The sequence below is a fragment of the Mustela nivalis genome (genome assembly GCF_964662115.1).
Source record: "Mustela nivalis genome assembly, chromosome: 9".
NCBI classification, from domain to species: Eukaryota; Metazoa; Chordata; class Mammalia; order Carnivora; family Mustelidae; genus Mustela; species Mustela nivalis.
Window position 1 is genome coordinate 116345445 of NC_139028.1, and position 140599 is coordinate 116486043.

The window sequence follows — 140599 nt, forward strand, 5'->3', positions numbered from 1 at the left end:
GTCAAATCTTCTGGTTGCTTCTTGCCAGGCAGCCCGGAGAGATCCCCGCCGGCCGTGCCTCCTGATTGCCACCGGGCTATTTTTAACGACTCTGTCCTCCGAATCAGAACTTCGAGCCCGGGAGAGCAATGCATCTGGAAACGCGTGTGGGCCGCCTGCTGCTCAGGGGCCCCCGGGGCGGGTCCTGGCAGCCATGCTTGGGGTCCTAAGTTGCTGACACTGGAGGAAGCCGTTGCTTCCCGTTGTGCCTGGTGTGAGCCTCTCGGGGCCCCGCCCGAAGCCCCCGAGGGGTGCGGTCCTGATTTCACTTTCCAAGTGTCATTTTTCCCCTTCGAGGGGAAAGTGATTATGCCCCCCCCCCCCCCCCGTCTGACTCCAAAGCCAGATCCTTGGCTGCCTGGCAATCACAGTAGGAGGTCTGGGGGCACAGGAGGAAGGAGGCCCTAGCTGGGCGGGGAAGGTCACAGGAAGTGACTGTAGCCCAAGGGAGGGGGAGGGGGGCCACCAAGGAAAGACGATGCCTTCAGTGATTCCAGCAGCGGGCCAGCGTGCTCTCTGTGGTGGGAGGCCCCTGAGTCCGCCCCGAAGTCCAGGACAGATCTAGGACCTGCTCCTGGAAAGCCGCACCCCATCTCGTCCACAAGTCTGTCCTGGGAGTCCGAGATGTCACCTGCCAGCCTTCCCGGATGGGGCCAGCAAAGGGGCCATGCCCTCACTGCTGGTCTGCGTGCGCCCCGGCAGGACCCCAACCCACAAAGCAAGCCTCTCCCTCTTCCCCCGACGGCCCTTCAGCTCCCGGAAGCCCCCAGATCTCTGGGACTGTCCTCCCCACCCACCCCCATGCACCTGTGCGGGTGGATGTCTACACGGACAGACGCCTCAAACCCCAGCCCACGAGGGACGCTCAGACCGCGACCAGCACCTCCGTGTCCCCCTGTGTGGTTCTGGGGGCTGTGGACACTTTCTCACCCACCAAGACAGCACAGCTCTCCCTTGTGAGGATGCAGAACTCTCTGGGTTGAGCTGGGCCCATCTTTGTGGGCCCACCTCCCTGGCTGGAGCGCTGACTCCCGGACACCTCACACTGGCCTGTCTAGGGGCCGGGGGGCTCTGCTCACAACGCCATGTAAGGCCAGAGAGACCGGGGTGCCTACACCCCACCAGCTTGAGTCTGGCCGACGTCAGGGACAATTTGCCAAGTCTGCGCGGGCAGCAGAGGTCACGGGCCCTCCTCCCGCAGAGGTGAGCAAGCCAGACTGAAGAGGAAGCAAGGAAAATCCAGGTACAGGCGTGGGGCTGCTCTAAGGCTCCTCTGGAGAAGGAAGCTCTGCTTGAATAGCCCTGGGGACAGGAGGCTCTCTATCTGTACGGGCTACCATCCCATTTAGGGACGCTCAACAGTGAGAAAGCTTGTCTCACCTGCAGCTGAAACCTCGCTACGTAGCACCTCCCTCCGACTCTGGTCTGCCCCCTCGCAAAGGGAGCACCTCCAGCCCCTGCCCCCAGGCTCTCCTCCAGCCCGAACTCCCCAGTTTCAGGAATGTCCCCCAGGCACAAAGCAGACCAAGAAACCCAGCCTAGAGGTGCTACGCGGACGGTCACCTGCCCTTGGCTTTTCACCCAGGCACCAGGAGACAGACACGACCTCCTAGAGGCTACAGAGAAGCCTCGAGAAGACCCCAGACGTGGCTCCCTCCACCTGCACACGCCCTGGCAGACCCCCAGCCTCTGCCCTGATTCCTGCTTCTTGGCAACACTAGCTCCTGGATCAAAGTCCCACCAGGGTCATGAATTGGATCACGTGCCCCAGGCAGGGGGCTGGGATCCTGGGAGCCAGAAACGGGGCAGGAGAGCTGACAGCTGCTACCACGTGGTCCAGCCCTCACAGTGCATTCAGTGCAGCAGAAGGTAGGTGTTCACCCCGGGCTTGAAAATGGTGCGGCCAGGGCGGCGATGGGGACGTGGCAGCATGTGCTGCGTCTCCTGGCGAGAGCCCTCCGAGTCCATCGGGCTACGGGCCCTGACCACACCATGCAGAGGAGCAAGCCGGGGCTCAGAGACGCTGTGCTACTTGCACACGGCTGCAGCAGAGAAGCCAGACCTGAAAATCGGGTCTTGTCACCCCAAAGCAGGTCCCTAGCATTGGACATGCCCAGGAGCAGCTCGTCCTGTCGTGTCACCAAACTGGGACCGGACTGCCCACCCGGCTGACTCATTCCCCGTGAGCACCGTCACCCACGGAGCTGCCTGCCTGCCGAGAGCCAACCGCGGCCCAGCCCATGCCCTCTGGAGCCCCAGCCGCTCGGCAAGCCCCAGTGGGCAAAGCTCTCGGGGTTCTCCGACCGCGGGTCTCAGAGCCACAGGCACAGATCAAGTCCAACAAAGCAGCTGTTTAATTTGGGGCGAAACTAGAGATACAGTTGAGCTTCTGGGTGCCCCCACCCCGGGACGGTTCCTCTAACAGACAGCCTCGTGGCAGCCGCCTTCTGGAAGGCATCTGGCCAGGGCCAGGCACATTCAGGAGCCCACAACACCCCAGAGGGCAAGCTGAACGGAAGGCCTGGGCTTAGCGCCAGGACGGTGGGCGGGGTGGGGGGGGGCATCGGCTGTGAGCTGCATTCTACCCTTGGCCAAAGACGGACAATGGGAACAGCCCCCATAGCAGGTTCGGATCTTCACGGAGCAGGGCAGTGGCGGGGAGTGGGGGGACGCCCCAACCACCCCACAGGTGGCAGCTATGTGGTCGGCATAGGGCTGACCCTCTTGCAGAGCTCCAGGAATGATCGGATCAGTCTGAGCCTGTCATGATAACGTCAACACCCCTACCAGAGTGATTCTTAAGGGATGAGAACTAACAAGAATTAATATTTCCCTGACCCATGTGTGATTGACCCAGGCTGGTCCAACCAGAAAGGCTCAGGACTTCTGTTCGCTGAGCCCACTCTCTTGCTTTAACAAAGGAGAGATGCAGAAGCAAAGTCTGGAAGCCCTGCAGTCACTTTGTTGCCATGAGGCAACCCAGCCCAATGAGGGCTCCAACACCCAGAGGCAGACAGAGCAGGAGACTCTGCTGGAGACTGGGAACCCTGTACTGGCTCAGCTGCCCCCACACCCCACCTGCTCTAGACTTCTCAGCTGATGAGCCGCTGGAGTTGGGTTTTCTGCTTCCCGAGACATACACCTTGAATCCCATTAGAGACCTGGGCCTTAGAACATGTAAGGAGCCCTCTCCACCCAGAGTCCTGAGATTTGTCCTCTTCTTCTTCTAGGTGCACCCTACGGTCGGAACCAAGCAATCAACCATAATGGTTCCCGGCTGGCTGTCCATGAATTGTCGGCTGAACAGGAAACCGGGGCCTAGAACAGGGCAGGGGCTCACCCAAGCCTGCGAGTGCCAAACCTGGGATTCGAACCCTGGGCCTTCTGGACTCCTGGCTCTATGGCATTCCCCACCAGAATCTGAGCCAGCCCCAGCCTGGCCAACTGAACCCAGCTGCTAAATTGATACTTTGCAAAACACGCATGTTTCCAATTGCACGGTATTGTTCGGACTTTGAAGCGGCGTGCAGCCTTCCCCTGATGTGGTCAAGGACGGAGGTGGCTGGCCCGGTATGGAGCGGGATCTTAGAAAACGCGCCGCAGAAGCCCCAGGCCCCCACGCACTGGAAGGAGATCAGAAGGCAGCCTCTCTCCAGAGGCCACAGGCAGCCTGCTCCCCACTTGAAAAGGACCCCGTATCAATTTCACTTTTTTTTCCTTCTTGGTGCCTCCCTAATGAGACGATGCTGGAGTCGAAAATAAATAGCTGTGTGGCCGGGTAAATCGATAAATGGACAAATAAAGCGTGGGTTTCTTCCAGGAATGCGGCCCTTCCCTCCCAGGGCCGGCGAGGCGCGGGTTTCCAACCACAGCGGCTGTCCGGGTGCTGAGGTGCTCGGGAGGGCGCCGTGGGGAACGCAGCCACGGCTCCCTCGTCCTGAACACCTACTGGGTGCAGCCCCGTGGCTCCCTCGCCATCGGTCTGCACAGTGAGGTCAGAAAGGCAGAGAAGGGGAGAAGGTCAGAAAAGATGAGGGGGACGGGAGACGTTGGGGAGACGGGAGATGGAATCAGTCGGCCTGGGGCTTGAAGTGCCTTGGAGGCAAACCCAGCAGAACATCCCAGACGGGGAATTCACACTGCCATGAAGTGTGGTAGACGCGAGGCCACCCCACAAGACCCTCTGGGTCCCCAGGAGCACGAGGCAGAGGCGTCCCCAGTGTAGAGGCTGGTGTTGTGACCAGTGGTGGGGTCCACAGTGGGCACTTAGCTGACTCTCCCCCATGATCCAACGACTAAGAGTTTAGTACCTGGGGCAAGGGACTGGGGACCTGAGACCTGCTTCAGGAATCTCATTGGTCACACTTGTCAGTTAATTATTTAGAACATCACTCTCAATTAGAGTAGATCCAGAAAGCCCTGGGGGGGCGGTGTCTAGCCACCTGTCCGTGACCCCACCTCCCAGAGCCTCTCCACTCTGCTCCACACCAGCCTGGGGTCTCCTCCCTGTTCCTCCGGAATGCCAAGCATAATCGTGCCCCAGGACATTGGCACCTGTAGTTCCCCCAACAAGAATACGCCTCCTCCCAGCCACCGGTACCGAAGAGTGGTGCCAGCTCCCGACCCCCGCCTCCTGCTCCTCTTACTTCTCTGTCTTCACACTTTTATTACCCACGTGTCCGTCTACCTTCGCAGTATTTTATCTCTAACTAGAAGGTTGACCCCATGTCTTGCTGCCTGCCATAGCCTGTGCCTAAAACAGAGCGTGGCAGACTCGAGGCCCCCGTGCAGTGATGTGGGCCGGAAGAACAAAGCAATGAAAGAGACGTTCAGACAGCCCCTCCCTTCCCCTGCTATTTGCACAGCTCTCTGCTCCAGGCTGTGGGGTGGCCAGGAGAGAGTGACACAGGACCCCGTCCTCCAGGAGCTCACGTAGACGTGTTGGACTGAGACGGGAGGGGTGTGGAGGTGCAGGCGCTGGGTCAGGGGGAGGCCTGGGGCTCAGGCTGGAGCAGGGGGCCCCCGCAGGGCTGGGGGCTGCAGAGCAGTGAGGCCTGTGTCCGGACTTCCTGCAAGAGAGGGGACAGTCCCGTGCCCCCAGGCTCCTGGGAGGGTCCTTCAGCGTGCGCTGGCTCAGGAGGGACAGGCTCCTTCGCGTGTATTTGATGTCGGGAACCCACATTTTCCTGAAGAGAAGACCAAGTACCACTGTGTTTCTTAATTAAAAAGCTATTTCTGGGGTGCCTGGGTGGCTCAGTGGGTTAAAGCCTCTGCCTTCGGCTCAGGTCGTGATCCCAGGGTACTGGGATCGAGCCCCACATCGGGCTCTCTGCTCAATGGCGAGCCTGCTTCCTCCTCTCTCTCTGCCTGCCTCTCTGCCTACTTGTGATCTCTGTCTGTCAAATGAATAAATAAAATCTTTAAAAAAAAAAAAAAAAAGCTATTTCTTCTTCAGGTGGATTTCTCTCTCTCTCTCTCTCTCTCTCTCTTCTGTTACAGGTGAGGTGTTTTCTTTGTTTTGTTTTGTTTTGCTTCTTTGTCATTTTCTGAAGATCCCCAGTTTCCTAGAAAATTAGAATCAGAGGGGCACCTGGGTGTCACTCAGTTGAGTGTCCAACTTTTGATTTCTGCTCAAGTCATGATCTCAGGGCCGTGGGATCGAGCCCTGCATTGGGCTCTGCACTCAGGGCGAGTCTGCTTCAGATTCTCTCTCTCCCGCTGCCTCTGCCCCACACCCCCAGCTGACGCACATGCATGCTCCCAAATAAATAAATGAAACCCCTTTTATTAGATTTTATTTATTCATTAGAGAGAGAGAGAGAGCACAAGCAAGGGTAGAGGCAGAAGGAGAGGGAGAAGCAGCCGCCTCGCTGAGCAGGGAGACCCGTGAGGGACTCGATCCCAGGACCTTGGGATCATGACCTGAGCTGAAGGCAGTCGCTTAACCAACAGAGCCAGCCGGGTGCCCCCTAAATAAATAAAATCTTAAAGAAAGAAAAAAAAAGGAGGGCACCCGGGTGACTCTGTTGGTTAAGCGACTGCCTTCAGCTCAGGTCATGATCCCGGGGTCCTGGACGGAGCCCCGCGTCCAGCTCCCCCCGCGCTGTGGGGGCCCGATTCTCCCCCTCCCTCTGCCTGTCACTCCCCTTGGTTGTGCTCCGTTTCCCTCTGTCAAATAAATAAACGGAATCTGAAAAATAAAATAAAAAGTAAAAAATAAATAAATAAAAGAAAATTAGAATCAGGGAAAAAAACAATAATTGTTGTTAAATGATTTTAAAATAAGAGCCAGACAAAATAGAGTTGATCACTTGTACTGATAAAGTCTGTACCGTGGAATATTGTGCAGGCGTTAACATTTTATTTATGCAATGATTATAGTGGCATGAAAAATACCTACATACGTGGGGGGGGGGGAAGCCAGCTACGAAATCAGATCCTCTGAGCAGTGGGGATGTGCGTGTGCGTGTGTGTGCGTGCGTGTGCGTGTGTGTGTCTACGCACTATGTGAAGTCCAGCATCGGGGGCGGCAGTGCCCATGGCTACGATTCTCTCCGGGTAGTAGAATTATACATTATTTCTGTCTTTAGGTTTCTCACGTTTTCCCTTTCTCTCGACTACCTTATAAAACGTGTCAGAATTTTTATTTCAAATGAGGGTGGAAGCTTCCCCCAGTGTGTCTTGTATGTGAGTCCAACTTGCAGGCCACCCACTGGATGGGCAAACGGGGCCTGGGGGTGCTCCCTGCACACCTTGTGCCCCAATATCCCCTCTCCGAAGAAGAGGCCCTAAGAGAACACCTTGGCAGCAGGTAGAAGTGACGCTGGTGTGACTCTGGACTGCAGCCCTCTGGCTCAAACGGCCAGGAAATGCCGTCAGCCGAACCCCCAACAGCCCAGTAATATTCACGAGACGATCACAAATGTGGCCATCACAGAGCGTCACCAGGAAGACGCCCCAGAAGCAGGAAAAAGATGTCCTGTTCCACAGGAAGCAAACCAAGCAGAGGGCGTAGGGTGGGTCCCGAGGCCGCTGTCACCTCACCCTATGAGCAGACAGATGCCCCGGGGGCTGAGCGTCCCCTGCCTGACAGACTGCTCTCGTGCCCCCGTGTCCGAGCGCGGCTGCCGCTCACCGAGCAGCGAAAGAAGACGGGGTCCCGCCCTGGAGGAGCTCACCTTCCCCCTTCCACCGCGAGTCCAGGGGAGACAGGCAACAAAGAAATACGGAATAAGTCGGGAGGTGGACGTCCAGAAAGGACAAAGTCAAGGCAGGTGGCGCGGTGCGGGGAAGCTGCAGTAGGTGCTCAGGGGGCCCAAATCTGGGGCGGGAGTTGAGGAGGAAGCTCCCAGGGCTTAGCCCAGGGGTGCAGAGATGAGCAGTCCCCCGGGGCCAACGGTGCGGCTCTGGACACAGGGACTCGAGGGTTCTGTTTCGCGGTCCCACGGGGACGTCCCACCTCTGAGCTGCGAGCTCAGGAAGGAGGTTGGGGCTGGAGATAAAAATGAGGGGCTTCCGCACATGGCTGGTGCGTGCACCCAGGGCACAAGTGAGGGGCGGGGAGCAGTGAGGAGGTCTGGGCCAAGCTCCACCTTAGAAATGGGAACGAGGGGGAGACCCGGGGCTGCAGTCAGGTGAGCGTTCGGCTCCTGGTTTTGGCTCAGGTCGTGCCCTCCGGGTCCTGGGATCGAGTCGCGTGGGGCTCCCTGCGCCGTGTGGAGTCTGCTGGAGGTTCTCCTCCCTCTGCCCCTCCCCCCACTCCCGCTCTCAAATAAAGACATCAATCTTTGGGGGGAAAAACAAAGAGGCAGAAGCTGCCGTGGAGAGCCGGCCGGAGCACCCGATGAGGCCAGCGCCGCCCCACCAGGCCAGGGGCAGACCGCGGGTGACCCACGAGGGCCCCTCTGGCCCGGACCCAAGCCTTGAGGGCGTGGGGCAGTCGCCACTCACCACGGATGCAGGGCGTGGCAGGGAGGCAGGCGCAGAGCCCACCTGCGCAGGTTCCGTTGTAAAGGGGAACAGAAACGGGGCAGGGCTGGGAGGAGACGGGCTCCAGGCAGCTTCACGTGCTTTTTGAAGCCGAGGCTGCATTTAGGAGCCAAGGGAACAGCCCAGAGCAGGGCAGTGTGCGGGGAGGGGCGGGGGAGGGCAGAGCGCGTCACATGGGTGGGGGCTGGGCGGTTCTGGAGGCTTCTGGGGGAAGCAGGAGAGGGTCTCACTTGACGTGGGCAGCGGGAGGCCTTCCTGGTCAGGGAGAGGGGGCTTCTGAGCAGGAGGCCAGCCGGCAGCACAGCACAAGATGCTCAGAGGTCCACGGTCACGGCTGCGGGGAAGACGGTCCGGCCGGCAGTCTCCCTCTAGCCGCGCTCTTGCCAAGTTCGCCCGAAGGGGAAACAGGCGGCTCCACGGGGCAGCCGGGGCTGCAAAGAAGCAGCGGTGATGGCGGATCCTGGAATCCAGGGCAGAGTGAGGGGGTGAGGCCTGCAACCGTGGGGAGGGTAGTGCAGAGGTGAGGGGGTGAGGGCAGAGACCATGGGGGGATGGGAAGGACAGAGGGTGGGGATTTGGGTGCCGGATGCTAGAAGGTTTGAGGGGCGGTGCTGGACATTGCTGCAGGGATGGAGGCCAACGTGGGACCGACATGCGGGGGGAGGAAGTGAACACGGGGTAGGCCAGGTGCAGAGTGGGGACGGGGAAGGGAGAGCAAACGCAGGGGTGGGGTTCCCCAAGAATGAGGGGTGACCTGGGGTCTGCAGATGACCCCAGCACGGAAAGGAGAGTCCAAGGGCCCAAGTTCCAAACCGGGGGAGAATGTTCTGGAAGAGGAATGGGGAGCCAGGAGGACATGCACCCCCACCTCCAGGCCCTCCAGTGGGGGATGAGTGAGAGAAGACAGTGCCACGGAGGTGCCCACGGAACCGGCACCCTCAGGCCGCCGGAAGGTGAAGGGCCGCGCCCAGGAGAGGCTTGTGACCCCTCGGCCACCCCCCCACCTCGGCGCCACCTCCCGGGATTCTCCAGCTCTGCGTGTGCACGGGAGCCCCCTGGAGTCGCCCCCTTTCAGCACCCCGGGGACAGCGCTCAGCTTGCCGGGGCCAGGATGAGAGATGAAGACCCCCAGCCCCGGCCCCCCCCACCTTTGGGGACAGGTCCCAAGGGCATTGCCCGCAGGGTCCCCAGTGGGATGCGGCCCCAGGCGCCTACCCTAGTCCTGCTGTGCTGTCGCTCCTGTCCTGCGGCACCCCTCCCTCCTTTCACCTTCCTGGACCACCTCCTGAGTAAAGTGCCTGCCCCAGCCCCCTATCCCAGGCTGGGCTCCCGGGGTGAGGCTGGGGAGAGGCGGGGAAGGAGCCCATGAGACACGGACAGGAAGTGTGGGCTGTGCTTCTGGGGCACGGGGGGTTCCCTGGATGTCTCACAGGGACGAGGTGATGGGGTGGGGGGGGGGCTTGGTGGGAGTGGTCCTGAACATCCGGGAAGAGCCGAGGAACGCCCAGCGTGAGAACATGCGGCGGTCTCTCTAGAAGCCCCAGGGAGCCCTCTCGGCTCACGGCTGCAGGGGTGCAGGCCCCCAGGGAGCACACAGAGCTCTCATGTTCAAACTGTGAAGGACACAGTTTAATCTTATCCCAATGGGATAAAGGTAAGTCCCTTTTTTCCTGTTTTAAAATGTCATCATTCACTTTCTAGGCTAAAAAAAACCACACAAAGCACTTTCTTATGAAGCGGATCCTAGCCTTACCTACCGCCCGGCCACTGGGCTCCTTGGTATTTACCCAAAGGAGCTGAAAACCTGTGTCCACACAGAAACCTGCACACGGATGTTTATAGCAGCTTTTATCCACAATTGCCAAAACCTGGACGCAGCCAAGATGTCCTTCAGTAAATGAATGGATAAATAAACCGTGGTCCCTCCAGACAATGGAATATTGTTCAGTGCCAAAAAGACGGAGCTCTCAAGCCACGAGAAAACATGGGGGAATCTTCGATGTATATTACTAGTGAAGGAAGTCAATTGGAAAGGCCACACAGTGTGTGATTCCAGGGATAGGACATTCTGAGAAAGGCCAACCCATGGAGACTGTACCGTGACCGGTGGCAGCCAGGGTCTGGGGGACAGGGAGGGGTGAGCAGGGGAGCACGGAGGATTTTTTTGGATGGTGGAACTAACTACTGTGTGTGCCACTGTAGCGTGAGGACACACGTCAACATGTCTCTGTCCAAACCCCTAGAATGGACACCAAGAGCAAACCTTAATGCAAATGATGGACTTTTTCGTTATAATCAACCAGTGTCGGTTGGATAATTTTGGCAAACGTACCACCAGCACAAAGGGTTAATTATAGGGACGCCTGGGGCAGCAGGTGATCTATGGGAACTCGATCAATGAAAACCTGACTCCCGATGACCCAAACCGTTGGCAGTGGCTGCCACTAATGTTGGCCTCTGGGGGACCAGAGATCCCCTGTGAAACCTACCTCAACTCACCCAGCCCCACTGGGTTCCTCCTCCAGCTCTGAGACGGGACCAGGAGCTAGGACAGCTGGAAGAGCGGGACGGCAGTGAGCCGGCCGTCCCCAGGCCCTCCACCTGCGGTCAAGGCACGGTGGCGGTGGCTGGCCCAGAGGCTCCGTCCCTCCAGGCATCAGAGGCCAGAGGTGGTGGAGTTGGGTGGGTCTGCTGAGCCTCCCGGGCTGCACCGACCTCTGTCTTCTGTCTCGGAGTCACATCTAGGTTCTTGGGTTGGGTCTCTGTGCCTATAACCCCCGATCTGGGTGTGAGGGTAAGATTAGCCCTTCCTGCACATCCAGCTCCCTGGAGTGTAGACAGAGCCTCGCTGTGACTGAGGGACTGTGTCACATTCCCGTGGGACCCATTCCCTGACCCCCATCCAAATGCAAGTTGTCGGTGACCTGGCCCAAGGGACAGCCCCTCCGTCATCAGCCGCGAGCCCAGCACTGTGAAGACTGACCAGAGCTGCCTGAGTTACCCACGGGGGATGCCAGCCAGACCCCAGCGCCGTTCTCGGCCTTGTCCCCCGTCCCCAGCCTCTGCCAGGTGCAAGCCGGTGCCCCAGCCCAGTCTTTGATCCAGGGGTCCTGTGAAGATGCCCCAGGGACTGTGGTGGGGCTAAGAGGGAAGGCTTCGGGCCCCCATTCCCTTCTCAACTATTACATCGAGAGGCTTAGTAGTTTCTTTGAAAAATGACTCTGGCTACAGCACGATGAGCCTCGAGGACATTGTGCAGGAAGCCAGACACAAAGACAGATAATCGGTAACTCCACGTCCTGGGGTCACTGAACTCACAGACACAGAAGCAAAAGGATAGGCAGCAGGGGCCAGAGGGAAGGGGAAGTGGGGGTTAGTGAGGGGTTTATAGAAAAATTGTATAACACTTAAGGTGTACAATCTGATGATTTGATAAACATACATGTAGTGACATGAAGACTACAGTCAAGCCAATTAACATATTGCTTCCTCCTACGATCACCAGGGCGTGTGCGCAGCGGCCGTCTCTGCACTCTACTGTCCTAGCACATCTTGCATATTCAGTATGGCATCAGCTATGGTCGCCAGGCCCAACGTCCGGTCTTCAGGCTTATCCACCCTACAAAACCACAGCTTGCACCCCTGCACCAACACCTCCTCCCCTCCACCTCCCCCCGCCCCTGGTAACCACTATTCCATCTTCCACTTCCATGCTTTCAACTCTTGTATAAGTGCAATCATGCTGTTTGGACAAAGGACCTGAATGGACATTTTTCTGAAGACATCCAGATGGCCAACAGACATAGGAGAAAATGCTCAATGTCACTGGTCATCAGGGAAATGCCAACCAAAACCACAGTGAAACACCACCTCGCACCTGCTAGAATGGCTATTATGATAGATAGACAGACAGACAGGTAGATGATGGATGATGGATGGAAAGATGGATGGATGGATGGATGGATGGATGGATGGATGGACGGATGGCTAGCTAGCTAGATAGATGGATAGATGGATGATGGATAGTTGGATGCATGGATGGATACATGATGGTTGATAGAGGGATAGACAGATGGATGATGGGTGCATGGATGGATGGATGGATATATGGATAGAAGGATGGATGGTTGGATATATGGATGGATGGATGGATACATGATGGATGATGGATGATGGATGGATCATGGATGGAGGGATATATAGATGGATGGATGGATACATGATGGCTAGATAGACGGATAGATGGATGGTGGGTGGATGGATGGATGGATACATGACAGATGGACAGATGGATAAAGACAATGAGAGTTGGCAAGGATGTGGACAAAAGGAGACCCGCGTGCACTGTTGGCAGGAATGTACGTATGGTGCAGTCATAACGGAAAGCAGTATGGAGTTCATTCCTCAAAAGACTAAACACAGAACCAGCGAGTGATCCCTCAGTCCCTCTTCTGGGTATACATCGGAAGAAAATCAAAGTGCCGTGCCAATGAAGCATCTGAAGCGCACGTTCACTGCAGACTGTTCCCAACACCCAAAATACAGAAACAGCCCAAGGGCCCATTGGGGGATGAATGGATAAAGAAATTGTGGTGTAAAAATGCAACGAAATATTATGCAGCCATAGAATAGGAGATCCTGCCACTTGCAGCCACGTGTGTTAATATGGACATTATGCTCCATGAAATGAGCCAGACACGGGGACTCAGGGATTCACAGGGACAGAGATTTAGTTCTGGAAAATGGAAAGTTCTGGAAATGGATGGTGCTGATGGGCACAACAGTGCCAATGTCCCTAATGCCACGGAGCTATGCACCCAAACACAGTTAAGATGACAAACTGTATGTGGTATGTCTATTTTACTACAACAAAAACCAGTAAAGTGCCCCCTGCCCCAAACTCTAGAATAGGAAAGAGTCTTTGTTCCTTTGAGATGGAGGTGGCAGAGGGGCTGCCCAAGGTCACGTGGGACCTCGTCTTCAAAGCTCTCCATAAAAATTAAATAAAGCCCTGGGGAAAAGTAAAAAATTGCAATGAAAAATGACTCTTCTCACCAAAAAGTCTATTGAAAAGGAGTATGAGAATCCCGTCTGTTTCACCTCCACAGAAGATGCAGGAACGACCTCCCCCGAGCACAGACTTGACCATGACATCCCACAGTGTCTCCTCTGAAACCTCTGAGCCCTTCCGGTGTCCCAGCTCCTGCCGCCCAGTCCTGGCTACTCTGCAGTGCTCTTCGGTGTCACCCACCTCACCCCCAGGCTTCTGGTCGCCCCAAGCCCCCCGCCTCCTGGCCCTGCCCAGCGACTCTCTCCTCGTCTGGCTCCAGGCTCATCCCACGATTTGGGCGCTTCCCCTTCCCCGCATGGCACCTCCATTCTGTCCTTGGTCTTCAATCCCTCCTTCAGGGCCCCCTCCCAGCCTCTGGTGGGAGAGACAGCTACAGCCACAGCCCTGGCTGCCCGCGCAGCCTGTGCCCCACGGACCGCCGGTGGGATGGCGGAAGGAGCTGAATCAGTTGGGGTCTTCCCCTGCTTCAAACTCCTCCGATGCAGACTGAACGCTGTGTCCCCCACGATCCCTAGGTGGAGCCCCCCACGGGACGGCATCTGGAGATGGGCCTTCAGGAGGTGGTTAGGTATGGATGAGGTCATCAGGGTGGGGCCCTGCGATGCGGTTAGTGCCCTTATAGGAAGAGGAAACACCAGAGCTGGCACGTTCTCTCTGTGTCTGCCTCGTGGAGACAGCGAGAACCAAACTGGCCAGAACCTTGATCTTGGATCTCCAGCCTCAGTGACTCTTATTTACTTTAAACTGCTGGTCCATGGCGTTCTACTCTGGCAGCCCAAGGTGACGAACACACCTTCAAGGTCAGGTGTACTCAACAAAATCTGCAGCTCACACTTGCCCTGGCACGATGGGGCGCTGGCCCCGTTGCTGACCTCTCCCTGGACCCCGCACTCCAGCCTCACTGCCGCCTGCCCCACCTTCCCTCGAATGCCATGCTGCCACCTAACCCTACGGGAACATCCCTGCCGCATGTGTCGTGCCTCCTGGCCTGGGCTCCCCTCTGGGACGCCTCCTCTCGCTCCCACCCGCCCACGCTGGTGCATGGCACTGGCAGAAGCTGAGCCTAGGGTTCCTCCTTGCCATACACGGTATACAGCTGGTGCTCAGAGGGTGCTCAGAGGGTCAGTGAGCGGCTTCCTCCTGCCTCCAGATCTGCCGCGGGTCCTCCCTCTGCGGGGGCATCTCCTGGAGCCTGGAGGCAGCAGGTGCCATTTCACCCTTTGCTCCCAGTTGTCCGTCCTTCCTTCCTTCCTTCCTTCCTTCCTTCCTTCCTTCCTTCCTTCATTCAAAATGCTCCACGAAAGGCCATAGGCTGCCATTCCCACCAACCAAGTAAGTGGAAGTATAGTTACAGATAACAGTAACAATGTCGATGAGCTTGGGGCTGATTACGTCAATCGGGCAGTGCTTCCAAAATGTAGCGGACAGCTTGGGCGCGGCGGGGTCCCGGACGGAATTAGCAAGGGCAGGCCCCATCTTCTCAGTGCTGCACGGCTGAACCCCTGGGGCCGGGGAGGCCCCTTGGGGGGCCGAGGACCCCAGGCAGCCTGCGTGGTCCAGGGGCTGCTGTAACCAAAACGGCGCATTTGTCTGTTGGGATGTTACAAATCAAGGAAAGGAAACCAAGGTCGTCTGAGGCGCTTTCGCAGAGCACGGGGTCCCGTTGTCCAGACCGAAGTGTCTGTTAAGATTCGGGGTGGCTTTGCAGGCGGAACTGATGGAGACTGTGGGGTGCTGAAGCTCCCCCAACCTTCTACAGCTTGAGGCCCGTGGCCGGCGCCCAGCAGGTGCTCTCTGAGTGATGATGGAACATTCTATATGGGCTTCAGGGAGCACACCCACAGGGAGGACTTTGCTCCACCGCACCCAGTTTCCCAGCGTGCGGTCCCTCCTGTGTCCCTCCTGGGTCTCTCCTGCCCCTGCTCCTCTGGAGAGCACTTCCTGTGCCCCCAAGCCCCGCCTTCCTCTCCGAGACCACCACAAAGTGATTTCCTCCATTCCTGGCTGGAGGGTCCCAATGCCGGCAGAGCGGGGAGTCAGATCCAGGGCTCCCCAGGCGCGTTGCCCTGCAGATGCGTTGCTTTCTACTGAGAGGTTCCCAAGTGTGAGGCTTTGAAGACACGGCGAGAAAAGGCGACAGGCTGGCATCAGCGGATCCAGACCAGAGTTCTTCTCTGGCTCCTCTGGCTGAGTGGCCACTAGCAAATCACTCCCTTGGCATCTTTGTCCATAGAGAGTAGTGAGCAGGGACCAGCGACCACCCAGCAGGGCTGGGAGCCAGGAAGCATGGGACCAGCACCCCACATTGTGCGATGAACTCCTTCCTGCTGCTCTAGGATCCACACCTCTCCCGACCTCCTCCCAAGCTCTCCAGAGTGGTGGGCAACAGGCCTCCCCTGCCCTGTCACACTGATAGCTGATATGGCCATGTGCCCCCCCTCCCCAGACACATCCTCCCTGGGACGAGCGACACATCATAGTCATGGCTGTCTCCCTAGCCCAGTGTCTGATCCTAGGAGCCACACTCGGTGCCGTTACTTCAACAAAGGGGTGGACAGATGGATAGAATGGATGGATGGACTAATGGTTGGACGGATGAGGGTTGGATGATGGTTGGTTGGTTGGATGGATGGATGGATGGATGGATGGAGTGGACAGATGAATGGAGTAAATGTTTTGGTTCTTAAAGATACCCAAGGTATAGCAAGAATCCTAGGCTTTTTCTATGGAGGGCAAAGCCCTCCAACTTGTTGGTGTTTGTAGACCCAGGGTTGACTTAAAGGCACCATCTCCAAAGGTGCAAAATACTCCATTTTGGAGTTAAAGGGTGAAATCTTATTCCTGCCTGTTGGTTTCCTGGAAAGGACGGTCCTAATATCCCTTCCCCTTAAAAACCAACAGAAGCCTAGATTACATGTTAGAACTCTGGCTGTGAGTGGTCAGTTCAGGCGGTGGGTAGTTCCGAGCGGTGGAACTCTCAGAGAGCAGCTCAAGGGCACCCAGCACAGCTGGTCCAGGAGGATCCCCAAGGCACCCGACATGGCTCCACCACTATACAGTGCTCCCTGCAGGGTCTCAGAGCCCGCAGCACAGCTCTGGGAGCCAGGATTCTGGTTATGACCACCAGACGTGGAAGGGGACCAGCCCTCCCAGACCATGGAAGCGGCTGTGCCCTTTCCCCTGGGGGTCAGAACCCACGGGAGGGCTGGAGGGCTGCTGGGAAGACCCCACAGACGTGCTTGTCCCTCCTCATCAGGATAAGAACACCCCCGCAGTACAACTTGGTGAGAGCTGGGGGGATTGATTAGGGCACAGGATCAAGCAGGAAATTCTCATGCATCAAAATTCCTGCCTGTGAACTAGGCTGGTGACGGAGGACCCTTGTGCCTGCCATGGCCCCAGCAACCAGATCTTTGTTTCAGCCAGCGTCCTGGGGCAGTATCGGGGACTGCTGACCCTAACCTATAGCCAGCCCCCTGAGAGTTGGGCATGGGAGGCTGAAGCCTCAGAGTGGCCGTGTCCAGGGCTACAGGGGTGGGGCTCAGACCAGCCTCAGGGGGAGGGAGGGGGAGGCTGGCATCATCGGGCTGGAGCACCTGCTGTCCAGTAACGTCCCCAGCTCTCCCCCTGCCTAATCCATCGTCAGAACCAGCCCGCAGGCCATGTCCGTCTTGGAGAGCCCCAAGCGCCCCCACCCAGCACTCTGCAGAGTGGCACCAGGGACTGGTATCGGCCACTCCGTGTGCGGAGGGTAGGGACAGAGAAGGCATTTGCTGCTTTGTGCACACAGCCTGGTGGGAGGGAGCGGCCAGCAGGTTGGGCAGCGAAGGGAGGGCAGGTGCGAGCTACAGCTTTGCTTCCCGCCTACCCTGAGATTTTGTAACCACAGGAACACGTCAGCCACTGGAAAAAAATTAAACTTACAGGTCTGCAAAACCGATGCACATGTATGATTGAACAAATAAATAGAAGGCCCTGCTGATTCCTAGTCCTGTGGGCGAGCTCAGACCCACAGAGTGGAACCTGAGGAAATGGGGGGCTGACCCATGAGGGCCTCAAGCCCAGGACCCCCAGGCAGGACCCTGCAGCTGAGCAGGGGGGCTCTGTGCCCCCAGGACCCTGGATATCTGCAGGAAAAGCCCCCCTCAGGGCATCAGCACCAACCACCCACCCCCAGACTGGAGACCCTGCCCCCCATAGAAGTGACCTCCCCGTGTCAGAGGGGCCTCCTCTGGAGAGTCGCCTGGCCGCAATTTCACAGAAGGGACTGAAAACCAGCATAATCCTTCTGCCCAGCGTCTGCCAACAATTTTGAAAAACTGATAGGAAAGTGATGGGTTTTTTTTGTTTTGTTTTTAGTGCTAGAAGCTAGCTTCCCACCTCACCCTTCTCCAACGACCTGATCCCCTTCTGGGACACACCAGCTTGCCCTGAGAGGACAAAGGCCCTGCGAGAGCGAAGATGACAAGTGTCCAGTCCCGGGGCGGGAAGAGCCGAGCCAGAGAGGAGCCCAGGCAGCCGGCTGGTAGGAAGGTCGGGGGTCTGGGCGGCTCCATGGGAATCCCTGGGGGCAGAGAGCTCCTCCGGAGGCAGCCGCTGAGCACAGGGCAAGCCTTCCGCCTTCCCAAAGACCGACCCCTAGGCTCACCTGGCCGGGCAAACCCATTTGGCCTCCAAGTAGGAAAAATACCACTCCTGGGATACAGGGCTTTGCAGATCCTGGAGCTCATTCTGGGGGTCCGGCCCCCACCCTCACCGCTGGCCCACCTGTCCCCCGCCGCTGTCCCGTCTCCCTCCAGTTTCTCCCTCACCCCCTACCCCTGTAACCGCCCCCCCCACACACACTCTGAAGGGCTGATCTCTCCGGCCAGACAGCGCCGCGCCTCCACGCCCCGGGGACAGTCTTCTGGGTTCCGCAAGGTTGGCTGAGGTTCCCAGGCTTGGCCACCTCTCCTTTGCTGCCACCCCCATAGTGCCGAACCCCCGACTGGGGAGAAGGGCTGGACGGAGCCAGATCACCCCGGCAACTCGGCGGGAGGAAACTCGGCCAAGCCAAACCCTGCCTCGGCCCCGGCCAGCCCCAGCCGGGACCACAGGGAAAACCTGTGTCGTACTTTTCACGCCCGCCGTCCTCCAGCCGAGGACCCCCGGGCTGGGGATCTATTTAGAGGACGGCCCATCTCCTAAAAACAGTTCTCAGGACCTTGGCCTATTGACAGTTGAGTCACAGAACCACACAATCGGTGACAGGAAAGGCAGCTTTGCCAGGGCCTCAAGGTGGACCGGAACATTCCTCTTTAAGATTTGTGGAAAAATCACATCGGACAGGACCTCAGAGACCCAGGGAAGGTTTTACAGGTGGCAAAGTGAGGCCTAGAGAGGCACAACGTCGTCTCCCCCTGGGTCCTGAAGGACTTGGAGCAAGGTGCCAAGGAATATGGGTGTCCCATGGCCGGGCCCGCTGGCCGCTGCACCTCCTGGCAAACATGCTGAGAGCCACCTGTGACAGACGGCACTGTGGGAGAGGGCTTCCTGGAGGAGGTGGGACCTGCACAGGGGCCTGGCAGTTGAGTGGACTCATGCACAACATGGAGGGAAAAGCTGGGGCCTCTGGGACCTCTCTACCCCAGATCCCGTGTGAAGAGTGAGGCTGGGGACACCCTGAGGGTCTTCAGTGGGGTCATGATTAGGTCCTTCTCACATCTCAGGACCCTCCACGAGGCAAGCCCAGCCGTGGTCACACGCCCCTCTCCCTCCAGCTGATGGACCCAACGAGCGTCACTCGGATCCTTTAACAGCACGCGGCCTGCCAACCTTCTGGGTCCTTCCTCTGGGTTGTTGCCCTGTGAAGACCTCACCATGCCCGAGAGCCCTTTCGAAACCCCAGGGCCCAGAATTTCAAGCTCAGCTCCATCTTTCTGGTGTTCAAGGTCGTTCAACGGTGGCAAAATTTAGCTTCCTGTTTAGGTGGAGAGTGGGGGAGCAGAGGCGGCAGGCAGGGGGGCGGTGGGGGGTCTTCTAAGAGATTCCGAAGGCATCTCGGACACCAGCAAGGACTTACACGGTGCCTTGATGAATTCAGTATGGATGAATAAGAAACACGGGGTTAAGTTCCCCTCGGATGGCGCTCAGGTTTAATAATTAAATGAGAAATAACTTGGTAGGTAGAGGTGGGGTTTTGCTGTACCTGGAACATTTGAAAAGTTTGAGTAAATCCCAAGGCCGGGTGTGGCCCATCCCCTTGGCAAGGCCAGCGGCCGGCGGTGAACAGCTGGAGGCCATGTGCCTAAAACCCACAAGGCCTGTCGGCGTCGAGGTTTTTTCCTCCCTTAAACATCCAGGAATCGAGGTGACCGGAGGAGGGAGAAGGTCTCCCCAAAGACCCCCCAGCTTCTGGCACCCGCTGGGATGGGTTTCTTGGTCAGATGATTCCATTGCTTCCAAGACTAGAAAACTTTCAATTGTGATGAGCAAATAAACAAAAGAAAAAGAACACCCCGGCCACCCACCCACACGCACAATCTTCGCCACGACAGTGCTACCATTGTGTCAGCGAAGCTGCTCCTCGTGGTCGAGAGGGTTCCAAGAAGACCTTGAGGGCACGGGGTGAAATCTCACAGTGGTTTCCAGGAAACCCCCTGCCAGTACCTGCAGCCTTGGCCCGTTTCTGGGGCAGAGGCGACGCCGCACTCCATTGGCCATAAGCCGGGTGCTGTGTCTACAACTTTGCTCAGAACTTCCCTCCCTGGAGCTTCGTCTCTTCCTGCTGCCCGCAGGCGGCCGGGGATGGCCTGAACAGTTTCCCATGCTCCATTCCCACCACACCTCGGGGCTCAAGGTGCGACTTCTGCCACATTCTGTAAGGCAGGTCCCTGTGAGCCTCCTGGTCACCAACACTGCCCACCCACGGTCCCATAGGCATTCACCCAGCAGGTGTGTCATGGCCAACCACGCGTCAGAGACACCTGGACAAAAAAGACATAGCCCAGGTCCTTGAGCAACCCCGAAGATCATTACAGACCCCTGTAAGAAGTGGCATGTATCTACCTGTCCATCCGCGCACCAGCTTCCCATCCATCGTCCATCCTCCCACGCACCCGCCCATCACCCAGGCTCCATCCACCCCCCACCCACACATCTATCTTCCCATCCATCCATCCATCCATCCAACAAATAGTTACTGAGAAGCGTATTAGTTTCTGTGGCTGCTGTAACAAATCACCACAAACTGAGCACCTTCAAACAACAGAAATGTATTCTCTCACCATCCTGGAAACCAGAAGTCCAAAATCAAGGTGTTGGCAGGCCTGTGCTCTCCCTGGAGGCCCAAGGGGAGGATCCTTCTTTGTTCTCCCAGGTTCTTCTCAATGTTCCTTGACATACGGCAACATCTTCCCAGTCTCTGTGCAGTAATCACATGGCTTTCTCCCTGTTTCTGTGACCACGGGTCCCTTTTCTTATAAGGACATAAGTCACATCGGGTTTAGGGCCCACCCTACTCCATTTTGACCTCATCTTCACTTACTGTATCTGCAACAACCCCATTTCCAAAAGGGTCACCTTCTGAGGTTCCGGGAGGTGCCTGCACATTGCAAGGACACTACTCAACCCAGCATGAGGACGTTCGAAGAGCAAGCCCCGCGTGAGCCTCTATCTTCACGGAGCTCACAATTGTGGGGAGGGAGATAGATTAAGACCAACAGGAAACATCTAACAGAACGTCCGTCCAGTCAAGGTAAGCACTATGAAGAGAAGGAAGCTGAGGAGCTCCAGGGTGGTGGCATTGCTGTGGTCTATAGAGAAGCTCAGAAAGGCCTCTTTGAGGAGGTGACAGCCTCATATGGGAGACACATGACCATTGCTCTGGGCAGAGGGAGAGCCGGTGCATCCAGCTTGAACGAGACACATGCCAGAAGGGGACCAAGTGGCTGGCACAGAGGACAAAAGACAGGTGGCAGACCCCACCAAGGCCCAGAGCACATGCACCTTTCGTCACCACGTGTGGGACAATATGTCACTCAGATGTGGAGCCCTCACTACGAATGCTGTTCTCTGGTAACTTCCAGCCTGCTTTCCTGCCAGCACATGCAGGGGTTGCCTTCCCCCTCCACTTGAACTTGGGTGTAACCATATGACTTGCTTCCACCAAAAGAATGAAAAGTGACAAGTGTCACCATCCCATAGGGAAACCATTCTGCTCCTATCTACAAGGGCTGGCACTTGTCTTGGCCTGGGTCCTGCTTCAGCATCACCTGGAAGCTTGTTACAAATGCCCCACCTGGATCCACTGAGACAGAATCTTTGGGACAAGAGCTCCAAGAGTTGAGAAGCTCTGTTCTAAAAACCAGAGCCTGAGGGAGGAATTAATCCTGATCCTTTGAGGGGAATGTGCAAGTCTAAGTAGTAGGAGTGAGGGAAGGAGAGTCAAGTGGGGTGCGATGCCCAGCAAGGGGGAATGCTGTGCAGAAACACCCAGGTGTCTGGGCAGCAACTGCATCTCAGAGTGGTTCCATCTCATTTCCCGCTCCTAAAAGTCAACCCAATGGGGAGCAAGAACTCAACAGTCACAGTTTTCCATTTAGGCTGATGAAAATGTTTTGGAACTAGACAGAGGTAGTGGTTGCGTGTCATGTGTATATAAAAGGCCATTGAATTATTCACATTAAAATGGATCATTTAATGTTTCATCAATATTTCCTTGATTAAAAAAAAAAAAAGCTTGTCCCATGAAATATCACCTCTTCTGCATCATACTTTACAGTAAATGACTCTTCTTTAAAGTTTGTGAATAAGGTGAGGATGTCCACTCTCACCACCCCTAATCAGTATCATAGTAGAAATCTTAGCCAATACAATAAGGCAAGAAAAAGAAATGAGAGGAATACAGATTGGAAAGAAGGAAATAAAACTATCCCTATCCCCAGTTAATATGACCGTCTACATGGAAAATACCAAGAAATCTATAACAACATCAAAACTCTCCTAGGACTACCCAGTGGGTTTAGCAAAGTCCTAAGATACAAGGTCACTACACAAAAGTCAATTGTATATCTATGCCAGGGCAACATACAACTGGCAACTAAGATTTTTTAAACAACAGGATTTACAATAAGACCTTAAAGGTAAAATATTTAGGTATGAATCTAAATATGTATAATATTTACATGCTGAAAACAGCTAAGTGACTAGGAAGGAACTCAAAGAAGACCTAAAGAGAGAGATACTCCATGTTTAAGAACTGGAATTCAACCCAGTCCAGGTACCAATTGTCCCAAGCTCATCTACAGATTTAGTGGAGTTCCAAACAACATCCTGGTGTGATTTTTTTTGTAGATATGTGCAAACTGGTTCTAACACTTACACAGCAAAGCAAAAGAACTAAAATAACTAAAACCATTAAAACATTAATGTTAGAAAACATTAAAGTTGGAAGGATCATACTATCCAAATTTTATGATATACTATAAAGCTACAGTAATCAAGACACTGATTATTGGTCTTGAATATTGGTGATATTGGCTAAGGATTGGGTGACATAGATGAATGGAACAGGATAGGAACCCCAGAAACACACCCACATAAAATTTGACAGAATGATCTTTAATACAGGTGCAAAAGCATCCAAAGAAGAAGATCCTTTTCAACAGACAGTGCTGGACTATCCATGTACAAAAATAAAAAATAAAAAAAATAAGAATAAACTTCAGTCGAGACTTCGTGTCTTTAACATAACTCAGAGTAGATCACAGATCTAAATGTAATACATCAAACTGTAACACTCTTACCAAACGATAGCTCAGAGCCTCTCTGTAGCTTTGATCGAGGCAGAGATCCTGCAAGTGATACCAAAGGCATAAAATAGGAAATGAACATATCAAACTTCATTAAAATTAAAAGCCTTTGCTCTGAGGATGACATCATTAAAAGAATAAAAAACACACGGGGCACCTGGGTGGCTCTGTGGGTTAAAGCCTCTGCCTTCGGCTCAGGTCATGATCCCAAGGTTCTGGGATCAAGACCTGCATTGGGCTCTTTGCTCAGTGGGGAGCCTGCTTCCCTCCTTTCTCTCTGCCTGCTTCTCTGTCTACTTGTGATCTCTGTCTGCCAAATAAATAAATAAAATCGTTTAAAAAAAAAAAGAATAAAAAACACAGACTACAGACTGAGAAAAAATTTGCAAATCATATATCCAACAAAGAATTTATATCCAGATTATATAAAGAATTTTTTTTAAAAAAAAGGAAAAGAATATTCAAAACTCAATAGTAAGAAAACAAAATACCAAATCGTGGTGTGTGTGCAGGACTTAGTGACTCCAGCCAAGAGAGTGTGGATAGGAAGTAAGCTCTGACACCTTCCTGGACATCATTAGCCACAAAGGAAATACAAGCTAAAACCATAACGGGACACCACTCCCCAACTCTCAGAAGAGCTGAAATTAAGAAATACTTAAAATACAAAGCGCTGGCAAGGACGTGGGGTGACTGAAGCTTTTGCATATCGCTGGTGGGGATATTGATGCAGCTGATTCCGAAAAACAGTTTGTCCGTTTCTTAAAAAATCGCGCCCTGGCCATGTGCCTCCGCAATCCCAAGCTTAGGTATCTGCCCCGCAGAAGTGAAAACACAAGCTCACGCAGAACTTACATGCAAATGTTTATGGCAGCTCTACTCGCAATTGCTCAAACTGGAAACAGTCGAGTGCCCTTCGGTAGGTGAACGGAGGGACAGGCTGTAGAGCACAGTGCAGGGCAGAATACCAGTCAGCCATGAAAAGGTAAAGCTTGCAACAGTTTAGAAAAGCACGGCCAGTGAAAGAAGTTAGTCTGTAAAGGTAACCGGCTGTATGGTTTCCCTTATAGGAACTCCTGTGAATGACAAAATTGCAGTAAAGCCGCACAGACCCGGGGTTGGAGGAGAGCAGGACCCCGAAGCAATCACACAAGGTCGTGCGGGGCGGGGGGGGGGGGGGGGATGGGCAGCAGAGCCGCTCTGTGTTCTGCTTGCGGTGGTGGTTCCATGAATGCGTGCGGTGCTCGCTCAAATCACGAGAACTGGACATTCTCCCCAGTAAGAGTGCATTTTACTGTATGATCATTTTTAGGATAAAAATACACAAAAGGACGGATGGATTAAATGGCATCTTGGACACAGCTGGAAAAGGCTTCATGGAGAACGTGTCCGGGACACAGCCCAGAGAGGCTATGAGCCTCTGAAGGACTGAGGGGAGGCAGAGGATGGGGCGAGAAAGTCTGACAAGCAGCTCGACTGCAGACTGAAACAGGATAATAGTTGGGATGGAGAGAACGGTGCGTTCGGAGAGATCACGGCTTCTCAAAAACACAACCGGGGAGACGCGGCTTCTCAAAAACACAACCGGGGAGACGCTTTTAAAACAAGCTCACAACTGGTGCGTCATGGTAACGTGTCCCCATTGCAAGTTTTAGAATTGTCCAAGAAGGAAAAGATCGTTGACAAAAGAACACTAATGGCCTTACCGGCTGGCTGTCTTCCCAACGACAACAAGGAAAGCCAGGAGTGAGGGGAGGGAAGTACTAAATTGCATAATGGCTCCGAAAGACGCCAACTTCCCAATGCCCAGACCCTGCAAACGTGTGGACTCACATGGTGAAAGGGACTTCTTAGATGGGACTATGTTAAAGATCTCCAGGTGGGAGTTTGTCCCGGATTATCTCAGCAGGTCTCATGTACTCATAAGTGTCCTTATGAGGGGGAGGTCCAACCGCAGAGCAGAAGAAGGCAGCATTTGGGGTGATGCCACCACAAGCCAAGGAGCACCACAGCCCCTAGAAGCTAGAGGGGGCCAAGGACGGGCTCTCTCCTGGAGCCTCCAGCAGGAACAAAGTCCCAGCAATGCCTAGAGTTTTGCCCAATGAGCCTCATTGCAGACATCTGGCCTCTACAGCCTTTATAAGAGGGTAAACGTGTGTAGTTTTCAGCCCCTAAGATGATCTGTCACAGCAGCAATGCGAAACCAATACAAATATCCTCACTGGGTTAGAAGAAAATAACTGTCCAACCTAGAATTCTATACTCGGAGAAACCATCTTTCAGAGACGTGAACTAAGTAAAGACACTTTCAGGCAATCCAAAAATTGAGAGAGTTTAAATCCGAGGTACCCAGGGCAATTCTAAAGGATGGAGTTCACACAGAAGAAAAATTATTCCAGAAGTAAGCTTGAGATACAATAAGAAACATGGAGCAAATACACTAATAAATACACGGTAAATTTAAATAGGCGTTGACTACATAAAACCCCCATGATCTGGGGGGTGAGGAACAGAGCAAAAGTGAATCACTATAGGAAACTAGCCTGTGCGCCGGAAGGCATGATTAAAAGGAAAGTTGAGTTGAGGTTCTTGCACTATTTGGGAGGAAGATAAAGACACTGATTAAGTTTATACTGCTTAATAGTTAATAGTGACCCTTTCAAAAATAAAGATGTAAAAGGATTGTAAAACGAAGAATGGAGCGCTCCTGGGTGGCTTGGTTGTTAAGCATCTGCCTTCAGCTCAGGTCATGATCCTGGGTTCCTGGGATCAAGTCCCACATCGGGCTCCTGGTTCAGCTGGGTCTGCTTCTCCCTCTGCCCCTTCCCCCTCGTAAGCATGCACTCTCTCTCATGCAAAAATAAATAAAATATTTAAAAACAACAAAAAAAAAAAAAGAAGAGAAGAGAAAAACATATACCAAGCTATACAGACTAAAAAAAGGATGGTGTAGTGATATTAATATCAAATACAACAGACTTTAGAGCAATACCACAAATTATCAGATCAAGGATCACTATCTAACGCAAAGGTTCAGCCCACACGAGGATATAATGATTCTAACATTTCATACGCCCAGTAACAGAGCTTCAAAATAGAAAACAAAGATTAACATAATTTTTAAAAGAAATTGGTAAATTGAACAAAGTGAGAAATTTTAATATTCATCTCCCAGTAACTAGAAAATCAAGCAGACAAAAATCAGTTGAATATTGAAATACTGAAGCGCAAATCAAAAGCTTTACCTAATGAATACTTATCAACTGTTGTACCGAATGATAGAAAAATGCATGTTCTTTATAAAGTCAGAGAGTACATTTACGAAAACTGGCTTTGTGCTAGACCACGAAGCTAGTCTCACCTGAGCTGGGGTCTACAGACCACGTTCTCTGATCTGAATGCACTTAAGTTAGAAGTCAGTAGCAGAAAAAACCCCAAGTGTTTGCACTAGAAAACATGAATGTAAAGGTCAACAAAAAACATCACAGTGGGATTTTTTCAACACCTAGAACCAAGTGATTAAAGAGTACATATTTCAATACCACAAATTATCAGATCCAGCATGCCATGGACTGAATAGGTCCCTCTCAAATTCATATGCTGAAACCCTAACTCTCAGAGTGATGGTCTTTGGAGATGGGCCTGTGGGGGGTTGTTAGGTTTATATGAGATCATGAGGGCAGAGCTCTCGTGATGGGATTAGCCCCCTTATAAGAAAAGGAAGGGACCAGAGCTCGCTCTCCCCTTCCTGTGAGAACTCTGCAAGAAGCCAGCCTCCAGAACCATGAGAAATAAGTTCCTGCTGTTCAAGCCACCTCATTTGTGTCTTTCTGTTATAACACCCTGAGTTAACTAAGACACAGGACATGCCATACTTCAGAAGAAATTTAAAGTCCTAAAATATTGATAATGAGTCATGTCCAAGTTTGGTCTCTCCCAGGAATACAAGGTCAGTTTAGAAAATCTTGGGGCACCTGACTGGCTGCGTCGTGGAGCATGTAGTTCTTGAATTCAGGGTTGTAAGTCTGAGCCCCGCTTTGGGTGTAGAGATTCCTTAAAAAATACTATCTTTAAAAGAAAAAAAGCAAAAGCAATGAAAATCTATTAACATAATTTATCACCACAGGAGATTAAACGAGGAAAACCAAATGATTGTCTTAATAAATGCAAAGAGTAAGCATTCAATAAAATTCAGCATCTAATCGTGGTTTTTAAAATCTTACCCAAAAAAGGAAGAGAAGGGAACTTCCTTAATCTGATAAAGAGCATCTATCAAAATTACCTACGGTAATCATTATAGTTAATGTAGAAATGCTAAAAGGATTCGTTTTAAGATCAAGGATCAGATACTTTTACATAACGTCTAACTCGTGGTCCTGACCTACGAAATAAGACATGGAAGTGTAATACAATAGGGTAAAGAAAAATTCTTATTAGATGCAGATGAAAATGTTGTGCATGTAGAAAATCCAGAAATCAACCTGTGGGAAGTTATTAACAAAAGAACTAAACAAGGTCAGTAGATACAAAACCAATAAGCAGAACTCAGCTGCGTTCCTAGAGAGCACCAGCAGGTAGAAACACAAGTTTTAAAAAGGCGCCATTTGCGATAGCAACAAAAACACACAAAAATGGGTGTGCACACGCGTAAATAACCCAGGAGCAAATCTAACAAAAATGTCGTCTGTATGCAGCATGTTTTTGAATAAAAGACTCAATATCGTACAAGTGTTGGTTCTCCCCAGAATCGTCTGTCGATTTTACGCCGTTTCAGTACAAAAAGAAATCACGCCTTAAGTCTTCGTTAATGTGTTTCATTGAAGTGGGTTTATTCACACATAAAAGAATAATTATACCCTGGCCCCGAAACCATGGACAAGGTCAGAGTTTCCTCACCCAAAAAGCAAGAGAGGGGGAGAGATGTTCTAATAAGTCCCTTCCTGCACTGAAATCCTATGATCTCCCATCTCCGAGCTCCGAGGCTCCCTGCGGGGCTGGCGAGACGCCCCTGTCACTCCTCCCCCCTACACTGCCCACTAGGGAGAAACAGAAGGAAGGACCAGGGCGGGATCGGGTCTAAGCTCCACCCCGAAACCTCGACTTCTACCAGGAGGGAAAGGCAAAACGAATCATGACACATCCCAAACATGATGTAATCATCGTAAACGGCTTTTAAAGGATTATGTAACCACGGAAAATATTCATGACCTCCTAGGTGGGGGGGGGAAATTGCACATCTACTATCATTACAATTCCAAATGCAAAGACACGATCCAGGACCCAAGGCCGCTCAAGCCGTAAGCTTCTCCTGGAAGACGTGTTTTGGTTGGCCTGCATTTTATTTTTAATTCTAATCGTCTAACGCTAAAAGTTTGGAGATGTGCCATAATAAATGTCCAGACGTCCAGTTTCTCTTAAAAAATGTAAGTATGGACCCACACGGTGCCAGATTCTCGCGTGGCAAATAGTGAGGACCAGCCCCGGGGCGGCCGCCGGGGGAGCTGCTGCTGTCCCATGGCAAGTCCCCACCTGTCCTGCTCCTCTCACTCTAAGGGAGAGTGACTCCTGGATTGTGAGGCTGTTTCGATGCCTCCATGTTTTGCTTATGCTGTTCCCTTCTCCTGAAATGCCTTTCCACCTCTCTCTTTTAACAGGTGGAAACCAAATTGTGGCAGATGGGATCATGAGAACTTTAATGCTCTCTCCGAAGGAAAACCCAGGGGACCGCATCAGGGGGAAGGCTGGGCTCCCCTCCTGGCCTGGGAAGGACCTCCAGATGTGACCACCCTCCAGACATCATGAGGACAAGCACACCGGTCGCTGACGGTGACCTTCTTATGCCTGATGAAGCCTGATGACCATGGCGACCCAGAGAAAACCCCGGCGCAGCTGCTGGGCGGGGGCGCCCTCAGCAGCCTGGGACGTCTGTTTGGCCCAGGGACCGAGCACGGGGCTCAGAGGAGGCAGTCCCTGTTGCTGTGCTCCAAAAACAGGCCAAGTGGACACTGTGTGTCCCACTATCTCGTGCGGCTCCACTCCGCTCTGCTCCCCGGAAACCCATACCGCTTGCCTGGTAAGCCTCCTTTTGGGCCACGGCATCTACTAGCGAGGGCACTGGAGCCATGAGGTCAAGGTGAAGGCCAGAGCCCAGCAGGTAGCTTTGGGGTGGTGCCTCTTACTGGAACCACTGAGTTGGAGAGGGCGCCTGGGAAGGTACAGCCTTGACCACGGTGCCACATCTGGTCACAGCCCAGGGTCCGTTCTGTCCCACTCCATGCCCTGAACACAACAGCAGGTCCTCTGTAAACAAGCAGCCAGGAGTCTTCGAGGGCACACCTATAGCCCTAGGAACATCTGGCCACAGAAAGTGGACGGCTGTGAGTGCCAGCCCACACCAGTCCTGGGAGAGCCATCACTAGCCACAGGTCCAAATGCACCCCAAAGAGAGGACACCCCCCCCCCGAAGAATTGTCGGAACCTCGCCATGTTCCAGAACCCTTGGGCTTTTCCAAGTCTGGGGGGCAGCCTGTCCGTACTGGCCTCTGCCGTGTTTTTCCGACAGCAGAGCTCCCTTCACGTGACATGGTTCTCCTAGGCCAGGCCTGTGAATTCCTTATTTTAAGCAACTTCATGGAGACATAAATTCGAATATGACACAGTTCACCTCTTTCAAGCGTACGTTTCCACAGTATTTAGTGCACCCACGGCATGGTGCCCCCAGGGTCGCGTGAAGTCTACAACACCTCCATCAGCCCCCAGAGCAACCCCTGCCTCTCAGCCTCTGCCCTCCACCTCCCCGAGCACCACCCCTGCCCCGTGCCTGGCCATCATGGCCCTGTGCTCTGTCTCTGTGGATTTCCCCATTCTGGGCATGTCTTCTGAATGCGATCACGTGCAATGCAGTCTTCTCGTGCCCGGCTTCTTCCGTGGAGCAGAGTGTTTCCGAGGCTCGTCCATGCAGTAAGTAGCACATGCCAGGACCTCACTCCTTCTAAAACTGAGTCACAGTCCATTGATGATTATTCATTCCCCAGTGGATGGAACCTTGGGTTCTTGCCTCCTTCTATGGTGAATCAAGCTGTTATGAGCGTTTACGCACAGGCTTTCGTGAGGCTTGTCTTGGGTCTGTATCTAGGAGAAGGACGGGTGGGTCCTATGGGAACTCTGGCTCGAACTGCTTGAGGACCTGCCGGCCTGTTTCCCGAAGCAGCTGCCTCATACACTCCCACCCTCGGGGAAGGAGGGCTCCGATCTCGCCACAGCGTCATCAACCCCGACACTTGCTCGTATCCGTCTTCATGATTCTAGCCGTCCTGGTGGGGCTGAGGATCCACATCGTCTCCCACGAAGCACAGCTCGTGGGCTCGAGGGTTGTCCACTCAGGGCCTCCCCTGAGCCAAGAGGGGTCTGAGTCACTGAGAACGGCCCCAGTGAAACGTCCCCTAGGAGCACCATCTCCTTGCTGACCTTCTTATCTGGAACATGAAGAGGACTGTGGACATCAAAAGGCCTGGAGTACACGGGCCTGGCCACATTATTCCTCCAAAGAATGGGACCTCCTCTGACAAATGAGCTCAGTTACAAAGGGAAAGAATGCCGGGCTGGCCGTGGCCGTGGCCGTGGCGGGGAGGCCCAGCCCCGCACGGCACTCAATAGCTCCCGGAGGGGCAAAAGGAGGGTCATACTGACTGTTCACCTACGGACACGCCACCGACGGGAAAGGGGGCCGCGCACCCCGAGCGGACTCCTGGCAGGACATCTGGGCAAAGCCCCACACTGTGCTAAAGGAGGACCAAGAAGGCAGGGAGCAGTGATCGGTGCTCAGAAAGCAGTCGGAGGGTGAGTAAGCTGGAGAGCGCAGAGCTCGCCCCTTCATCAGAAGAAAGCATTGACAGAGCTTTCCTCTGCGTTTTGCTGTTACGTTTCCTTGAGGACCCCACTGACACACACGTTACTATTTCTGTTTTACAGATGAAGAGACAGGCTGGAGAAGGTCAGCCCCTTGCCCACCGCCGCACGGGCCCACACGTTTATCCAGCACGCCGCTGGCTCCGCCGTGGTCAGGGTCATCACTAGGATTCCGTGAGCTTCAGTTCTAGGTGATCTTTCTGGACAAACCCAATTCTGTCCTTCAAAGGACTGTCTGGGATCACAGATCATGGTAAAAAGAGTAAAAAGGGTAAACATCTCAGCATTTCACAAAGTCAGGACCGAGGATCCGAGGGGGATGGAGCCGCAGAGACCAGCTTGCCAGTGGCTGCCAGCGGTGCGCGTACGTGTGGCTGGGAGCGGTGAGCCCATCATTTGCCAAATACCCAGAACCTGCACTGTGGGGTCTGGCTCTGCGCCTTCCTTCTCTGTACGAATGCTGCCGGCGTGCGGAACTGTGGCCTCCCGAAAGAGATGTCCGCATCCTAATCCCCAGTCCCTGTGAACGTGACCTTATTTGGAGAAAGGTCTTTGCCGATGTGATGAAGGGAAGGATCTCGAGATGAGATCATCCTGGCTTAATTAGGTGCCCTAAATCCAGTGACAAGTGTCATTACAAGAAGAGGAGAAACACAGAGGGCGCGCCATGTGAACACGGGGCCGACGGAGGATGAGTTCATGAGGCAAGGAACGCCAGGGTTTGCTGATGACCACCCATAGCCAGGGGAGGGGAGCCTGGACCAGACTCCCCGGAGCCCTCCAGAAAGGAGCAGTCCTGCCGACACCTTGTTTGGGGACTTCTGGCCTCCAGACTGTCAGAGAATAAATTTTAGTTGTGTTACAGTCATTCATCACAACAGACAAAGGAGACTGATACACGACGCAAGGACACACCTCGCACCTCGTACGACACAGACCCACGTGGCAGCCAGCGCCCAGGAGGGCACATTGGGCCGGTCGCTCTACAAGCCAGCCCATCCATACCAAAGTCTTCCAGACGGGCGTGTCCTCCCTCTGACCTAGAACTTCCACTCTTGGGAATGTATCCTCGTGAAATCAGCAGGTAGGTGTGCAAAAATGTACGTGCAAGATGAGCCATTAAAGGATTGTTTCAAATATATATAAAAAAAGAAAACTCTTCAATGTATTTGTTACATATGTTGGGAAGTATTTGTTTGAGGAGAAACTATGAATCCTTTTAAACTGATTGTACAGACGGATATTTTTGACATGGGAATATGTTTGCCGTGGATTGTAGGATGCGAACTCTAGGACCTTCTTGAAGAGGCAAAACTACGGAGAGAGTGAAATGATAAGCAGTTGGCTGGGGCCGGTGTGGGGGGAGGGATGGGCAGGTGGACCACGGAGGATTTTTAGGGCAATTCAACTAGTCTGTGTGACATTGTAGTGGTCAATACAGACACGATCCATTTGTCGAAAACCACAGGACGAACAGGACGAAGACTGAACCCAGATGTAAACTGTAGACTTAGTTAATAATAATGTATCAATATTGGTTCATCATTTGTAACAAATGGACCACACTGATGCACGATGTACCCAAGCCCAATTTTTTTGCAAACTAAAAATGTTCTAAAAATGTCTATTAATTTTTTTAAAGGCTGCAGCTTACAAAGCAGTACATAGAGAACTGTCCCATTTTTAAGAAGAAATAGTGGCCCCCACACCGTATCAAGGTGAACCACCTCACAGCATTCAGGGTCCAGACTACCAGTCCCTCGGCACGATACCATTTTCTGATTTTTTGAGACAAATCAGGAGAATATAGGTATCAATTTTGTTTTGACGGCTGTTGTAAAATACGTAAAGTTTTCTTTGTCCAACTCATGCATATACATAATTTGACAAATCGGTTGCTTCAACCGATGTCAGTTTTTTAAAAAGCACGAAGTTCCAGGCCACACATGTGGCCTGCCAGGGTTAACACTTGCTCCATGGCAACAGGAGACGCCACCCCAGAGCCGTGGCTTCCAGCTGCAGCACCCTGACCCCTCTGTGCCCACCCCCCACGCACCCTCCCCAGGCTCCACAGGGCCAGCACTGCCCTTGGCGATGCCAAGAATATCCACGTGTCCCTGTGTGGGTTTCCTCCACCTTTTCCTCGAGGGCTCAGCAGTTCGTGTGGCTTGCAGCCCACTGCCCCAGCCATGGCCGTGGCCCTCGTGGCGGATCACATAACGACTTCTCCTCACCATTGTGGGTCCCAGCTGGTCACTGTGCCACAAACACACCCCAGAAACAGAGGTCCAGCGGGGAAGCAGCCCCACTGCCAACACACTCGGTTTAGGACTCGCGTCCCTCTGGGAAACTTTCCCGCATGGCCAGCGGTGCCTGATGGCGGAGGGGTCCGCACCTTGGCCAAGAGTGACCCCAAGACTCTGCCAAGAAAAACCAGACTGTGTTCGTACACAAGGGCTTGACAGCCGTGTGCACCTACACTGTACACGGCAAATGTGTGTGTCTGTGTTTGGAAGAATCTTCTGGGACATCTGGAGCTGGATGGCCTGGCCGGCCCCACTTCTTCCTGTGTACGAACAGGGTCTGCAGGGAGGGGCAGGCGTGAAAAGTCTCAGTAAATGACTCCGTTACACACAATTTAGTTAATCCCTTCTAATCTTTCCAGACTGATCCCCCCACCCCCCACGCCAGAATTGTCCAGAAAGACCAGAGGCATTTTGCTGCAGTCAGAGGGATGCTTTGGCATGTAGTCGGTGGGGGCCAGGGGGTGCTGGCGCAGAGACGACGTGCCCGGGATGGCCCGCCACGAAGAGTCCTCAGGCCCAAACGCCAGCAGTGCCCCGGCTGAAATCCCCTGCTTGGAAGGCTTCATCGCCCTAGTTCCTGGGGAGTTTGAGCAGCTGGAGTAGTTGGGGTTTTTATTTGAGACAGAGAGAGACATAGTGACAGAGAGAGAGCAAGAATGGGAAGGAGCGGGAGAAGCAGGCGGCCCGCGGAGCAGGGAGCCCCGTGCAGGGCCCCATCCCGGACTCTGGGATCATGACCTGAGCCGCAGACAGACGCCCAACCGACGGAGCCACCCAGGCATCCCGAGTCGTTAGAGTAGTTTTGTGCTTTTAAGTGCCCAGGAAGGCCTGGACCACCGCACTCTGGCCTCCCCACAGGCATGTCCTTGCTGGTTTTCCTGCGCTCTTCCATGTCCTCGTCCCCAAAGGCAGACCCTGTGAGCTGCCGGCCTTTCCAAGACCTGGCCCCTTCCCCCGACTTGTCCCCGAAGGAGCAACCGCAAACGTGCGACTTCCTGACTCGTGGTAAAATCACGAGCTGGGACCCCGGGGAAAGCTCTGAGAAAGGACAGAAGCTGCTTGCCCATCAACCCTGGTCTCTTCCTCCTTGCCTGGAGTAGGGACCCCATTAGGGAGGGACAGTCACCATCTTTGACCCCGAGGACGCCTTGACTCAGAAATTGCTTTGAAGACCACCCATCAGCCAAGGGCTCCCACCTTCCACCTGCGTCTCAGTCCGCCCTTCCCTCCTGCCTGGCCCGTGTCCCCCCTTGCCTGTCCCCCGGGTGGACCTCTCCCAGACGAAGTGTTTGAGAAGCTTCCCACCCCCTCCAGATCCGCTCTTCCCATGGTCCCCTCCAACTCGGGGCGGTGGCGTCTGCTCTTCCCACGGCTCAGGTATGGACCCTGGAGTCTCCTGGACGGCTCTCTGTCTCTCACACGCCACATGCGAGCTTGGGAACCCTCCGCAAATGCCGTCTGTCCGGCTCAACAAACACGTGTTGGATGAGTGAAGGAATGAACACAGAAGAGGAAGGCCTGGGGTCGGGGCGTTGACGATGCAGCCCGTGCCAGCCTCTCCGGGCCCTGCACGAGAGAAAGGAGGGGGTTCGCCGTAGCGGGCGCCACGCGGGGCGCTGCAGAGGGGAGGCTCGTGTCCCCGAGGAACTCGGAGTCTAGCGAGGGACACGCACGAGCAAACAGAGACTCGGGGATGGAGCGGAGCGCGCAGTGAGAGGCAGGCGGGGGTGCCGTGGGCTCCTCTCCTGCTCACGCTCCACCGGCGATGGATCCAGACCACCTCCCTGCCCGGAACCTTCCTGGGATCGCCGTCTCTCCGCCTTCGCCCCTCAGGCAGCCCTTTCCCTTGGGTCCCCCGGTCTGGCAGGGCTTCCCCCAAGGACCCTTCCTCTGTGGCGCCTCTCTCGAGCCCGCCAGCCTCCCGGACCTCTGGTGAACCCGAACGTGTCTGCACCTACGACACATGGCCCGGTGCTGGCTAACCCAGGGACCAGCGTCCCAACTGGCAGAGGGAAGTTTGGACACAGACACCCACACACACTAGGTGTGGACAGAGGGAGGGACCGGAGGGACACAGCGACAAACCAGGGATCGCCAAGGATTGCTGGCGGCCACCAGGAGCTGGAGGAGGCCAAGAAGGATCCTCGTCCAGAAACTTGCAAGGGAGCCTGGCCCCGCCGACAACTCGATCTGGGCATCTGGCCTCCGGAACCAGGAAAAAAATCATGTACGCGCCCCAGCGTCTGATGGTTCTTTCCAGCGGCCAGAGGACGACGCCCCAGCCAGCGGACACTCCACGCAGAGACTCGCACCTGTAACGAGCTCTCCGGGCAATGTGGGTGCGTGTCCGGCCTGAGCCCCGTTTGGAGGCCTCGCCGGAGGCCCTTCATCCCCCTTGGGCTTATGGGATTGGCAGGAACCAAGTGTCCCTTGTCCTCTGCAGCGGGATTGATGGGGGCGTAGCGCTCTCATCCCCCCTCCTCCGTTAGTGCTCTTGGCCCCGCAGGAGGCAGGCTGGGAGGGCCGCCCCACGGGCGCACAGTGGTGTGACCGCCCGCTCCCAAGTCCCACCAAGCCAACGCCAGCCCTTCTTCTGGGCGGTGGGCCCTGGGCTTGCCTCCTGCTTCCTGCAGGGACACGAGCAAGGGTGGGGCGCCCCTGGGAGCCAGCGCTTTTACTCCCACCGCAGGGTAGGGGTGTCTCCCGCTGTCAGAGAAGAAGCCTCGGCCGGGCTCTCCTCCACCTCTGGGTGAGCGACAGCCCAGAGCCCCGGCTGGCCCTGCTCCCCGGCTCTCACCTTGCCAGACTCTCAGGACAGTTCCTGGGGACTGGGGGCTCAGGGGCCTGGGATAGTGGCATTGGCCTTCTGGCTCTTGGTTAAAAAGCTACCCTTTCTCCCTGGGGAGTCTGCCCCTTACCAGGGGACAAGAACAATTCCCCTCCCCCGACCCTCGCCTCCAAAATAAACTGTGAGCCTTTCCTCCAAGAAGGAGACCCCACCCACTGCCCACTAACTCCGGGATGACCATGGGGGCCTGTGTGTTTCCCATTTCCCCACAGGACTCACAGCATCTCTGGAAACAGGGGCTCCTGTGACCATTCCTCCAAGACCCGACCTCGGGCGGCCCGCAGCAGTTAAGTGTGGCAATGCTGGCGTCACTACACCTATTTGCAGAAGCTGGACAGACCCTACAGGAGTGCTCATTTTCAAGTCTATGAGCCAAAGACCCGGTGGCAAGTTGTCTTCACCTTTAAACCAGCCGCACCGTGATAAGCAATGGTCTGCAGAAGCCACGTTCCTGGGTCCCTATGTTCGTGGTTCTGCGGCTGGCACCGTGGCTCTCCACCCCCTGGGGACTCCACGCAGAAGGTGGGAGCCTGGCCCACTGTGACGACAGCCTCTGCTCCTATCCATCCCTCAAAGAACAGGTCTCCTCCCCGGGCTCTGAAACAGCTTCCGAAACAGCACCTGTCCCTCACTGCAAACCGTCTGATCACTTACACAGGCGCGGGGCACAGAAAATATTTCCATGCAAGTGTGTTTCTGGGATAACAAATACGTTTTTCCAATGGAATGTGGAGAGTTGAGGGCCGTCCTCACAGTCCGTCCCCAACAGCCACAGCCGGGATGATTTTGCAAGGCTAGACCCAAGGTCCCGTCCCCGTAATCAACTCTCAGACTTTGCTGGAACTGAGGATCCGCAGGGAGCTGTGAAAATGCAGATTCCAGGGACAACCTAGAGGTTCGAGTCCATAGTATCTGGGTTGGGGGCCGGGAATCTGCATTTCTACCAAGTTTTTCATGTGACTTTGATGGACGCGGTCTGAGGAACACTGCTCCAGAGATATACAGCCTGGGAACTTCTCCCTGCGATCATCTTTAAAACACAAACAAACAAAACCATGTCCCCACAAGGATGCATGCTCATGGGTGACAGAAATGACTCCTCTGCATCCAGAGTGTAGGCCACGGGTCTGAGCCCAAGAAGAGACAAATAACCAGTACCTTTTCTTTTGCCCGATTAATCCCCAAAACCTCATAATGCTTTTATAAACCTGATAGTTGACGGTAAGGATTTCACCTGACTCTCACTGCGGAAAATGTAGCAAACGGGAAGATGGGTGCTCTCACCCACAGACTCACATCCAGAAGGTCCTGCGTCCAATGGGGAGGCCATAAACAACTTTCTGGAGTAAATTTTACAATTACATAATTCACGCATATCAAAGATATAATTTGATGATGTTTTCGTGAATTTACCAACTTGCGCCATTTCTGTCATCCCACAAACATCTCACGCCCACTCACGGCTCGTTCCCTGCAAGCAGGACCCCTGCTACCTCTGAAGCTGTGGTCAATCCATGCTCTGTCTCTATCGGTTCCCCTTTCTGGACATTTTGTACGAAGGAATCACACAGCGCGTGGTCTCTTGGGAGGGGCTTCTCTTCCTCAATGGTGTTTCCAAGCTTCACCCATGTTGTCCCACAGACCCGCAGCTTGTGCCTTCTTGCTGCCGACAAACATGCGGCACCTTGTCCAACCCAGTCACCAGCTGATGGACGTTGTTTCCAGTTCGTGAAATCATTCTTTGGGGATGACACAGACTCCATATCCTGAGGACGTGTCCACAAGGGAGACTGGCATCTGGCTGGTGAAATCCGCATGGGGGTTTCTATCATTTGGGTTCTCTAGTCCATGCAAGGCCAGTTCTCTGGATGCAGAGCTTGAGGCAAGGATTCTGGTGCGGGAGGTTTACCAAGGAAGAAGCCTGTGAGGGAAGAAAGAGGAGGGAGGACGTGGTGCAGGGATGCCTGGCACAAACCACACCTTTGAGTTGTGCCTTTCTGAGACTGAGGCAGACTTTTGAACCCCTGTCGGTCATTGGTTGGGCTGCGCCCTTGGAGTGGGGGGCAGGGCACATAACTTCCTAGGTAGGGTGGGACCAGCCACATTACCACCAATGGGGGACTGGACCACTCTTGGGGTGGATCAAGAGCTTCCTGGAGGAGGTGACAGTTCAGGAGATACTTGGAGAGTAGAACTCGGTCCAGACATGAAGGTGAACAATGGAATTCAAGAGAGAAAACAGAAACAAGAAAGCAAGGAGGTCTTGCTTATTTAGGGACCCAGGAAGTGCTGGAGCTAGAGCCCAGGGAGGAGTTGAGGACGGGGTGAGGCTTTGGGGTCTGAGCTTTCGCTCAAAGCCTGTGTGAAAACCCAGGAGCTGATGTGGGCACATCAACTACGCAGTCTGGCCTTCAGCCTAACTGTCCTCATGGACTTGCCCATCACCGCCCCTGCAGCTTTCACGGGTGACCCGGGATGTGGGGCATCCTCAGTTTGGACTCTGTTTTCTCATTCTTCCCGTCTTCCCATCCCCAGGCGGGAACCTCGTGGGGCCCTTATGGGCTCTGCCCTCCTGTGTACAAAGACTGGTTAATTCTGAGGGAGGCCTAGGTGTTCAGTTCGTTCCCTAGCATCTCCAACCAGGAGGGACCTTTGTGACAAACCCTGTGTTTTCTTCTGCTTCAGACCAGCGAGCTGTCCCACCAGGCAGCACTGGCATCAAACAACGGTTCGAATCCTGTCTGTTTTCCTTCGAATGCTCCGTCTTCACCCAGCCGCAAGCCAGCTCCGTTAGGAGGGCCGGGCTGCACAGTTCTGGGTCCTGACTGGGCTGGCGTTCGCACTTGGAGGAAGAGAAAATGATCCAGCTGTTTTCTGTCAGCTCTGGAACGCAGTGTCACCTGTCTGGGTGGGGGCTGCTGGTTGGCTGAGTTCGACGGATGGACCCCCCCAGGAGCCCTGGGGGTGTGATTGGTGAGACATTCTCAGGGCATCCTGGGGAGAACTGGGGTGCTGGGAGCAAGGCCCATGCACTTAGTGGCTTTCGGAAAGGAGCAACCTCTCTCGGAAATTCAAAGACTAGAGCTGGACAAACATGGTGGCTCGTGCTCGCTGACCTTGACTCCAGGTGGAAGGGCATGAGCTCAGAGCCTCCTCCGCCAGCCGGGAGTCTCCCCTCTCCCCCAGGGCCTTTGCTCTTGTCCCTGGGGGACATCACCACGAGGTAGGGTGGCATTGTCTGTTCATCGCTCTGCATATCCTCGCGGGACTTCAGCCAGAGGGAAAGCCTGGTGAGATCAGGGACAGAGCTTGTATGTCTGTACCCCCTGGAGAGGGGGACAAGGGGACAGTGGAGGTGCCTGGTGGGGCCCAGGGTTTGGTGCTTCCTCTTCCAAAACTTCTTTTGGAACTTCTAAAACTTCGCTCCTCTTTCAATCTCTCTGTCTCTCCATCTCTCCTTCTCTGTCTCTGCATGTCTCCCTGTCTCTCTCTCTCTGTCTCTCTCCCTCTCCAGCCGGCCTCTGCTCTGTACTCCTCTCCCTCGCTGCTGGAAGGTCTCTGCGGTATGTGGGATGGACTCCAGCACCGCCCAGAGGGTTCTCAGGCCAGAGGGAGGAGGAAGGATTTCTGAGAGCGCCCTAGGCGTTAGTGGGCAGGAGATGCTGACCCACAGGGTGCTAGGCTCTCAGTCCTGGGCTTCAGGCACCCAGGAGGCAGGAAAGGCCACTTACTTTGCACATGGCAGCATTGTTCTGCCTCAGCGGACGGCCCCAGGCCTGTGTGGGAGGCGCCGGGGGGGACAGCGACTGGTCCCGAAGGACAGGCTGAGCCGGCTGCCTCTCCCAGACGCGTCACCCTGGGCCAGTCCCTCGGGAAGGACCCCGTCCGCATTTGGTGGAAATTGCTCAGTGTGCACACCTTCCGACTGGCTTCTCTCACTGAGTAAGACACATTTTACGTTTCCCCATGTCTTTTCGTAGCTCAAGAGCTCATTTGTTTCTAGCACTGAGCTCTGTGCCTTGTCTGGATGGACCACAGCCTTATCCACCTGCCTGCTGAGGGACGGCTCGGCTGCTCCCGGGTCCCGGCAGTCACGAAGACGGCTGCTACAGCATCCGCGCGCAGGTTGTGTCTGAACATACACTCTCATCTCCTTTGGGGGAAGATCAGGGAGCACGGTTGCTGGATGGTCGGGTCACAGTATGTTTCGTTTTACAAGAAACTGCCAAACCGTTGTCCAAGTGGACAGCACCGCCCCATCTTCCCGCCCGCGGCGAGCGAGAGTTCCCGGCCTGCGCATCCTCGCCGTCAGGCGTCAGCAGGGTTTGGATCTGGACTGTTCTAACGGGTGTGCAGGGGTGTCTCGTGGTTTCAGTCTGCGATTCCCTGACGACTTCTCGCACGTGTACGTGCCATCCACACGTCCTCTTCGGTGAGGTTCAAGTGTCTTTATTAACTTAGCCAAGCAGCGGAGTCTGAAGAAATACAGGAGCGATCTCAGTTCCCTACCCAGGTTCTATCCTGTGCTAATTCTTTGAGAAGAATCACTAAGAAGGGCAGGAAGGGATCCCAGGGGCACTCCTGAAAGGGAGCTGGCTCCGCTGGGAAGTAAGCTCTTCCCACCCTCCACCGTTCCTTTCTCTGCTGCCCAGAACTCAGATGCGATGGCTGGGCTTCTGCAGCCGTTCTGGACCCTGAGGTGTCTCTGAGTCCAGGAAACTGTGCATTAGGCTGGTAGAGCAGACGGACTAAAGAAGGAACAGGGTTTCTGATGAAGCCTTATAGCGGCCATGGCCTGCTTACCTCCAGGCTTCTTTTAGGAGGAGAGAAACAAACTTCTGTGCTTCCTAAGACACTTAGTTTGGACTTGAACTTTTTATGCAGTTAAATTACTTCTTTCCTCTCTGAAGAGCTGTGCCAGCAAACACCACCCCAGTCTCCAGTGACCCTCCACGCCTATGACAGCTGCCATCAAGGGAAGGCAATAACCCACCCACCCCCACTGGGGACTGGCTTCATGCTCTAGCCCCACAGATGTGCTGAGGAAGCTCCTGTCCTCCCTTGGGGTGAATGACCCCTTTAGTAGTCAGCGGGAACCACCCATCCAGACAGGGGTCTGGGGGACACGCTCTGGAAAACATGGGACAAGTTGTAACGAAATAAATCATGAGATTGAGACTCACAGAGAGTAACGTATTTCTGCATCACGGGCCACTTTAAATCCGGGTTTGTGTGTGCTGGTGTGTAAGCAGCGAGAGCAATAACAAAATCGAGGAGGTATTTTAAATTCCACCTTTATCCCCAGAAGCTAACAGAGTCAAGCTCGCTAAAAGTTGACTGTCCATTAGTCTTCCCGTGGGGGAAACAGAGGCCACCGTCGTTCATATGGGATCATCGAGCCCGTGGAACTAACTGTCTCGTGGAATGAAGGAAGGAACTCGCAAAGGTTCATTTGGCCGAAGAAATTGTGACCCTTGTTTTATTTTCTTTTTAGATCATGTTAGTCTATAGTTAGCACTATCTGACATAATCTAATCATGTGGCTTCTGATATATGCTAATGGCATGCTGATGGAATGCTAATGATATGCTAACGATCCTTTCTAATCAGGTGGATGCCCTATGAAACTTTCCCAGGGTGTGAGATGCCCTATGGAGGTGTCACTGGTTGCCCTTCTCAGCCCTGAATTTTAACTTGCCCCCTGTCCCTACGTCTTGGGTACAAGGGTCACCACCGGAGGACTCTCTGACCATAGCTCAGACACTCAGACCCAGTTTTCAGGCCTTGTATTAATAACACGTGCCTTTGGCACTGGCCAGGACCTCAGTACGGCCTCTGGGCCGAGTGTAAAGCTCGGCTTTACCGAGCGTAGGCCTAGCCCCAGGCAGCCTCTCCATGGTTCCTACTTGGGGAAGGAATGGGCGCCCCTGCTCCTTGGAACCACTGTCCTGGACCTCCTGCTGCCTGACCGTCAGATGTCCATCTTCACACAGTCAGGAATTCACAGGAAGGCTAGAGACCCTCCAAAACCATCCCTTCTGTTCAGGCCTCTCCAAGGAAGGCTGTGCCTTCGGTAACGACCTGCGGCCCATCAGACAACAATAACCAAATTTCCTGGATGTGAAGAAAGCAAGCAAGCAGGTTGTTTGTTGTTTAGACGGAGTTGTGAGCTGAGCGGCCCCCACAAAAAGATCAAGTTCTAATCGCTTGGGAAGGGGACCTTATTTGGAAACAGGCTCTTTGCAGATGTAATGGGTTAAAATGAGGCTGTGCGGGAGTCAGATGGGTCCCGAACCCATGTCTGGTGTCCTTAAGAGAAGTGAAGAGGCCATGGAGACAGAGGCAGAGCTGGGGGAGGGGCTCGGCCACAGTCCAGGAGCCCCTGGAGCCCCAGAAGCCGGAAGAGACTAGAAAGACCCTCCCCAGAGCCTCCAGACCCACGTGGTCAGACCACACCTTGACTTCAGACTTCTCCTCTCCAGGAGCGTGAGTACCTTTCCGCTGGTTCGTGTCCCAGGACACCTCGGCACGTGGCTACAATGTTTCAAACAACCTGACTGTGAATCTAGGGGAAACAGGTGGTAAGGGGGATACAGTCAAATGTCCCCTCGGAATACTTGGCTCCTTCACTCAGTTACACAACACTGCATTTGTTTCTCCGCCCATTAAAGCGGACATCAGGCATCGTTAGATCCAGGTGGCTTGACCATGTAGGATAGCCGTGTTTCATAGAGGCACCGACGGCAAAGTAACACAAACCTTTGTTACAAAATGTCTCCCATTTTCATTATTTTTTCACGTTTTGGGGTGTAAGGAGAGAATTAAAGGTAAGAAGCACTCCTAAAAATGGCAGGTTGTAAAAGCTGGGGTCGCTGTGAACGGGACTGTAGAATTCACTGTACGGAAGCTCGCTGAGACCCTGGAAAGTGACGCAGGTCTTCTTGGAAGACGCTCATGAACAGTTACTCCGTCCGTCCCCGGGAGGCCGAGTTGGCTGTCGTGACCTGTGTGGCCGTGGTTGCGGAGCAGAGGACGAGCAATCATGTAACCTGGAAGGAGCTGGGAGGGAAAACCATCCCACCAGGAATAGGACCCGGCTCTCGCTGTGGCAAGACTAGCTCCCTGTCCCTGGGGTCAGCACCACAGCCGGAGCGCTGACGCTCTGCTGACTGCAGGTCCTGACTCAGGGCTCGTCTGGGCAGCCTCTGACCGCATGGCCACGGCTCACAGTGAGCTGGAAAGGTGCTGCTGGCCGTGTGAGGACAAGACCTCAGCTGGCTTAAGTCGTGCTTGGTGACGAGTAAGCATAGACGGAAATCGGAAAGGGGTCCCAGCGTGTCTAGGGCATGTGTTGCCATGGACATATGTTTTCCAGCAGACAGTGCCTTCACTGCAGAGTGACTTATATTTTTAGCTAATTAAAAAAAAAAAAAAACACAACTTCTTACAAAACCAGTGTGAGTCGGCTCTAGAACAGCTGGAGAATGGAGAACGCAGCGCCGTCATCCACTCCTGCCTATGGTTGCAGCCTTACTTCTGAGCACGCACAGACTTGTTTTTAATGTTTTTCAAAAGGGACCGTGTTGGAGGCGCCTGGGTGGCTCAGTCAGCTGGGCGTCCGACACAAGACCTCAGTTCAGCTCTTGATCTCAGGGTCGTGAGTTCAAGCCCCGCACCTGGGCTCCGTGCCGGGTGAGGAGCCCCCTTAAAAAGGCAGGGGAGGGGAGCATGTTGTATACAGTACTTCACTAATCTGATGTGTGCCTCGTGGATCGGGATGAGTTGTGATCAATCGTGATTAAACGTACATATGAGGTTTTCTTTTTAATCTTCATAATTTCACTAAGTTTTTGTTGAGCATCAGGTGGGGAAGCTGCATGGCTGTCTTTGGGCATCCTGCCTTTGGGAAGCTCACGGTCTGCAACGGAGGCAGCAATCATTGTTCCATAGTGCACAGACCTGTTCCCTTAAACTGCCCACCACAGTGAGATGAAAGATCACTACAGACCGGACCAGGAGCACGGAGTGGACTGGGGCCCGGCGAAGCATCTGACTGAGATGACCAGAACACCGGCGCGTCTCTCCACTGAGGGCCGGACAGAGTTAAGGACCCCTGCACTGTCAGTTAGGAAAGGTCATCTCCCTCCAAGCTTCCTTAACGTATTCACCTCTACTGTCCTGTACAGCTTTCACGGTTGGGGTTTTTGTTTCATTGCTTTTTCATTTAATTATTCTTAGTCATCTGGAACTCGTGTTCAAGCCGGGGATGGGTAGGGACCTGCGTTTACATTTTTCCCATATACTCTCCATTGATTTGAAACACAAACTATATTCTACCTATCGGAAGCTCATTGCCGAATTTTCTTTCATCCCATTAATTTGCACGTCTGTCCCCGTCACGTGCCGCACGCCGTCTCCACATCCGTGTCGTAGCAGTCTTCCTCACTGCTTCCTCCACTTTTCTCGAACATTTATGTCTCTGGATGACTTCTAAATGCTCTTTGTCAGCTTCATCCCAAAATCACACTGGGACTTCATTTGGCTTGTGTCAAACACATAGATTATCTGGGCAGACACTTGACATCTTTAAAGCCATAGATGGTCTGTCCACTAACAGAAAAGTGGTCTGTTAACGCCGATCTTCTATTATGTTCCTAAGTAGAGTCTCATAGTTCTCTTCTTTTATGGTGCTCTTCCTGCATGCTCCTTGTTGAACTGATTACTAGAGACTTTACAAACTGGGTTGCTATCGTGAGTAAGGTCTGCACTTGTTATGATAGTTCCTACTCAGTAGGAACTATCATGGGTAAATAAGAAAGTTACTGATTTTTGTAGAATTAGTTTCTAACTAGCCACATTCTGAATTCTCCTACACTCATTTTTCATGAATACTTCAGGATTTGCAGACAGACAATCATAGGATATAAAATACATATATGTTGTCTTCTCCATACCAAAACTACACCTCTGTGGGGACTTTCGGAACAATATTCATTCAGCACGAATGAAGCATTCTGACCTGTCCTAAACATAAATGTGTCTCGTGTTCAGTCATTGAGTATAAAGGCAGCTGCTGGAAATTATCCAGATGATTATAGATTTTCCTCCTTTTGACCTAGTAATGTAGAGAATTATGTTAGTAGATTTTCTAATATTGAGCCCCACTTTCTTTAAATAAGCCTGCCCGGTTATGCTCTATGCTTTTAAAAATTTGATTGGAATTGATTTGCCATTATTTTATTTGAAATCTTACTTTACAAATTTATTTTTATAACTTTGGTAACTGTAGGTTTGCTTTGTGCAAATGGGAAGACTGCCCATCTTTATTTTCATTGGTAAGAGTAGTAAATTGCATAGAGATATGGGGTCACTGGAGGGTTTGATGGAACTCAGCCTTTTTGGAGGACGTTACTTTGATAACTTTTCAGCTTCTTCTCTGGGTGTTTGCCTTTTCACATTGTCAACCTTGTCTTCATTCAGTCACTGGGTCATTTCCATTTTTCTAGGCGGCAGCAGGCCTCTCACAAGACGCAGAGAGCACAAGGGACTTCTCAGCAGTGAGCCCTACACAGCCTTCAGGAGAACTGTGTGAAGGATCTGGGGCTCTGTGGCCACCTGCCACGCCACTCTTGGTTGTTTCCCTCTTTATACCTTGATGATGAAAGCATTTAACCCATCTCGGAAGGCAGCCTTGACCTCATCCCACAAACGCCAATATGTCTGTAATTTCAGGTTTTACTTCTGCCTTGGCCTCATTTAGAAGAGTGTTTTCATTTTCATTTTTTGATTCTTTTTGCAAGTAAAATTAGAAGTGTGTTTTTAAGACCACATGGTTGGATCATAAATTTCTGGTGGTATTGCTTTGTAATCATGGCATGTGACTTGTATAAATATGACATAGGAGCCAGAAAATGTTCATTCTCTATTTGTAGGATATAGAATTTGCTTGTGGCTATGTCTACAGACTCACACATATCTAAACAATGTTTATTAATTATAATTACCATTGTATGCTCTATTTTTTGCCTGTTTCATAGATTTCCTTATGATGGGCCCACAGTCCGTATTCACTAGTAGTAGAGACTATGATTCAGAATTCAGAATTTTGTAGTTTTTTTAAAGGTAACATTTGAAATTTTACATAAAACTCCCACGGAGCATTGCTCTTTTTCAGCGAAATGCACAAACATTAGCACTAAGTTACAGAAGGCTGTAATACCCTTCCATAAATTCAGATTCACTTTGCTGCCTAATAGGCATTAGGTTGATGAACTCTTTTGCCTTTCAGAGCTTTGGGCGCTCCAAATATTGGAAAGAGATGCTGAGCCCTGGTGGGTTTCTGCCCTCACATTATATATTTTGTATTATATATTTTAGGCATAATTATCTATTGCCAAAAGGCTTGAGTCAGTATGACCTTATTGTGATTTGTACTATTATCAAAATAAAACTGCCTTCTTTATTCTGTTGGTACCTCTGCTGTTGAATTTTACCTGAGGCAATATTATTATTGTGACTCCTACTTTATTTTTGTTTGCATTTTCTTAGGATATATGCACCTATTCATTTATTACTTTTTACCTTTTGAAAAGAAATGGCACATATCTGATACTTGAATTCCTTAGTTTGGTTTTAGAGTCTTCATAACAAAAGAATCTATTCCGTTTACGTTTATTGTTTTATAGGCAAGATCAGTCCTACCTGTCTCCCATTGCGTGTGTATGCCTCTTGTCATTTGTTGTGTCTCTGTCTTGGTGTGTAGAATCTATACTAGGTTGAATCCTATGAAACTGCCTGAAGTCAGCAGTTTGGGACTTAAAAATATGGAAACTACATAGAGTTCATTCTGATAGTTGGCCATTACGTCCTGCTGCTTTGTCAATGCTGATCTGTTTCATGATTTTCCCTCTCCCCTCTGGATTCTGTAGTAGATCATTTTCAGGAGACTTCATCTTCTGGATACTACCCCACTTCTCCTGTCTTGTCCCACATCAGTGAATTTGTCCTATTTTGCATTTGTTTGCTTGCTTTTTAAATCCCTGATTTGTTCAGGTGCCATGTTTTTGAATAATTGGTCAAATCAGTCACGCTGGTTGGGTTTCCTTTCTGAGATCCCAGCAGAAAAGCGAGCTAAGTGCTCAATTCCAATCTGATCCCCAGTTTCCTTAGGCAGAACTTTACTTAGAAACCTAATCTCCATTCTGCTGGGTCCATTTTTGTCTGTTTTTTCCTCGTTTTGATTTTCAGCCACCTCTCGTAACTTTCTGTGGTGTCATACATTTTCATGTTTTCAGTGTCCCTGGGGGCATTTCACTAGAAGTGGGAAGAGAATTAGCTCGGTTGTTACCTGTCCCAGTTAGCTAACTCACTCCCCATCAACTCGTGCTGTCATGTCCCATGTAAAGTTTGGTTCTTCTGAGTTGCATTTGTAATTTTACAAATTTGCACCTTGTAATTTTAACATAAACCTACAGACACAAAATGATGGTGGCAAACAAGGCAAAAGGGAGCCATGAACCAAAGCTCATGGCAGATGGTTTTGCCTAGACACATAGAACAGCAGCAGTTCTCAGCCTAACAGTGATAAACCTTCCCTTGCAGCAATCAGGGGGATGTACTAGCAAATGCTCTGATAATCATGACAACTTATTTTAACCTTAAAAAATCAGGTCCATATGTAAAGTCCAATGTCACAAGGCAGATGAGACCCTGGTAGAATTTCTTGTTGACAGAAGCTGGGCTACATAGCTGTCTGACAGTCAGCCTTTGTTGTTACTGTTCACAGGCACCCATGTTGGCCACACATCTGTAGCCGGTGTGATAAGTCTGCCTCAAAGCCTTTTTCATTCAGCAAACTTGTACCCCCTAGGGCTAGTAAGGGTGTCACATTGCACCAATAACTCCATCAGTCCCAGACTTTTCCGAATGGGGTCCTAGGTGGTGAGCTATGTGGCAAACACTGAGTGCTCCCTGGCTTTTCTCCCTGGCTGTGGTCATCACGGGCTTTCTAAATCATGAATCTAATCAAGCCTCCCTCTGTTCAAGTGACTGCAGTGTGTCCCACTGCTGAGACACCAAAGCCAAACCCCATAGGGTAGCCCTAAGAGACCCTTCACAGAGCGGCCCCCAGCCTCTGCAGACTCACCCCTGAGGTCAGCTTCATTGACCCTCCACGCTGGCCCTGGATGTCGTCTGTCCTTTCGATGGCTCTGCTCTTTCCCACAGGCTGGCCCATACACTGGAAGGCCCACCCTCTTTCTACCCCCTTCCTCCTCTTGCTGCTAAAATCCAGCTTGTCCTTTGGGACCCAGAGTCTTTTCTGTCCCCAGGCAGGCTCAGTCAGTCTTCCTCCCATGTCTCACTGTCTGTCCTCCATCATGGCAGAGGCCCTGAGCCACTGATTCCCATTCTCCACGGCATCACTGCACTCACACCTGGGAGGAGATGGCCACAGGCTGGTTGTCTTGGAAGGTGGTGTGGGGTGGAACATGGGTGTGGGCTTGACCTCTCTGTACCTCCTTCACTCATCTACAAATTGGGGTATCTGTAGCACCTGCCTCCTTCTTCAGACCAAATAAGAGTGTTTACAATGTACTTCCCCGCAGAGCCAGTACCAGGAAAGGAATGCTCGCTTTTGTTGTCACTGTGGTTGGATTCTTGTTACCCTTCACACCTGTGTCTTCCCTGGGCCACAGACAGTGCCTGACACACGGTCAATGCCTGAAGCATCGAAGATTGTCTGTCACAGCGGGGGGTGCAGCCGTGCTCCCCCCCACATCGGGTTACCTGACATTTGTCACCTGCCCTCTTGGCTCATCACTGCGTTCCTTCCTGCTGGGATACAAGAACTGGGACTGAAGTCGGAGGCAAAAGATGTAGCTTCCTAAGGGAGGGGTCTGAAAGAGTCAGGGCAGGTTTGCTTTTAAAAGCTGTTAATGGTGGATCCCTTATCAGATGGCTCTCCCTCCACACCTGCAGGGTGAGGTTATCAGCCAGAGCTGGAACCCATCAGGATTCCTGGCCACACCCTAGGGTGAGAGCCAATAGCAAATGCCATGAAACTTCTCTTGCATCTCAACCCGGTCTTTATGGTTTCCTCCAGAAATCTCTAGCACATCAGTAAACACAACCTCATAGAAAACCTGGATGAATTTTGACATTTAAAACTTGCAGAGACACCTGGGTGGCTCAGTGGGTTAAAGCCTCTGCCTTCGGCTCAGGTCATGATCCCAGGGTCCTGGGATGGAGCAGGGAGCCTGCTTCCTCCTCTCTGTCTGCCTCTCTGCCTACTTCTGATCTCTGTCTGTCAAATAGACAAATAAAATCTTAATAAAAAAAAAAAAGAAAAAAAAGAAAACTTGCATATGGCTCCTTTCCCTTCTTAGAGCAATGATCCAAGCATAGACTCATGCTTCTACACCCCTTCAGGAAATGCATTTTGGTAACCAGAATTGCACATATCTGTGGCATGTTTCCGATCAATGGGAGTTCTCCAGCTAGAGCATGTTTGTTTTTGGGTTTGTTTGTTTGTTTTTCCAGCACTGTAAGAGCTTGTTGGAACTGGACACAGAAGAGTTGAATCAAGTTCCTCAAGTTAGTTCTGAATGTTCAATCAACTAGTTCAAGTTCTCTGCATGACCCCAAGGCTGACTCACCCACACTTTGGCCACTGCCCAGTAGAGTAAACTTAGATACCACAGACACACTACATAATTTTTACAACAGAATCCATTCACTAGAAGGACTCAGGCTGACCTAGGATAACATATTTCACAGGATGATTAAGAATCCCTAATATATAAAGAGCTCTTAAAAACCAATAACAAAAGAGAGAATGCTTATGGGAAAATGTAGAAAAAACATGAGCAGACAATTCACACACACACACAAAAAACCTAATTATCAGTAAAAATATGAAAAGGCACCCAACCTTATTATTAGTTACAGCAAGAAAAAATATGAAATAATATAAGGGCTCATGTTTTTGTTTTGTCTCTCAAATTGGCAAACACAAAAGAGATTGGCAGAAGTTGGTGTCACTGGTTGTTGGTGGAAGCATCAACCCTTCCAGCCTACACAGGAGGGGGGGGGGGTCTGTGTGGTTATATTAATCAAACTAAGCTGGATCCTTTTTGATAACAATTATACATTGAGGAATTAAAACCTAAGGACTTTTGTTAAGTGTATAAGGACAGATATAAAAGGATTTTCACTAAGGTATTATTTTTAAAAGCAAATTATATAAGCTCCTCCACCCAAAGAAAAACACCCAACCCAAATGCTCTCACAGGGAACACTCCTCCTAAACCTCTGGTCCCAATGTCATTTAAAATTCTGTGGAGTAAAGAACAAGAAAGAAAACTTTCAAGTTGTTTTCACAAAGCCAGTGTAACACTGATACCAAAACCTGATGAAGGGTTAGATAAATATCTTTTACAAATATCATGGAGAAAATCCAAAATAAAATATAAACAGAATTTAGAAGCACATTAAAGGACCAAGGCTGATACAATACTAGGAAATATGTTGATATACTTGATCATATTAATTGACCTAGTGGGAGAAATCAAATGACTGTTTCCACAGTTGGAAAAGCATGTGACAATATCCTGATAACACCCTCAACAAAGTAAGAATAGATGGAAGTGTGTCTAATATGACAAAATAGATCCATCCTAGCCAGCCTCATGCTCAACAGGGGAACTCTAAGGCTTTCCCCAGCATTGTTCCAGAATTACTGGCAAACACAATTTTTAAAGATATTAGAAGCATAGGATCAAAAAGGAGATAAAGTCTTACTCTTTGCAGATGATACGCTTTTTTTCCCCCTAGAAAATTCATGGAAAAGCTATTCTAAGCAATAAAATAAATGAGCAAGGGAGCTCATTTTTCTAAACTATGTTTAGAAAAAAATAGTTCACACACACACACACACACACACACACACACACACACACCCCAGAGCTACATTGCAAGAGAACACTCGATTTTTGCCTAATTTTTTAAAAAGATAAAACAGTAGGAATAAGCATAACAAGAATTTTTTAGATCTACCTGGAAAAACCATTTAAAAAAACTATTGAGGGACAGAAGACTATTGGAAAGGCAGGCCAGCTTCCAGAAGTCACTCTCCCTAAGCTGAATTATGAAGTTCTCTTCACTCCAATGCAAATATGAGCAGCTCTTTTTCTCTGACCAGACAAGGCAGTGCTAAGCTCCACGCAGAAAAATGGGTAATGCAGCTGGGGGAACCATGAAAAAGAAGAGGGACAAAGAGAGGCACCATCCTGTCAAGGAGTAAAACAGATCATAAAACAGGGATCACTAAAATAGTGTGGGGCCATGAGCAGATACACAGGCTGACCAGAGACACAGTCCAGAGGCCCCGATGGATGCAGAGCACAGACGGGTCCTCAAGTCAATGGGAAGTACATGGCCAACAGATGGTGTTCCAAGAGCTCACCGCCTATGCCACTATAAACCCCGGGTGAACCAAAGGGCCAGATGAGAAAAGAAAAGAAACAAATCGTGAAAGACTAGAGGAAAACAGGGAAGAGATCTTCTCTAGCTGCACGAGGGGGAGGCCTTCGCACTATGACTGAAAATATAAAAAGGATAAACACAACCCCACCCCATAAAATGTACTAGGTGAAGGTAAACACCTCACAAAACGAGTGGGGAGACACGCCATGTCTGCCATCATGTCTCTGTCATTTCTTGCTCTGGCGGGTGGGCACAGAGTCCCTGCCCATGTCCCTCCACCCCTCCCCATGCAGTAACATCAGCATGTCCTTTCCTCTCTGAGATACGTATTTAATTAAACCACTGACTGTCATAAGATCATGACATGCCCTTGAGATCGTTGAGTGAGAAGACACACGGGTGGTCATCTGGGATGACCCCAGCGAATACCCAGATGGCAACTTTCACAGGCAGTAGGTACCCCCCAAGGTTCATTTTTGAGGTCCTGACCCCCAGGGCCCCCAAAATGTAGCAGTAGTTAGGTCTGGGAAGAGGTGATCAAGGTAAAATGGGGTCACGAGTGTGGCCCTGATCCGCAAGAGAAGGAAGACCTTCCTCCAAACCACCATCTTGTTATCCCGGACACTGGGAAGCAAAAAGACCTGCTTCGGGGCGCAATAACCAGCCACACTGCCCCTGAAAAATTCTCCAAAAGCAGCCGGGTTCTTCACCATCGTTTTCCTCCCTCGCACCATTTTAGATTCTCAAGTATTTTCTGAGAAATTTAATCCTTATGTTCCAGATTCATTTTTACTGAAATCATCAAAATGCTTTTTTGTCTGTCTAGGAGGATTTGGGTGTTCTTTTTATAGACCCATTGAAGCCATTTTTGCTTTGAATCACGTTCTGGCAGCTCTAAATGAATTCAGACGATCCCCCGTCCGCCCGCCCCCCCCCTTCCCACTCCATTCCACTGTCAGAACGCTCAGAATCCAGGCAAGTGCTAAATTTGGCTAAACAATTTCCCCTCCCATCACACACTGAGACTCATGGTGCTGGGGTGCTGCGGCGGCCCTGCCCGCTCCCACCCCCTCTGTGACGGAGGGACTCAGCTGGCTTCCGCAGCCCCCCAGTGTGCCGTCCCCTCATCTAGCTTAGACTCAAGCCAGGGACCTTGGACCCTCACTCTGAGGGCACACCCTGCCACGTTCGGCATGCGCTGTCCAGGAGCCTGGTTTAAGACCTGTTACCTGCTGCCTGGCCCGGTGCTTTACAAATGCAGCCCCATCTTCGGACCACATGGAAGCTTCAGACAAACCCAGAGGCATGCAGCCAGCAGAGCAGCGAGTGGCCTCCCATCTTCCTTCCAAGCGGCCCCTGGGGTGCCTACCGGGGAGCCAGGTGAGGGCTGCCCAAACTCTTCACGCGATGGAGACGTAGACGGGCAGCACACAGACCCATGGAGGGAGGGGGTGACCTCGGGAAAGGCAGTAGCCTCCAAAGCAGCCTCTTCCCGTTCTCCCCCAGCCTTGACCTCACCCAGGGCTCCTACACGAGGCAGCCACGAGGCTGCCAGGAGGGAATGGGGAGCCTCCCTCTTGCTGCTGGGGTCCCCCCCCACAAGGCAGCTCACCCTCCAGGCCCCACAGAAGGCACCAGACACCTCCTTCAAGCTTCTTTTCCTGGCTCGGCTTGTAAGCCTGTGAGGATGTACCACTTCCAAAGGCAGGGACTGGGTCTCCCAGCCATTGGCCCTCCCCGGGGCCATCCCAGAGCAGCCCCATGGGACCTCACAGGGACGCGGTTTCCAGGGCCAGCTTAAGACACAGAGCTCTGCCGGCTCTGGACATTTTGGAGTCACAAAGGCAGAGAAGGGAGGGTGATACCAACAGCAGGGGGTCATGAGGGAGCAAAGCAGGGACGTACACAAAGCCCAACGCAGGGCTGGGTAAACCCTGCACGTCCACCAGCGACTTCTGTCATCAAAGCCGTGCTGACCGACTGTCCAACTACTGAGAACATGTGAGATCAGTTTCAGATACTCTGCCATCCGCAGAGGCCAAGGTCTTCCCTTCGCTGGGTCTTGATCAACGGGACATCCCTGTCCCTGCTTCCTCGGTCTCCCTGGAGGGAGAATTGAGATGTGGCAGCCGCAGGCCCCATTTCTCATCTCCGAGCCTCTGTCCTCTTCCTGCAGTGTCCCTGTCCCCCAGACCCTGTCTCCTCTTCCTCCTCCCGTGAGACACAGGGTGTCGCTTGTCCCTGGGAGCCTCTCTGGTACACACACACACACACATCCATGCACACACACATGCACACACACACACACATCCATGCACACACACACACACACACACACACACATCCATGCACACACACATGCACTCACACACACACAGTTGCCTCGTTCTGGAAGATTCCATGGCCAGGCACCAGCAGGGCCAACTTGGGTCTCACCTTGGCCATCCTTGCCACCATCTCTGCGTCCCCATGGAAGATGGTCACCACATGGACAACGCCAGCTTACACCCGTGAGCCCCACATCCCCTCCTCAAGCAGGAGGGCAGCATCTCCAGGCTTGAGCCCCTGAAGGGCAGTGAGGGTCTTCCTAGTTGTCAGACCCCTGCCCAGCACCACCGGGCCCCTCTGTCCTTGGGACGGCTCATGCAAAGTCCCAGCCACCAGGGCCACGACTGCCCCCTCCCACCTGAAATTCAGAACCTCAACTGTCATCCCCACGTTCTGCCACCACACGGGGCTCTGGGGACTGCGGACTCGGGTCTCAATCAGCCCAGTTGAAGATGTTGTCTTTCAGCAACGTCTGGGGCATCCAGACCCGGGGACCCTGGGGAGGCAGAGCAGGGTGCTAAGCGTGGAGCGGTCAGAAGGTGACCAGCACCCCCCGTCCAGCAACTCCCAACTCAGGGCCACGAGGGCTGCATGACACCGTGAGACAGCCAGGCCCTCTCCAGCTCCCTCTGCTCTCTCTGTTCTCCCAAGAGACTCTGTCCCATGGTCGGGCATTCGGGTCCTCGCCTCTGGGCTCACTACAGGAAGAAGCTGAGGGTCTGACAGGCCTTCCCAGTGACAGTGTGATGGGGGAGGGGATGACAACTGCAGGTCTTCCACAATCACCCCGATTTCTGTTGTTGCCTTGGATGCAGCTCTGGGCCACCTGGCCCAGCCACAAACAACTGCTTGGGATCCCAAGCCTCGCCTGGTTTGCGTTTTCCCCACATGGAAACCAAAGGCACGTCGTGAGCCTGCCTGGGAAGAAGCCAGTGGGTACCTCCGCAGCCCCAGCCTCTGAGCGGCTGGGAGGGCTGATTCTCAGGACTTATCAGTGCCACAGATGGGGCTTAAAAACCAGTACTCACTGTCCCCCAACCTGGAGGCTGAAGACTGATGCAGGCCCAGGCCCACACAGGGTGGGGTCCTCTGGGGCCTCTCCCCTCGTGTGTGGACGGCAGCCATGCTCTCCCTGGGCCCTCACAGGCTTGCCCCTCTGTATTCCATGCCCTGATGAGTTAGGGCCCACCCCAATGACCTCATCTTAACCTGATCATTTGCAAGAACCTTATCTCCAAATAAGGTCACACTCACCAGTACTGGGAAAGGGCTCCAATGTGTGGGGGACACAAGCCAAGCCGCAGCGTAGGATACAAGAGAAAGATGCTGCTCGTCCTTCCCTCCGGGCCCAGAGGAGTCACATCGGGACCCGGCTCCCTTCCACACTGGGTTCTGCACGTTTGGGGGAGCAAACTGGGTTGAATCCATCTGTTTGTGGCTCCAGGCAGACCCAACGGGGTGCCAGGTACAAGAAGCTGACATCATCATGGTAACCTTGTAAAAGGAGTGTGGTTAAGGTCGTTACTGACACAGTCGTGCTTTCGTTTAGGATGAAAAAATGGCCATGAGCTCCCACGGTCACCGAGGTCTGGTGTGAGTCTGGTGTCCCACAGGTGTGAGCCTCTGACGTGCCACACATGCCCTCCGAGTCCTTGTGTCACCAGGAGGACGTGGACCTTGCCAGGAGAGTGACTCGGGAGACGGAAGCACTTCCTTCGCCCACGTCCTGCGAGTCCCGTGGCCACAACAGTTGCCTTCCACTGCTTACCTGGTGAGCAGCTTCAGGGAGCGGGACTGTGTCCACCTCCCTGCTCCTGCATTAGACTGGGGGGCGGGGGGTGGCGCTCCAGCCCGGGGCCCCAACCTTGAGCCTGAGACGCTCAGGAGGAGTCGTGCTCCCAGAGGCCACTGGTAGCCAGGGAGGCGTTCACAGGGGACATCTGTCCCCCTGGTTCAGCCCTGTCCTGTGGAGGCGCGAGGAGGAACTACAGGTCATACAGGTGGGGCTTAAGGAAGACACCTGTCCCCACCGGGTTAAAGCACGCAGGTGACCCGCTGCACCAAACACGGGGCTGCCGTGTCCCCCTAAGCAGGAAAAGGACAAAGGAGCTGCCCTCCTCTCCGAGAAGAGAAGGCAGCCCTGGGGTGGTGGAGAGGCGGGGTGACAGCCAGCCCCCAAGGTGGCCCCAGTGCACCTCCTGGTCCCTCGTCCTCCGCAGGTGGCTCTCACGCTGGTTAGGAGTGTGGCGATGCTGGTGTGTGACTTAGGGGCCGATTCTCTCAGGCCAGTGCTCTGGGGCGGCTGGCCGCCTTGTGAGGACGTGCGAGCGGCCCGTGGAGAGGCCCGTGCGGCGAGGCGGGGAGGGCGCCATCTGGGAGGTGCGCCCCCAGCCGCCGTCCAGGCTTTAGGCAGCTTCGCCCAACACCTCGCCTGCGAGCTCAGGAGAGGCCCTGAGCCAGGACGCCTCATCCCGAGCTCTTCCCAGATTCCTGCAGGGCGATCACGGACGCTTACGCCGGCCGGAGCACTAAGCTGGCGGGCAATTTGCTAGGTAGCGTCGGACAAGTACGTACGGCTGCAAGATCCCAAGGTCAGAGTCAGGGGGTGGCATATGGAGGTGGGAAGGGCTATGGCAAGTTCAGGGGCCCAGCGGGGGCCCAGCCGTGAGCCGGCAACATGAGCCAGCAGCGTGTCAGGGGTCCGGCCCCGGAGCCGCCGCAGGGCCGAGTAGCCGCGGGCTAGCGCAGCCGCAGCCAGGCAGGAAGCAGCTTCGGAAATGTCTGGGCACCTCTCCTCGGCCTGCTGCGTGGGCGAGGCTGTCCAGGGGAAGCCCTTCGTGTGGGCAGCAGTGGTGGACATGGGGGCTGCCTGAGGGCCCGTCCCGGCAGGTGACGGTGCCCGGGAAGGATGAACAGGGCGGGAGACGGCAGAGGGAGGTGACACAGGAAGGGACCAAGACAGCGGTCTTCACAGCGGCGTCTCGCTGCCGGCCTCCTTCTCACAGGGAGCCCCGGGGAAGGGCAGCGACCTGCAGATTTCAGGTCCTGCGGCTCCTGGAGCCGAGAAATGTTACCTCGTCAGGAAAACGGGACTTTGTGGAGGCTCTTGCTGTGGGAAGATGATCCTGGGTTGTGCGGACCCTAAATGCAACCACGAGGGTCCTCTTGAGAGGAGATGCCCAGACCGGGGGGGGGGGGGCGCGTGGCCACAAAGGCAGAGTGGGGAGTGACACAGCCACAAGCCACGGGACGCAGGCGGCCACCAGGGGCAGAAGAAGTGGGAACGCGCTCTGAGAACCTTTGGAAGGCGGGCAGCCTTGACGGCGGCCTGACGGGGGCCCGGGGATGCTGAGATCCGACCTCTGGCCTCCACAGCGGCGAGACAACCCACCGCTGTCCTCGCAAGGCCCTGACTCCGTGGCGGTTTGGGACAGAAGCCCCAGGGAAGCCGGGGAACAGGAAAGGCAGCCGCCCAGCGCGAAGGGGTTGGAGCAGAGGCAGAGTCCCTGAAGTGTCCCGGGACTCCCCACGTAGGTGCCGCAGGATGATCCAGAGAGCGGGGGGTGCCGCTCCCTCCCTGCCCCCCCCCACGGTTTCCAGGCCTCGGGCTCACCCTCACAAGACGGGGTGGACGCGGGGGGCTGCGAGGACTCCCAGCGTCCACTCCCACTCCCTGCCCCGCCTGCGGGGCTGAGAGCAGGGGTCACACCATATGGCCGTTTATTCCCGACACGCAGGCTCGCTCCATGGGGGCACCGAGAATGCACCCGTTTTCCAGAATTAAAAACTGAGGACAGAAGCAGTTCAACCAAATGCCTAGAAGCAGGAGGTGGAAGCCGGGCCTGCTCCAGGGTGGGGAGAACGGGGTGGGGGGCCCTCCGGGTGTCCCTGGTCGTCTTGGTTTAGTGGCAGGGCAGCCAGCTGGGTGGAGGCGGAGCTGCCCGTGGTCCCTGACACCCGGCTCCCCAGCTCTACAGGGCTATGGCAGCCTCTGTTTGGCCTCAGTTTCCCTCTATGCAGCCTCCCCGACAGAGGAACCTGGTCAGTCCGAGGCAGCACCCACCCCGCAGCCAGGCTCCGTGCGTCTGTGCAGGGCGCAAAGGCCGCTGACTGACCGCCAAGAACCGGATTAAAGGGCAGAGGATTTCGGGTTCCAGCTCACCTTGCACCTCCCGCAGGCTACTGAGCCGCTCGCGCCGGCAGATGACCCCCTTGGAGCTCCCAGCCCTGCGCGCACGGCCGCCCCATGAAACCTGACCCCGCAGGACGGCTGAGCCCTCGGATGCCTGCAATTCCTTGGCTAATGCTTGGCTTAATTAAGACATGGACTTTAATGGTGTTCTCACCGATTACTTTAAGAAATGGCAGGTCTGTAAGACGATATTTCCTGCTGTGCAGGGATATCATGATGAAATCTCCAAGTCATCATTTCAACACGGGAAGTTATCGGCTACCCGGGGCCGCGTTGGCCCCGCCGCACAATCGGCCCGCTGTTCCGAGCTCTGCTTAAGAGGCCGAGGCATCCGTGGTCCCCAGCAGTCGGTCGGGGGAAAAAAGGATCAATTGAGTATGTGAGCTCTGCATCTAGACCTTCTCAATGTTTGGTTTGCTTTGATGCAAACGAAAAGTAAGCTCTATACATTTGAACTTGGGGCTTTATCTTTTCCAGACTTCTGTCGTGCCTTAAAGTCAGCTTAAGAAAAAAAAAAAAAATAGTCAGCTCGGGTTCAATTAGCATCTCTCCCTTTCCTTCTTTGTCTGTCTCTATGCCCTTCGGTTTTAAAAATAAACACCATCATTTTATAAAAATTAATAGACCAGAATGTTTGCCATTCAGCAGCCCCTTGTGGGACACGGCCACCAAGCTCCCGCTCGCCCAGGTCGAGCTCGAAGCAGAGTCCCGCCTTGGATCTGAGATGCGTCGGCTGTCCGACTGGTGGTCAGGGCCATAAGGGAAAGGGAAATGGAGAAACTATTTCTATGAGAAATTGAATACAAAGTCTCTAGGATAACTTTCTCTCTGAGGAAATTATTCCTTTTTATCACGTGCAACTCTGTGTCCCAAAGGAACTGCCCGACATGAGAAAAACATGACAGTCTCCCTAAGCTGACTTGTGTGCCTTTCCTGGTGTCCTCCCTTGAAGAAACAGGGTCCCAACTGGGGCCTCGTTGGAGCTGAGTCCACACCCCCGGCCCGCTCTCCATCCTCAGGCCCTGGACAGATTCAACAAGATGATGAGCGGAAGAGTCTGGTTTCCTTCTCTAACACCCTTGCTCAGCCGTTCGGTGTCCTAAAAAGTTTCCCAGGCTAGTGTCCACGGCAGGGAGAGGCACTGGTGGGCAGGCTCGCCGCCCCGCGCGTGCGTCTTGCACGAAGTGTTACATCATGTCCACACCAGCATGGACGCTCTCTAACACGGCTTCAGCACCTGAACCCTGCCCTGCCTGCAGCCAGTGCTAAACTCAGATGCATGTGTGCTCGGGAAATTCAGGTGCCTCGTCGTTCTCCAGTCGAATTGACGATGGAAATGAAACCAGGAAGGCTTTGCTCACGCCGGCAACGAGTGGAGCTGACCGCGCGTGTAGACGGACCGGATGGAGAAGTGGAGAAGGAAACAGCCCTGACCAGTAGTAGTCACCGCTTCTCAATCTAAATGCAATGTCCTGCCCTCTGTGCCTCTTAGGAAGAGGGGCCCGGTGCCAGCTTTTGGCTCGGAATCCGCCCTCCCCCTGGGCGGTGGCTGCCCCCCCCGCCCCGCTCCCTCTCTCCTGGGCAGCCGGTTCCTCCGCAGAAACGCTCGGGTCCGTTTATTTATTCAACCCATTTTGATTTATTCATCAGATTTAAATTGCCTCTTTTTGATAAAAGCCCAAAGAGTGAGGGTGGAAACAGCCCTCCGGACGCAGAGGCTGGTCCGTGACTGGTCCACACGTGCTTTCTCTTAACCCCTCTTGCAGGGTCCCTGCCATGCATCGGGCCACTGGGTGAGGGTGGCAAGGTAGAAAGACCACGGGGGACACTGGTTGCTCCGTCTGCTGTTTCCCAGGCCAGCCTGGCCAGGGGAAAGCCTGAAGTGGGGGCCTGCCTCTTCTGTTCCTGACTCGGCTGGGTGGGCAGGTCGGTGTATTTATGGAAGGGACACCAGACGCGGGACGGCTGACACAGGTCAGATGGGAACTCCCCTCCCACAGTTCAAGTCTGTCCGGATCCCCTGTACGGAGTGGGACTCTGCCACGTCAGGGCCCTGTGGTCAACCCACGACAGGAGCCACTCTCTCGCCCACCAGCTCACTGTGTTTCTGGAAGCCGTGGTGCTGGCCCACTTCTCCCTACAAGCGTGGCCACCAGGAGCACCCCCAGCCTCAGATGTGGGTCACTGAGGACTCATGGTCACCCCCACGTTCAGAGATCTCCCCCAATATCACACAGTGGTCACCCTGGCTGGGAGAGCCACAGCTCAATGTCTGACTCGCCCAGGGGTACAAAAGACCCCCTTGGTGGTCCTTAAGGTGAGACCAAGCCTATGGGACAGTGGTTACTCCAGAGCCCCCTGAGGGATCAGGCCAAGGGCAGTCTCCAGCCAGGACTACCGTCTTGCTGAACTTTCCCTCCTGCCCCTTCCTGCTTCCTTCACTTCCTTTCTCTTGAAAGCACTCCCTCAATAAATCATATGGATCCCAACCCTTGCCTCAGGCTCTGTGTCCAGGAAACCTGACCCAAGACCCTGCCCTTTTGTATATATGTCCTCATCGGAAAGACCTCTTTCTCCCTTGTTATGGGCTAAGTTGTGTCCCCTAAATATTCATATATTAAAGTTCTAAGTCTCAGTGCCTCAGAATGTCAACTTATTTAGAGTTGGGCCTTTACAGAGCTAATGAAGGTAAAAGGAAGTCATTAAGGTGGGGGTTAATCCCATATAACCTCTAAGAAGGGATCAGGACACAGACATGCACAGAGACGACCCCGTGAGGACCCAGAGAGAGGACGGCCGTCCACACAAGGAGAGAGGCCTCGGGAGAACCCTGTCTTGCTTGACTTCCCTCCTCCGGGCCTGGGAAACAGAGATGTTAAAGCCCCGCTTCTGGGGCACTTTATGACAGCAGCCTGAGTAAAGCTCATCCAGCCTTCCCCTCCCTGATGCCGACCGTCTCCTTCATAATGCAGCTCGTTCATCGTTCTGGGTTCTCCAAGACAGAATCATTTATCGGGAACGTTCCTGCGCCTCTCCTAATGTATGCATATGTTGCGTTGCCTGACGTTAGTCACACGTGTTCCCATCCCTCCCAGCAGAGATTCTGTCTTTTGAAAATGTATTCACCATTGCATTCCCCCCGAGACCCAGTAAACTCTCAGCCTCCGCTTGTCAAGAGAAAACCTGGCCCGCACTGAATTCCTCGACTCCCCAGGCAGGCCACCTGCCTCCTCCTCCCCGACAGATGGTATAGATGGTGTCACAGACGGGCTCGGCCCCTGGCGGGAACATGGCCGGCTCTCCAGCACTGGGTCCGTCCGCGTGGCCCTGGGGACAGAGACTGGGAACTTACATGTCTTTCCACACGGCTCAAGGCTTCCTAAGAAGTCGCCGGCAGAACACACGTCACCCAAAAGTTTACAGACTAAACCAAGCACCTGAATCCATCAGGCCCCGTTACCCTGGGGGGTTCCCCATCTAGGGGCTGGCCCCCCACCCCTCTCCCCCACCCCAGACCCCCTTTTTGGGAGTGAGGCTGCACGTCCGCGCATCCGCTTGCCCCCGAGGTCAGCGGTCCCATACGGCCGAGCCAGAGCTATCTATTTAACAGACAACATATCTCCGTGTCAGAATCTGCAACCATCATCCAAGATGCTGGGGGTTTTCTTCCTCGTTGAAACAGATCTTTTGAGAGTCAGTCAAGAGGAAAGAACGTGACGAGACGGAGTGCGGTGGGGCACCTCGGGGGAGGAGGTCCGTGGTGACGGGGAGCACTGACAACAGAGAATTCGCTCTTTTACCGCACACTTCCTTCGGTTACCTATAAATCTCCCTGTCAGAGAGACTACCCAGGTGTGTTCCTGGAGGAGAAAACATCCAGAGCATGACCTGTTTCCCGCAAACGTGCTCCATTGTCGGGAGCTGAGTGTTTGAAGTGATGGAACAAGACGGCGTCCCTGCCCCCAGCCTCCATGAGAACACGCGAGCTGCTTTGCATAAGCTGCCCGTTGGCCAGAAGGGGAGGCAGCGGCAAACATCATGGGACGAATGAGGACCGCCCAGCCCTGCCGATGGACAATGCGTTTGTCACCAGACCCAACACCAGCCACGGCCAGGTTGCATTTTTTTAAAAGGACTTTTGTGCCTTATTCTCCTTCTCAGTACTCAGAGGAGTCCCTTCAAAGGCATCTTAAAAGTGTTCGGGGCAGATATTCAGAATAAAGGAAACCTTTTCTTCCCCCCTGTGCGGTTGCCTTTGTAATAACAGTCTTCTTATGTGTTGGATACATATGTAACTCAAGATGAAAAGACATTTTATAGCCTCACAGTAGAATGACGGGGAATCAGCAGCGTACCTGCCAGGAGGGAGCCCGCGTCAGGCCCTGGGAAAGGGGCACTTTGCACGGCTCCTGGGGACCAGCCTCCTGCTTCCCCACATCTCCATACAATGGCTTTTCCGAAAGACGGATAAAAAATACCTCGGGTAACGTGCAGTGATGAAAGATCCAAAGATGGTGGTGGCTCGGCGGCCGCGCACGCCCACTGAGGCCTCGCCCAAGAATCTGTCCAGCAGCTGGTTTCCAAGAAGAGTTGTTTAAATGTTTATGTCCCTCTCTGATTGGGAGACGTTCAGACACACGAGGCAAGCTGGAGCTGAACACAGGACGGTCGGCCCCTAAGGCCCTAAACAAGTCAGCTCCTCTTAATGGGCCTCCGATGACCCGGCTAAGAAATGGGTCTAATTATACCCACTGCCTCGGATTGTTGTGAAGCTTAATTAATGCCTCAAAATGTTTTGAGATCTTCAGATGAAAACAGACCACAAACGCAGAGTGTTATTATGGGACCCAATCGGATGCCTTCTTTTCTGCAGTAAAATGCTGTGGGCGTTATCTGAACTTTGCCCCTTCCGGCCATGGTGCTTCCTACCGTGTCCCTCTCTCTGCCACACCTGGTTTTGAACCCTTGCAAAGCCCTTTGATTTCCACGGACCACTCAGCACGCTCCAAGACAACAGTCGCTAGGTCTAAACACACGCCTTCGCGGCATCGGTGCCGCGAAGGAAAACCGTATCTTGGCTGTCTCCTGCAGATTTGTATCCATTTCTCCATCCCCGACAGCACCGTTCCGTGACAACTTTGGGATCCTTGGCCTAGAGTGCTCAAAAACACAATGGTCTTTCTCAACGAACAGCCAAGGAGAGGTCTTGGGGGCACCTCCTTCTATTTATTCTTCTGCACCGTAATAAAGGAAAAAGACTTGACTGATTTTAACTAAATTTGGGCTCTAATGAAGGGATTTGGGATGCACATAACTTTTTGGTTTTTGCCTTCTGATCCGCCATCTTGGAAACAAGGCTTTCTTGCTCGGGTTGTGTCCACTTGGCAAGAAAAACAGATGGCGGACCGTGTGTGGTCGGAAGCTCCCAGGCTCCCCGGTACTCGAGGCGCTTGTGTAATCCTGCTAAGCCACTTTCTCAGGAGTATTATGTGAAGTCGAATATTTTTTAGCTCTCAACACCGAACAGGCTGGAATGAAAGTGACCCTCATCTCCCTGGTGGGGTTTCTGCTGTCTCCCCTGCAGAGGACACTTTACCCCCGAAGGTCACTTGGCTCCCTCCTCTGCCCGACTCAAAGCTCCACACAAATGGCCCCGGCCCTTCCAGCCTCTCCCTCACCCTCGCCCACTGTCCCTCTCAATCTCTTACCTGCATTATTTCTTCCGTCTGACGATCTGCTCTGGTACAGATCATTGTCCATCTCCTACCCTAGCACGCGGTGTCCACCGGGTACACGCAGGGGCCGTCTATCTAACTCACTGCCATATCCCTAGCCCTAAAACGCTACCTTGCACAAGGTAAGAACTCAAGAAACACTGTTAGAGGGTTGGCCTCCGTCATCAGCGGCACAGGAGGCTATCTCCATCTCTTTTAGCTCCAGGTCCCCAGAAAGCAGAGATTGCAAAAAAGACTTAAGTGTGAGTCCCTTGGGGAGGAGCATGGTCTAGGGGACAGTGAGCAAGCCTGGGAAGGAGGAGGAGCCAATGCAAAGAGTACTGGGACTGCTATTGCTGTGGCCACTGGTTGCTGACTCCAAGGCATTCCCGGCAAGGTCGAGTGCAACGCACGCCGGGACCTTCATCTGGAGAAGGAGAAGCACTCAGTCCTACTTTGTGTGTCCCCCCACCCTCCACTGGACACAGTCAGCCCACAGCATGTTGACTCCCTAGCACTTCCAGATTGTGATGTGTGAGAGCCAAGTGCCCAGATGCCCACGGGGCTCCTCAGAGAAGCCAGGGGGCAGGAAGCAAGAAGCACATGCATGGGTATGTCTAACAAGATACACAGGGGCCGTGATGATGAGGGGTGTCCTACTCTACTCTCCTACTCTAGCCTTGGCTCTTGAACTCACGCGTTCCAATTCTGGGGGACACAGCCCCATAGAATGGCCACTGGTCAGGTGCATTCACCACAGAGGGCAAATGGAAGGAAGACAGGGTCCCCGAAGCCCCTGGATGTTGCCCCCTTAAGCTGAGTCTTTAACAGGACACTCCAGCCTTCTCTCAGGCTGTCTGCTTCTGGCTGATGGAGGCACATCATCAGAGCGGAGGATCCCACAACCATGTCCCAGTGTTGCACGTCCCCAGCTATAGAACAGGTGCTTGGCCCAAGGCATGCCGTAACACCTCATGTTAGGTTCTGTGAGCCCTCTGATGCTGGCAAAGCACCGTGAGCAGAGAAGGCGAATCCACATCCAGAGCAGTGTCAACTCCAGAGAAGACGAAGAGCTCTCCCCTCCAGACTCTAAGGGGTCTGATGGAACCCACTTGCCAGTAGGTGGTTAGCTGGTGCCCTCAAGGAGTGGGAACTTGTGGAAGGTTTGTCCTTGGTGTGTGCTGCTGAAGGGGTGGACATTCAGCGTGAGCATTGGAGTCGTTGGGGAAAGACTGGCTGTCACCCCCAGGAAGTCATCCTTCTCACCTGGTCATCAAGAGCCTGCTTCGTGGATAGCCCTCTGCTGGGCACCCAAGAGGCACACGTGTTTGCCCGCTCCTATAGGTCCACCGACATGTCTTTTCTCCAGAACAGCTTGTCCATCAACTTCAAATTTCGTTCCCTCCTGGCTTCCGTCCAGTCAGCCAAGCCGTCTCCCCGTGCCCAGGAGTCTATGCGTGCTCTCACTTCGGGATACTTCTCTCTCATGCAGAGCGGATGGCAAGTGTGCCGCCTGAATACCCCTCCGCCCCACTCTCTTTCCAGGCTACACCTCAGTGCGGACGTAATATAAAAGAAGTCAGTGTACCTAAGGGACGGGTCCCTATACTATACACCTGAAACTAAAATCACACTCTGTGTTAGCTAACTGGAATTTAAATAAAAACTCAGAAAGAAAAAAAAAAAAAGGCAGTTTTCAGCTAGCACCAAGATATTGGGCCAACCTTTCTGCAAACCAGGTCTGAGTTCTCCCCCATCCCACCCCAGCTTGCTGCAGAGCACAACCTCTTAAGATCACAAGTGTGGGTCGAGGGAGAAATACAGGTACATCAGGGGCAGGCAATGTGGGATTCTCCGCACCTGTCCGTGTCGCTTACTCATGCCTTCCAGATGCACCCACACCCATCCAGTCCCTGACATGCCATGCCTGTCACTTAGCGAATGGTTCGTGATGGACAGCTCCGGGGGCACACCGGCTTGGGATCCCATGGCCAGGGGCTCCATCACTACTGTCGCCTAATGGCCTGCCCTGAGCAGTTCCTCAGAGGCAAGTCATTTCCATCATAAAAAGCACGTCTGGTCCAGAACTCTGCAGGTCCGCCCTGAGACTCACTCACAGAGGCTTTCCACACGCCCCACCTGTGGAAACAGTCGGCACCGTCTGCCTGATGAATCGCACGTCCCGAGTGGCAGAGAGGCTCGACCTGCACCAACCCACCTGCTGTTGAGTCCTCTATCGCCCTGGGACCCACAGGATGCCTTTGAGATCACTCAAGAAACTGGTTAAGTAGAAGAGACTCTTAATCATAGGAAACAAGATGAGGGTTGCTGGAGGGGAAGGGGCAGGAGGATGGGGTAATGCGGGGGATGGGCATTAAGGGTGGCACCTGATGTGATGAGCACTGGGTGCTATATGAGACTGGTGAATCACTGACCTCCACCTCTGAAACTAATAATACATGATATGTTAATTAACTGAATTTAAGTTAAAAAGAAAAAAAACGCAGCTTGGTGAAGGGCCACATGGTGTGGTGTGAAGGAAACATCTAGGGAACCAAACTTCCCGCCCTCCTGTTGCCATTTTTTACATGGCTTCGAACTGTGTGGCTTCAAACCAATTTTTTAACTTCCTTGTGCCTCAGTTTCCCAATTATAAAATAAAGTTTTATGAATATTAAACATGTAGCGCAATGCTGTCAAATAGTCAGCCGTCAATAAGGGCCAGCGGAATCTATGAACGGGCTTCGGCCGTCTCTTAAGGCAAGACCGAAAAAAAGATACAAGTGAGAGGACAAAAAAAAAAAAAAAGAAAAAGAAACTGGTTAAAACAGAATTTTGAGGTGTGATAGATATTGCACCGCAACCCCCATCCAAAGGCATTAAGTGTTGTACCCCTTTCTGAGTGGTAGGAGATGCGAGAGGGCAACAGAATGTTCTTTGCTTTGGAGGGGCGGTCCCAGCATGCCCCAGACCCTGAATCCCTAATCACTTCATTGATATGCAGGCCCTTACGTCTCCTTCAGTTTGTCTCCCACTTCCTGGGCACTCTCGGATCTTACTGGGCTTGTAGGGTATTCGCTGCTCCTTGCTCACCACTTCTACTTAGTATGTGTTATCAGCCTAACCGAGTAGTATTAGCTACAGAATGTCAAGATGACTATGGTCCTGGCGAGGTATCTTGTCTGGAGAACAGGAGATTAATCTCCTGGATCTGGAGTCCTGCTATCCTTCCCATACAAGGACAAGTTGCTTTTTATGCTCCTCATGGGTGGAGATGGAGGAGAACACATTCACTATATCAATGGAGGCATTTCATCCGACTTCCATTCCTGGCTCCAAAAGTCACTACCAGAGTAAGCTTCCTGCTACAAACAACTATAAAGTGGGGGGGGGGGGGTATGAAACAGTTGTGCTTAGGCTTTGGACAACAGGGAGCAAAGATTGTGATCCCCAAGAGAGAGAAAACCCATGAGCTGATCCTACCAATTTCCCTGGTCCTCTGACTGTGGGAAGTTTCCCGACTCTGGTAGCTGGAGCAGAGTATGGCAATCTCCCTGAGCTGAGAACGCTGCCAAAATAACTCGAACATGTGGTTAGGACACCATAGGAGAGAGCTGTGCCAAGCGGGGGCACCTCAGACATTTGCGTGGTTACCTGCAAGTCCTTGGCCAAGGGTGGGGTTGTGCAGATGCAGAGAAAGATACCCAAGAATTACATGAGAGCAGATGCTATGGGGTTGGGAGGCCAAACAGCACTGAGACGTACTGGAGTTCCAGGCCAGAAAGGAGAGATTTCTTTTATATTCTAGACACAAGAAACATCAGAAAAGTTGTGCCTTAGGAGTAAAGACCATAATGTAGAGTGAGGTTTGGTCTAAGTCTTTAACAGAACCTTAACCAAGTCTCAACAAGGGCTTTCATGTGGCTGGAAAGCAGAATCTGGGGGATGAGTCAAGTCAACTTAGAGGGGAAACACCAGATCCAAGTCCATGCAAGTCTACGCTATCAGCCAAGAATCCGGCCGCCCACTAGAATAAAAACCAGCACTATTCAGAGGCAAGTATAAGAATCTCAAATATCTACAATGTGTCATAGGCAATGCCATATACAAAATGCAGCTCCATGTCGCAGAAAAAAAGTTCTAGATATGTCAAACAACAAGAAAACATGACTTATACTCAAGGGCAAACGCAGTCAACTGAAAGTGATCCTGAGATGTCCCGCATGTTAGAATTAGCAGGTACAGACTTTAAATCTATTATTATAAATATGTTCAAGGCCTTAGAGCAAAGTGTGGTCCTAATGAGGAATGACTAGGAAACTGCAGCAGAGAAATCAAAACTTGAAAAGACAACTAAGGTAAAATTCTTGAACTCAAAAGCACAATAATAAGTGAAAAAGTAAATGGATTTACTTAAAAGAAGATTAGAAATGACCAAAGGAATGATCTGAAGACAGATCAATAGAAAAAATCCAATCTGGGGGGGAAAAAAAAGCAGATCAAAAGAATTAAAACAAAATTAGCAGAGACTCAAAGACCTATGCAACAAAACCAAATGGCCTGACGTATGTGTAATTCCAGTCCCAGAAAGAAAAGGCTGGACAGGAGGCAGAGAAAAATGTTTGAAGAAATCAAGTAAAAAATGTCCCAAAATTGATGGTCATTGTATAATAGAGAGGGCAAGCTACTTACAGATCGAAGAAATTCACTTTTATCCCAAACAAGATAATTACAAAACCAAGAAACACACAAACCACACCTAGGTGCCTTACAGTAAAACCACTGAAAGCCAAAAATAAAGAGAAAATCTGAAAAGCAGCCACCAGCAAAAATCACATTACACACAGGGAACAAATGATGGTTGGTGTCTCGTCAGAAACAGTAGAGATCAGAAGACAGTGGAAAGAAATAAAAGATACTTCAAGTATTGAAAGAAAAGACTTGCCAACTCAGAATGTTATAACCAGTGCCGATGTTTTGTTTTTTTTAAATAAGAGAATTGAAATCAGACATTTCCAGATCGAGAATGCCTGAGATAATTTATTGCCAGCAGATCTTTGCTACCAGAACATTCTTCAGGCTGAAGCTGCACCCGTCGGAAGGAAGACTAGAGGAAGGAATGAGGAGGGTCTGACCTGGCTGTGGAAATGACCACAGGCTGAGTCCTCGGAGCCACTGTGAGATGGACATGGCAGGAACCCCATTTCTCAGCTGACAAGCCCTCCACTGTAAGTGATGGAGTTTGGGGCCTCCTGGTTTCAGACCCTACCTCCAGCCGTCCCAGAAAGTCTCAGCATTCTCCTCTCCTCTGTGCACGGGCACCCCAGCAACCAGCCACATGTCACCTTGGGGAAGGGTCAAGGAAATGACTGCTGTATAACCAGGACTGACATTACAGGATCCTTTCTCAAGGGCCCCCAACTTCTCTTTTAATCACTAGGTTAATTAATTAATGGGGTCTGGTCTGTGACCTGAACTAGACCCTCTGCCATGAATATTTTCTCGGCTCCCACAAGCATCTCTGGAATAGCTCCAGTGCTCCCCCTGCGGAGGCTCCTTTCTCCAGAACAGGAAATGTCTCCCTCCCCTGGGGCCTTGCTGAGGACCCAACCTAGATATGGGCCTTATCAGCCTCCATGTCTGGAGGGGTGACAGCCAGGACAAGTGTCAAGCACCATGAGTGAGGTTCTGGGGGCTCTGTCGGCAAAGGGACATCTCCCCACTGTCGAGGGTAGTGAGGAAGTCACTTGCACTGGGGTGGAGGGTTCAGGGGAGTCTGGGGGTGCAGCGTTCCCCAGCTCCCTCCCACCCTGCATCTCGGAGGAGCCCGCCCACCCGGCAATGATGACAGCCAAAACACTGTGCACCTGGGTGTTTTGTGTAAGTGAGGATGAGGAACTAGCATCGTCAGACAAAATGCCGCCCATATGACAAAGAAGAACACTGAGGAACACTGCCCACTAGACCACGCCCCAGATTTTGTTCTGAGAATCGGGGACCCCCAGCCCGCAGAGGCCCCAGGGACCTAAAGAACGATTCGGGTAGGGTCAGGGAGGCTCAAGGTGGTTTAAGGGAAGGTGCCCATTAAATCAGGGAACTCGAGAGTCTGAAACCACACACGAGCTCGTTAGAAGTGGGCTCTGGCCTCCGCGGCTGGGAAGGTGGCTTTCTGCAAGTGGTTGCTTTCTTGAGTGTAAATACAGCTCCTCCTTCTCCCTCTTTCTCCTCCTCCTCGTCTTCTGCCTCCTCCCCTCCTCCTTCATTCTCTGGAACTTTCCTCTTTGATTACAATTTGCTAGACACGAGCATTCTGTAAGAAGCATATTTAGACATCGGGGGCAGGAGGGAAGTTGTGGATCCTCTGCCCATGTCCTAAGAGGGAATGGAACAAGAGGTGCTGGCTGGCTCTCCGCGCTCTGGGAGCAAAACAGCTCTGCTTGGCTCTGCTCTCCCTCCTGACGCCAGTGTCCTCGGCCTTCCCCAGAGGCAGGTTCCTGCTGTTCCCAGGCCACCAGCCTGCTGGGGAGGTCTCACAGAGCGGCGCTCCCATCACTCACATGACACACCTGTCCCAAGTCCGGACCTTGAGGCTCACACACCGAGGGTCACCAGCCTTTGGCCACTTCCATGGGTGAAGAAGTGTGGCTCAGAGAGGTGGCACCGCGTGGAGGGGACAGGGCTCACGTTCAAAGCCAGCTCTTGGGACCCCGGATCCCCTGCCTCGCTTCGGCTCCGTGCTGGCCCGGCAAAAATGCTGACCACCAGAGGACATGGGTGAGGGCACAGGGAATCCCTGTGTGTGCCCCAGCCCATGGGTGGAAAGGGGTCTTCGGCCAGGCCGCTCCTAATAACCTGCCCGGGCAGGAGTCTGGGAGACCTCAGAGGGTTTGGGGGACCCAGGGAGGTCTGGGGGTTCAGGGTTTGGGTCCCAGATTCAGTTCCCAGCGGGATGTCCCGCGCTCACTCATAGCCACAAGGCACTTCCCACTCAGACTCAAACCTTAACGGGACGCTCAGGGAAGGGGAGCCAGGCTGGGGGGTGGGGGTGGCAACACCCCCAAAGAGGGGGTCGGGGGCAGTGCAGCCTGGGACATGAGCGCCTTTACTTCTCATGCTTGCAGAGGACTGTTTCCGTCTGTCCTGACTCCTCAGGTTTCCCTGACGACGGGCGAGCTGTTCCTGACCCTATCACTTGGGTGTTCCCGCCCCTTCCACAGACGGGCAGGAGCCCCCTCTCCAGGGTCCACTGGCCAGGACAGGCCTCAGGGCTCCAGCAGAACCGGCAGCGAAGTCCAGGGAGCCCTGCCTAAGAGATCAGGGCCCTTGGCAGCGAGGTGGGTTCCCATGGCCTCCGTGGGTCCAGGCAGCCTTCCTGGAAGAGGTGAGGCCCAGCAGGGCTCTGAAGAACACGTGGCATTTGGATGGACAGGCGATGGTGGGGTAGCGCTGAGGACCCCAGTGGGCCTGTCCCGTCAGGTGTATCCTGGAGACGTGACTGTCCACAATTTCTCCCTGAGGGTTTTCAACATTGCATTCATTCCAGTGACCGTGTCCTCCACACACGACACCCACACAGAATCATCTGGAATGCTTCTGACTTCAGGGCCTCGGGTGTGCACGTCTTACTCCTTGGGAGTGAAGAGACACCCAGGGCAGGGGCTCTGAGCCCTTTTAGTAACGTGGGATTTAGGGCAGAGTGTACAATGCTGCGGGAATCTCAGAATAACCCTTATAAATGCAAAACATGGCGCGTACAAGAGCTCAGAGGGAGAGGGGCGGGGGGAGGGGAGGGGGAGGGGCTGGGGAGGGAGGAGGGAGAATCCCAAGCAGACTCCCCGCTGAGCACAGAGCCCACCATGGGGCTCAATCTCAGGACCCCGAAGTCATGACTTGGGCTAAAACCAAGAGTCAGACACCCAACCAGTGGTACCCCCCAGGTGCCCCCGAAACATCCGTGATTTCCATTGGCAGAAAGCCCCTCATTCCGTCTCCACTGTGGTCCGCTGCCCACCTTCAAACTGCGCCAGTGCACTCAGAGCTGGGTGGAAACAAAGACACCACATTTGTCCCCTCCAAGTTCACAGACCCCAGGTGAGGGACCCCTGACCTGAAGCGGGTGTCGCTCTTCAGGAGCTGGGAGATGAGGGCCCAGATGCCGCTCTGTTGGCAGGTGGTGGTGCCAAGTGGCCGTCACCTCGTGCTTTGGGCTCAGGATGAGCTCCCGGGAAGATGCCCCGAGCTGGAAGCTGCCTGCACAGGACAGAGCTCTAGTGCGGCGTGAGACGGCGCTACATGCAGGAATGTAGGGTCCCTGCAGTTGACAATGGCTGACAGAGTCAGCTTGACACACACAGGGCATCCACTCCTAGGCAAGGACACAAAAGTGAATGAGAAGCTCCCCTTCTTTTGTTTTGTTTTGTTTTGTTTTTCAAGATTTTATTCATTGAGCTAGAGAGAGCCAGAGAGCAGGAGAACACGAGCAGGGAGAGGAGGAGGGGCAGCAGGAGCGGGAGAAGCAGACGCCCCACTGAGCAGAGAGCCCGAGGCGGGCTCGGTCCCAGGACCCTGAGATCATGACCTGAACTGAAGGCAGATACTTAACCCAGGCGCCCCAAGACGCTCCTCTTCTTTAAAAAAAAAAAAAAAAAAAAAAAGATTTTATTTATTCATTAGAAATAGAGAGAGTGAGAGCACAAGCAGGGGGCAGGCTCCCCACTGACCCCGGGATCATGACCTGAGCTTAAGGCAGACACTTAACAGACTGAGACACCTGGGTGCCCTGAGAGGCTCCCCTTCTTAAGAAGGTTCTCGTTTTACTGTTTGCAGAGAGTGGTCCTTGCATGAGGATCCAAAGAGGCAGTCAGCCTGGGCTGGGCACAGGTCAGAATTCCCCCGCCAGCCCCCAGAATCTCCGGTCTTTAGCCTCATCCATCCCATAAGACGTTGGCCCTACTGGAGAACCCTGGGCATCACCTCAGCGTCCCTGAAATAAACCCCAGGCTCCCTGACCTGGGACCCCACCTTCTCTGCTCTGGCCCAGCCCATCCCGGAAGTCACCCTCCGCCCCCACTTCCTCCGCCCTCCCGGCTCCCCCCACTCTTGCCCCCATCGCTTCCAAATGCACCCACGCGACAGTGCGTCCACACCCCAAAACCAGCCCGCCCTCTCCAATGTGCACCCCCCCACCTCTGCCTCGTTGTCTGTTTGTTGTTTTGTGACAGTTTGTAGAGATGCTTGTCCCCCTGGAGCTGGAAGCACCAGGCAGGGAAAAGGAAGGATGCCCTGCCCCGCCCCGCACGGGACGATGTCGAGGAGCTCTCAGGTGAGCCCTTGTCCCCAGGTGGGTGGCGGACGGAGGCACAGAGATGGGAGAAGGGCGGGGAGTCTCAGGAGGGCCCCATGAGCAAGGCGAGACAGGGCAGCCGCCACACGGGCCCCTCTGAGGTCTTGGGCCCAGCAGTAGGGGGTCCCCGAGGCTGGACCCGCCGTTCTCAGGCAAACCTGCTCCCCCTCGAAACCTCCAAAGCTAGGAAAGCCACAAAGTAGGACAAAGAAGCAGCTTGGGCATCTGTCCTCTGCCCCCCAACATGCACACCCTCGATCAGTTAAACAAAACCCGATTTGGATTGGTGACCACGCCTGGACCAGCCACGGGGGAAACTGCCGAGTCTGTTGACCAAAACAAGCCCATTTGCGAGTTGGCAGGTGGAATTTGCCCCGTGCAGATAAAAAGCCTGATTCGGGACCGTTTGAAAAGGTTGTTTGGATATTTTTATTGAGTGCCAAAGCAGGGCCGGGGGAAATGATTAAGTCAATAAAAATTTTTACTGAACGTAGTTAGAAACAACGGTAGTGCTTTAAAGCAATGACTCCCATTGAAGTTTTTAAAAACAGATTTTTACAAGTTGTTTTTTATTCTTTTTCATGTCCCACCCGCCCCCTTATTTTAAATCTTGCTCCATAAAAAGCCTTCTAAATTACTGTTAACCACATTATTTTTGGTCCTGAACCTTAATTTTGCCATAAGCCTAGGGGACGCTCCACTCCCCGATGTACAGATCCGGGACCGATTTCGCAGAGGGCGGCTCCGCGATTCTAAGACGCCTCGATGCCCATCTGAAGAAGCTACTGGGTAATAACCAAATCCCCCGAGGGGCCCAGGAGGCATTGGTGGAAGACCTAAGGCTACATCCGGCCCTCGTGATCGCTCAGCGGTCCGCCGGCCTCTCTCCCCATCGCCCCGGCCCAGCGCGGAGGCCGGAGGGTGAGGAGGAGCCCCGGGGGACCACGGAGCCAGGTGAGCCCAGGGGGGTTGTTGTGGACTGAATGTGTCCCCCCCGGAGCCCCTGCATTGAAACCCACCCCCCCATGGGTGGTCTCTGGAGCCAGATTTGGGGAGATGCTCGGGGTCAGACGAGGTCATGAGGGTGGGCCCCATGGCGGGACGTGCGCCCTCGTGAGGGGCAGACCAGAGCGCCCCCGCTTGCTCTCTCCATCATGTGAGCGCGTGCCAAGAAGGCGGCCAGCGGTAGACTCTGGAATTTGAAGACCTCCCCCAACCTGACGACCAGCGGGCTCATGGAAGCCCAGCCCAGGGCTCTCCATGGGTCCCGCCCGGCTTTCCCTTCTCTCCCAACTCCAGGCCCTTGGAAATGCCCCGCTGCTCCCTGGCCATCCCTCCTGGGTCACGTGTTCTTCCCAAACCAAATCAGGTCTCACTCTGCACCTGCGGAGGCGAGACAAGACAGAGATTCAGTGTCGAGCACAGTAATCCAGGCAGGGGTCCTTCTTGAAGCCACATGCAAAATGTGGCGGTGAAACGCTCATGCCTCAGTGCTTGGTGCGTCTGTCCACCCAGCAAGCAGGCCGCGAGGGGTTCCCCCAGGCCAGGCACTCCTCCGGAAGGCAGCGGCCGCTGAAGTCCGTCCTGAACACACCCAGCTCCTGCTCCATGGCGCTCACACCCAAGCAAATACCATAAGTGAGTGAATTGCAGAGCAGGTCAAAAGGCAATACACAAGGGCGTCCTCGAGGCTCAGTCAGTGAAGCAGCTGCCTTCGGCTCGGGGCATGATCTTGGAGTCCTGGGATCAAGTCCCACATCGGGCTCCCTGATCAGCAAGGAGTCTGTTTCCCCCTCTCCCTCTGCCTGCCTCTCTCCCCGCTTGTGCTCTCTCTCTCTCTCTCTGTGTCCAACAAATAAATATAATCTTTAAAAAAAAAAAAAAAAGGCAATACATACTAGAAAAAAACAAAGGGGCAGGGGGTGGCTCAGGCTGAGTGGAGGGGACGCACTGAGTGGGCAGGGCAGGGCAGGCTGCACTGACAGCAACGCATCGGAAGAGTTCAAGCCCGCGAGAGAGCCAGCTGTGCAGACAGATCAGGGAGACAGCCAGTGCGAAGGCCGTGAGGCAAGAGCGGGTCTGATGTGTTGGGGGACCAGCCAGGAGGCCAGCAGGGCCACAGGAAATCACAGCAGGGAAGGACAGAGCCAGTGGGAAAGGTAACATGGGGCAGGACCTGGGGGCATTGGATGGACTTGGGCTTTTCTCTGAGTGACATGGGGAACCGTCCGGAGAGGCTGCAGGGGACTGGAACCAGGCAGAAATGTTCCAGCTCTGTCTCCTTCCAGGCGCGTGAAAGGACAGCACCATCTCCCCACTGAAGGCCAGTGGCATGGCAGCATCCCTGCTGAGTGGACACTTGCAAAGTCAGAGCATGCTTCGTCTGGTACGTGCCCCCTTGTTCCCCCCTCGTGCCCCTCGTGACTCACCTGGCCTGGAACTGTGATGCCTGGGCCCCTGGGACTGCTTTGGGCCAAGCCCCTTGCTGACCCACTGGAAGAGAATGAACAAGAAGCCCATCTTGTCTCTGACACTGAGGCTGGTGATTTTGTCCCCACAGCAGGATGCAGCCTGACCCAGGGATGGAGGGACCATGCAGGAGGCCACGATCCAAGCCAGAGACCGCGGCAGCTTGGGCATGAAAACAGCAGGGGCGGTGGGAGGAGTCACCAGTGCCTAGATATATTCGGACAGCAGAGCTGAAAGGCCTCGCTGATGGACTGGACGTGGGTGTGAGTGGAACACGGGTCAAGGTGGACAGCACGGTTTTTGCTTGAACTGGAGGGATGGAACCAGGACCCGCCCCATGAGGAGGCTGCCAGTGAGGAGCTGGGGGTGGTGTCGGAGCCTGGACACGTTGGAGACATCTCAGCAATGTTAGGTCTGCAACGCAGACTAGGAGACCAGGGCAGATATCCAATGGCTATGCCACCCATGAATGTGGGGGTCCTGGGCCAAGTCCCAGCTGGACAGGTCCACCTCCGGTGGTCAGGTTACACGATTCTGGGGTTGGGGAGGGGCTGCTGGTCTTTGGGCCATCTGTGTCACCTGCGAGCCGCCCTTGCTGGCCATTTGAGGGGGAGCTCTACCCTGCCGTGCCAAGTGTGGATGACCTGAGTCCCACGCCAAAGCCCTCATCCGTCCCCAACACTGGCCTCCAGGTGCCACCCGGTCAGAGGCCTGCCACTTTCCTGGGTGCTGTAGAGGGACAGAGTGAGGGCCGTCCCCACTCTCAGAGTGCCTCCTCTTTACATAAAGCCCCAGTCTTGCCGGGCAGGTACAGCCACCTACTACAAACCCGAGCCTTGCCTGCTCTCGAGCAACTGCAACCCTTCCCTAAAACCAGAGTGAATGAGCCCTGGCCTGGGAGGGACAGAGGAGCCCCCACCTCCCTGCCTCTAGGACTCGCAAGCCCTTTGGAAGGAGAGACGGGGAAGGGAAAGGCAGCTCTCAGTCCGAGACTCTTCTAGAACAGCAAGAACACAGATTATTATCACAACACCTTAACCTTCCAGCTACGTTTACCACCTGCCCAAATCAGGGAAGATCATATCCTTCCAAGAATGAGTAATTCTTCCATTCCGTAAACGATTGTAAAAAACAAAACAAAACAAAAATACGAAAATGGGGCCCGCTGTAGGGGCACGCAAGAGTTTCGGATCAAATGAAAACAACAGTTGAAAACGTGCTGACTAGCCTCAATCACAAAACGGAGACTCAGAAATCCCGACACCAGCAGGAGCACCAGCCAGCGCCCACGCGGCCTGGGCTCCCGGGAACAAGCGGGTGCTGACGCGGGGTCTCGGCTCTGCAGAGCCCAGCGCGGTGGCGCAGGCAATTAGCAAGAGGGGAGCCCGCGGGAGGCGAGGCGGGGAACACCGCACCCTCAAAGTCATTGCTATAAAAAAATGCTTATTTTATTTCATTTTTGTTTTGTTTTGTAATTGTATCTATTTAGTTATTTGAGAGAGAGAAAGACAAAACAGAGACAGAGGGAGAGGGAGAAGCAGGCTCCGTGCAGAGCAGGGATCCTGACGCCGGGCTCGGTCCCAGGACCCTGGGATCGTGACCTGAGCGGAAGGCAGACGCTTAAACCCGCGGAGCCCCCCGCAGGCACCCCTGTTTTATTTCATTTCTAAACTGAATCTCACGTACCATAGTATTCGCTTTCCGGAGTACAACATAGCGATTCAACGGTAAAACGCCTTACCGGACGTTTCCCGCGGTGAGTCGGGTCACCGTCTGATGCCATTCGTCATCGGCGATATCAGAAGTGTATTCCCTATGCTCTGCTTTACAGCCCGGTGACTGACTTGTTTTTTAACGGGAAGTTTGAAGCTCTCAGTCCCCCCTGGGGAGGCCGTTCTTTTGCCCACCCCCCACCCCTCAGAATTAATTTTTAAAAATGCCAAACACAAGCGGGAACTCCTCACACTTAAAAAAAAAGAGAAGCGTCACCAGGAAGCAAGCAAGGCTTATCTTGAGATGAAGAGGCAATAAAGCAGGAACATCTATCATATTAGCATGAGAGGCAGTAAAAGGTCATTTCATTATCTCAGTAGACGTCAAGGGGGCATCTGAAAAAAAAAAAAAAAAAGTTGCCGTTTTAAAATCCCTGTGACAGGTCTTATTCTGAATGTGAGGACAACTGTGAATTTCAAAGCCAAAAGGCAGTCTTCCTGAATTAATAATTCATTAGCCCTGAACATCGAAATGGTCCCGCAGTGCGCCCCATCCAGGGACCGATCCCATTTTAATGTAAAGCCGGAAAGAGGGGGTTAGAGCTAACAAGAGAAGGAAAGAACATTTAAATATAGGAATAGAAGGCAGAAAAATGTTGGTTTTGTTGGAATATTGAGTACAAATTTAGGAAAGCCACCAGAGGGGTTAGTAAACTAATTCTGGAAGAAGTGGTACATTAAAAAAAAAAATGTACCAAATTTGTCTCTCATAAATATGCCACAACTAGAATACGCATGCACCATAAAAGAGATTTCAAGAGCGATCAAAGTCAAACAACTGAGTATCCATTTACTCGGGGAACACAAAATCCTTATTCATGATAAGACCCTACTAAGAAGAAAACAGGAAAACAAAAAGCAGAATTTTACGGTACTCCTGATGGGGAGCAGAAGCACGGGCACGGTGATGAGGGGGTCCTTGCAGACAGACAGGTGGGAGCTGCTGGCTAAAAATCCAGGAACTTCACAAGCCGTTGGTGACGTCATACTGACCCTGAACGCAGCACCGTGGGGTTATCTACACCACGGAGATCAGCAGAAGCCACGAATCGGGGCTTCTCTTCCCTAAAAGCCGCTTTCTCTGCACACCATCCAACTGAGTGAAGCCCAGAGCTTTTTTTACTGGTAATTTTAGGAATATGATAAATTCATGGTGAAATTCTAAAACTGCCCTTGAAATCCCGAAATGCCTCTTGAAGCCATCAGAAGAAAGGACCACAGAGGGCACCAGGTGTGTGCACACACACGCGTGTGATGGCTTAAAGAATTTATTTTTTTTTTTAAAGATTTTATTTATTTATTCGACAGAGAGAAATCACAAGTAGGCAGAGAGGCAGGCAGAGAGAGAGAGAGGAGGAAGCAGGCTCCCCGCTGAGCAGAGAGCCCGATGCGGGACTCGATCCCAGGACCCCGAGATCATGACCTGAGCAGAAGGCAGCGGCTTAACCACTGAGCCACCCAGGTGCCCCTGGCTTAAAGAATTTAAAGTTCAGAAGGTTGGCAAACATGAATACAGACACAGAGGGAGGTCTGGCAAGAGCCACAAAATATTACCAATGGATCTGGGTGGCGAGACTGCCGTTGGTTTTTTTTTTTTTTTTTCCTCCTTATTTTTTCTTATTTTTATTTTCCATTAGAAACATGTATTACTTACATGTTGGGAAAACACATGTTTCATTTTTTTAGATTTGCTTTAACAAGCTGGAGGAAAACAGAACAGCATTTTCCCATCCATGCAAAGGAGAGGAATTCTGACCAAAAAAAGATGAGGCGGTGGGGGAGGGGGAGGCGTCTCATTGGAGACAAGATGGAGAGGCTTGAATACATTAAAAAAACAAAATTAACTTCTTACATAATCATATGGATGATGAAATGCGAAAAGAGCAGGAGCCGGTGGAAAGCAAGGAATTGCCGTGAGTCAAGATGGTTGACTCTCCAGGTCTGCGAAGGCATGATCACTATGGCATATGCGAGGTCAACATCCTGCTTCAACTTAACAAGTGATCAAGGAGGAGGAAAATACAAGGTCTACACCAGAAAATTCAGAAAACAAATAGGCACATGGGGAAAATGTGAAGCTTCGTCACTAGCCGTTAAAGAAATTAACCCCAAACAATATGGAAGCCTCATTATTTGGGCTGTTGATTCAGCCAAACAGAAACAAAGTGGTGGGACCCTGTGGCTGGGGGTGGGGAGCGGCGGGAAAGCAGTGCCCCTCCACACGCTGGCGATGCCTGCCATAATCTGCTTCTGTCTGGCAAGTCCTCCAACTGCCCTTTTTGACCTACGGCGAAGAGACAAGCTATTTATACTCTTTTATACGACTTTCAAAAATATGGTCCGAGGTTATAAACTTTTGGAACTCTGCTCCAGGATGTCAGTAGATGTGTCATTAAAAAAAGTGTTCTGGTCACAAGCAAGCATGGTCCTGCAGTGCAGGACTTCTCAGTGCCTTTACAGGCAATGTGTACTGAGAACCTCCAAGAGCAGGTAGCCCTTAGCCAATGGATTTGGCCTCGGAATCCTTTTGTGATAACTACTGACACCTCACAGTGCACAAGGTGCTGGGAATCACTGAAAATAAGAGAAGCATAAGAGAATAAGAAACCATCTGAGGTTACCCCAGCCTAGGAAGGCTTACCAAATTCATCTGTATTTAGTAAGAATCCCGAGGCTGAGTCCTCTTGCACTGGCCAGGCAGCGAAGCAGGCTTTTTCCATTTCTGCGTGAAGTCGCTGAACAGAGTTGAGCAGGAGAGCGAGCTGCAGCCACGTGCTGGAGTCTTGTTTCCCCCACTGTCATTGCTCAGGATCCCCGTTTTACTGGGAAAACCAGAGACGTTATCAAAAATCACCTGCCCCGCCGAAGTCAAACCAGAATGTATACTTAGCACTAGATGTCCGCCTGTCTCTGTTAACCTTTAGGAAGGGGAGGAAGCAGAGTCTGCTTCCCCAGTGATGGTGTCTGCTCCGCTGGCCAACCGACCCCCGATTACATCTGACCGCGCTAAATAAACTCATTCATGTCTTTTCCAGTGGCCTGTGTCGCCGGCCTGTTGGCCTCCTGTCTCCCAGGAAGCGTTCCTACTTAAAATTTTTGATCTTCTCCCAGCCCAGTGGAGGCGAGCAGGGAATTCACCCCACATGGGCCCCATCGTAAGGCAGGAGGAGCTGAACCGGAGAAACACAGGAACAAAACCAGAGCCTCAGAGACTGAACAGGTGCCAACCGATGGCAGGCATTCTCGAAGGCGACGGTGGTGAACGCAGGCCCAGGGGACCCTGCGGGGACCCACAGCGGGTCGGGATTCCTCTACCACGCCCCCACCCTCTCCCCTCCAACCATTTCCTCTGTCCTCTCAATTCCCCCTGCAACATTTCACACACGTGCGTGGGTGCGCACACACACACGAACACACGCGCGCACGCACACGCCCACTCTCAGCAGCCTGACCTTGGTGATTTAGGAAGCAAGAGAAACATATTGAAGGGGTCACTAGCCAGAAAGAGCTCATGTGTTCCCAGTGACATTCAAATGACCCTGGCCATCAGGAAGATCTCTTGGGATAACTGTCCAAACCGGACTGGCCCGTGGCCACCACGCTCTCTTCGAGCCAAAAACAGGCCTTCTTCACCCTCAGCTCTGCTGATTCCTTCATCCCTTGGCCCAGCATACCTATGCAAAGGCTCTACGGCGTGCAGGACCCCAGGGTGGGGTAGGGAGCCTTCCCATCCTGCCAAGGACACAGATAATCTCTGACACCAACGTCTAGCAAAAACGAATGCCAACAGCGGTGTGCATTACAACTAGGTGATACACAAGACCAGTGGCTTATATTTCCAGATTTTCGAAGCCAGCCAGGAAAGGGCCGAGCCCCACCATCTGTGTGCGAACACAGGAGCAGAGCGTCTGACCCGCCGCTGGGACGGACGGCTGTCTGGGCGGGCTGTGCTCTACGTCTGGTTGCAGGCGGAGGTTTGCAAGTTTATCACATTAATGGTGCCTGAGACCTCGAATCCAAATTACAGGCCGAAGCCACAAAATTGCCTCCCCATCAGAGGCCTCTTGCTGAACGCCTCCACAAACACCAGTGCCCCTTAATCAGGGTCGAGGGGATGGGCCGACGTGCTCAGCTATGGGGCACACGCTCATTTTCCCAATTTTGCGAAGTTCCCGGGCAGTCTCCCTGTAATTTTCCTCTCTCGTCTTTTGAGGAGGTTTTGTGCATTGAAAGCCCAAGTCTACAGCAACAAACACCCACGCTGAGAGCACTGGCCAGAGGCTGGCTCTGCCTCCTGGGACGTCGGAGTGGGCTAGCTGGTGGCCCCGGAGCTCCGATGTGGGGCCCCTCGGCAGGGGGAGCCTCTGGGCTTTCCTGACTTCCAAGAACTGCTTTTGCAGACAGACTCCCCCCACCCCCATCCCCGCCCCACAGCCCACCTCTGAGAGCTGGTTTTCCAAACTCCAAACCTCCCGAAAGAGGTCTTCCCTGGGAGGCCAGCCACATGCGGTCTCTCCTGCCCGGAGCTCCTGGGAAGGCTGGGATGGCGGTGGGAGGTGACAAGTAGGTCACCCTGTAGGACGTAACTCCCACCCAAAGCACCCAGCGGACTGAGAGGTGCCCACCGTGGGAGCCGATGGGGGGAGCCAAACACGGAGCGGCTTTCCGAAGAGTCTGCCTTGCAGCTGCGTCTTGCTTGGAAGGCCCAGGTGTGATGCCCTTGGGAGCAGGGGACACCCTTGCACAGGGCAGCTGAAGGTCAAAGGCAGACATAGAGGAGTGGTAGGCATGGAACGACGGGAGTGGAGGGACCCCCGGGATGAGTGGGAGGTAGGGGAGAAGCTGACGCATATGCGGTCTGGGAATGGGGCCGATGATCGTAGCAGGTGGGCTTGGGGACACACTGAGGGCCCCTGAGCACAGAGTGGCATCGTAAGGGAGAGTCCTCCAGTGCGTCAGGCAAGGCAGTGGGGAGAGGCAGCAGACACGCACAGAGCCCGGTGGCTCTAAGAGTCACAGGGGCTCCTCTACTCTACCGGGCAGTTCTAGAGCAATCTTGGCGTTGAGTGATGTCAGTGTTCCAGCTCAGTTCTCCTCCGGTTCTGTGCTGGCTGTTCTGGGTCTCGGCTCCACACAAATTATAGAATCAGTCCGTTGACACTGGCAAAACAGCTCGCGGGGACTCGGAATGTCACTGCCCCGGACGTGCAGACCACGCCGGGGAGAGCCAACATCTGGTCAACGCGGCGTCTTCCCGTGTGTGGACGTGAACCTCTTGTTCCTTCATTTAGTTCTCTCGTACCATGCATCAGAGTTCGGAATTTTTCGCCATGTAGATCTTCCACGTATCGCGTCAGACGTACTCCTAAGTGTTTCGCTTTGAGGGGGTGGGGGTGGGTGCTCCTGTAAGGGGAATTACGTTTTTAATTTCAAATTCCACTTGTCCATTGTCGGTACAGAGAAAAGCCACTGACCTTCGTGTGTCAAGCTCGCACACAGCCTGCAACTCTGCCACGTGCTCCTGCGCTCCAGGCCACGACCCAGATGTTTCCCACATCCCTTCCACTCACAGCCCCCGGCTGGGACGTGGTCTCGGGGCCGCCCCCAGCCGCGGGGGAGGCCGGGAAGTGTAGTCATTGGCTGAGTAGTGAGCGCCCCTGAAAAGTTCCGTGTCTGCGGGAAGGAAATGAGTATCAGAGGACCCGGCATGGGACCTGCCACAAGACCTCCTGTGCGTGGCCTCTCCCATGCGATGCTGTCGACGCCGCCGCTTCTGGTCCGGGGCTGGGGCGCGCTCTGGGCCTGGCCCGTCAAGGCATCCTTATTTATCCTACAGCAGTAACGCCGCGATCAGGGAACACACGTCTCCCAAGCGCTGCACGAATCCTTGGAGAATTCAGAGGGCTCTGTCCTCCACACCAAGGGAGGACTGAGGCTCTTTTCCACACCAGCCCAGCCGGCCGCAGACGGGAGCGCGTTTCCCAGTTGAGCCGCCTCTGGGGGTTCCCTCTGGCACCTCCTCCTGCTTGCTGTCGTGTGCCATCTTAGGAGGAAAAACCTGGGCTTCTTCGGCTCCTCTGCGGTCACCGCCCGGTGCTAGAAGGCCTGGCCTTGCATTTCCAAGCCATTTCCAAGCCGTGTTTACCCGGAGGGCCCGGGAAACTCTACCTAAGACACCGGCCTTCCATCCTCTGTCTGTTAGAAGAGAGGTCGTGTGAGAGTTGAGGAGGACGCTTGGGGGCTGGTGCCTGAGGAACCCCAGGAGTCAGGATCAGGTGTTCCAAGGACAACCACGGGGGCCGGGGACACTGGAAAACAGCTCGGTGTCCCCAGCATCGTATCTGGTCAGATTCATTTTGGGGGTTATAAAACAACATTTGTTCATAAGGGAACACAGCACGCAGACTCTAAAACTAGAATACAGAAGGAAGGGGAAAGAAATCATTCCCATCACCCCAAAAGTCCCAGCTCCGTCCAACCTGTCCTTTGTCCTACAAACCAGCAACGTCTGTCCTATGGTTGATGACGCCCATACACGTTTGTAGCTCGCCTTTTGCCCTTAATCTTCTTCCATCCTCCGGACATACCATAAGCTACTGTTCCCGGCTAGGGGACATGAGCGTTTCAAGGGCGACTCTTAGAGAAATGAACTTGGCATTGAGGGGGCGGGTCTCGCTGCTGCTGGCGAGCGTGCTCAGCCCTAGGCGCCCTCCCCATCGAGTTTTGGTGGCAAGCAAAAAAAATCAGCATTGGTGGATTTAAGTAGAAAAAGAAAACCAGAGAAAACAGGCAACAATTGGGGAGGTAGGACAGCCTGAGTCGCACCCACGCCACACCCCACGCCCTGCCCCAGGAGGCCCCTGGACCACTCCCACCCTGGACTCTGTGGCATAACTGACATCGCCCAGACCCCACCACCAGACCCTGTGACCTCGGCTGGAAAGCCCTAACCCAGTGGGACAGGACAGAAACAGGCCCACACTTGCACGCTCACCGGACTTAGGACAAAGTTACCACCATCGAGCTAGAGAGAAAGGACAATGCTTCTTAGAAGCGGGGCTGGCTTCGGTGGATATTCACATGGAAAAAAAGAAGCCTTGACCCTCACCTCAGAGCAGGCACAGCTCAGCTTCAGGTGGACTGTGGCCCTGGAAGTGAGGTGAAGCAACGGGCCTGCTAGCCTCTCCCACTGCGCCCAGGGTCCCCACCTGTGCCTGGAAGCCCCACCCGGGTCCACGAGCCTCCGGGATGGCCTCTTACGTCATTAATGTCCTTGTGCAGTTCCCGCGCGTGCGCGCGCACACACACACACACACACACACACACTGTTCTAGGATTGGTCTATGTGAGCAACAGCATGTGGTAGAGTGAGAGCATGTCACTCTCATGCGGACAGCACGGAAGGTGGGCTGTCTCCGTGGTGGGCTGTCTCCGTGCTGCTCCGGGAGCAGCTCAGATCACCTGTGCGGGAGCACCAGGACCTGTGGTGGACTCTCCCACAGGCACGTGAAGGCGCACCCCGCTCCGAGCCCCCCGGAGCCGGATGGCTTGGCCATGCTTCTCCTAGATCCCTGACCCGCAGACACCGCATAAGAGTCACTTCGCTTGTTTGATGCTGACGGTTGCACTCGTTTGTTCGGCAGCAGTAGCTAACTAATACACACATGCACAGCCCAGGGCAGGTTCTGGGGCGGGGTGGGGGGTGTTCCTGCTCCCCAGCCACCAGCCATTGCCCTGCTACAGGACTCAGTGCTGGGTGTGGGGGGGCTGGGGGCCATGTCCATGTGTTCCACTGGAAGGCAGGCTCCTGGGGAGCAGGGATGGTGCCTATTCTGGGCGGAAGCCCCAGGAATGGGGAAGACAGAGGCACGCGGCAGGTTCACTTGAATCCTCTGCTGGCCCCGGGAGGGACCACCTTCTCCAGCTGCCCCGCCCCTCGACGAAAGAGGAGACTCAGGTCCCCGAGTTGGTAAGATATGCTGGAGGGAAGGGAGGAGATTGGGCTCCCATCTCCACTGAGGTGTGGGAATGTCCGTAGCTTTCTGATATCACGGTTCCTGCTCTTCATACTGCTCCAGAGCCAGGACGGAGAACACGCATCAGGGGATCGACAGGGCCAACACACCCCCAACTCCCTAACCACAGCGGGTCTGCGGCCACATGCGCTCGGTCCCAGGGCGAGTCAGCTGCCCTGGGCTTCCTGCAGGGACTGAGAATGGGAAAAAGTCTGGAAGCATGGCCAAGAGGATTTTCTCCTTTTACAGGCTGAGCCCCGGGTTATGTCTGAGGTGCTAAAAGCATGGGTTGAGTCGGCAGGAGTCAGAGCCGAGGCCTCGCAGATGCCCGAGCCAGGGTCACCGGTAGTGTCCCCCCTCCCTGCTGACTTCACAGAGCATGGCCCTTCAGGCGGTGACTTAGGACAGTGCGCTGTTCTATGGAGGCTCTTACATCGGAGAAAAAATCTCCCCTTACAAATGCCTGTGGTTCCAGACTTGGTGAGCTCCCTGCTGAAGGAGTAGGAGGAGAGCCCAAAGGACAGACAAGGGCGAGGCGGGAGGCGAGAAGAGCTCAGAGATCCTCTCCGGAAGCGGCGGGGTCGGTCCCAGGGTCCTGGGGAGCTAAAGCCCCAAGGTCTTCCCCCAGGCGAAGGCGCTCAGAATGGGCCTGGCCACACGGGACGTGGGAGAGCATCCGCACAAAACCTTGCTCACAAGTGCCCACAACAGCGTGATTCCCACAGAGGAGGGGGAAGAGGAAAACCCCCCCGACTGCCCTTGGGCACGGGGCTTCGTTCCGGGGGGACGGAAGGGTTCTGCAGGTAGATCTGGGCGATGGGCGCGCACCTCTGGGAATACACTGAAAACCACTGGCTTGTCCCCTCTCAATGGGTAAACTTGACGCTGCGGAAACTGCATCTCAATAAAGTCGTTTTTTTTTTTTTAAAGATTTTATTTATTTATTCGACAGACAAAGATCACAAGTAGGCAGAGAAGCAGGCAGAGAGAGGAGGAAGCAGGCTCCCCGCTGAGCAGAGAGCCTGATGTGGGGCTCGATCCCAGGACCCTGGGATCACGACCTGAGCCGAAAGCAGAGGCTTTAACCCACTGAGCCACCCAGGCGCCCCTAAAGCCATTTTTAAAAAGTGAACCTTGCAATCCCCAGGCACTTTGTCATTCGCCTCTTGCCCCCACCCACCCCCGACCTCCCTATTTTAGACTCAGAGCCAACAGGCATCCCAGCCCCACCGTGGCCACAGGATCCTGCTGGCCTCGACTTCTCCATCTGTAAAATGGGGATAAAGGGACTGTCCCCAGAGCGGCTGTGAAGGTGCAGGCGGGGCACTCGGTCAGCAGCTGTCACAGCCCTGCTGTCCCCAGTCCCAGCTGCCCGCCCCAGCTCTGGGTGAAGCCCGGGCAGGAGAGGAGCTGCTTCCCAGGGCGGGCGCCTCACGTGCCCAGCCCCTGGCCTTCCCGGCTGGCCCTCCGCACCCTCCGGCCTCCTCACCTTTCATTTCTTCTTTCCAAACGGCCTATTTCTAGGACCTTGAAACGCATGTGGGAATTCTCTGGGGGCGGGGAATCTGGGTGGCCAGGAACTCAAGGTGGGTTCGTGGGGTGGGTGAGACCCTGGAAGGGGGGGTTGTCTTCTGGGGGCCTCCCACCCCCCTATGGGGGATCTCACACTTGCAGTTGTGAGTCTCACCTGGGAAGCCACAAGGTGATCCGAGACTTGCCACCTTTCGACAACTCCAAAAACGGCAGAGCGGAGAAGATCCTCACCCTGTACAGAGCAACGAAAGGAAAACCTTCCCTTTGGCTGGAAGAATGTCAACGCTGCTTGTACAAGCCTTTGATTTTCAAAATAAATGGGAAGGCGAGTTGGCTGGGTCCTAGCGAAGGAGGTGTGCCTCACGCCCACTCACGGGTCCTCCGGGGGCTGGATTCAGGGGGGTCTTTGCTCCTGAGGACGGCTCCCTGGATTCCGCTCCCCTGATTTGTTTAATCTTTGCGGAGACCCTGCCAGGTCTGCACTGTCATTCCGTGTGTTTTGCAGGTGAGGGAACAGACGCTCAAAGGTGGGGAGGTCACACACATGGGCCGCGGTGGAGCTAGGACTAGGAAGAACTGTTTCCAGAGCCCACACTCCATACCCCTTTGCCTTTGAGCTAGCCAAACCCCAGCAGACTCTTAGCTCAGACTCTTAGCTATTGAGGGAAGTGTAGACCCTGCCCTGTCTCCCCTCAGGGTTTTCTCTGGAACATTCTCTCCTCCCTCTTTGCCTGCTCATTCTCTACGCTTCCGCATTCCTGGGTGAAGCCTTTCTCTTCACCCCCATCAGAAAGCTAGTGGCCATCAGACCGCTCAAACTTCCACTGTTGACCTCTGAAGGGGAGTGAGCAAGGCAAGGACCAGAGTAGCTTACAGAAGGCACCTGCCAAATTGGCCATGAACTCCCATGTAAAGCAGCATTCCGTGTGTTATTTCTCCAGTGTCTGTGGGAAGCCCTGGAGCACGGAGGCCGTAACTCAGTCATGTTTGGGGCCCGACTCCCTGCCCCTCAACAGCTCATAAGGCCTGATTCAAACCAAACACAGGGATTTACACACCCCATGTTTCCCCCTCTCCCTAGCCCTAGTGGGCTGAACAGTGTCCTCCAAAAAGCTGTGTCCACCTCCTAACCACCAGAGCCTATGAATTTGACCTTATTTGGGAAAAAGAAAGTCCTCACAGATGTGATCCAGTGAAGGATCTTGAGATGAAATCATCTTGGGTCATTCGTGTGGGCCCTAAACCCAACAGCCAGTGTCCTCATAAGAGACAGGAGGAGAGAGAACACAGAGAGGAGCGGCCACATGAAGACAGAGGCAGAGGCCAGAGGGCTGCGTCCACCAGCCCGGGGGACCCCGAAGCCCCTGAGGCTGGAGGAGCAGGGCGGACCCTTTCCCGGTGCCTCCAGAGGGAGCACAGTCGTGCATCCTGATTTTGGACTCTGACTTCCAAACTGTGACAGAACAAGTATCTGTCATTCTAAGCGTCCCCCCGTGTGTGGTCCTTTGTCCCAGGGGTCTCCTCGGGGCCAAGGAGAGGTTGAGGCTCCAGGTGCAGGGTGAGCACTCCGCTGGCCCACCCCGCCTCACTCCTTCTCTCTGGCATTGGTCAATCTTCAGTGGCCGTCGGGGCTGGATGTAATACTGAGTTCCTTACTTAGGACTCAGCTCCAGGTCCTAATCCCACTGCCTACCCCAAGGACTTAGAAGCCCTTCCCCGAACCTCTAGCCTCTCCAGGTCTCCCTACCATCTCCCAAGTCATGTGGCTGCCCAGGCGCCCCCATGAGTCGGCCCCCCCACCCCATAGGTAGGTACCACCTCCACAATGGCAGGTCCTAAGGCCCTCTATCCCCATGAGGCTAAATGTTTTAAGCCGGGCCTCCCCAACCCTCCCCGCCCCCTCTCACTGGAGCAAGACCCGTAGGCTCCCAGGGTCAGGTTCAAGGCTTCCTGAGAGTTGCACCTGTCTGTTTCCAGCCCTGTCACTGACCCACACCTTTGGACAGTTTCCCTTGGGATCACCCCCCCACCCCCTCGAGTAGAGAGTGGCTCCTTCTGTGTGATAGGGTGACAGGTACAAGTTCTGGTCACCCAGAGACCCGAGCAGCGCCGTAGGGTAGTGGCCCTCTTGGACCCAGCCAAAACCCCCCTACTTTTATATCTGTCCCTCACCCTTGCATTGACATTTGTGCCCTTAATTAACGTCCTTATCTTTTTTTTTTTGGTGAGAGCGTGCCTGCAGGTGCGTTTGAGCAGGTGGAGGGCCGGAGGGAGAGGGAGAATCTGAAGCCGACTCCATGCCTGAACATGGAGCCCAAGGTGGGGCTGGATCTTACCACCCTGAGATCACGACCTCAGCCCAAATCAAGGCTCTGATGCTCAACCAACGAAGCCACCCCAGGTGCCCCAGTGCACTTACTTTATAAAGAAACCTTTTGGCTTGGGTGGCTCAGTGTGTTAAGCCTCTGCCTTCAGCTCAGGTCATGATCTCAGGGTCCTGGGATTGAACCCCGCATCGGGCTCTGTGCTCAGCAGGGAGCCTGCTTCTTCTCCCTCTCTCTCTCCCTGCCTCCCTGCCTACTTGTGCTCTCTCTCTGTCCAATAAATAAATAAAATCTTAGAAAGAAAGAAAAGAAAGAAACCTGTTTACTCCTTTTCCAGGTTGAGAAGGAAGAAGGGAAACCTAATGTTCAACTTTTTTTTTTTTAAATTTAAAAATACATTGGATGATTTAAATCTCATGCGCACAGACAGCTCAGGAGAAGCCAGCAAATAAAAGCAAGTTTGTAGACTAGAAAGTCATTTTTTCAAGAAATTCTCTTTCTGGTAACAAACTGAAAAATGTTTAATCAATTCCACACACACCGCGCCTCTCATGGCCTTCATTCTGCGCAAGAACCAATACATGAATGAACACATCGAGCGGACGTGACATACACCAGGGCTTCCTGCTAACCGCTTCGCACATACTACCTTAATTACTCTGCTCTGCGGCCTTGGAAGAGGGCAGTCACACCCCATTTCGCAGATGAAGACAAAGATCTACCCCAGAACACAGAGCTCCTGGAAGACGCAGGTCCCGAGGTGATACTCCTGACAGTGCACTTGAACCCTGAAAGAGGCACAGCCTAGGGGCTTAAACAGCGGACATCACGGTTCTCAGCAGTGTGAGCCCAGATAAGGTGCCTCAGTTTCCCCACCCGCCCACTGTGTTCTTGGGGGTTTGTTTAGAAGATTAAATGCATGACAACGACGAGCTTGGGGTTGGGGTGACTCGCAGGAGTTGTGAGAAACGAGGATGGGTCCGTGAGCGGAGGCTCGCTCTCCAAACCCTGCAATAGCCCAGATTCTGAGCAAATGGGCAGGGGCCTGTGTCGCTGTCTCGCCGCAGGGCGGTGGGGGGGTCCGGTGCTGGACCACGTTTCTGTGTCCTCACGGAGATCCTCACGCGCTCCGGCGCGGCGAGTGCGCGCCTTCTCCAAGCCTTACGGTAAGCGCGGCGCGCGGAGCAACCACGTGGCGGCGGAACCGAGGCCGGGCGGGAATGTGCGGAATGCGCCGCGCGGCCACGCGCTGCTCCGGAGCCAAGACCCAGGTTCCCGCGGCGCGCGCCCTTGGCTCCCTTGGCTCCCGACTCTCCCTAATCCGACCGCACCCCCAGTCCCTGCCGGATCGCCCGGACACGTGGGAGTAGGTCGAGTCCCGCGCAAACAAGCCCCCTGGCGGGGTTTGGGGACCGAGCGCAGCGCATCGGGCTCCTCGGACTCCGCAAGCCCAGAGCTCCCCAGAGGGTCCAAACCCGCGGCCGCTGCCACCAATCCAGACGGCACGAGGCGAGGGGACCTAAAAGCAGGGGTGTAGGGCGTTGGGTATGCCACCCCTCTCCCTGCACCTGGATAAGAATTTCCTTTCCTTTTTCTCTCTTGGCAAGTGTCTGGAGCCCCAGAACTCGGAGGTTCCCCATAATAAACGGGCCGTCCCCCCGGCCATTCCCCACCCCCAACCCCCAAGGCCAAAGCGAAGGATGGAATAGCTCTCGCTTTCGGGCATTCCAAGGGCACAAAAAGCAGGCACGAGGACGTGGTTACATCCCAACACAGCCTCCGGGAAAGCGCGGGGATGGGGAGGGAGTGACCAATCCTCCCGGCGAATGAGGGGGCGTCGAGCCCTAACCCGGAGGCGGGGAGTAGGGGGTGGGGGCGGGGAACATTGCGGGAGCCCGAAGGGTCTTAGTACGGGCCCTTCTTGGGGAAGGTCCGGCTTCAGCTAGCCAGCGGGCTGGGTACCGAGCCCCTCCACCCACCCACGCGAGTCTCTGCAGGGGTGCTCCGCGCGCTCGCTGGGGGCGGGGTCTGTTCCTCCTCGGGTAGGCCGCAGCCCAACTTGGCCCAGGGAGACACGGATGGGACTTGGCCTCCTAGGTCATTACCCCCCACCCCCAACCAATTTCTTTGCTTCGGTTGGAGGTGGTTATCTGCTCGGTCCCGGCGCCCATTCCACGGCACTTGGCTAGAGACGGGCCAGGGACCTGAGCCAAGAGGCCAGGGAATTCCTAGCGAATTGGGGGGTTTCATATTGCTCCGGACACCAGGCTATGCTTTTTGAGGGACGAAGTTCAAGGAGTTAGATGTTTTCACCCCTAAAAGTGCACCTTCTCCCTAGGGAAACCAGAGGCGTTGTGAGCCGCCGCCCCCCCACCCCCGGCACCACCTGTTGGGGTTTGCTATTTAACTCCGGGCACACCTTGCCCACGGCCCTCGGAGCTCGGGGAGGAGGGTCCCGTCCTCGCATCCTGCCAGGCCGAGGTCGGGGGCTCGGGCAGGGAGTTGGTCTGTGCGTGGCTGAAATTAACTGATCAGGGGCGAAAACAAGTCCGTAGCTTGGGACGGTGGGAGGTACGGCTGCCTCTGTTCCCAGCGTGTGGCTGTCCCTGGTGGGCGCCGGACCCAGAGCTCGTCCCGACGCTCCCCGCAGCTTTGGAGCGCCAGAAGCCCGCCGGGTGCAGCCCTGGCGGAGATACTCAGCGCGCGCGCCCCCAGGAGGCCAGCAGGGTGGGGGAAGGGGAGGGGACCCCAGCGCCCTGGGACCCCGTGGCCCGCATTCGGAAGTTTTCCTGACCGACTTAATGGCTGTACTTTCAAGTCGCCGCCAGGTATGCGGCTGCAGGTGACCCCATCTGGGTGCGCCCCCTCCGGTCCCGTAAGGGGTGGGCGGCTGCGGGAGGTCGAAGTCGGTAGGAGATCTCCACTGGGGCCTGCGCCCCTTCCCCAAAGCCCCCCGCGGGGCGGGGCGCAGCCGCAGTGCGCGCAGGGGTCAGCGCCGCGGCGGGCCGGTTCCTGAATGAACGCGCTCCCTTCCCCCGCCTGAATGAAGGTTCCCACAGCCAGGGATGGTGGCAAACGCGCCTGCCGCGGAATTCGCCCTCTCGGGGCCGGAGATCCGCCCCGGCCGGCCGCGGTCTCCCCTGGGGACGGGTGGGCGGCAAGGAAAGCGGGAAGGTGATTTAAGTCACTTTCGGATTTCCTTTCCAACCAACGCATGCCTTCCCGATCGGGTCGCTGGCCCTTTGTCTCCAAATAGTCACCGAGAAATAAGCGCGGAGCACTTTAAACGAGCCCAGAACTCGCAGTTCCTGTCTCGTGGTGAGTTTTTAAAAGGCAGCGCAAAATTAACACTGCTGCAGAAAAGTTTTTAAGACTTGCTTTTCTCTTTGGAAAAAAATAAAATAAAAATGCGTCCTCGGCTCTCCTAGGAGCAGCCGCCCACAAGGGCCCAGGGCCGGCGGCTCCCTCTGCAGCTCCAGGGACGCGTGTCTGGGCTCCCCGGGGTGGGGGCTGGGCCGCTGGCGCTCCCCGCCAGGCCCCAAATTCCTGCGCCTCCCCCGAGGGTTCCTGGACGGCTCTTCACGCTCGCCCGCCGGGCTTGCACTTTTGCGCCCGTCCCTGAGCGGGGAAATCAACGAAGTTCCTCGTCGAGATCTGCCCGGTCCGCCTAGTAACAGCGCCGCGCCCCCATTGGCTCATGCTAATTCCAGTTTCCTCCGTCTTTCTCCGGGTTAGGGGGGAGCTCCCTCCCGGACCCGGAGCCCGTTTGGCCGTAGTGGGCGAGCCTCTTTATGACCCGCCGCCCCTCGCCGTCGCCGGCCGCCTCGGGCCGGACCGGGCCGGGCCGGGGGCGCCCGCGGGGCTCGGGCCCCTCGCCCCGCGGGGCAGCTGCCGCCCGGCGATAGCGCGCAGTCCCATAAATCATCGGGGCAGCCGCCGGGTCGGGATTTTATGAATGAAAAAGCAGCCGGGCCGCCCTCGTGCGCGGGCTGCTGCTGCCGCGAGGCGCTCGCGTGGGTGCCCGGGGAGGGGGACACGGCGGTGGGCGCTCCTGCTCGGGCCACCCACCGCTTCCGAGGCGTGAGCCGGGGGTAATTGCCCTGCTGGACCCGGAATTTCAGTGACCCTAATTCCCGGCGGGGGAGGGGAGCGCGAAGAATCAGCCCTGCGAGGGGGGTGTCTGGTCTCGCTGCGCGCACCCTTGCGAAGGGGAGGGGGCTTTTCCCTGCGTTTTCTTTGAGTCTTTACTGTTAGGGGTTACGGCGGTTTGATGACCCTAAACTGTATTCGGAGGGAAGTAAATGAATGGTCTTCTTAATTGGGGGCAAGCAATGTAAAAACTCAACAAAAGTTAAGATTGGGCAAAACATCCTTTTATTTAAAAAAAAAAAAAAGGCATCAAAGACACTAAATCTGAACAAAAATTTTTAAAAACCCACTTTTCTGTATTCTTTTATTTGCCTCTTAAGGTAGCGATAACATTGGGTTCCCTCTTCTATAACCACTAATATATATAGATTTTTAAAAAACCAGATCAATAACACCCATTTCTTTAACTTACAATTGTTCTAATTTTTGCCGGCCCCTGCCTTCCCCCCCCCCCCCAGGCTCACGAATGCAGCCCCGGGCTAATTGTAAAGGTGCTGAGATGTCCACACCCCCCGACAAAACCAATTAGGAAGCTTCCGGTGGTCTTGTCAGAGGCAAGAGAAGCGACTAATATTTCCAGCGATTAAATTTATTTTTTTAATTAAAAAAATAAGTCAGGACAGAGACCACTACTTTGCAGTCTTCCATTCAAGGCGTCTTCCTAACTCTTAAATTGCCGGGATGGGGGTCGAGGGCTGGGGGCGATCGGAGACCCCTGGAAGGTTGCATTGGCCAAGGTAGGAAGGCGACCCGCAGATCCCCCAGGCGAGGAGGACAGGATGAAGGAAAGGCTGGCCACCATCTTGGGCTGCTGCTGGAATTTTCGGGCATTTATTTTATTTATTTTACTTTTTGAGCGAGCACATGCTAGGCTGAAACCCCTTTATGGCTTAGGGATATCCCCTCCAGCATTTGCAACGACCCCCCCCCTCCGGCGCGGGAAAGAAGCCTCCAGCAGGGTCACGGACTCTGCTCCGCGTCCCTGAGTGCTAAGTGGTTCCTGAAATTTACACGTGTTAATGAAAATGAAAGAAGATGTACACTTGAGGTCCCTTGGCCGCCTCTCCGCCCGTGGGTGCCCCCGTGGCGTTTTCGGAAATGCGCCCATTCTCCCGGCTCGGATATAGGGTGTCTCCGAGCCCCAGAGTGCCCCCTCCATGCGGTCTCCCCCGGCTGCGTGTGGCCTGGCCGCCCCCCACCTCACTTGTCCCCCCTGCAGAGCCACCTCCACCCACCCCCCCGAATCCCGGGGGACCCACTCGGGGAGGGCGGACACCCCTGCACCCCTCTTCCCCGGCGGGGAGAAAGGCAGCCTCGGGCGATTTGCATTTCTATGAAAACCAGGCTTCGGGGCAACTCCGCCGCGGGGCAGGCGCGGCGCCTCCGGGATGGCTTTTGGGCTCTGCCCCTCTCCGCTCCCCGGCGCTCCGAGCCCGCGCCCCCTCCCCCTGCGCCCGCCCCCCCCCCCCCCCGCCCGCTCCCATTCTCTGCCGGGCTTTGATCTCTGCTTAACAACAGTAACGTCACACGGACTACAGGGGAGTTTTGTTGGAAGTTGCAAAGTCCTGGAGCCTCCAGAGGGCTGTCGGCGCAGTAGCAGCGAGCAGCAGCGTCCGCGCGCTCCAGCGAGGGGCAGACGAGCTCGAGGGAGCGCGGGGCAGCTGGAGCCAGAGCCGAGCGCGGAGCGACCCGGGACCCACCGCCGTCCCCAGGCCCCCCAGTAGAGCCCCAGCCATGGCACACCAACTCTTATGCTGCGAGGTGGAGACCATCCGTCGGGCGTACCCCGATGCCAACCTCCTCAACGACCGGGTGCTGCGGGCCATGCTCAAGGCGGAGGAGACCTGCGCACCCTCCGTATCCTACTTCAAATGTGTGCAGAAGGAGATCCTGCCGTCCATGCGGAAGATCGTGGCCACCTGGATGCTGGAGGTGCGGGGCTTCGGGCGGCTCTTTAGGACTTTTCCTGCAACTTGTTGCCCAAACCCACATTTCTCTGCCGCTCGTCTCCCTCCCTTCTCTCCCACCCCAACTTTGAAGTTTGCCCGGGGGTTGCTAGGAATCGCGTTTTCAAAATATATAGATATTGTGGGTTTTTTTTTTTTTTTTAAACGAAAATGCGGTGGGGGGTGGGGTCGTTTGAAATTCCCTATCCTGGCCGGGGTAGTCTGGGACAGCGGTCGGGGAGGGAACCCTTCGGGGAAAACCAGTTGCCGGGGGCACCCCAATTGACTCGAGGGTGCGGGCCGGCGGCCTGGGCGCCCTTTGTGGCCCCCGCCTGCGCCCGAGCCCCCGCTGCGCCTCCTCTCCTGCTACACTGCCGCGGGCCGCCTGCTCCAGGGGGAGGGGGCATAGATTTGATTTTTCAATTAATATCCATGGACACGTATGCAAGGGCCGCTCGTGCCAGTATTATGCGCCATCTTTGTTCTTTTATTGCAAAGCAAAAGTGTTTATTAATAATTGGGGGCAGGGTGGGGGCGGGGAGCGCCCGGCGAGGCGCTGGGGCCGCCGCGAGGGGCCGCGCGGCCGCGGTGAACCGGAGGGAGGGGCGCGGGGACCGAGCGCGGGCAGCTTGGGGGGGACCCCGCTCGGGAAGAGGGGCCCCTTTGTTCAAGCTGCAAGTCCCGGGGCGCCCCGCACGGCCAGCCTGGGCCGGAGAGCACGCCGAGCTGCAAGGTCGCGTGGCCCCCAAGACGCTGGGGATTGACCCTGGCCTGCAGGGGTCTCAGCTTGGGGGACCTGTCTGGAGCGAGCCGGCGGCCCGGGGCACACTTTCAGGCCTTCGGCGGGCGCCCGGGGTACTCGCAGATATTTTAAAATAATTTTTGAAAGTGCGGCGTGGTGCCCTTGCGAGAGGGAAAAGGCGCCCGCGCCCAAGGGGAAGGGGGGCCCCCGAGTTTGAATTCCTAGGGCTCTCCCCGGAGCCTCCAACGAGCTCTCGACCCCCGGCCTGGGTAAAGGGCCGCCCGAGGGTCATTTTCAGGGTTTTTTTATGTACCCAGTTATTTTTTTTATATTTTTAAATATTTTTTGAAAAGATGACGTCTGGGGAAATGCGGCGCGGCGGCCTGGGACGCCACCTTTGTGTCTCGCAGGCGCTGTGAGCACGGCGCCCAGCCCCGCGGCCCGCCCCGCGGCCCCGCACCCCATTCGGGGCTCGCCCCGGCCCGGCGGGCCCCGGAGCACCCACGCGGGCCGGGGTCCCCGCGGCGGGCCGCCCGCGCGCGGCGCACGCCGCCAGCCGTGCCCACTCCCGCCCCCACCGTGCCAGCCTCTTGGGGACTTTCCCTTTCAGTTTCGGGCTGGGTGGGCACTGGGGACACGCGGGGGAGGGGGCGCGGCAGCGGCGGCTTCAGCCGCCCCCCACGACCGACCCGCTGCGCGCTCGGGACCGGCCGCCCGGGCACGAGCTGGGGTGGGGGGCGCGGGGTCCCCGCGGAGGGGGCCCGGCGGCGGCGGTCACGGCGCCCGTGCCCCCCAGGTCTGCGAGGAGCAGAAGTGCGAGGAGGAGGTCTTCCCGCTGGCCATGAACTACCTGGACCGCTTCCTGTCGCTGGAGCCGGTGAAAAAGAGCCGCCTGCAGCTGCTGGGGGCCACCTGCATGTTCGTGGCCTCGAAGATGAAGGAGACCATCCCCCTGACGGCCGAGAAGCTGTGCATCTACACTGACAACTCCATCCGGCCTGACGAGCTGCTGGTAACCTGGGACCCCCCCACCCCGCGGCCACCCACGCCCCTGGAGCCCCAGGAACCCCCGGGTGGGGGAGGTGCAGAGGGCAGGAGGCCCCCCGCAGGCCGATGCCGCACCCTACGCCCCGAGGGCTGGGGGCCACACCGGTGGGGCCCCTTGGGAGGAGCCGGCGGGACCCCCGCCGCCCCCATCCCCAGCGCGCCGCGCCACACACGGTCGCTCCGACTCCCACCTCCGCGGCGCCCCTAGCGCGGCCGAAACGCGGGCGGCGCGCGCCCTCTAGCGACGGCGGCGCGGGCAGCGCGCGCGGCTCACAAGGGCTTGCGTTCCAGGTGTGGCTCTTTTTGGTCCCCACTTGGGCACAGTTGGCTCTTTCTATGGCACCCTCTCTTTTTGGACCTCTGTTGGGGTGGCGTGCTGTCCTCCACTTCCTGGACCCCCAACGTACCCGGTGCCTTCGCTCCTGGGCCGTGCCCCAGGGGCCCGGCCCCGCCCCTCTTTTATGCCGGTTCACCCCACTTCCACAGCAAATGGAGCTGCTCCTGGTGAACAAGCTCAAGTGGAACCTGGCCGCGGTGACCCCGCACGACTTCATCGAACACTTCCTGTCCAAGATGCCTGCGGCCGAGGAGAACAGACAGATCATTCGCAAGCACGCGCAGACCTTTGTCGCCCTCTGTGCCACAGGTAGGTTGGCTGGGTCCCGCTGCTCCCCGGCCTCCCTGGGGGCCCTCGCCCCTGCTGGAGGAGCTTCTTTCCCTCTGCCTCCGTTTCCCCGTCTAACGAGCTGGTCCCCAGACCCCTCCTGCTCTCGGAGGTGCTCCTCGTCCCTTGGTTGAGTGCTGGGGCTAGGTGGGGGGCGGTGGGGGGGGTCCCTTCCTGGGTCGGGTCGCTGAGGCTGGCCACAGCCACCAGCAGTGCCTTCGGGATGGGGGTGGATGGTCCGCCAGACTTGGTCACTCCGTGCTGAAAAGGGTTTCCCTTGGCTGCCCAGCCTGCCTTCCCCATCACCAGTCCTTCTCCGTGTCCTCAAGGGGCCCCCTTCTGGCCTCTCCTGGGCTGGGCCACCTGCCAGGGGCGCCTATAGGGGTGGGGAGTCGGCCCACAGGGCCTGCACTACCCACGTGCTACGGGCGGCCTTTGTGCGGGGGCGGCCCGCAAAGGAACTAGGCTGCCTGAGGCCCCGCCAGGGGGTGCCTCCGGCCTGCGCAGCGAATCTGAGCGCTGGGAGGGGCTTCAGAGAAGCCTGGGGCTGGGCTGGGGCAGTTGGCAGCGGGGACCAGTCGTCCCTCCCCCTGGTGGGGCTCTGGATGGTCCCTGGTGGCCCCTCCCTGACCCGGCCCTGGCCCCAGCCCCTGGGCAGCGATGGATTCAGTACTGGGCGCAAATTCCCACAGACCCGGACACACGCTGGCCTTTCCTCTCATTTCCTCCAGCCCTTACCCTGACACCCTTTCTCTCTCCCTCTGATCACATGAGGTGGGCAACCCTGCCTGGGGACCCAGGCCCCCATCCCAGCCAGTTCTGCAGTGGGCCACCTCTGCCCCCGGTCAGGCCTCTGCTGTCACCTGTGTTTGGGGCTCACGTGGGCAACCGGAGGGCCACAGGGCATCCATCACTCCCTCTCCACAAGCCGCAGAACCCCTAGTCTGGCACCTCCTGGCACCCTCTTGATGTCAGGGTGCTATTTCTGGCTCAGGCAAGAGTCAGGAAGACTCTGCTGGCCTCCCATCCTCCGCCTCCTGCTCAAGGCGTGAACCCCCTCCTCCGAGCCCTTCCAAGTGAGAGGAGTGGGGGACACTGTCCTCCGGATGGATCTGAGGGGTGGTAGCTCTGACCCTGGGGCAGGGCCGGGGAGCCTCCCACTGGCCATCCCCTCAGCCTCCAGGGGCCAGCCCCACAAGCAGGCAGGGAGGCGTTCTCTGGCTGGGCCGCCTAGGAAGAGAGAGGCCTCTGGAGACGTCCAGGCAGCCTTTTATGGAGCTGAAAGTGGTTCAGAGAAACGGCAGAGTTTCCTGGAGATAATGTAAGGATCAGTTCTCGTACACCCTTCCCCCTATCGCCCCAGGATGGCGGGGGCGGCCTGGAGCTCCCCCTCTCCCAGAACCCCAGGGAGGCGGGGTGTGTAGCCCGTGTGCAGGGCTTGGCCGTGTGGGGAGCTGACCTGGCGCAGAGGCTAAGTGGGCTTCAGTGCTGACTCCCCAGCTGCCCTGCGTCGGTGTGCGCGCGTGGCCGGCCTCTGTCTAAGACTGGGCCCAAAGCCCTGGGCCTCCTCTGAGGGAAAGTTGGGGGGGGGCAGCTTCTCCCAGACATTAACTCCAGGGGGTGGGGAACAGGCAGGCCAGGAGGAGAGGGTCACCCGCCCACCCACGTCCTGGGACAGAGTCTCCGGGTCCAGATGCTCGCCTGTGCAGTTCGAACTTCGAACGTAACGGAGATGCAGCCTTGCCCTTGGTCACAAGGACCTCTCACTTTTGAGTGGCTGCTCCGAAACAGGTTGGCAGAGACAGAGGCCTGAGCAAAAGACCCAGAAGATATTTTTGTCTTCGACGGAGCAAGGGTCCCACTGGATGGTGCCATGAGGGAGGAGCTCTGTTCTTGCTCTGGGGGGCCCGCAGATTGGGGCTCCCACACGAGTGCACACGTCCCCCACACCTGGTGAACATGTGTATTCATCCGTGTGTCCTGGAGTTTTCCGGACACTGCAGTGGGTTAGGTAAGCAAACGACCAGGGCTGACCACTCATCAGGACTGACGAGTAGGTCTTAGCGAGAGTCCATGACGCCTCTGGGGGTCGCTCTGGCCACAGCCCCGCCTGCCCTGCTCTGCACCCAGCAGAGTGGAGACAAGGGTCAGAGCTTTGGGGATGCAGTTGGGTTCCTCCTCATCTACACACGTAAGCCCTGCAGTGTGCACACACACGCACACACACTCATCTGCCCTGTGCCGTATACACTCATCTACACGTGTGAGCCCTGCACCATGTGCACACACATCTATACTGTACCATTCACGCACGCACATACTCATCTACACACGTACGCCCTGCAGTGTGCACACACACACACACACTCATCTGCCCCGTGCCGTACACGCACACACTCATCTACACGTGTGAGCCCTCCACTGTGTGCACACACATCTACACGGTATCATTCATACACGCACATACTCATCTACACACGTAAGCCCTGCACTGCACACACACACCCATCTAACCTGCGCTGTGCACATGTACATGCTCACACATGCACACCCTTCCGTGGGGAGGGGGGCTCCAAAAGCAAGCCTGTCCCCAGCTCACCATCCCTTGTGGACGGGAGTCTCAAGGTCCAGCCAAACTAGTTTAGGGACATGGCAATTTCTGTCCCCACCTGACAGGGCCTCAGTGAAAAGCTTTCCATTCGTGGCTCCGGGCTCCCAGACTAGGGAGCACTGCTCCAATGTCAAGCGGGAAGGAGGTGGCTGCCTCTTAAGAAATTTCTTTTTCACGGTATCAGTGGTGGGCTCTGTCGCCCCTCCATGGTGGCTCCCCAGCCCCCCACCTGGCCACATTCCTTTGGCCTGGCCTGCTCTCTGCTCCCCAGAGGAGGGAGCAGACCCTCAGGGAGGGACCCGACCCTCAGGCCCACCAGGCCCTGGCACTCTGTGCATGCAAAAGGGGACGAAGGGTCTGACAAAGACACCACATGGTCCCCCCCGCCCCGAAATCTGAAATCGGCGGCCTTTCCCACCAAAAATTCTTAACTGCCTGTCCCAGAATGGCAGCCCATTGGCCCCGCGCGGCCATTTACACATCCTTACCACTTGCCCAACTTTTCCTGATAAGGGTGGGAGGTGCTGGGGCTCAGCCGAAGGGCAAAGGCAGGGTCTCCCCCATCCATCACTGAGCCGTGCCTCGGGGCAAAGGGGAGGGAGTGCTGGCAACTGGCAGGTGAGGCAGTGAGAGGATGCTACCTCCGCGGGGTCCCAGGAGGAAGGTCTGGTGAGGACGGGCACCCCATGCCACCATGGGGACCGCTGCCCCCCACCCCTGCACACTCCTGGGAGACGGTGAGAGCCGTGGGCCCCTCCCAGAGTGTAGACCTGACGAGCCACGCCCCGCCCCTGGGGCCCAGCAGCACATCTTGTTCCATGTAGTCTGTCACCTTTTTTAATTTTTGTGGATGAGCAACACGTTCTCAAGGCTCAAGTACAGTGATGTCCGTTTTCAAGGGAACGTGACAAGCTTGTCAGGTGACTCCCAGGCCTGGCTTCTGTCTAGCGCTGGGTCGTGCGCTCAGAATCAGCCCAGGCCAGCCGTTGGCGGGGACACACCCTGATGCAGAGCTGGGGCTGGGGACTGCCGGGACCACCAGGTCCTGTGGAGGGTCCCCTGCTCACGGCCCCCTCGCCTCTCTCCTTCTCCGCTGCAGACGTGAAGTTCATTTCCAACCCACCGTCCATGGTGGCAGCCGGGAGCGTGGTGGCCGCCGTGCAAGGCCTGCACCTGGGAGGTTCCAACAGCTTCCTGTCCTGCCATCGCCTCACTCGGTTCCTCTCCAAAGTGATCAAGTGTGACGCGGTAAGTGACTGAGGGCACTGCTCCCGCGCCAGCTGGGCAGGGCCCGTCCCGCACCAGGTACTAGAAACTTCTAGCACATGGGGGCCCAAAGCTACAAGTTCGCTGATGCGAAATGACGTGCTCGCGCCAAGGCCCCCGAAGTGGTGGGTGTGGGGACCATGTGTGGGCTGGGACAGGTGCCGGATTCAGAGGCATGGGACCTGGCCCAAAGCTGCCGGCCTCTCCCTACTCTCCTACAGCAACTTTGGAAGGAGAAGCATTTCCCAGAACTTGCGGGCAGGCCAGGAGGGTCCTTCGGGATTCTGGTGCTCCCAGGGCTCCCAGGGGCAGGCGGGAGCCATACAGCTCTCCCGGGGAGCCGTCCAGGAAGAGGGGCCACAAGGCAGGCCCGGCAATGATCCGTGTGCTAATGGCATGTGAAGTTGGGGCCCAGTGGGGCTTTGTCTGAGCCACAATGCGGATGGCTCGTAAAAGGGAGCTTGAAAGGGCTTCTGTGAGGTCTGCAGATGCAACAATGGCCCGTGGAGACAACCGCGTGTTTTATGGCCCCCTTTGAGTGGCTGCTGCCATTGGAGCCCCAAGCCCGAGCGATTGTGTCTTCCTTCTTCGAGATGCCATTGTTTGATTGCCGGTTCCTTTCTTGTCTTAGAGAAAGAATGAAAATCCCAGTTAGGGGGGTTTGTGGCCTTTACTAGATTAGACCAGCGAGGTTGGCGGGTCAGCTCTCAGCCTCCGCTGGTCTGCCGAGTGGGAGCGAGTGACCGCCCTGCTCTGACCCCAGTCCAGGTCTGGCTCGGGCTTGGACTGCCTTCTGGGGGTCCACCCTCAAGGGCCCTGGAGGCCCTATGGGCCCTGGCAGCCGCCACCCCGCCACAGCATTCAGGAAAGCCAGGCTGTGGAGAGAAGCCTGCCCATCTCCTGCCTGGTGCTGCTGGCTGCCTGGAGGAGACCACATTCTTAACTTCTGTCCTTGCTGGGACTAGGTGGTTCCCAGAGGGGTTGGGGAGGCTCCCCTCTCGGTCTCCGTGCTTACTGGGCCTCCTAGAGGGATGGGGTGCCCTGGCCGGCTGCTGGGGGCCAGCGTTGCCCTGTAGCTCACCCTTGGTGAGGGAGACCCCACAGACAGCTGCAGATCGGAACCGCAATCCCAGCTGGACTGAAATTCGTTATTCTGGTTACCCGGCGACCAGCGCAGGAGCCCAGGCACGGGAAGCCTGGGCCGCGGAGCCCTGTGTATCCTCGAGCTGGGAGCTGCGTCTGCCCCTCCCCAGAGCTGGCCCCTGGTCACTGGCGTGGCTCTTCCCAGGCCAAAGCTGCAGGTCTCTGGCCAGGAGAAGGAAGTTAAGGCCATGTGGCAAAGGGGAGTCCCTTCTGCACCCCCTGCCTTCCCCTCGGCCACACAGTCCCCCAAATCCCCAGCGGCAAGTAAACCATTGCCCGTAAGAGCTGCCTGCCGAGAGCCACTGCAGGTGGGCAGATAGGAGCCATCTGGCCTTGGGGCTGGGACTGGGGGGCTGTGCTGGGGGTTGGGATCGGAGCCCGAGGAAGTTATTAGGAGTCCCTGCGTGCCTCGCCAAGCCTTCTGGGCCTCTGATTCCTCATCTGTCAAACGCTGTTTGCACGGACCCCGCCTGGCTCACTCGCCATGACAAATGCGGAAGGAGTGGGGTAGGCAAGCCCTCCGTGGGAAAAGTGGAGCTCCGTTAGTGTGACGGAGCCCCAGGGGTTCACTCACAACCCTTGCTGGCCTGGAGCCACTGCTTTGGGGCAGGGAACTCCTGTTTGCAGCCCCACCTGGCTGGGAGCTCAGCAGCACTTTCCCTAGGCACGTCCATGGTTCCCCGGTTGCTGGGGGGAAGGTGCAGGTCTGTTTTCCAGGCTGGGCTGGAGACTCTCTGTTCTAGGCTAGAAGCCCGGTGGGGCATGCTGGGAGTTGGGCCAGCAGCCCGCCACCTGCACCTCTGAGCTCCTGGGAGAGCCTCCTGGGCGTGGAGACCTAGAGGAGGGCACCGGGCCGGACCAGTGCATTCTCCCAGGGTGCGGGCCAAGGAGGCAAGGACGGAGGAAGGTAAAGGGTCTAGGCACCGCCCGGCCCCGGGCCACCCAGTGTTCCTCCTCAGTCATGCACGGCCTAACGCTCTCGACGGCCATTCATCATGGAAGGCTGGGTTCACTGCAAGGGCTGGTGTGGCAGAGGTTAAGTCCGAAAAGCAGAGTTCAGGGGGCCTCTCCCGGCTGATCGAACAGCATCAAATCGGTCAAGGGCAGCGACGGGGCCGGCAGAACAGCAAGCAGGGATCAGGCTGGCCAGGGAGACGCCAGGCGGGCAGGCAAGGGCATCCCCGTGCACGGAAGATGGCCAGTGGCGCTGTGGCCAAGCGGGGGACCCATGCTGGTCGGTTCTGGAGTTTGGGCAATGGCCCCAAGTTCTCCTTCACCCAATTTGGGGGAGGCAGTGCTTTCCCCCCAAACGGGTAAAATGCTGGTGTTTGGGAGGGGACTGGCCCACAGGCCTCCATCTGAGGACCTCTGTCTCCTGTCTGGCCAGGACTGTCTCCGCGCGTGCCAGGAGCAGATCGAAGCTCTGTTGGAGTCCAGCCTGCGCCAGGCCCAGCAGCAGAGCCTGGACCCCAAGGCAGCGGAGGAAGAGGAGGAGGAGGAGGAGGCCGACCTGGCCTGCACGCCCACCGACGTGCGAGATGTGAACATTTGAGGGGGCACGCGGCGCGGGAGGGGCCGGCCCCTGGTGCTGCCCTCACAGGACCGGGCTCCTCGGCAGGACCGGTTACCACCAGAAGGGAAAAAGCTTCCTTCTCCTTTCCTGTCGTTTTTTTTCCCCTTTGCTCTTTTTCTCTTCCATCTCTGACTTAAACAAAAGAAAAAAAAGTACCCAAAAAATACTGTCTTTAAAAAAAAAAAAGAAAAAGGAAAAAAAAGAGAGGCAAAAAAAAAATAGTATTTGCATAACCCTGAGCTGGGGGGTGGGGGGAGGTTTGCTACAGAATAGAGGCTCTTCCACCCCTAACGGACTAGATTTTGTGCGGATGTGTTCGCGTCTCTGTCGTAAGCATAGGCATTAACACGAGGAACGAGTCTGCGGGGGGGAGGGACTAGATGCGAGTCTGTGTTTAAAACAAAACAAAACAAAAAAAGCATAAAAACATTTTTAAAAAACTAGAAAAAAGCCAACCAGCCATTTTTGGAGTAGAAGAGGATTTTAGGTAGCAACCGTGTTCCCGTGCTGTCCCTTAGCGTGCCTTCGTGGTAGCAACCGTGTTCCCGTGCTGTCCCTTAGCGTGGCTTCGTGGTGGTCCTAGGTCCCCTGCCCCTTGCGCTCTCGTGCATGTAGTCACTTTATAAGCCCTTTGCGTGTGTTTTATTTTATTCCGTAGGTAGGTGTGTAAACTCTTCACCTGTCCGTGGCTGATGGAACCTCAGTTAGCATAGCGTAGAGCTCGGCGAGGTCACGTGCTGGCCTGAGCAGGAGCCGGTGGCTGGGCCCGGGGCCAGCGGCGCAGCGGTCCGGCGCTGCTGAGAAGAGATCCTGCCCTAGCGACTTAATATATTCTATTTTTATAATCGTCCTATTTTTGTAGTTGCCTGTTGATGAGATGCTGGTTTTTCACCCCCACAGACCCACAAGCCTGCTCACATCCAGGTGAAACCCACAGCTCTTTTTTTTTTTTCCTTTTCTTTCCTTCTCAATATTCTAGAACCATTCCATTTCAAAGCACTTTCGATCCAGTGGTTATAGGGAATCTCTCGTGTCTGTTGTGTGTGGAGGGGGGGGCGCGGTTTCTTCACGGAATGGTTTGGGAATATTCGCGTCCTTGTGTGCAGACGGGGTGGTGGCGAGGAGTTAGCGGGAGAGGACGTTCTTGAAGGCGAGCTTCCGGTCAAGAAGTACATTCTTACGTTGCCAGGGTGATGTGTTCCTTTCTCTGTAGAGCAGTGGAAGTTCGGGAGTCCTTGGTGCCAACTGGTGTTTGAAGCGTAGGGGGCCTTTCAAGGTTGACCTAGAGAATGCGTAGTTTAAGGCTTAGGAAGGTTTTTAAACACTAAAATATATAATTTATAGTTAAGGCTAAAAAGAATATTTATTGCAGAGGATGTTCGTAAGGCCAGTATGATTTATAAAGTAATACAATCTCCCTTTGATTCACACACACACACGCACACACGCACGCATGCGTGCGCGCGTCTTTGATGTTGTAGGTTTCGTACAGTTTGTCCAAGTTAGGTCCTTTCTCATAGGAGAGAGAAAAAGATCCTGAGGAATAACCCAGAGAAGCATGGATTTGGCTGATTGGGCCTACCCTGGCGGTTCCCCAGATGGGGACTCCGCTGGAGAGGCCTCGGAGTCCCACAGAAAGTGAGGGTACTTGAAAACGCGTTCAGCCCCAACATATTCTTGTCCCCTGTCCCCCTCCTTTTGAAAAAAAGTTTAGCAACCAACAGACAATTTGCACATCTTGACTACGTAGGGAGAGTCGAAGGCGGCAAGGGCACAGGGCTGGCGCTCGGCGAGGGCGCAGACGGCACGGGTGGGGGCGAGCAGAGGGCCGACGGCGAGACCACGCGGCGGCCAGGCAGCGGCTCGGCAGCGGCTCGGTCTCCCGCTTCGATTCGCTGCTACCGATGACTTCCCGGCACAGTTTGGAAACCCATCCACATCGCTTCTCTGTATCTCTTTCACATTGTTTTGCTGCTATTGGAAGATCAGTTTTTGTTTCTGTTTTACAATGTCATATACTGCCATTTTTCTAGTTTTAATTTTCTCATAGAAAAATGTATTAAGGATGCTTTTTTTTTGTAGATTTTTTTTTATGTGATCAATTTTGACTTAATGTGATTACTGCTCTATTCCAAAAAGGTTCCTGTTTCACGATACCTCATGCTTCTCTTAGCCATGTGTAGACCCGGCGGTCCGGCTCCGGCAGGCAGACACGGACCGGGATCCCGAAATGGGCCTGGCAGGGGTGGGCTCGGGGCCGCGACTGCCTCCTCCCTGTGCCTGTAATGCTGGGCTGTCCCCCACCCCCAGCCTGGGACGGGCCACCTCCCGAGTCTCTACAGCCGTATTGTTCTCCCCGTGAAGCTATGGAAGTCGCACTATGATATTATTATGGTAACAGGTGCAGTCATGTGCCACCGCGGGGTTGTGCGGCGCGACTCGGTCACTCGGGACGAGCGGACTCACTTCTGGACTTGGTGAACGTTCCGGGTGTCGCGTCTGTTAAGTACCAGTGTTCTGTGTGTTCTCTGCATTACGGCAAGATGCTGATTTAAAAACTTAAAAGACTCCAGATCTCAGTGAAGCCGGCTGACCGTGCTGCGTGCCCGAGTCGCCTAGCACGCTGCCGAACCAAAAGGATTTGCACCCCGGGGTGGCCCCTGTCCCCGCTGGGTCAGCCTTGGGTGCTCCCTGGCCATTGGCAGGCCCCAGCCCCGCCCCACCCCGCCCCTGCAGGAACACTGCCTCTGCTTACCTCAACCGTTCTGGTGCGGCATCTCTGTGTCTGAACCAAACGGGGTCCTTGAGGGACGGTCTGTCCTCATGGTGGGGGGGAGGGGTTGAACGTTATGTGCGCTCAAAGGCCAAAGGCCGGGGGCAGGTCTGGGGAGCACAGCGGAGTCTGTCCTGTGACCAGCTAGTCTGTGAGGGTCTCTGGTGGGCGGGCACTTTTGGTCTGGGGGGTACTCGGCTTGCACACTGTGGCACAGACATGTAACCGGCACGTTTCCAGCAGAAAACAAAAGACAAACGTGAAAAGTCTAGAAATAAAATTGGTTAAAACCCCAGTGTGGGGCCTGCCTGTTTCCTGGGGCCAGTGGGGAGCTAGGGGCACGGGGCTGAGAAACAGGGTCCGAGCTGCCGGGTCCTGGGCTGGGGGGATGGCAGGCGGGTGGGTGTTCCCGCCCAGGCACTGCCAATGTTTGGGGCCAAATCCTCCTGGGTGTCCGGGAGCTGTCCTGTGTACTGTGGGGTGTTTAGCCGCACCCCTGGCTCTCACCCACCAGACAGAAGGACAGTCTCTGGTTGTCACAGCCCAAAATGACTCCTGACACGGCCAGATGTCCCCTGGTGATGCGGAGGGAGTCCTTGATGCTCTTGGTGGGGAGGACATGGGGAGGGGCCGCGGGAAAGAGGTCAGGACACGTCTACAAGGCGGCTCTCACCACCTGAGGAGAGTTCTGACCCCAGTGGCGAGGCCCTGCCTGCTGTCAGGACCAGCTCCAACCCACGTCTCCCCAGCAGCACACCCCCCACCCCACCCCCAGGATATTTGCAGATGGGAAAATAAACAAGCCAGCTTTCGCTAACCTTCCTCTGGCGTAAACTTGCTGTTTGTTCTTGGTGAATCATGGTCCAGGTCCCAAGGCACTCCCACCCAGCTCGGGGACGACAGCAAAGTGCATGTTTGGGCTTCAGTCCGGTGGCCTTTCACACAGACCCGTGACCTAGGAGGCCTCGTGGACACCTGTGACACCTGCCTTGGCTTCAGATGCACTTGGTCGGCCTCATTTCCAGCCCGAGGTGGGGAGCGGACAGGAAAGGCAACAGCAGGCCTCACAGCCGGTTCCGTGGGACCTGGGCCTCCTCCTGGAGTCTGGGGTCCCCAAAGTGTCCCCACCCCCCTACCCCTGGGGCTGTTGGGTGGTGAGTGCTCAGGACGGAAGCCAGGTCATATGCCAAGGATATCATTCCTTGGTAGGTCAGCTTGCTGTGGCTTTTATGAGGCTCCTGCTGTATACCAGCCCTGCTCCACGGGTGACCCTCCTCCCACCCAGCAGGAAGCCTCCACATGGATGTCTGGGAGCAGGGGCTGTGGTGGCACTGGGACTGCCGCCTCCCCTACGGCAGCCCCACGTCCGGCAGGTGCATGCTTGGAGCTCCAAAAGGGCCTCTGACACAGCAGACCGAGGGGCTGTCAGAGCCGGCCAGGGGTATCCTGAGGAGTGGTTTTGGGGGAGCAGAGGTAACAATCTCACTGCATCAAGTTCAAGCAGAAATGAGGGCAACCAAGTGGGGGAGCCTGGCCTGCAGAGCTGGTCCGTGGGCTCAGTGGAAGGGCAGTGAGGTGCAGACGGGGGAGCCGGAGCCCTTGCAGGGCAGAGGGCGGCGGGGAGAAGGGCTCTGGAGGTTCCCCATGCCCCGCCCTGGGTCTTGGAAGACCCTCAGAAAGGACTCTGTAGGCCTTACCTGGCAAACCACCCACCGTGTCCCCTGGTGGGAGGTCTGGCTGCCCCTCGAATCTGTGTGGGATAACAGATGGCCTGTGAGGGACTTCTGAGACAAGTCGCCCCCTGCTGCCCCTCTCCCAAGCCCAAAGGCCTGTCCTTGCCGGCCCCACCTCCCAACCACCCGGGGGCCTCTCGCTCCTTCCAGCTCCATCCAAGGTCCTGAGACCTGAGCCAGCTCTCCCCTTCACCCCTGTCTAGCCCCCAGCCATCATCCCCCCCACCTCTCCCCACTCACTCCAGGGCCCCCAGTGTCCGCCCGCAGGACTCCAGGCACCCCCAACTATTTCCTGCCCCCCCTGCCTCAACTATTAATCCCTCCCCTGAGGGGGCGCTCCCTGCAGGTGCTCCCACCCCTGGCTCTGGAACCATGATCCCTGGGTGTCCCCCACTCCTTGAGGACAGGTGCTCACTCACTGTTCTTTCTCCGTGGCCCCATTCCCAGCCTGGTAGGTGCTCGGAAGTGGGACCGCGAGCACAATGGAGAGGGCAGTAGGCCAGGGCCCCGGGGGCAGGCCCAGCTTTGTGAGCTGCAGGGTGGCAGACACCGCCTGACCCGGGGGCGGCGGGCAGACCCCTTCATCATGAGGACTCAGCACTGAGCTGGAAGGCGAGTCAGGTCTGCAGAGGTGGGCACTGCCAGGCTCCTAGGGGCCAAGGCCCCAGCCCCGGCATCAGGCTCCCAGAACTCATCTGAGCCCGGGGCCTTAGGGGCCTCCTGGAAGCCTCACTGCCCGCACATCTTGGCTCTGCAGTTTGCCGGGGAGAACGGTCCCACCACGGGCCACTCCCAGCGGCGGCAAGGGCAGCACTGGCTCCAGAGGGCACACCTGTGCCCTGGGGTGCCGGGGGCCGCACGCCACCAGGCCTCCGCAGCACACAGGGCTCTGTCATCCCAGGAATGCTTTTGATCAGGAGTTTACCCAGCGAGGCTTCTAATCCGTTTCCCAAAGCCCCCTGGCCCGCCTGGGGCCCCCAGCCCTGAGCCACACTGAGGCCCAGGGCAGACAATAGCCTGCGGACGGTGGGCGGGCAGCTCTGGCCTGGGCCTTGGGGCCCACATCCGGGGCATCGTCACCGCCACGCAGGGTGGGGGAGAAGAATGCGGAGCCCTCCTGAGGGGGTCTCAGTAGGCCTTGAGTCTCAGAGGAGCTGGGGGCCGTGAACCCTTTCCATTTTCAGCTACGTCTAGTGGAGACGGGCCAATGTCTCCACACACAGCCTCCCTGCGAGCTGCGCATGCCAGTCCCCGGCCCGGCCCCCCGCCCCCCGGAGCGTGGCCAGCCCAGCGCTCCTTGCCCTCCTCCCCAGCAGAGTCCCAGCTCGCACTCACCGAGCACAAACGGCGGACCTGGCCTTGTGCTCAGGGCCCCCCACAGGGTCTCCCTAAATCCTGAAACCACCTAGTAAGTGGCCCTAAGTTCTCGCAGGCCAAGGGCAGCCAACTCTACAGTAAGGGGCCGAGTGAGGGGCCACGACTGGGCTGGCCGCAAGGTCTCCGCCCCACTCAGCCGCACCCTGGGGCGAGAGAGAGGGCGGAAGAACACAGAGGAGCGCAGCTGAGGGCCAGCCACGCAGTAGGGTGGAGGGTACCTCCTCCAGGAAGCCCTCCCTGCCCACCTTCCCCTTCCCTCATTCTGAACACCCCCCTTACATGCTCCCCAAGTGCCTTCAAATCCTTTTCTGACCCCCGGGGTGGAGAAAAAGCGTGTGAATATGAAATGAAAAGTAAACCATCGCCCTCTGCTAGGACAGTTTGGCTTATACACAGATACTGCCCTTGGTCCCGATGACTCACATTCCAGAACTCGATGACACAGCTCCAGGTGAAACGTTTTCTCTCCTCTAAGTCAACATTCTTTCCCCGCAGCCGCTCAGGGTGGCTGCTACAGGCTCAGCTGCGTCCCCCAAATTCCGACGTTGAATTCCTGAGCCCCAGCACCTCAAGACATCATTGTATCTGGAGACGGGGGTCTTTAGTTCTTGTTTTTTAAAGATTTTATTTATTTGACAGAAACGAGATCACAAGCAGGCAGAGCAGCAGGCAGGGGGGAGGGGGAAGCAGGTCCCCTGCTGAGCTTGATCCCAGGACCCTAAGACCATGACCTGAGCCAAAGGCAGAGGCTTAACCCACTGAGCCCCCCAGGTGCCCCTGGAGATGGGGTCTTTAAAGAGGTGACGGAGATAACATGAGGTCACCAAGGTGGGTCCTGATCCAGCATGACCAGGATCCTTACAGGACACAGAGACGCACGGAGGGACAACCCCGTGAGGACCCAGGGAGAGCTCAGCCATCCACACACGAGCAGAAAGGCCTCAGGAGGACCCCGCCCTGCCCACACCTGGACCTCGGGCTTCAGCCTCCAGGACCAGGGGACGGTACGTTACCTGTTGGGGGAGCTCATCTGTGGTGTCTGTTACGGGGCCGGGTAGACTAACAGTGGCACAGGATGTGCTGGGAATTTCCAACAGGAAGGAGGGAGCAGGCCAAAGCTTTGGGAAACCAGTGTTTTGTTCCATCAGAAATGAACAAAACCCACGCCAGAAAGCTCCTAAACTCAAGGCCGATCTGGACAAAGGTCAACATCCAAGAGAAGCAGGTGCCCAGGATGGGAGCAGGTGTGATGGGGGCGGGGGCAAGCAGGACACCTTGCCTGCGAACGACAGAAACCCCCGGAACAGCCGCGAACTAGTGGGACGATCATCAGCATGTGTCCACCAGCGCTCCACGACACATGCCCAGCTGCAGCTTCAGCCGGAGCTGGCGGTCAGCGGCCTGTAGTGAGCCCAGGTGCCACCGCCACGGGACAATTTCCACAACAGATCTGCTCTCTCCATAGCGACAGCAGCTTTCCCAGAGGCCCCCAGAAGACTCCGCCACCATCTCCTCAGCTGAGAGCGCCTTGCTCATGCCTGACCCGTCCCTGCAGGGGGCATCACCTGGGACAGAACGAGTAAGTGTCACGGTGGCCTTGTGTGCTGTCCCTGGGCTCTGCTGGCATGACCAAAGGTTTCCAGAAGCCTTGTCCAGGCGGGCCGAGGCCAAGCCCGATGTCCAGGGGAGAGCTCTGAAGATCAGCTCCACCCGCCCCCCCCCAGGGGCTGCCCGTGGCTCACCCAAAGCTCCCGAACAGGAGGGGCCAAACTGTGGGGGAACAGAGGGGGAGTCTGGGGCAGTTACAGCTGCTGACAGCGGAGCCAGGGTCCTCGAGGAAGAATGAAACCCCCCCTTGAATGTTCATCACGGGGTACCACTTTCTCACAGGAATGAGGTATGGGTTTAACGAGACGCGTGGACAGAAATGCAACCGGAAGCAACAGCCTGGCCCACTCAACGCACACCTGCCCTCAGACCTGGACCCCAGACACCATGGGAGTAAGAAATGAATTTGCTGGATGTCACATTATAAACGCTCCCAGACAGTGTTTTGCTTTAAAATGGGCTATTTATTTTTCTCTCCACTTATCACCACAACAGAGAACTTAGAAAACCCAACAACCCACCAAGGAAAACCACCCCAGTTGCCCCATCCCACCCCCTGGCCCGTCCCACCGGCGAGGGATGCCCGCTGCTGGCCTTTGTGGCGACAGGACCCAGCCAGGGGTCGGGCACTGTCTGCAGCCGTAAGCACACCAGCTCCCAGGAACTCAGCGGGGACCGAGCCGAGGGCCATGGCCAGGGACGCACATGCCAGCGTGGCAGGACCAAGCCCCCGTCCCTTCCTCGGCGCGCAGGCCAGGGGAACCGAAGGAGAGGGAAACAAACGCCCACCCCCGCTCCTGCGCGGGCCCCAGCCTGGAGTCTCCGGCACGTGCTCGGGACCACCAGCTTGTGCGGCAAAGCAGCCATCGCTGGAATGTTCAGGAATGATGTTAAAAACTGGAACAGATTCACGGTTACCCCTTTAATCTCGTGCCTGACTTTCAGACACGCTGCCTCAGAGAGAAGCAGGCGGACCTGCCGGCAATGCTGAGGGCGCCCCCCGGAAGGCATGGGGAGGGGCAGAGGGATGCCCCCGAACCACGGACGGAACCCCCTGTCCCGCCCAACCCACACCTCCCCTGGATACAGATGCCTGCAGTGCAGGCAGAAGACAAGAGAAGTCGCGTCACAGGAGAAACGCAGCGTCCTCAACACAAGGCTCCGCCAGTCTGCAGAGCCGCAGCAGCCCAACTTTCCGTCTTCAGCCTACAGTACTGCCCCCTTAACGTCTTGATGCTGCAGAGCCCCAGCCCCATCTGGAGACAGTGCGAAGAGCGAGTCCGGGCTCCCTCCGAAGCCCCTCTCGGCCAGAGGCCATGTCAGCGGGCCACAGGGACTCCCCGTGGCTCCATGGACTGCAGTGGGGACCCGCACACTCCGGGCCTAAGAGCAGCCGCCCACTCCAAGGCTGTGACCATGCATTCCAGAGCAGGCACGCAAGATGCGGTGACAGGGGGGCGTGGGATCGGAGTCCGAGCTCTGCTGCCGATGCCCTTGCACAGGGCGGTCCCCGCGGGTCTTGGTTTCCTCATCTGTCAAGTGGGAACACTGGAGGGATTACACAAACAACAGGGGAGCCCATCACCCAGCGCCGGCACATCCTCGGGGTCCGCCAGTGTCAGTCCCACCACACTGCCCGCAACCTGCGTCACGTCGAGCCCGCATTCTCAGTTCCTAAAAAACTGTTCTTCTGAGCTCCGAGTCCAGGCTCGGGCCAGGGGAAATCCTAGCCAGAGCCGCCCCCACTTTAGAACCGGCCAGGCCTGCCCAGCCAGAAAGGACCCCCGGCCAGTGACCCTGGAGCGGGAGGAAGTGGCCTCATAAGGGCCCTGGCGGGCGCGCGCTCAGCCTGCACAGCTGACAGGGCCCAACAAAGCCAGGCCTGTGTGGAGGGGCTGCGGGGGGCACCCAGGCGACACGGGCAGCCCCCAGGGAGGAGGAAGCCCTTTCACCGACCAAACTGGAACCCTCCCCACAGAACAATGACCACCCCATCATTGTTTTGCCTTGAATCACATTTTTAAACACTTAACATACGGACATCTGTTCCTTGATGTTTCGTCTTTGTTCATCTGTCATCCTCAAAACGAAAGTCCAGAACCTTCCGCACTAATTTTAAAGTCTGGCTGAACATTTAGCAATGAACAAAGCTGAAAACACAGAAGAATAAAAGATGTACTCTTGAAATCTTACTTATTTCTACTCACAAAATAGAACAAAACTTTCTCTCTACCTACAGCTTTTCTTGTCTACACCAGCCCCGAAAGTTCTAACGATTGTTTGTTCTCTAGACCATCTTCAGTTTTCTCACACAGAAACCCAAAAACAATGTGCTTCTGTGGACCATGCGCGGGGACACGCAGCCCCGAGACCACGAGCGACGGGAGTGTCCGGGGCTGCGTGCGGCGGGTGAGGAGAAAGGCAGGTCGAGCCGAGAGACACATGCAGCGGACAAACCTGTTTAAATTTCCCTCTAATTTTGTCTAAGTCCTCGTGAAGTTTATCGTAAGTGGGGTCATCGTAAGGGAACTTCTGAATCATCCCAATCAACGACTCTAAGGCCTTCATCTTTTTGCTGTAAAGCACAGAAATAAAAACTTTTAGTCCTTTGCACACAGCGGGCTTGGCTTACGCGAGGACGACGCTGATCACATACTTGGAGCAACGGGCGTGCAAAGCATGCCTGAGTCCGGAAGCGCGAGAACGAGCTTCTCACTCAGTACTATTTACTCACCCAGCAACGCGCTCCTGCCCACAGCCCGCACTCCCCTGCCAGTACGGAGCTGGCGGGTGTGCTGCCCGCCAGACCTCCTCTAGGTCACAGACGTGGGAACAGACAAAAGCAGGCAAGGAGAGGGCGCTGGGTGGGACACGATCTAGCCCACTGTGGGCCTGGGGCGTTCCGTGACCCAGAAACATCACACTCACAGCCTTGGGGAGTTCCACGGCAGGTAGACCAGCAAGCCCCTCCCTCCAAAGGGCAAGACTCAGCGTCCGGTGTCTGGGTCCGGTTCCCTCTCCCAGGAAGGCGAAGCTCTGCGGGAAGGCGAGCTGGCTCCCAGCCCTCGGGTATTTCACTTCTCTGTGACATGCAGACTCAACAGCCACCTCACAGCTCTCCAGAGGAAAAGTGACCTCCGCAAAGCCCAAAACCTAGCCCAGGGCAGGTGCTTAGTGAGCGTAAGGTCTCCTCGCTTCCACCAGGGCTCACACCCAGGGCTGGGGGAGACCGTTCCCAGATGTGTGCATCTGGGAGATACACGGTGATCCTGATGGGCACCCCCCAGACCACCCAGATGACCGAGGTGGGCCATCCGAGCGTCAGAAGGATGCCAGGTGTCTGATTAGAGGAAATACGACAGAACTCTTCCCCAGGATGAATCAACAGCAACCACCACCTCCTAAGTACCGGCCCGTAACTGCTGTTTTCAGACACAGGCAGAGTCTGCGACGCCCAGTCAGTGAACGAGAATGACAATGGCCACCTCTCTAAGACAACACAAACTGTAAAAGGTCAAAAGGAACTCAAAGCAACGAAGCACTCGGTTTCCAGGGCGATGGAAGGCAGATGCCACCATGTGGGAAACAGCTGTATTCCAGCACGATAAAAATACACCCCCTTTTAAGTTGGCAAGTAGCAACTTAGTCTTCTCTGATCCGTGAAGCTACTTCGAAACACACCTGGCCTGTCACACCATCAAAGTCAAGGCCCGTCAGCAGGGCATGCCCGCTCCCAGCTGATCCAACGGCACGGCCGGCGCCAGACCTCAAGCTCAGCCCTGGCCAAACGCTGGCCCGCACACGGCCCCCACCACCCTGCTGGGGGGCCGGGGTGGGAGACAGGTAAGCACCTCCAAGTCCATCAAAAATCCACGGTCATCTGATGTAAAGCACCACCCCTTAGCCTGAGACACCATCTTCTGTGGTTTCTCCGGCGTTAAAAGCCCCTTATGTCACTGAATGGAAACGCAGAGAGGGGCTTTCCCTTCCTTGGAACATAAGGCAGTGGAAGGTCCTCTATCAACCCTCTACCATTATTTTAAAAATTGTACTGACACAAGAACACAAAACACCATGCCCCACAGCTCTAGGAGACAGGCTTCTAGGTTGTGTTTCAAGGAGACCCTCGGGCTGCGCTGGTGGGGAGGGGGTGGCAGCAAGGTGCGCCCCACAGCTTCCGCCTGTCCCCAGGCACACAGCGTGGGTCCTCCTCCAGCTGAGACAGACGGGTGCGCGGCTTTAAGAAATCAGGGGCCCCAGCTCGGAGGCTGGAGTGGAGCGCCAAGCTCAGCTTCGCCTGCCACCCAGTGGAGCCCCAAGTTGCCAAACGTGACCTCGACCACACGCACAGTCTTCAGAGGACCATTCCCCGCCCGGTGCACCTCGGCCCCTGTTACACGTCTGGTCCACTGCCAGCGAGGCCCAGGGACTCGATCAGGGAAGGGCAGGCCATTCCAGCATCGCCCGGTCAGCTGCGAACAAGCACCCTCGTCCTCACACTTGAATACGGCGGTGCCCCAAATTGAGAAATTCAAAATACTTCAAGTAAGACAAGTCATTCGGACAGCGGAATGCAACCTTCCCTGCCGTCCTCCACTGTCCTTGGGACCCTCTGGTGCCAGGAGAAGGCAGCAGGCATCAGAACGAGGCATGGCACCAGCTGAAGCCAACTTTGGGCTCCCAGGAGAGCGGGACTGCGGAGCCACGCGTGCCTTTGACTTCAGGGCTCGTTCCCAGGTTAAGACTGAAGACAGATGTGCAACTGAAGACAGATGTGCAACAGGGTCCCTGGGGCTTCAGCAGGTGGCGTACAGCAAGAACAGGTTCAAAAGATTACGAAACGACCCAAAAATAGCTACCATTTACTCAGCACCACCAGGAACCAGACCTGTGTCAAACACGCCACCTTCTCTCACCGGCACATCTAGTTGGCTACACTGAAAACCAGCCACGACAGAGTCCCCACTTCCGACCCTAGTCATACCGAGGCTACCGTGTTTATTCCAAGCTCCGGGAAAGGCGAACAAGAAGACAGAATCCACTTCAACAACCTTCACCAGCAGGAGATGTAAAATCCACTGGTGCTACGAAGCCTGCAGGGAACCGGCGGACAGCTCCACGAAGGCTTGACAAGTAGTAACGTGTGTTCGCCGGACAACCGAAAACGAGATCTATGCAAGGCACAATTTCCTGCAAATATCAGGACCACATTCAAGTCTGGTCTATTTTCTCCACGTGACAGATGAGGACACAGAGACACGAACTGCCCGAAGTCCGGGTAAGCTATGGACCCACACCCCGGCTCCACACAATGAAAAAGGAAGAGATCTTAAACCCTACCTGTCTTTCTCGGTGGCACAGCCGTGCAGGAGACATCTCCAAGCGAAAGCAAAGCCTTGATAGCACCCAATCTGTGAATTCACAAAAAAGTGAAGATGGAAATTAATAAGCAACAAGCTACATTGTATCTAACTGTCCCGCTCTCCAAACTGAAAGTGGGCACCAAAGGCAGTGGTGCTTCTCACACTGCGGTTCTGAAGCACGTGCTGGGCATCAGACCCCGGAAGTCAGATGGCCGAGCCTTCAGTGGGGCAACGACCTCCCCAAAGTTCCCCTGGCTCCGCCCCTGGGTCTTGTGTCCCTTGTGGTCCCCCCTAACCGCAGCTGTAGCCAGCAGAACACAGAAAAGGCACAGCGTGGCTTCTGAATTTAGGAGTAGCAAACATCACTCCTGCCATCACTGGTCCAAGTGTCACAGGGCCACTCCAGCAGCCCTGCGGGGAGGTGCACACGGCAAGAGCAGTGGTGTGAGTGAGCAGTCTCCGGAGTGGCTCTCCCAGCCGCAGGCGAGCCTTTGCATGGCTGCAGGCCTGCCTCCAGCCCCGGCGGCGTGGAGCCAGAAGCACCCAGTCCGGTGTCTATTGTCAGAGTCCGTCCCCCGCAGCAGACATCTACCGCAGTCCTGACGGCCCCTCCAGGCTCTGCCACTCAGAGCTGGTCTTCCGGAGTGAGGGCCCATTGAGAGGGAAGGAAGAACAACCATGGACTCCGGAGGACTTCGGTGAGAAGGGGTGACCCAGGGCAAGGATTCAGGAAGCGGAAGCACCGTGATCCGCCAGCAGAAGAACTGTGATCCGCCGGCGCAAGCTGAGATGGCCGAGGACCAGCTTTCTCGTCCCCCAGACCACACCACCCTCTCTTTAGCAGGCACACCTCAGAGGCGGGTTCGGTTCCAGACCGACTGCCAACAGATGAACTGCTTGGTTTCCCGACACACGGGAAAGTTATGGCTAGGCCACACTGTACACTACTGTACTCTACTCGGTGAGACGGCCCTAGGTCTGCAGAACGCTGCACTTACCTTCAGCAAATACTTTATGGCTAAAAAACACGGAGCATCATTAGACTCTCAGCAAGTCATCATCACGGGTCACACATCACAGAAACGAATATAATAATCATAACAAAAAGGTCTGAAACAATGCAAGAATCAGCGAGGTGTGACAGAGAGATAAGAAGTGAGCAAATGCTGCTGGAAACACGGTGCCGACAGGCCTGCCTGGCACAGAGACGCGCAGACTTTCCATCTGACAGCCTCACGCTACCTGCGGAGCTGCGGCTGAGGTGTGCTGGGGCAGCAACACGCCCTGTCAGTCTGGGTGAAGGACGCTGCCCCATCTACCCTGTCCAGTCCGCAGCTGCTCCAAGAGGCCGGAACTCCTGGCTCTGCCACACTGACCATCGCCGGAAATTATAAACTATGAGTGAAGAAGATTCATTTCTAAAAATTGGGGGGGGGGGGTCCCCACTTACTTCAGATCCAATTCTGGCTCCATGCAACGTGCCGTGCTGTCTTCCTTCGATTAAACCCAAACTGCTGCCTTCTTCGTAGCCCTCCTGGTATCCTTCCCCGTGGAACCTGTGATGGAGAGGCAAGCTTGATCAAAGAAACAGGAGAAAGATTGCTCTTCCTGGAAGAAATTTTCTCTCCCACAGACCCCAGACTCAGCAAGACGAGACACAGTATAGAAGAAACCGTATTGAATGTAAGTCAGAAGACGGAGGGCACGACCCCAGCTCTACCCCCTCCGACGCTGCTGGCAAGCCCGTTGCACATCTACAGGGAGGGGAGGCGGGGGGGGGGGCAAATTCATGAATCCCACACCTGGCAGGACACCAGAAACACAGGGAAGTTTTAGAGACACAAATTCGAGGGCTGGGCCCCCGACACCCAGTCGGGAGGAAGGCCCGGGAGCGCTTTCTGAAATCTCCCAGGAGACTCCCGGGTGCAGCCATGCTGGGGGGGGAGCCGTTGCTCTGGCAGTGCGACCTGCACGGCACGAAGTGCTTCCCAACACTGTGCCACACATGTGGCTTTCCATCGCAGCTCCGCACCCGGGAAGGGAGAAACGCCACCGGGTCACCGCAGAGTACACGGAGGCAGCGGTGCCCGGCATACAGGAACAGGGCTGGGGCTCTGCGGGCTCCACAGGGGCGTGGGACCATCTTAACCTGAAGTCACCACAAACAGAAGAGGTGGGACGGCGCCCCGCAGTGGGGCAGTGTCGCTCCCACTTACTGGCGATGGGACCCCGGGGAGTGATCCCGCCTCCCGGTCTGTAAAACACGGAGCGTCGCAGACAGCGCTGCGCCAGTGGCCGGCAGCCCACCGAGCTCGCGGGTGGGCTCACACAAAGCTCGGAACACACGTCAGCGCCTGGTGCTTAAACGCGCGCCCTCTTCCACGACTGAGGCCTATTGATGTGTCCAGTGGGCCGGGCCCTGGAGGAGGGTCCCCGCCGTCCCAGCCCCGGGCACTCCCCAGGGGCCCCGGGGGCAGCGGGATGGCGTCTGACCCATTTATCAGCCTGTCCGTGAATGCGGCCGTATGTCCCACCACGAAGGAACAAGGGAAAGGGGCAGCGCCCAGATGGCAAAGGCCCGTCCCACCCAAGTACGGGGCGTCCCCGGAGGAAGGCGGGCATCAGGCCGAGCAGATGCTCGGGGCGGCCCCGGACCGGGAGGCGGGTCTGGGGGAGCAGCTGGGCACGTGCCGCGCCGCCGAGGAGGAGGAGGAGGGGGGGGAGGGGAGCCGCGGCTCCGGCACTTCGGCCCCACACGCGCCCGTGCCCGCCGCTGGCCCAGGCCGCCCCCGCCCCGACGCCCGCTCCCGCGTCGCCCCAGGCCCGCGCCGCCGTCGCAGCCGAAGGAAGACGCCGGCCCGGCCCCGCCACCCACCTTTCGTCCGCCATCACGATGGCGTCGAACATGTCTTGACTCCCCGCCATGGCGGCTCCGGCCCGGCCCGGCTCGCCCTGCCCCTCGGGCTCCGCCGCCCCGCACGGCCGCCACCCCCCGCGAGGCCGGAGCTCCCACTCACCGCTTCTGCGGAGGCGAGGCCACTTCCGGGGGGCGGCGGCGCGGGGCAGGCCGGGTAAGGACGGCGCGCCGGAGGGCCCAGCCGGCGCCGCGGAGGCCCGGACGCATGCGCGCCGGGGGCGGGGCCCGCGAAGTCGAGACACCTTTGCCAAAAAAAAAAAAAAAAAAAGGGGTTGAAATTGTAGGTGGGACGTCCAGGTGAGCGTGCAGGGGCGGCCCTTCCACTGGAGGCGCCCGGACGGAATCGGGAGGGGAAAACCGATAGATTTCACTACGTGCAAATGCAAACTCGCTCATGCCCAAAGTGGGGATGACATTAAAAAGCCAGCAACAATCTGGAGGTTTGTCCGAAATATCACAACGAAGGCAGTAATGTGTGTGGTTTATAGAGAACTTGCTACCAAGGATAAGCAATGAGTGCATCCTCACAGGGGCGAAGAGACGGGCCAAAGTTTGGAGGGCGGAATGCACGGTCAGGCGGGCAGAGTGGAGAAGGGGGTGCGCGCCCGTGACCTTGGAACTTCACCTCCGGCACGTCCTCCCGGGTTCGCTGCAGCACCCCCTGCACGGGCGCCCCGCGGACTCCAGCAGCGCCCGACACCATGTAGGAGGCGAAAGGAAGGTCGTGGAAAATGCTCCTGATGTTCAAGGGAAGAACGTCTAGGTCTTCTCCCAGTCCAACCACATTGCACAATTACTCTTTTAAAAAAAAGAATGAAAGTACCCCAAAAGGTCCACGGTGACTAGATCTGGATTTTGAAATTACATTAATTTTTAAATGTCCTCTTTTATATGTTTTCTGAGTGGCTCATGTTTTGTGATCCTCAGGAGCATAAGAAAGCCCCATTAGACATTTTTCCCCCCAAAAGATGAAATTAAATAGACTTTGTATATTTTGTTCGTTAAGTATCTTTTCGTTTTTAGGTCGGGGTTTTTTTTGTTGTTGTTGTTTGTTTGTTTTTTTCTTCAGCAGCAGATAAAATCACAAAACATTTGGGATGTAGGAGAAAGGAAAACAAGCAAACAAATACATACACTTTCCCACCCCTCTGGCCACCAATTAATTTTTTTTTTAAGATCTGGTATATTCCTTTTAAAAAAGATTATTTATTAGAGAGAGTGCACGAGAGAGCACATGCGTGCAGGAGTGGGGCAGAGGGAGGAGAGAATCCCAAGTCGATTCAGCGTTCAGCACAGAGCCGATGTAGGGCTCCAACCCAGGAACCCCAGACTATGACATGAGCTGAAACCAAGAGCGCCCGATGCTTAACCAACTGCACACCCAGGTGTCTGCCACCAGTTAATTTTTGCTAATCTTGTTACATTTTTTTCCTTTTGCATTTTCTCACAAAAATAATCATATGTGTACAATTTTATACCCTTACTCCCGCCTACTAATGAGCTAATGAAAGTTAACATTATATTACAAAAATGTCCCAAGTAAGGGAATGGTTCTCTCGTTATTACATATATAAAATAGATTTTTTGAACATAACCTCTTCGGTTGAAAGAAAATGAAACAAGCTATTTCCTTCGGGATGGGAGTTAGTGTGTGGTGGAGAAACAGGCCAGTACAGGATAAAACCCACGGATATAAATATATATACAGGAGCGCCTGGGTGGCTCAGTTAGTTAAGTATCTGCCTTCACTCAGGTCATGATCCCAGGGTTCTAGAATGAACCCTGAGTCTGGTTCCCTGCTCAGCGGGGAGACTGTTCCTCCCTCCCACTTGTGCTCTCACTCTATCAAATAAATAAATAAAATCTTAAAAAAAAATAAAGATGTATATAGAAGAGTAGAATCTTAATTCCAAACTTTAAATAACTGCAAAATTTTGAAAGATTACATGTGCTACAAAAACCAACAGTATTGATTTAAACTATTGTGTCAAAAATAAAGCTTTGGTGAGATCTTCCCCCAATGTGTTCCATGGTTATGCTCCTAAAATACTACCTTGAACCCAGACTGTTTTAACATTGGAGGGTAAAAGATTCATTGTGTTATCTTGGATTTTCAATACTTGTTCACAAATTGCTTCCTTTTCAAATAGGCATCGGACTTTAAAAAAGAGGGACTCCAAGGTAGGACAAGGGAATTTTAGTTTGGGAAATATTCACTTCTGGCATTGACCTTTTTCTTTTTTAATTTTACATACATCCGCCACCAAATACTCAGCAGCCTGCAAAACGAAACAAACCTGAACCTGTCGATCTATACTGCCAACCCAGAATCACACCCATTTTATCAGCGAGCTAAAACCAAAATGTGCCGTTTGTTCCCGTGGTGGTTAAAGAAAACTGCGGGTCTCTCAAAATTTAAACACATTTGATATATGTTTAAAAATAATCTGCAAGGGGGGCGCCTGGGTGGCTCAGTGGGCTAAAGCCTCTGCCTTTGGCTCAGGTCATGATCCCAGGGTCCTGGGATCGAGCCCCGCATCAGGCTCTCTGCTCAGCCGGGAGCCTGCTTCCTCCTCCCTCTCTGCCTGCTTGTGATCTCCATCTGTCAAATAAATAGATAAAATCTTTAAAAAATAGTAATAGTAATAATCTGCAAGGGTAGGGCCCTATCCTGTCGCAGATTAATTCTGCCCTTAGCTACGGAGCTGGAGGGCTCATTTCTGGCTAATGAACTGATGAGATTATAAGTAATCTTTCTTCTCCTGTAGTGTTTCTGTGTTTGGTTTTTTTCCTTTAATCATGGAGGAAAAATGCCTTTCATAATCAAAAGGGGGAAAACAGAAGTGATTTCAAATTCTTAAAAGGAAGTCATTAGATGACAACTTACTTCCAGGAAATAACTCTTCCTCTCAGTGTGCATTCACCAAAAATGAATGACAACACAACAGGGGGAAAAAAAAAAAAAAAAAAAAAAGAGGCGTCTGGGGGCTTTAACATCCCAGTGTGACTCCCTGGGAAGGGAGAGAATCCAAGGACCGGGTCCCTTGCAGACTCTGGGGCTAATTCCCCTCCATTCCCTCCCCCAAAGTGGAGCTCTGGGAGCCTGAAAGGAAGGGCCACTTTCTTTTTTTCTCTTTCTTTTTAATCCACAATTTTAATTAAGTTTTTTTATTTCCAATATCGTTAACATACGGTATAATGTTAGTTTCAGGTGGACCATATAGAAATTCAACACTTGTCTGCATCATCCCACGCCATGTCCTGTGCTCACCACAACAGGTGCTCCTCTCCGTCCCCAACACCTACTTCCCGCCTCCCCCACCCACCTCCCCTCTGGTTACTGTCAGTGTGTTCTCTGTGGTTAAGATTCGGTTTCTTTGTCTCTCCCTTCTTTTTCTTTGCTCATTTGTTTTGTTTCTTAAATTTCACATATGAGGGGCGCTTGGGTGGCTCAGTGGGCTGAAGCCTCTGCCTTCGGCTCAGCTCATGATCTCAGGGTCCTGGGATGGAGCCCCGCATCGGGCTCTCTGCTCAGCCGGGAGCCTGCTTCCCCCTCTCTCTGCCTGCCTCTCTGCCTACTTGTGATCTGTCTGTCAAATAAGTAAATAAAATCTTTAAAAAAAAAAAAGAAAGAAAAGAAAAGAAAACATTAAAAAAAAATTCTGCATTTGAGTGACGTCCTATATGGGGCACCTGCGTGGCTCAGGTCGTGATCTCAGGGTCCTGGGCTGGAGCCCTGCGTCAGGCTCTCTGCTCGGCAGGCAATCTGCTTCTCCATCTCCCTCTGCGCGCTCTCTCTCTCTCTCAAATAAATAAATAAAACCTTTCTTAAGAATGAGTGCGAGCCAATCGTACTCGTCTGTCTCTGACTTACTTCACTTTGCATAATTCTCTCCAGCTCCACCCTCATCGTTGCAAAAGGGAAGATTTCTTTTTAATATTTTACCTCATTTTTGTTTATTAATTTGAGAGAAAGAGTGAGTGGGTGAGAGAGCACGGGAGCAGGGGCAGAGGGAGAGGGAGCAGCAGATTCCCTGTAGCGCAGGGAGCTCCACGTGAGCTCGGTGAGGATCCCGGGATCATGGCCGGAGCCCCCCACGCGCCCTGCAAACGGCAATATTTCGTTCTTTCTTATGGCTGAGTAATACTCCATTGTGTATATACACCGCCTCTTCTTTATCCGTTCATCAATCGGTGGACACTGGGGCTGCTTCCACAGTTTGGCTGTTGTAGATAATGGGGCTATAAGCGTCTGGGTGCATACGTCCCTTTGAATTGGCACTGGGGGTGGTAAACACCCAGGAGCGTGATTGCTGGACCGCAGGGCAGTTGTATTTGTAGCTTCTTGAGCAGGAAGCTCCGTCCTGTCATCCAGTGCGCCTTCCTGGGGGGGCCACTTTCTCCCTGCCTGCTCAGGAATCTCTGGGAGCCAAATGACGGGAGACTTGCGGTGGGGACTGGGGGTCGGGCGTTGTGACCAGTGACCAAGAGACCTCTCAGAAGGGCCCTGGCCAGCAAGGACCAGCCTCCAACCCTGGGACAGCTCTGAGATATGGGCCAGAGCTGGTGACCCCTAGTCTCCCCCCGCCCCCGGCCCCGCTGAGGCTTTTAATTACTCCAGCATCCCGATGGCCCTGGGACCCACAGGAACACAGCCAGGGCTTCCAAGGTCAAGAAGGAGAAAAGAGGAGTCTGGGCAGGGAGGCCGCAACAGAATTCCTTAATGCTGCATGGGTCTCAGGGGAGTTCTATGCTTATGCAGAAGCAAAGACTATGGGGGGGAGTAGCACAGAGACCCGGCCGCGGTCCTTTCACCAAGAGGGGACCAACTTCTCCCACACACCCTTGTGCTCCCTTGGGCTTGGCTGTGCCGCGGTCCCAAACACACAACCCAACGTCTTCGTGGCCTCTGCCAGGAAGGGCTCATTCCCGCTAACACAGAGTCCAGGATGGACTTGGCGGGGTCGGCATGGTTGGGGTTGGGGGGGGGAGTGTGTCTCCAAAACCGTGAGCTTCAAAGTAAATACAGTTCTAAAAGAAACTATGAACGTTTGAAGACGAGCAGACGCCCCACTTGCGAAGCTCACTTTGCAAAGACCCCGTGACAGAGTGGACGCCCTGTGGATGGTGGCAGGTGGCCGGGAAGGGCCCCCCCCGGGGCCAGAGGAGGGAGGAGGGGTAGGGTGGCCTTCCACGGTGGCCCCTCGGAGAAGGAGTGGTCCTGTTGAGGCTGCGTGAGGCGGTGAAGGCAGGATCCAGCCCTGACCGCCCCCCCAACCTGCTGTCACTGGAGAGGACCCGTGAGGGCTCATGAACCCCTAGCAGAGGCTGTAGAGGGTCTCTGCGGTGTGACACACCCCTTCCTTTCTTCAGAGGGGCCCCAGCTCTGGTCCTCCAGTGTCTGTCTTCCCAGGGCTATGGCCTCTTCTGGCCCCAGCACCCCTCTCTGGGCTTTCCCTCCCCTCTGCCCCTCCTGGCGGCCCCCATTCTTCCCCTGCCTGGGAGAGACCCCTCACTTCCCACCTCTGTGGAGCAGACATTCCTGCTGTGACACTTCCTTGTCCTGGCCTGACTACCGGCCTCCCAGCAGGGCAGTGACATCAGAAGGCAAGGCTGGGGCTCCCTGTAAGCCTTGGGTGGTGGAGGGGAGACGCCCAGGGTAGGGTCTGCAGCAGTAAAGGCCGGCCCCCTTTCCCAGTTCCGCTCTGCTCAGAGTGTGGTGGTGCCGGAGGAAACCAGCTCTTCTGGGCCTCAGTGGAACTCACCTCCCCCGACCCGGGGGCTCAGTGTGCTCATCTGTTATAGGGGAGGCACCCAGGGGCGCACCTGCAGGGTTGGTAAGAGAACGTGCCTGGCCTGCCGGAGGTGCATAAACATGTTAGGAACTATTGGCAACACGATAACTTCCCGGTGTGTGTCTAACGGTGGGGCACGGAAGGGCAGGAGCCTTCCCTCCCCTCGGAGCGCTCCTGGGGTCCAGCATCCCCAGTTCCTTTGGCCCGGAGTCGGCGGGAGGCGGAGACCGTGTCAGGGCACCCGCCACTGGGGGGCGCCGTTGCGCCTCCGGCCGCTCCTGCCAGCGCGCTCCGGGCCACCTGCCGCCAGGGCCGGGGGAGTCCCTCCCCGCCGCGGGACGGGTCTTATCCCGGACTTCATTCCCCGAGCCAGGCTGGAAGAGCGTTGATAAGGACCCGCTCCTCCGTGTGTCAGACCCTTTCTCAGGTTATCACCTGTAATTCCCTTTTTAAAATTTTTTTATATATTCATTTTATTTATCTATTTATTTGACAGAGATCCCAAGCAGGCAGAGAGGCAGGCAGAGAGAGAGGAGGAAGCAGCCTCCCCGCTGAGCAGAGAGCCCGATGCGGGGCTCGATCCCAGGACCCTGAGACCATGTCCTGAGCGGAAGGCAGAGGCTTGACTCACTGAGCCACCCAGGCGCATCTATCACCTGTAATTCTTTAAAAACGTCCCTTGGAGCTGGATGTTACCAGTGATACTCAGGGTGGACGCTGAGACTGGGGGTGGGGGGCTACTTGGCTTCCAACGGACCGATGTTAAAGCCCTCCCAGGGTTGGCCACCCCAGACCACAGGCCTCCGTCCATTACCACCTGCTCCAGCCTCTACCCACCCAGCCCCCATGAGAGCAGGGCCTGACCCACTGCCCGTGTCCAGCTCTGAGGCCGCAGAGGACACATGGAGGACACATGTCCAGGGCCAGCTGACATCACCCAGTGCTGATGGAGGAACGCGATCGTGGAACCTGCGTCCCAGGTCTCCCAGGAAGGGTTTTCCCCCATCAGCCTGCTTTGGTCTGGGCCCAGCTGCCCACAGCTCTCAGACTCCTCATGGAGGGCTGGTGTTGGATCCAGGCTTCACCTGGGCCTGGGCTCCCCTGCCCCCCACTCCACCTGAGATCCAGGACCCAGAGGGCAGGGCAGCTGAGAAGGAAGGAGGTGACCCCCCAGCCTCCCCTGGGGGTCTCCCACACCCCCCTGCCAGGGCCCCAGCAGTGCCCGGCCTGATGTTAGTTGGGGGGGGGTGAAACCCCAGCCTGGCACCCTCCCCAAGCTCCCAGTCTTCCCTGCGGTAAACTCAGTTAGGGTGGTTGCGAGGCCTGACTGCTCTAGTGTACATTAAAGGTAGTCCCTGGATAACTGGCTGCACAATCCAGAAGCGACTGGAAAGATTTGTAGTGTGCATACCCTTTCCAACGAAGCAACCCTACTCATGTCTCTCCCTCTGTCGTGGGTTGAATGGTGCCCCCCAAAAGATGTGTCCCAGTCTTCACCCACAGAACCAGAGAACGTGACCTTGGTTGGGAAACGTTTCTTTGCAGAAGTCAAGCTCTCGAGACGAGATCATCCCGCATTACCCACCTGGGCCCTCCAACTAGTGACAAGTGTCATGTTATAACCCAGAAAAGCAGACACACAGAGGGGCCACATGAAGACGGAGGCAGACACTGGAGGGGCGCAGCCACAGCCCAGGGATGCCCCCCCCCCCACCAGAAGCTGGAGGAGGCAGGAAGGACCCTTCCCCAGTGCCTCCAGAGGGAATGAGGCCCACTCATGCCTTGATTTTGGACTTCTGGCCTCCAGATGGAGAGAATACACTTTTCTTGTTCTAAGCTTCCTGCTTCTTTGTCATTGTGATGGGAGCTCTAGGAAATGAATGCAGGATGTTTGAGGAGTGCTGCTGGGAAGAGGGGACCGAGCGGCGACCCAGAGCCTAAGCCAAGCCAGGCCGAGGCGCCGAGCACCCTGTCCTCCGCGGCTGGGATCCAGTGCCGGTCTAGGTGGGCTAGCTTAACCAGGGTGGCTGGGGAAGCCTGGATCGAACAAACAGGCAGGACGGGCAGGATGGGTCCCCGCCGTGAGGACTGAAGATTCCACAGTGAGTGGAAGTGCAAGGAAGCCAGGTGGAGCTTCCCAGGGACCTGCATCCCTGTGCTGGGGAACCCCCAGGACCCCGGTGGCCCGTGGAATGAAGCACATCTTCTCCATCTGGCCAGAAGGAGCCCACCTCGCCGGGGTGCACCCCCTCTCCGCCAGCCAATAGAGCCCTCCGGAAGACAGGGACATGGAGCCAGCTCCCCAGGGCACTCAGAGCCCCCCCGGGACTTGCGACTCTCCTGCCAGCAAACCAGGCAAAGCACCCACTCCTTCCACAGCCTTCCCTGAGCCCGAGGGGGTGTGGGCTCACACTCTCTCTTCTCGTCACCAGCAGATCTTCTGGAGACAGACTGGGCAGCCAGACAAAATAGAGGACACCCGGTTAAGTCTGACATTCAGATGAACAATAAATAATTTCTGAGCATAAGTATATCTCATATTTCATGGGATATACTTCTACTAAAAAGTGTGCTGCTTCTCCTAAATTCTCATGTAACAGGGCTGTCGTGTTTCTACTTGCTAGACTTGACAACTGCCGAAGGCGGAGGGAGATCCAGCAAGAGAGCAAGCCCACCTTCCTGTGAGGAGTCGAGGCCCGTCAACGGGATGAATGCAAGATCCAGCCTTGAAGACTCTTCCCCATCTCCTGCCAGAGGACCCACATCAGCCACAGAAACGGTCATCCCAGATTTTGGCCGCCAGGTCAAGTGAAAACGTGACCTAGAGTGAAAAAGTATTAACCATCAACACTCTAGTGTGAATTAGTTCACAAAGATGTGCATCTACTCATTACTATGGGCTGTGCTGTGGGGAGGACACTCCACTTCATTTTCCCCTGAAGTGTTTGTCTCCAGGGCACAGATCACATGTAAACAGGCTTCCCATGACTGTCGACCTGGGCTCCGCGTGTGAATCACTGGCAAGTGTCACAAAATCTTAGATGTCCAGGCCGCATCCGGTCCAATTAGACCCCATCACCCGGGACCAGATTTTCCCCTAGGTTACTCTGCTGTGCAAACAAATTTAAGAACCAGTGGAAATAACTGTTCCCGGCCACAAGTTCTAGTGCTGGTGAGGGCTGCCGTCTGGGAGCCCACTTGGTCCCAACCATCTCGCGGACAGAATTCCATGCGACTCTCCCCACCGTCCCGCAATGCACACCTTGTCCAGCTCACCGTCCACAGGAGGACACAGACTCACAGAGTGACTCACTTACTCAAGGCAGTACAGTTAACGGGTGTGGGGGGACCCACTGCCTGACCCCACAGCCCTCCCGTCATACGGCTTCCGCGCTACGCACCTTGGGTTATGTGCCTTCCCTCTGAGGTCCTGGACTCCCTCACCTGGGCAAGGGCCAGAGGATGCAGGTCAGCAGGTGCGGCTCACCCGGCACTGTCACCTGGGGCGGGAGTAGGGTGGCGGGGTCAGCTCTGGGCACGTCTGCGACAGTGGGGGTGCGTGCCAGGATAGACTGGGGAGTCCTTGCGGGGGGCGTGGGAGGCACCTCACGAAATGGCCTCAGGAGACTAACTGATCTTTGGCAGACGACCAGCCAACCTGAGCACCCAGAAACTCCCAGCCGACGGGGTGAACTGGACTCTTGCCCGCACTAGGCCCAGAGCGGCGGCTCCACGCCTCACCACCCTATCCAACCTGCCCTCGTGTTACAGGTGAAAACACTGAGGCTCGAGAGGCCAATGATTTCCTCCAGAACGAACAGCTGGTGGGGCAAATTTTGTCCTAAGAAGCACAGCAACTTCTTCACAATTTTCAGTAGTCATGACCACTGGTTACCACTGGCGTCTAGTGGACGGTGGTCTAGTGGACGGAGCGGCGGGGGTCGCTGTTCATCATCCCTGCTCCCTCGGGAACACCTGCAACCCCCACCCCGCCCCCACCAACACTGCCCTCACCACCCAGATCCTAGCAGAGCCGAGGACGCCGGCACCCTGACCCACGCAGCCTCCACTGTTGGGTTAACCTAACCTGCAATTCAACCCACCTCAGCCCCGGCCTCCAGGGAGGCTGCGATGACCAGGAGCTTCTGTAGAAAGTGCAGTTTTAAACACCGCAAACGCACCAGCGTCTCCTCTGAGCTCGACGCCGGGCTCGGCTCTCTTCCCGCCCCCCTCGAAGGCATTGCATCCCAGCTGGGTAAGGAAAGGCGACTTCTGGTACAAATTGTGCTTTAATGTAGAAAACAACACTCATGTACATCATAAATACAACACGGGGGTATAAATAAAGTAAGAAAATATAGAGATGTACATATCAAACAAAATAAATTACGCATAAATACCACGTTGGCAACTAAGTGCTGGGGAAGGGCCCCTCTCCTCGCTGCTTCTGCAAGTGACTGACAAGACCGGGGGCTTCCAAACCCAACCCCTCCCGGGTGCTGAACGGGATGTGCAGGTCTCCCTAAGGGGGAAGGCGGCCAAGTCCCACCGCCTGGCAAAAAGGCTGGCAATGGGGAAACAGCCCCACAGGCCGTGTCTGCTCTGCTCTGGTCCGTATCCACGGCTGCAGAGAAAGGAGGGAGCGTGCCAGGGGCAGAGACCCACGGGGCTCTGTCCAGAGAGGTGCTTGTGGGAAACCCACATGCCCAGAGCTGATGGGATCCCAGGGGAGGGCTGCTGCGTTTGTCCTCGCGTCCTGTCCCTCCGAGCAGGTGGTCGTTCCCTCGGGGGACCAGACCGAGCCCTGCAAGTGTTGGCTATGCGCGGGGCACTGAAGGTCAAGGAGAGGAACAAGTGAATTCCCTGATGTGCCCTGGGCAGACTGCCAAGTAGTCCGGTGAAGGTTATCCCTCCCAGAAGCAGCCGTAGTGGGGAGTTCTTAAGGGCTACCCAGGCTGGAGGAGGCCTCTGGGCTCCCCCTGCTTCCGAAGCCTGGTTGGCCATGCCTGCGCCTTCCATGTCCTGGAAGGGTTATGGAAGAGCCAGCACTGCTCTCTGCAGTGGAGAGCTCGATCGATTATCCTGTGGTAGAGTTGAATTTACCTAGGGTTTCACAAAGCTGATCGCCTGTACGGGAGTTTAAACTGACCGCTTTTCTTCTGGCTGCTCCTGTTGGAAATGACGGGAGAGAGACCTGTAGAACACTTCAGCTTGGCCTAACAATCTTTCCAAAGGTAGTGAGCTCCCGGTCAGTGGAGGTATTCAAGCGGGATCAGGGCAGCACAGCAACTGTCCAGCAATGGCAAAGGAGCAGGGTGGGGGCTTACGATTTCACGAGCGTACAAGTCTATCCGCTAGAAACTGGGACAGCCAATGTCCGACTCTGTATGTACAAGTTCTAGATGTTTCTTCCTAAAGCTAACTGGAGCACGGGCCCAGGATTGTACTTGTAGAAGCACGGCCAGAACCCACTTTGCAAGAGCCACAGGTCGGCCACGGTCCTGTCCTCTGAGGGTGGGGTGGGCGCAGGGGGAGGCCGCAGCCCCACTCATTTTTGGAAGCTGGGACTCTTCACTAGTCCCATTTTCGTGGCAATCCCAAAAGGGTCCATGCTATCTGTTTCTAGGGGGGCAGAAAACCCATCAGCCTCCACGTGGTCCTGGAGGTCCCTGGGCTCCGCCAGGCTCCCGGGCAGCATGGGCAAGAAATGGGACAGGGGCAAAAAGCCCCGGTCCTTGTACAGCTGCCTTTGTTTCGCACTGCTCAGGGAGACAGGGAGACGGTGCTTCTTGGACCGGTACACGTTGTAGCCATCAGGGCGGATCTCCTCCTCGAAAGCACAGTCTCCGGCGGAGTACTGAGGCTAGGGAGAAAAGGGGAGGGCCGTGAGTACCAGGGGGAGCCCCGTGGGGTGACATCACCAGAAGCAGCAGAGAGGCTGGGCACAGGGGACCATCTGAGCTACAGACTCCCATGTGGGTCCACGTGATGGGTCCTACAAATGGGTGTGTGTAGTTACACTTAAAGGATGTGCTTATGCGTGTAAATTCATGCTTATAGAAAGTATGCATTACATTAATACACACACCGAACGTATACGGATATAAACACGATAAATTATCATATGAACCATGAAGTATGACATACTAAATATACTTCAATATAAACTTGTACTGCTTTATAAACTTTATATAAAACCTTATGTAAACTTTATAAACTCGCTTTATATACCTTTATAACCTTTGTACACACGCGCCAAGTTCAGGTGGGTATTTCACGTGTGGTTTACCTATGGGCCCAAGATCTGTATATACAGATTATCTGTGTATTTTTTCTCTCTCCCTCCCTAAATCACGCCATTTCTTCAATTTAGTATTGTTCCGAGCAACAGAGGCATAAAACCAGCCATGCAACAGGAGTGTCCGCGTCCCTGATCCCCACCCTTACGGGAAAAACGGGACTAGTCCCTGGCGGCCACCGACACTTGGGGAGACCCCGCTGAACTAGGTAGGCTCTCCGATCCCATCTGGGAACCTGATTAAAGCACCTATTCCCCACTCAGACCTGCGTTCAGTGAGCGGTGGGCCATTCTGAGGCCTTTTTTCTGGTGCCCCCCTATAGGCAACGTAGGTCCCCATGGGGTCCTTCCTTCTAGGGCCCAGAGCCTTCAGAGCAACTTGCCAGGATTATCAAGATAAAGCCGGCCCCTCCCCCCAGGCCCCGGACAGAGCCTGCACCCAGCGGGGTGGCGGGAAATGCAAGCCGAAGGGCGGAAAAGCAGCCGCTGGGGTCCCAGAACGCTGGTAGCCAGACGGGTACCCGTGAGCCAAGTCCTGTGCCAAACGGAGGAAGGTCATTACCCTGTGGGGGACACAGAGGGCGCAGGGAGGGCTGGGCTGGTAAACAACCCCGGGAGGCACCCAGTCGCGTTTGTGCCCAAGCCTACAAAGGTCGCTGAACTGCAGGTGGGTGAGCGCTGTGCTGATAAGGCACTGATAAGGTTCAGGTCTCCTGAAGCCTCGGCCAGCCCAGCTCCCGGCGAGGGGACACGGCTACCAGACAGCGGGGGAATTGCAAACCCATAAACACACAAGGAAGAGAAAGCAACGGTGGCACCATTTCACTCTCCCGGTCCTTTGGGACAAACTAGCACCCCCCCCCCCCATTCTCTTCTCCAAACAGGAAAGCAACTGATTTCCATCCAGTTGCTTGGAAAAAGTGGAATTTATTAAAAAAAAAAAAAAAAAGGCAAAACAAAACAAACAACTCCTCCGCCTTGGCTAAGCCATACCCAAGGGATCAAGAAACAGAGCAGGATTTTAGGGGAAGGGACACCCCTCCACCCCAAAATCTGGACTACACTGGTGGACTGGACCCATCTGCGCCGGCAGGTCCTCCAGACCTTCCTTCCCACCGCCCCAAGTAAATGTCACAACAAAAGTTGCAACTGCGGGTTTGGGGGCGGCCTTGGGTGTCAGCTTTCAGCAAGCCGACCACCTCCTTTCTTTCTGGTCCTTTCACGCGGGACTCCGCCATAAAACCTGAAACGGACTCCTCTGGATAAATGCGCTACACCGGCCTCAGAGACACAAAACAACTGGGACACTAAAAAGATGCGCGCTGCGGGGGGAGGCCCGGCATCTGCATCTTTTCTGGGCGGTGGGGGCATCCCGGGAGGCGCGGTCTCCCCCCACCCCGCCCCATCCCCCCGCCCCGCCCCGCCCCGCTCCTCCCGCCGCGTCCCCGACCCAGCGGGGCTGCATTGAGGCCCCAGCGCGGGGCCGGGACCTCACACAGCCTCTTCTGTGCGCCCGGGGGCGCGGGAGGGGCGCGGGCTCCCTTTGAACTCCCAGTCTTTGTTCCCAGAGACCGAGACCCGATCTCCGCGCACTTCCTGCCCCGAGACCTCGATGGTTACCTGGGCCTACCCAGCCCGCCCCCCGCCCCAGCACCCTCCCCCCAAAGCATCTACAGTACAGGTGAGCGCGACCCAAGGACGAACACGCCCCCGGAGTATTCTTCCAACTCGTCAGCAAAAACCACACTGCTTTCCCAGTAAATATACATTAAGGGGGGGGGGGGGGGGAACCGTCCCAAATGTAATTTTTCCTGACTTGTGTGAAGGCTGGCTTTTTAAAAACGATCCAAGCTGTGAATATCCTTTCTCGTGCCTTCCTTTTACTGTATACCGCAGGGAGGGACACGGGGGGCGAGGACCACACACGCGCACGCCCAGACTGAAAAGGCCCGAGGTGGGTTTCACTGTTTAATGTCAAAGGAAGCCGAGTCAGCGCTTCCTCTGTCCCACTGGGCCGGCCTTCGGCACGACCGGAGATGCAGAGACAGCTCTCACCCATTCTCTGGCAGCCATCCGGGACTCCCCGTGAACTTGCGGAGAAAAAAATTCGCACATCAGCTTAATCGGGCCCTTTGGCGTCCTCCCTTTCGAGCCCCACGCCGGACCCGGGGCATTAAGCGAGGAGAGCTTGGATTCGATCCAGCACGCCCAGCTCCCCTGCGGGGCCCCGCCTGGGCACAGGCGTCCGTCCCGCGCCCCAGCGCCTATCCTCCGGCGGAGACACCTACCAGCCCTTGCATCCTGCCGTCCGCACCCATGCAGAGATAGCGGTCGCTGTACACGCCCTTGATGGCCACCGTCCGCAGAGCGACTGCCCGGATCTCCACCAAACCTGGGCGCGAGAGAAGCAGAGGGCTGCAGCCGGGACCCGCGGGGCCCCCAACACGTGGATGCGGTGGGCGCGTAGGCCCAGGCCCTCCCCCACTCCCCTGTCTTCTCGTGCTGCCTAGGACCCTGGGGAGGGAATGGGACTCCCAAGTGCCAAGATCTGGAGTTCCTGGGAGTGGGGGGTTCGCGGGAACTGAAGGGGGCAAGCGAACGATAAGGCGTGGGTGCAGGGGGTCCACGTGCCGGCACCCCCCTCTCTCAGCTCCCCGCGCTGTCAGGGGCCGCGGGCAGGGAGCAGAACGCAGTGGGGCCAAAACGTGGGTTTCTCGAAAGAGGGAAAGGGAAGGGACACCGGGGCGAGTGGGCACTCACTGTGCGCGCTCTGGCCCCGCGCGCAGTCAACCCCGCCGTCGGCACGGATGCGCAGGAAGCAGCTGGAGAGGCCGTGGGGGCCGGCGGTGTACAGGTGCCGTAGGCGGATGGGCTCACCCCAGCCATAGTGCACGTGCGGCCCCGCGTCCGAGAAGGCTAGGGGGCGCCCGGCTGCGGCCAGCCAAAGGCCGGCTAGGACCAGCGCGCGGGCTACCGCGCACCGACTCGCGGCGCTCCGCATGGCACCTCCCTCGGGCTCGGCACGCAGTTCAGGCGGCGAGGGTGCGGGAAGCTGGGCGGCAGCAGGACTGCGGGTGCAGCGGCGGGGTGGGTCCCTCCAGCCAGCAGTGCCCTCCGGGCGCCTGGGCGCTCGGCGCTCCTGCTCCGACGGCACAGCGGCCCGAGGCCAGCGGCCTTATATAGCGCGTCTTACCCTCGCGGCGGGTGGGTGCCCGCGACACCCGAGCATTTCTTATCAGGATTGCATCAGCCCTCCGCCCCCCGCACACACCCACTCACACCCCGCCTCCCGCCCCAGCCCCTCCCCGGACCCCGCCCGGGTGACCCCGCCCAGGCCTCCCAGATCTGGGGGAGGAGAGGCCCCGTTTCACCGGAGGGTTCGGGGGAGTTCCCCCCAGCAGCGCAGGGGCCCGGGACCAGGTCTCCTTGGCTGGGAGAGTCTGATTTTATAAAGCAATAAAGGAGACAACCGGTCCCCGCCCCCACGCCCCCGGCCCCCCCCAGGGAATGCGCTCGTGGCGAGGCACTAGCAGGAGCAGGGAGCAGGAACCCCGTGACCAGAGAACCGGGCACCGACCTTTGCATCCCTCACCCCCTATACGGAGAAGCTTCGCCTTGGCTTTGGGGCGCCCTCCCCTTAAAAGCCCGCATCCGCTCCCTCCCACGACGGCCCTAACCGTCATATCTCCAGATGCCAAGCCGTCCATTAGAATTTCCCCCTGCCGCTCGGACTAGCTCACGTTTTCCTGGTCTTATGTTCTCGCGATCCCGGCCCCCCTGCCCGCCCCTTTTACCCCCGTCCATTGCCCCCCGACGGGGGGCCGGGCTCGAAGCCCGGGAGGAACAATGGAGGAGTGGCGCGCGGCGGGCGCTAGATGGCGCTTCCGCCCCGGTTTCGGCCTCGGTGCGGCCAGAGCGCGCGCCGGGGCCGGGGCCGGGGCCCGGGCCGGAGCCGGGACGGGCGGTCGCCCTGCAGGCGCCTTTCGCGGGGGCGAGGCGGGCTGGCTTCTGCACACGGGGAGCTGGCTTCCCAGCTCCAGCCGGGCGCAGCGCAGGGAGCCCCCTCTCTGAGTGCCTTTTGTCGTTGGTCCGGTCCCTGGGTCCCTGAGCTCTTTCCCCCGGCCAGGGCGCGATGTCCTGGGAGACTGCGGGAGGAGAGGTCCGGGAGGGCCAGAGCGACAGTGAGGGGCGCTGCTGGGCGGGGGCCGGCGCCAGGCCGGGAAACTGGGGCCACTTGGTGAAGTGGGTCCCGCCAACCAGACTTTCTCTGGTGATGCTCAGAAAAGCGGGGAAAACATCCCGACAATGCCCGGTTGGAAAGGAGAGGGTCTTCCCAGGGACCTTGGGCGGGACACCGATTCTTTCTCATTTCTTCTCCAACCCCCGGAACTCCTGGGTGTGGGGCCCCAGGAGGCCAGTTCTGGGGGAGAGTCATGCTGTCTCAGCGCAAAGGCGATGGGCGGGCAAGCAGTCCAGACACACAGAGAGAAATCAGTGCCAGACCTAATGAATTTCAATGAGTAAAGGCCATGTTCATACCCCAGTCCGTGACTGGCGTTAATGACCGAGCGTGCAGAAAATGTCACCAGGAACGGCTTTACAGAAAGACATCATCTCAAAGCCTTTATAGACCAGGACCCCCACGCTGCGTGTCTCGGTTCAGAAAGCCACCGCTTCTGTTAAATCTAATTACTTCCCCCCTGTGGCTTTAAATCGACAGGGCTCCTATTAAACTTAATTACCCTTCCCTGCAGCGTTCATTTTAAAGATCCTGGATAAATGTGGGGCACCGAGGAGGATGGCAGGAGCTGCCTTGGGGGACGCACCCGGAATGGGTCTGGGGGCGGGGAACACCGGCCTCTGGCCCTACCCCTGCTCTTTTGCTACTCCTCCCATGACCGCTGTGATCACCCAGCTCTGGAAGGTGGTAAAGGCAGCAGCAGCTGCCTATGCCCAGGCCCTGTTCCGAGCACATCATGGGTGTTCTCCGCTTAAACCCCTATAAGAAGCTCCGTGGGGGTTCTGTCCCCTGCCTCCTTGAATAGATGGGAAACAAGGGCCCCAGCACAGTGGGACCCAGCCTGCAAGTGGTGACCAGAACATCGGGACCTAGGCCATCAAGCTTGTAAATCCAGGCCGTGCCTCTGCTCTGAGAGGTGGTGTGGCCACCAAGCAGGGGTGCAGGCTCCGTGGTCGGAGTCCCTCTGCCACAGATCCATGCCTGGCCAACGCCTGTGCAGGTCGTGGACCTGCTGGGCCTGTTGCGTCCTCATGCCTGTTTTGAGCCTTGTCCTGGGGTCACATGGGAGAGCGGACATGAGGTCCCAGATACGGCTCATGAAGAGCGACGGCCATCCACTGAGCGTCACCCATCCGGGTACTACACACTTCATAGTCGCAGGGTGCTCTGAAAGTCTGGTACCCTGGGTTTCTGTGCTGGAGGAAGACCACAGAGGGTCCGAGGAAAGACGGCGCTGGCCAGCAGGGGGCGCTGTGGTTAAGGCTCCAGGTAAGCTTGCCCAGGAGGAGGAACCCAGGGCCGACTCCCAGCCCTGCAGCCACCAGGTACCGGGTGGGGAGGGTCGGGGGATGACCAGGATTCTTCTGGTGGTGACCCACCCAGGTGGCCTACCCCAGTGTGGAGGGGCGATTGGAGCAAGACTGCACGTCACCCCTGATGCCCCGCTCAGCACCCCCAGGGGTCACAGGTCCAGGTGACCAGAAAGACCTTGCTTGGCAGCTTGGCTCTGGATCTGATGCCAGCTGGGATGTTTGGAACTGCCCTAAGCCCTTTTCCCGGGGTCACCCTCTCTCAACCCAAGCTTGTCTGAGTTAGTCCTGATGTGGCAAATGAGAGCCACACTAAGGGATTTTCATCGTTTCTAGACCCACCTCCCAGCACCCAAGTAAATCTGGTTCCCGTTCACTTCCAGTCTTCGCATTACGAAAGTAGTTGTTTTTCTTTTCACTTTACGGCTAGACATTTACGTTACAATGTCAAACATGCCTTCCTAAGTACAGAAGCACCTCCTCACGCCCATCCCAGATTCCCCGCCCCCGCCTCACAGTTGAGAAGTCCTTTGTCATGACAGAAACTTCTGGATGCTGGTGAATACTTGGGTTGGGGAAGCCACTGGTTCCTGACTGAGCCCAGAATGGAACTCGGGCATGCCTGAGTCAGTCCAGGATTTCTGCTAGAATCTGCTAGAACCTGCATCATTTCCCCCAAGGCATTTTGTGTCATCAAAATCCGTTTTCCCCCTTCCAGGATCATTATTCTAAAAAAGCAGCATCCCAGTAGCCCAGAAATTGGCAGAGTCCATAGAGAGCAGAAAAGGGAAGACTTTTCTGAGCCTCTTTATTTGTAACAGCAAAAGGCGTGCTTTTAACCTCCAGATGAGTTAATGAGAGAATTAGCAAAGGTAACTCCATCGATGGAGAGAGAAATGTTTACACAGAGACGGCCTGGTATACGTGGGCACATAATAGGAGGGGAAGCTATTGTTATTTAAAGACCACTCTGGCTCTCTTTGCCATGTTTAGTACTTATTTTAAAACGTAGTTGCAACCCTTACAAAAAAAAAAAAAAAAAAAAGACAAACCTAGTCTATAGGGACAAAAATCTCCATCAGTAGTTGCCTGAAGCGGAGATGGGGGTCGGGAAGCTCTCTGGGATGGTGGAAATGCCCCTTTTCTTGACTGAGGTGCTGAATACCAGACAATGACGTTGGTCAAAACTCCTTGAATGGTACCCTTAAAATTAGGGTGCATTTTAAGTTGTGCGTCAATGAAGTGGAGTTGGAACATTTTCATCGTGAACGCTGTACTTGTTTGTGGATGAAAATTAGGGGACATACAGAAAACCAGAATGGACACGTCTAAAACCTGGACTGTTGACTGCCTTGTGAGCTACTGTTTCTATTTGGATGAATTTCTCCCTCAGACTTTTAAAAAAATATATATATGTACCTTGGGGGGGAAAAAAACCCAAAAAACAGCCAACATCTGAATGGTACCTTTCTTTCCTGCCCTTACTGGGAACATCTCCGAGGACATTAAACCCATTTTACAGCCACCACGGACACGGAGAGGTTTGTGGGGGCGACCGTGTTCCTTGTGGCTGGACATGAGGTTGTTTCCAGTCTCCTGTCCCAGGTCGCACAGGGGAGGAAATCCGTCGAGACGCAGGTCACACCTATCCACTGTCAGAAGGGGAACTGCCGGCCCCGTGGTCTCCTCCCCCAGGTAAATCCCAGTCCCCATACAAACACTGGATTGAGGGGGATGCGGCAGCTTTCCCCTGGAATGTGGGAGCTACTCTTCTCCATCCACACTGAGGGAGGCACAACTTCCTCCAGACTTCGTTAGGTGGGTCTGAGACTATGTTTAAGTCACAGCCACCAGCGGCCGACCGAGTGACAGAGGACCTGGGACTAGAAGCTCCTTTGGGGGCCAGCTCAGCATCCCACTCCGCCCAGGACCCGATACCCACCTGCTGGCCGAGGCCCCCCCCCCACCACCACAGCGCCTGGGTGTGACTGTGCCTCACTCTGTCCTGTGCGATACGGCGGCTGCCCGTTCTCCCCGGGACAGAGGGATTCCTCCCAGCATGCCTATAAAGCCGATTTCTGTAGGCAAATTCTAATCATTAAGGCAGATGCGGGTTCCAGTGAAAAACATCTGGACCTGTCCCAGTGTGTCAATGTCCAAGAGCACAGGAACACGGGAGATGTTACCTCAAGGGGAAAAAAAAATTGCTGACTGAGAAAACACGAACTGTGCTCACAGTGATGTCTCTCAGAGCTATAGCATTAAAATACGGATACTGGGCAGGGCGCCTGGGGGCTCAGTTGGTGAAGCGTCAGCCTTCGGCTCAGGTCGTGATCCTGGGGTCCTGGAATGGTGTCACTGCTCACTCAGTAGGGAGTCCCTCTCCCTAGGCTGCTCCCCCTGCTTGTGCTTTCTCTCTAATAAATAAATAAAATCTTTTAAAAAAAGAGTTTAAAAATATTGAGATTGCAAAGTCGCAGACGGACTGAGTGGGAGCACTCGTGACACGGTGGCCCCTGACCCGCGAGACAGCAAGAGCGCCCCCCCCTCGGAGCGCCGCGGGGGGCTGGGGGCTGCGCTCCAGGGCTCTGCCATCTGTCTCTTCCCGGACACATTTCCGTGGAGGTGGCAAATGCGTCTGCTCGGTGCGCAGCCGTGTCCGCAGGGCCTTGAGCACAACCTGACATGTAGCCGGTGGCCAAGAAATAGCTCACGAATCATTGAAAGGAAACCGGAAGGCGTCCGCATGGCTGTGAACGCACCGGGTTCTTCCGTTTGTCTGTCCTTGCCTTGCACATTCTGTCCATCCTTCCTTCCACCTCGCCCTGACTTCCCTGGCTGGGTAGTCACTGCTCACTGATCCGCCAACACTTTCCGAGCACCTCTGATGGGTCAGAGCTCATGCATCCTTGCCCTGTG

General features: G+C 55.4%; 3 protein-coding genes and 1 long non-coding RNA gene across 11 annotated transcripts; 1 reads left to right on the top strand and 3 right to left on the bottom strand.

Moving 5' to 3' along the window:
• Positions 1–7332: 7332 nt before the first annotated feature.
• LTO1 (LTO1 maturation factor of ABCE1) lies at positions 7333–120259 on the bottom strand. 7 transcript variants are annotated; one of them, XM_082749243.1, is made up of 6 exons: positions 120138–120259; positions 118571–118676; positions 117098–117168; positions 114215–114332; positions 113799–113907; positions 112201–113305 (listed from the first exon to the last, which is right to left on the bottom strand). In XM_082749243.1, the coding sequence occupies exons 1-5, from the start codon at positions 120242–120244 to the stop codon at positions 113839–113841; spliced, it is 471 nt and encodes a 156-aa protein (XP_082605369.1). In that variant the 5' UTR covers positions 120245–120259; the 3' UTR covers positions 112201–113305; positions 113799–113838. The 7 variants fall into 7 exon arrangements, with proteins under 7 accessions (XP_082605367.1, XP_082605371.1, XP_082605370.1 ...); XM_082749242.1 differs by having other exon boundaries at positions 113795–113907; XM_082749246.1 differs by having other exon boundaries at positions 113795–113907; positions 119996–120171.
• LOC309873506 lies at positions 73415–76519 on the bottom strand. Of its 2 annotated transcripts, none has more exons than XR_014316382.1 (2): positions 75442–76519; positions 73415–75356 (listed from the first exon to the last, which is right to left on the bottom strand). It is a non-coding gene; the product is annotated as an uncharacterized lncRNA (long non-coding RNA). The 2 variants fall into 2 exon arrangements; XR_014316383.1 differs by having other exon boundaries at positions 73415–75359.
• On the top strand, positions 94769–107334 carry CCND1 (cyclin D1). Its single transcript, XM_082749249.1, has 5 exons — positions 94769–95206; positions 96759–96974; positions 97496–97655; positions 101384–101532; positions 104081–107334. Exons 1-5 carry the CDS (start codon positions 95009–95011, stop codon positions 104243–104245), a joined length of 888 nt encoding a protein of 295 aa, XP_082605375.1. The 5' UTR covers positions 94769–95008; the 3' UTR covers positions 104246–107334.
• A 9941-nt stretch (positions 120260–130200) lies between the features above and the next one.
• FGF19 (fibroblast growth factor 19) lies at positions 130201–135290 on the bottom strand. The gene is made up of 3 exons (XM_082682702.1): positions 134891–135290; positions 134419–134522; positions 130201–131695 (listed from the first exon to the last, which is right to left on the bottom strand). The coding sequence occupies exons 1-3, from the start codon at positions 135129–135131 to the stop codon at positions 131381–131383; spliced, it is 660 nt and encodes a 219-aa protein (XP_082538828.1). The 5' UTR covers positions 135132–135290; the 3' UTR covers positions 130201–131380.
• Between the last annotated feature and the right edge of the window lie 5309 nt (positions 135291–140599).

Bases quoted from the DNA above. Each gene is read 5' to 3' on its own strand.
- FGF19 (XM_082682702.1), bottom strand. From the start codon at position 135,131: ATGCGGAGCGCCGCGAGTCGGTGCGCGGTAGCCCGCGCGCTGGTCCTA. The intron at 134,523-134,890 runs GTGAGTGCCCAC...TCTCGCGCCCAG, and splicing joins GCGGGGCCAGAGCGCGCACA to GTTTGGTGGAGATCCGGGCA. The intron at 131,696-134,418 runs GTAGGTGTCTCC...TTTTCTCCCTAG, and splicing joins ACGGCAGGATGCAAGGGCTG to CCTCAGTACTCCGCCGGAGA.
- LTO1 (XM_082749241.1), bottom strand. From the start codon at position 120,244: ATGCGTCCGGGCCTCCGCGGCGCCGGCTGGGCCCTCCGGCGCGCCGTC. The intron at 118,677-120,137 runs GTGAGTGGGAGC...TCTCCATCACAG, and splicing joins GCCTCGCCTCCGCAGAAGCG to GTTCCACGGGGAAGGATACC. The intron at 117,169-118,570 runs GTAAGTGGGGAC...GTGAATTCACAG, and splicing joins GAGCCAGAATTGGATCTGAA to ATTGGGTGCTATCAAGGCTT.
- CCND1 (XM_082749249.1), top strand. From the start codon at position 95,009: ATGGCACACCAACTCTTATGCTGCGAGGTGGAGACCATCCGTCGGGCG. The intron at 97,656-101,383 runs GTAGGTTGGCTG...TCTCCGCTGCAG, and splicing joins TGTCGCCCTCTGTGCCACAG to ACGTGAAGTTCATTTCCAAC. The intron at 101,533-104,080 runs GTAAGTGACTGA...CTGTCTGGCCAG, and splicing joins AAGTGATCAAGTGTGACGCG to GACTGTCTCCGCGCGTGCCA.